The sequence below is a fragment of the Podarcis melisellensis genome (genome assembly GCF_964234715.1).
Source record: "Podarcis melisellensis genome assembly, chromosome: 9".
NCBI classification, from domain to species: domain Eukaryota; kingdom Metazoa; phylum Chordata; class Lepidosauria; order Squamata; family Lacertidae; genus Podarcis; species Podarcis melisellensis.
The window spans coordinates 22,142,072-22,286,250 of NC_138541.1; the positions used below are offsets into that span (position 1 = coordinate 22,142,072).

Below are 144,179 nucleotides of genomic sequence, written 5' to 3' on the forward strand. Positions count from 1 at the left end.
TTGTAAACAGCTGCACCAGCAACAAAGCAGGCACCTTCTTTTGGATAAATAATGTTGATGAAGATGGGGGGTGGGGTGGGGAATACACACTGCTTGGTTCCTATGAGCTGTAAGGTATGTGCTGTCTCATGAAATGCAACTGGGAAAGGCAAGACAGAATTTATAGGAAAGAGTTTATAGGAACCAGGAACCCTGATGTAGAAACCTTTGTTGCAATTAATTGTGCATTGGATCTTTTTCCAGTGTTTGTGTTCTCTTGAACTGTGGCCCTGAGCTCTACAACCAAGTGTGTTCTTACCATTGCCAAATAGTATGGCAGTGCTATTTCCCAGGGGTTGGCAATGAAGTGCAGCAATCCAAATCCACGGTCCAGTCATGCATAATGACAAACTCTGTCTCTGTTGCATTCAGAACAGGATACGGCGATTTTTATGGAAATATCAAGAAATGGATATTCTTAAACCAGAAAGACAACTCTGAAAATAAACATCCTGAACCTAAGTAAAGGTAAAGGGACTGCTGACCATTAGGTCCAGTCGTGACCGACTCTGGGGTTGAGGCGCTCATCTCGCTTTATTGGCCGAGGGAGCTGGCGTACAGCTTCCGGGTCATGGGGCCAGCATGACTAAGCCACTTCTGGTGAACCAGAGCAGCACATGGAACCGCCGTTTACCTTCCCACAGGAGCAATACCTATTTATCTACTTGCACTTTGAGGTGCTTTCAAACTGCTAGGTTGGCAGGAGTAGGGACCAAGCAACGGGAGCTCACCCCGTTGCAGGGATTTGAATGGCTGACCTTCTGATCGGCAAGTCCTAGGCTCTGTGGTTTAACCCACAGCGCCACCCACGTCCCATAAAGACATCCTGAACCTAAAGACATCCCATCCTGAACCTAAAGGCATGTAAATGTGATGATGCACTAATATAGAGTGGCATCTTTCTTGAGGTGGGAGAGACGGAAGCCCGTTGTGCTCTGCTGGGCACGAACTACAACATTTTAAATAAGAAGTCTCTTAAAATTAGGCACATGTGGTTCATTTGGTAATGGAGGCAGGCAGTTACCACACATCCACATCCTGTCTCAAACTATAGGTGCTATCCTTTGGCCTAACTATAGGTGACTTCCTTTGGCCATTTGGATAGCTTAGCAAAGTCATTTATCATTCCAGTGGTGATAAATGTATGGACTGGGCATTGTGTGGACCTTGATTTCCTGGGATTTGAAAGCAAATAGTTGCTTGTTTGTTTGGTATATTTACCACACCTTCCCTTCCAATGTAGGCTGGTCCATTAGGGTGGTTGGGAAGCTGCGCCATCATCCACAGTTGACCCCCACCTACCTGACTTCCTACATCCATTCCATGGAGGGGTCCTGGCCATCAGCTTCCTTCTCTTTAGCCTCAGTGTTGCCTTTGTAGAACTCAGCATGGAAAAGGATGGGGACAAAACCGAAATTAGTTGGCTCTGCCCATCATAGGCTCCACCTCTGCATGTGATTGGATCTGAGTCCACCTATCCTGAGGCTCCCTACCAGTCCCAATGGGAACCAGCCAGCATTGCCACCTTTGCACTTAAAAAAAGAAAACAACCCTTCAAGGCAGCTTACAAAAGAAAATTGCATAAAATAGAGATTGTATAAAAATAACAGGGATATTTTTAGCGGGGGTGAGGCCTTAACCCCAGGCTTTTTGTGTTGGGCCCCATATCTCCTGCCCCTTTCCTCCTTTCTTCTTCTTCTTCTTTTAAAAATATTTTATTTCATTTTTACTTTGCATGAAGAGTTTTTACTATGCAGCAAGTGGGACTCCAGTCAGCCACCATCTTAATTTGCTCAGAGGTCTAAATTTGTATCTGTACACACAAATAAGTATATGCAAATTTTGTCATAGGCCTGTGCCCTGAATCCATTAACTACCTAGCAATGCCTTCTGAACTCCCGCCTTCAAGCAGAAGGAGGGAAGGCGGACAGGACTGGCCCTACCATTAGGCAGATTGATGAGGCTGCCTGTGTCTGATACTGAGGAACAGAAAGAGGCATGTGTGTCATGTGACTTGCTCTGTCCTCAGTTATATTAAAGGATGCTATGCTCTCACCGATGCAGTTGCTGGTCAGTCCAGTCAGTTTTTGTACCTGCAACAAGAGTGAGGTACCATCCTGAACTTCCCTCTTGCACCTGGGGGTGTGGGAGCCAATTGGCAGTTGTTCCTAGGCATCTGAAGGAACCCCACCCTCCACCCCGGTGCAGCCTGAAGGAATGGATACAGATGGACGCTGTTCTTTGAGGGGAGGAACTAACTGGCATATGGTAATATGGCAGCAGGAGCAAGGACAAAATTTGGTGCCCTCCCTAAATTCACCCCTAAATGGCAACCCAATCGCCCATCTTACCTACTTTGAGTAGGTAAACATGTGAATAGATGTCTTGTTGTTGTTGTTGTTGTTGTTGTTCACCCTCTCAGCTCAGTGCCCTGTGTGAGGAAACCAGCCACATTGCCCTAAATCCAGAGCTGGTTTCAAATATTTTATTGATCCAGACCCAAGGTTCTGTCCCAAATTGATCTAGCATAAAGTTCCAGTTTGAGTGCACTGCAGCAAAAGGTAAAGTCTCCGCCGACTTCAGCCTAGAGACAACACATAGAAGTTGTCCACTGATTTCTTCATAATAAGGTGGGTCATTTTGTATGCATGGCCTGTATCCTACTTGATCATAAACAGGCATCTCGTAATCTGGCTCTGCCGGGTGAGGAAAAAGATATTGTAGTAAGTGGTGCACTAGATTTATCCAATATTGGAGTCACTCCTGCTATATTGCCAGGCACCATATAGAGATAGATAGAGATAGAGATAGAGATAGAGATAGAGATAGAGAGAGAGAGAGAGAGAGAGATAAAAAAAATTATCTCCTTGCTCCTCCTACCCAAAAATTCAGAAAGTTTCAAAATCTCTCTTCTCTCTCTCCCTTCCTCCTTGGACCAAATGTGAAATGAATTTTAAAATCAGGGTTCTATAAGCAGGCATTTCTGAGTTTACTACCAGAAGCAGCTGTAGGCACAATTACAAATATCTGGTCCCATCCAGTCAATGCTGGCTTCAGATTTATGTGCCTTATGCTTGTTTGTGCTCTTTTAGCTGCAGAAGGGAAGTGCTGGTTCTTTGCTTTTAATCCCGATCTAACCCATGTTTATTAACCTGTAAAACTCTGCATCTGCAAACTAATCACACTGCCATCTGTCATGGATGCTTTAGTTGAGATTCCTGCACTGCAGGGGGCTGGACTAGATGAACTTTGGGGGTCCTTCCAATTTTCTAATTCTTTGATTTTATAATTCTATATGTGAATAATGCTTATGGGACATGGCATCTCCCAAAGCATGCATTAAGTTAGCAGGAGGCTGGAGTTTGATGGCTCATAAGAAAGGAAGAAAGCAGTCATTGGTCCATGTGGCACTCATCAAGGAAAGGGCAAATCAGAGAAGAAGAAGAAGACCTTCAGACGATCTTATCAAAAGGGCCAGGCAGAGACTGGCTGAGTGTATGAAGGGAGCAACCAATGTCTCCTTAAAACAAGGTAGGGTTCCAGTGTGTCTAAAGGAGGCAGTTCTAAGACCTTAATTGAAAAAGCCCTCCCTGAATCCCATTGTATTGGATAATTACCAGCCAGTCTTCAATATCCCATTTGAGCAAGGTACCAGAGCATGTGGTAGCATCTCAGCTCCAGGGGTTTCTGGAGCAGAGTGATTATCTAGATTTCAATCTAGTTTCAGGTCTGGTTATGGGACAGAGATGTCTTTGGTCACATTGATGGATGACTTATGCCAGGAACTGGACAGGGGGAGTGTGTCCCTGTTGGTTCTGCTGGACCTCTTGGTGGCTTTCGATACCATCAACCATGGCATTCTTATGGACCTTGGGATGGAATCTGGAGGCACTGTTTTTTAGTTGCTCTGTTCCTTCTTAGAGGGGCAAACCCATTGGCCAGAGGGGTCCCTCTAGGGTTCGGTTCTGTCCCTCATGCTATTTCACATTTACATGAAACCACTAATAGAGGTTGTCCATAGTTTCAGGGTTTGGTGTCACCAGCATGCTGATGACACCTAGCGCTAATTCTCCTTTCCACCTAAATCTAAGGAAGCTGTCTCAGGAATGAACTGGATGAGGTGAACTAGATCCAGACAAGACAGAGGTGCTCTTGGTCAGCCAGAAGGCAGAACAGGGAATAGGGATTCAGCCTGTGCTGGATGGGGTAACACTCCTGAAGATATGGGTTCACAGTTTGGGCATACTCCTGGACTGAGCCTTGAGCCTAGATGCCCAGGTCTCTGTGGTGGCCAGGAGCACATTTGCACTGTTAAAGCAAGTGTGCCAGCTGCGCTCATTCACTGAGACGTCTGATTTAGCCACAGCGCCATATGCCTTAGTTACATCCCATTTGGATTACTGCAATGCACTCTTTGAGGGACTGCCTTTGAAAAGTGCTCAGAAACTTCAACTGGCTCAAAGAGCTACAGCCAGATTAGATTGCTGACTGGGGCTGGTTATAAGGAGCATATGGCTCCCTTGCTAGAACCGCTCCAGTGACTACTGGTCTGTTTCTGGACAGAATTGAAAGTGCTATCTGAAAGACCACATTCCCTCATATGAACCTGCTCAGGGTTTTAAGATCTTCAGGGGAGCCCCTTCTCTCAATCCCACCACCCTCACAGGCATGTTGGGTGGGGATGTGGGAAAGGGCCTTCTCAGTGGCTGCTCCTAGACTCTGGAACTCTCTCTCTGGGGAAGCTAGACTGGCTTCTTCTTTGTTGTCCTGGTGAAAACCTTCTTGTTCTAACAGGCTTTGGGGAATTGAATGCTTTTAATGAACGGACAGGTGCTGTGCTGTTTTTATTGTAATTATTGGTAAGTTTTAAACAGCTTTTATTCTATTTGTATATAGTTTTAATTCTATCAATGTTTAATTGTTTTTCAATTATTATTCCCCCCCTATGTTTTTAACCATTCTTGTTTTTATCTGTAAGCTAACTTGAATCCCTTCCGGGGGGGGGAGGGCGGAATATAAAATATATATATATAACAATATATAACAACAACTATCAACATGTTACTATTTCTTTCGCTGATACATATTCTAGGTGAATGTGAAGATTCAAAAATTTGCTCTTCCACTTGCCTTGGAATAGTAGTTCCAGTATCACAAGTGTGTTATAAAATAAAAATGCAGACATTTCAGAGGAAGGAGTTCAAGGACTTCAGTATTTATATGTGGAGGAAACCAGGTACTTGAGTTTCTTTCTAAAGGTATCTCTTGGTTACAGATGTTGAAGAGGCTGTTTTCATTTGGCATGTCAAATGCCAGCCATAGTTTATAGGCGTACAAGTAAAACTTGCAAATGAGCTGCATCTTGCTGGCCTGTGGTAGTTTTCTCATGTGTCCCCCAATTGTCAAGTTGTTGCCCTGTTGCTTAATTAATGATACCCAAAGTAATTCAGAAAAAGGGCTGGCCTGACCATCTTTTCACTTTAAAAATGCCATTCCGCGATCTCTATTCTATTCTGTGTGTGTGTGCCACACAGAGTCCCGGGTGTGCCTTTAGTCTTACGGATATTGTTGGCACATTTGCTTCATTGAAAAGAGGAAATAAATTAACACTCAAAATGGGGCAAAGGATGGTGCAAATTTGCAGCCACGTTGTATAAACTGCAAATCATGAAAATACCTGTCAGTTAGCCTTCCTGTTTACCTCCTCCAAGCATGGGCTAGGAGAGCAGCCAAAGTTGCAAGCCAGGTATATCCAGGAAAGTAGATGTGTAGCAGGGCATCTGTGTCCTTCTCTCTCATCAGTTAGTGATGATTGCTATGCCTAACCTAAAGTTTCATAGCACTTCATCCTGTGCCGTCATCACCACCCCTCCATGCAGAAGTGAAATAATGGCACGCTTTTTATTTTTAAAAATGTTTAGAAAGAAAGAAAAAAATGAGAGAAATTCCAAGGGAAGGTGATAAGGGAAGTTAGAACTTTGTAGAAGAAATTGGTCCAGGACGTTATGCATACAGGAGCAGCTCACTTGGTGGGACAGGACCTAAGCAACAACCTCTTGTGATGATGTCAGCGGGAGTGAGGGAGTAACAAAATCAGGACTGCAAGGGCACACCAGTGGAGCCAATCCAGCACCGCCACTGGTGCACCTGCACAGCTCCTACCTTGATCCTTCCCTGCCCCATAAGTAACAGGGATTGTCCTGCTGGGAAGCTATTGCTACAGCTCCACTCCACCAGGCAATGCTGCTGGCTGAAGGGTCTGCTGATGAAACAGCACCCAGCAGGATTGACCCTCCTGATCTTTGCAATGAGAAAAGGGAGCAAGGTGGGGGAAAGATGCCACTCCCCCTGGGCCTAATTAAACATTAGTCCTGTCTTCAAATAGATTTGTTGCTGGATCCAGGTTGGGTGTTTCCTGAGTTGGCCCGTGTTGGGTCTGGGAGCCTGTGCAGAGCCCTAGAATGCAGAATGTGTTGTGCATGCAGAAAGACCTCTCAAAAACTCTGGCATCTCTGAATAAAGGACCATGTTGTAAATGATAGGTAAGTCTCCTGCCTGAGATTCTGGAGAGCTGCTACCAGTCGGAGTAAGTAATAGTGGGCTAGATAGATTGGTGGTCTGATTAATACGCTCATAATCAGAGATTCCAGTTGTACATATATGTGAAGAAAGAGGCCCGTGTGCCATCATCACACATTTATCATTGCACATATATAAACCATGAGGGTTTTTGTGCTTTTCCCAACATGGAAATGTCCTCTATACAGAAAATTCTGGCCTAGTTTCTGGACTTCCTGTATCCCTTTTACACTCTTGCGTGGGACATCTGGTGGTGAGAAATAATGGAACTGGAGCATTAATAAGGATTACTGTCAGGTGGTTTGGATAAAGAACAGAGCCTTCTGACTTGAAATATTTTAGCCTTCGTTTGGAGAAACATCTCTGGAGCTAGCAGTTTGGTGTCGGTGTTTTCTTTTCTTCTTCCCCTTGTTCTCTCTTGGAGAGGAGCCATTTAGGATGAAGACCCGAAATTGACTTGGGGGGGCAGGGAGGCAAAGAATAAAGAGGTCAAAACTCTCTTCTCCTTTGGAATGTTTATACTTCGCAACTTAAGCCAGGCAGGCCCATACCAAATAATTAATCGTGGCTTTGTTTAACCTAACAACATCTGCACAATTTTACTGGGAAATTGTTTGGAATTCTGTTTGAGCTGAGATCCTTGACGTTAAGTGAGACCCAGCAGGTCTGTATAGTCCAGCTGTTATATTTCTGTCACCCCGGACAGGAAAAAAAAATAAAACTTTGGACTGGCTGCTGAGGAAGTTAATTGCCAGCATTTTGAGGAGAGGAGGGGAAGGTAGCTCCTAACCCAGCCATTCTTTGGAACAAAAAATAGCAAGCAAAAAGAAGCCCGCGGTTTTGCCTTAATTGTTGTTTGAAATGTTGGGAAGACTGATAGCCTTATTGTTTCACAATGAAACTTTGCTATTTTAGGAATGTTCACACAGTCCTGGAGGAATTCCAGGTTTGTGGCAGGTTTCATCATGCCTCCAGGGCTACACACCAAGAATAGTACTTTTTAGACATACTATTCAACACACTATGGCTACTCATTTAAAGCACCATGATCCCATGTCATAGCTTCTCTCAAAGAAACCTGGATGTTGTAGTTTGTTAAGGGTGCTGAGAGTCATTAATAGATTTCCCTATTCCCCTCAAAGACCTACAACCCCCAGAGTAGATTAACAGTTAATCCTTCTTCCTTGGGAACCCTGGGAACTGTAGCTCTATGAAGGGAAAAGGGCGTCTCCTAACAACTCTCAGCACTAACTACAGCTCCCAAAATTCTCTGGGGGAAGTTGTGACTTTTTAAAGTGGTATTGCAGTGTTTTAAATGTGTGGTGTTGATGTGGCCTATTTGGCGGTTCATTCCCAAGTGGACCATTTGTAGAATAGAACAGAGTCATTGTGATAGAATGGCAAATGTGTTCAAGTTTGGCTGGGTAAGCCTTAAGTAGGGTGGATAACTCTCTTTTTCTCCCCCAACCGAAGGGCTGCATTCCCTTTTAGGCAACCTTCTGGGAGCCACATGCAGTGATGGATGGGACTGGAGGCAAAAATGGGTGAAGCAATAAAAAATGAATTTCTGCACATGCACTCTGTCCATCATCCAAGCAAGCAAGATGTCGCACTTTGCAGACAGGGAAAATCACTTACAGGGCTTTAGAGCAGGGTCGTGGAGGTATGTGAAAGGGTGTCCCAAGGGAAAGTACCAAAGACCAGAGAAAGATGTTTGGAGGGCCATAATTGGCTCTTTGGACCTGAGGCTCCCCATCCCTGATCTAAAGACTCAGGTATCATCCCATGGAGTTGAGAAATGTCACAGGCAAGTCATTCTCACTCCCTCTAATGCACCTTGCAGTGTTACTGAGTGCATCATATTTTAGTTCTTTGTTTCCACCGTTTCTCAATGGAACTCAAGGTGGCATCCACTTTTCTCCCTGTCTCCGTACAACAACCCTGTGAGGTATGTTAGGCTGAGAGACAGTGGCTGGCCCAAGATCTCCCAGTGGGCTTCATGGCTGTGTGGGGATTCGAATCCTTCTCTCTCAGGTCCTAGTCTAAAACTCTAACCACTACACCAGACTGGCACTCTATGATATTCTGTAGATTGTATGATGCCCAGGAAAAAGAATGGGCTACATATATAGCACCTAGAAGGTCTATGAGAAATGCAATAATGAAGAGGAGACAGCTGAACATCATCAGGGCTGATGCAGACATAACATTGGATCAAAACAGCTGGTGCAGGATCAGGGCTACTGGCTACACTTATTGGGCACTGAGCACAGTCAGCCTGACTTCCGAGTAAACATGTGCATAGAATTACATAGTAAAAGTGAGAACTACAAAATCCTTTTTTTCAAATTGCACCTCCTCCACTACTGGGGAAGCCTCTGTTTTCTCAGCCTCAATCCTCCATCTGCAATGTGGCTTATTTTACAGAGTTGCGGGGATTAGTGAGATGATGTATGGGAGGCACTTTGAACTGCAGAAATGTGCTACATAAATGCCAAGCATTACAACACAGATGGACACGTAGGGTGACAGAGATGGTGGGGCTCCTGCACCTTGAGTAGCTGTGCAGAAGAGGGGATTTCAGCAGCTGTCACTTCTACAAATGACACCTGCTGAAATTCTCTCTGCTGTACAATTATTAAAGGTGCAAGAGCCCTGTCGCCTTCTCCACCTGGCCACTGAATACAACAGCTGGGGGAGAGAAGCACATGGGCCTACATATTGACTGGTTTGAAAAATGTGTAGGCCACCCTTTCTTCAAGGCACTCTGGTTGGCATGCCTGATTTTATCCCCACAGGTAAATTAAGGAGGGGGGGAGAGAGGAATAAGTAGGTATTATTATAAGGCAGCCTTTCTCAACCTGTGGGTCCCCAGATGCTGTTCAACTACAACTCCCATCACCCCTAGCTAGCAAGGCCAGAGCTCAGGGATGATGGGAGTTGTAGTCCAACAACATCTGGGGACCCACAAGTTGAGAACCGCTGTTATAGGTGATGGGATTCAACTAATAGGCCCCATCAGTGGAAGCCTGAGCAAGAGCTTCTGCTAGTCACAACAGGGCTTCCCCCAACTCTTTCTCCCAACCTGTTCGTCCCCAAATTGACTCCAGAGTGGTCAGGAGAACTTCCAGAATGGCACCGGAGAGCCAATCGTTGCATCAGGGAAGTAGAAATGTTTGTGCCAATTGAGTGATCTGCTTAGCGCTACATTGAATTTCTCCCAAAGTTATTGTAGTTACCACTTTACAGGGTCCACAATCCTCCTGTGGTTTGGGCTTATCTGCACATCCAAACTGCAAAGGAAATCCTTTAATCCTTTCTTCGGAAAATGAGCCCCATCTTGCCTTGTTGTTCCTTCAGCAATTGATGTAGTGATGTAGTTTAGAATGGTTCCACCAGTAGCTTGACTTCACCCCCTCCATTGTCTCCTGAGACAGACAAGATGCCAACAGCAACAACTCTAGAAGGTATCATCGAAAGAGTCAGAAGATCCATATTCCCATTTTGTCTCCACTGATGTCTTATATTGCATGCTGGCAAATCACTTCATCACTGTTTTCCCCTCCCAAACATTCCTTATCCTGTCTCTTTAGACGACAAAGTTTTTAGACCATGGATGACCTCCACGGGGCCAGATCTTAGTTGGGTTCATTTTGGTACTTCCTTCCTCCTTATCCAAATAATTATACTAATAATTGTCTTTTAAGGAAGAGTTATGCATATAATTAGAACCTGATTAGTTTGCAAGTGAGAATTTAATGATGATCACTATCTCTGGGCAAGCATGTGGAACCTTGCAGGATCGTGACATTAATAATTGCCAAGCAGTTCCTTGGAGAAATACATCAGAAGAGGAAGTGGCTAGTGGTTAAAACAACATTGCAGCTCAGTTCTTATAATAAGACTATCTGTGCAGCCATGCTGAGTCTGTGAATCCACTGAGTTTTTCCTTATGTGAGGCTCTGAAGAATAATATTTTCTTTGTGAAGAAAAAAAATGAGATTAAACTGAGAGCCCAGTATGATTCGATGAATAGCATGTTGGACTCAGGAAGCATCCGTTCAAATTGCAGCAGAGTCAACAAACTGGGTGGCCTTGGGCAATTCATTGGATGACAGTCCCATTTCCCGTTCTGTCAACTGGGAGTAATGGGAACCTGCCTCACAGTTATGGAGAAGGCATAACATAAAGCTTGCTAAGGACTCTCTGCAGATTGGAGCTGAAAACACATTAAATCTGGAACAGGGAGCATGTGGTTCTCAGAGTGTGGTTGGACCTCAGCTTCCATCAACCCCAGTTAACATGGTCAACGGTCAGGCATGACAACAACTGGAGAACCAGAGTTTTCCCAGCTGTGCTCTAAAACATGGGTGGAGACAAAGATCTGCACAACTGGTTCTGTGCACCTAAGAGGGTTTGTGGGCTTGTGGTTCTTGAACAAGAGCTTTCCATACTTTGTGATAACTTACTTTTGGAAATGAGTGTTTCATAGATGAGGAGTTACAATGTAAAGTGGATTCCAGTATTGCTGCCCTAGTCTCTCCTCCTCCTCTGACCCCTAAAAACCACTGGTACTAGGAGAGCACTCAAGAACTAAGTTTCAACCTGTGATGGCCACTTTAACATCTCCCCATGGTAGGATTTAAAATGTTGTTCCTGATTTCAATGTTATTGAAGCTCCTAGAACTGGTCCCATTAACTTCCTGGTCTGGGTTCTACTAATCCTGGCACATTTGTTCCTCTTCCCCTTGCGATCCAACTGTGTCACTTGGAGTATTTGTTAGGGAACATTGCTCCTGCAGTGTGACTTGATCCCTTTTCCTGGGGAACACATAGGTGTTCATTGCATGTCTCCTTCCCATTGGACTACATGGCCAACTCGCTATTGTGATTTGAAGGTCGTTACTTTGCAGTGGGCTCTTGTTGGTGGATCGTGGGGTTCTATTAAAAAAAGAGAAGGCAAACAAAGTAGATCCCACCAGCCAGACGTCTGCCCACCCCTGATAGCCATGAAGCAATTTTTAAAAGTAATCTTTGGATTTGGTGTTATTATTACTCCACCCCACCACCAAAAATGAGAAGAAGAAAACTTGAAGAAGACTCACCTCGACTGTTTACATTTTCTTAAACTGAAACCGTCATGTCAACCACAGCACATCACTGTAAAGACATGGATGAAAATCTGGGCCACTTTGAATAGCCTGACTTCAAACACTTTCATCTTTGTTGGGCATTTGAAAGCAAAAAAGCAAAGAAAAATGAACTGGATCCAGCATTCCAGAGAGTGGAATGCTTCACTCATCAGGACACTATTACCAAAGGAAGTGGGGATCCCTTTTTTGAGTGTTCCCTGTACTTCTTGAATATCTGCTCTGGGGATATAATGTGGGTGGTGGTGCAGCAGGGAAACAGAGGTCCAGTGTGGTGTAGTGGTTAGAGTCCAGGAGACCAGGATTCAAATTCCCGCTCAGCTATGAAGTTCACTGAGTGACCTTGGGCCTGTGACTGTCTCTTAGACTGAACTACCTCACAGGGTTGTTGAGCAGATAAAATGGGGAGGAGGAGAACTGTGTGTGACATTTTGAGCTCTTCGGAGGAAAGATAGGATATAAATGTAATAAAACTTGCCTTGCTGCTCCGGGGCAAGCCTCTGCCAGATCTCAGTCCACTCCTTGAATGGAAGGAGTGTTTCTATTCATGGAAAGCCAACTCTGGATCCAATTTGGCATGTTCACTTCAAAAGTTGTTGAAAACGGGGCGGGGAAGCAATCAAATTATCTTCTTCCTGAGCCAATTAGCATTTGATGCCGTAAGTCTAGTTACTATGGTTTCCTCGTATTTCCGTAGAATATGATTTCAAAGTTTATGTCAAAAACAATAAAAATGCAATCCGACACAAAATGAGGCATGCTCAAGATGACTGATATCATTGGGCTTAAGTGCACTTTACGCAGCGTTGGATTGAACCCAAAAACTTTAAGCTGCTTGAAGTCGTTCCAGGTGTTGGTAACCACAATATGGATTTACAAGGCAAAGGGACCTCTTTTTTCTTCCTCTTGGGAGTTTACAAGGCATCTATTGAACAGGACTTTGTACTATGAAGCAGTAAAATGGAGCTAAAATGCTTCTGCTGGTATTGAAACAGCTTCACTATCCAGAAATGTTTTAAGAGATTAATAAAATGGTGATTTCATCAGAATGACAATACTGTACAGCTTGACGTACTGTGGAATTCTCCCCCTACCTCGCCAATGCGGTTAACTCCATGAAGTCTCAGCTCTCCTTCAACCAAGAAATATGTATTTTGGAATTAATTGTATGAAGTTCTTTATATTCCCTAGATATATGCTTCTGGGTCAGTAACCGTTTTTTAATACAAAGATTTACATCAGATCTTTATTTAAAAAAAGGTCTACAGCTATTCCGCCAGCTATGCCCCCTTTTGGACCGAGATGATCAGCCATGGTATTCCATGCTCTGTTGACCTCTAGATTGGGTTATTGCAGTGTGCCCTTAGAGACAAATCTGAAACTTCAGTTGGTTCAAAATGCAGCTGGGGTTGCCTTTAGAACTTCTATAACCCCTCTACTTAAATGTCTGCTAGTTTGGTTTTGGGCCCAATTCAAGTGACCCATACTAGCATTTATAGCCCTACATGACTTTGACTGCAGATATCTGAGAGACTGCCTCCTTTCCCTACAGACCTTCTCAGGTGTTTAGATCAGCAGAGAAGGGCCATTTTGGGAGTTCCACCACCCACAGATGTCGAGGGGGTGACCTAGGAGAGCTCCTCAGTTGTGGCACAGTGTTGCATCTGGCATCTTCAATATACAACTTTCAGTGGATGCTGAAGATGCACCTCTTTACCTGGCCTTTGACACCTGAGATGTGTATTTTCAGGCCCCACCTTATTCTTGTGACTGTAATTGGTTTTAAATTATTGTAACCTGCCCTGGGGCCTGCTGGAGCAAGGTGGATAATAGTTCTATTCAGTGCTTTTTCTCTTTAAAAAATGTTTAGGGGTACTCTCATTTTCCTCTTACTCATATGGAAATACTGTCCCTCAATGAGGCCAAACTTAGATTCACAAAATGTTTAGGGGTAAGTGTACCCCTGCATCCCCCCAGAAAAAAGCACTGGTTCTATTAATATTGATGATAATAATTGATAATGGAAATGACGTGTGATAAGCAATTCAAGAGACTTTTGTTGAATGCTAATAAAGAAAAAAACACTGAACATATATCGTACCAAAACCTTATTGCATTTATTGGAGTAAGTATGAATTAAGAATCTGAACCTTTTCTCTCTTTTTTTGGTTATTTTTGCATGGTTGTTACCAAGGATAATCATTTTGTTATTTAAGATCCCTCAAATTTAACCTGTTCATGGAAAAAGAGAGATCTTTAGAGTACTAAATTCCTTTATTCAACGACACAGAAATATCACAAAAACAACTTTACTGGGCAGATTGAATGGGTTTATACAGTTTTGTACATGCCCCATAAGTGATTTGAAATAAATACACCATTTTCAAAAACTGCTTTTTTCATAATTGCACAAGCATACATACACTTTACACAAATATCTATTAGAAAATTTAATAGATAACTGCACAGTTCAGAAATAGGAGAACAGTGTGAAAGGAGTACATTTTTGTGGTCTCTTTTTCTGAGGGAAAAAAAAGTAATCCTAGCTCCCTGCAATTGTGAAAATGGAATACTTTCTCACATTTGAGCTGTCCTTTATTTGCCAGGAATCAGCAGATCTCAGTGTGAAACTGCCAAATTTAATAAAAACAAAATCTGAAACATTTAGCTGTTACATGAGAACCATCCGTTTGATATCACTATGCATCCAACTATGATCAAAGACCCACCACTGATTTTTGCTGGATGTATTCGACCCTGGATGGTATGTTCATTTAATTGCTTTCTCTCTATTTTTTCTCTTTCATTATTTGATTACAGACACAGCCTGTTTAAAGACTTCATATTCTTTAGTGTTAATTGTGTGACTTGCATACCAGGGGGTTCTGAACAAAAGGGAATATTTCCTTTCTCTTACAGAGTTGACTATTATTAAGTCCTATAACGCCTATGCATGCTTCACTTGCAACCTTACAGCTGAACAGGTTTATCTGAGGTATGGTAAAAAATAAAAATACTGCATTCAGTTTGGCAGACTTAGCGCTCAGTTCTAAAAGACATCAAAATTGCAATCTTTTGTCCCAATCCTTCCTGTATTTTGTGAGGCACACACAGAACCTTTTGCACAGTGCGCTTTGGATCCCCATTCACTCCAATGAAATAGGGACCTCTGCAATTGCATCCACTATTTCACACAGAGTTGTGCGTTTGCCCAAAATGGGAGAACTTCAGCACAAAACTACTGGACCAAATTTTGTGTGTGTGTGTGTGTGTAGGAGCAGTATTAGAAGTCCATATTATATATGTTAAGGATGCAATTGTATGATCCATTGGAGGGCATCAAAGTTGCTTTAGGTTGGATTGGCTCAAACCGTAGGGTGTTAGAGTGGAGCTCTGATCTTGGAAAGGGAGTTTTGACAGAGCTCCAGTGTTGGAGTTTCCAAGCCCTCCTGGTCCCCTGTCTTGCTCACAAGTCAGGTGGGAACTCAGACATGCTTCTGAGCATGTCTAAACTCCTCCCTCCTTTTCCCCTCCCATTGGAAACAATGGAGGTGAAATGGGGGGGGGGTGTATAAAAAAAATTAAGATATGTATGTGTAGAGTTTTCCAATGCCTTCACTACCACCCACCAAGCCAGGAGATCCTAGCAGAATGTTGGATGAGGTGTTCAAACCACCTGTGTTCTCCCCCACCCCCATCAACACACACCGGTTAGGATTGCAGCCTAAATCGTTTGAGGAGGTTTTGGGAAACACAAATGAGATTCAAACCCCTAACAATAATCAATGTTACAAATGATAACCATATACAGGAGAAAAGAGGCTAAGAGGTCAGAAAAGAGATTTCCTTCTTCAAAACACTTGCAACTAAAATACTCTAAATATATGCACTACACATCATACAAATTGTGTGTCAATGAAACAAAAATTCTTGATAAGGCTGGTAGACGTAGACTAAAAGAAATTCCAATAATAATAATAATAATTGCGGGGATCCAAGTGAATGTATCCATGTCCTTTTTAATAATAATAATTAATAATTGACAGTTTTGGAATTTTTAACCATTTGGATTTGACATGTAAAAAACATCACAATTACGATATACAAATTCATCAGTTCTTCCGAAATCAATAAACAAAACAAAACAAAACAAAACATAAAAACCCAGAAATGAAACCACATTGACACATGCAACATCAGGGTATTAAGACAGTTAGTACATTGCTATGAATCATTGTACACCTAACGTAGCCTGAACTGAATTTTTCTGTCCCTACTTTTAACCGCGATCACAAAAGATCTTCCAAACAAGGCAAGCTCAACAGCCAGTTGGGTCAGCAAGGCTTCAAGCATTTGCTGTATTGATAATCAATTATCCGTTGTTTCTTAATAATAATAAAAAGATTGGGGCTTTTTTTTCTCGGAATGAAAAAAGGCCAAATACAACTTCTTTACTCTAGAGCAGGATATGGGCTTCTTCTCCTCCCAGGCTCCCTTCAGGGAAAGCTTCTGAGGGCTACATCCCTGCGGTAGATGGGACGAGAGGCAAAAGCCAACAGAGCAATGAATGGAATTGTGATCTTTGTGCGATAAGCTTGTTTATATACACCTTTGCATGCCCCTCTTTATCCTCCATTCAGGTAAACAAGAGGCACCATCAGAGTTCAAGGATACACTTCAGTGAGGCAAAAACCCTCAGGGAAGATGTGAAACAGGGCTGCTGAGAGTTGTGGCATGGGGAAGGGTCTCAGGAGACAGGTCCTCTGGACCTGAGGTTTTCCCCAACTATGTAGATTTAAAGTAGAGAAACTTTCAAGGGCTCATCCAGGATGGCACTCAACCAGAGGTGCAGGAAGTGTCTCCGGGGAAGGGCAGAGATCTTTTCCAAAGGCATCTTGGGAAGCCAGCCCAAAATGGTCCTTGTAGATGCCTACAAGGTTCCCATGGGAAGTTACTTATAGTTCAAGAGGTGTACTTGTGTGGTGCTGCAGGAGATGCTGGGGCTTACCTCTTAGGATATGTATAGTAACCATTTTGGACAGCAAAAACCTAGACCAGCCCTGAGAGGCATCACTGTGTGTCAAAATACCACACACCTGGGTCCAAAGTCTAGGGATTAGAAGCTTCCTGTCTCCACAGTTGAAGCTGCCTGGAAGGGCCCTTGAACACATCATTTTACAGGGACCTGGTACAAACCTATTTATTTAATTAAAAGGTGTAGCCCAACTGAGAGGTAGGTGTCTCCTACTAGGACATGGGAACATTCACACAAGCACTTCTCATACACTACAACTCTTCATAGCAAGATTGTATGCTTTCATTTGAGCTTTCCAGTAGAAAGCCATAGAGAAAATGTTCCAAGGATGTATAAAGTTGAGCTGTGAAAAGAACCTGCAACTGCACACACAGTCCTCAAAAAGTTAACCCCATGGTTCTAAGAGAAAATAATGTGCCTCAAGAGCTCCTTTTAAACCCTAAAATTCCATTGATTTCAATTAGACTAATTCTGGAAATAATATGTAAGTGTGTTGTCAGACAGAACACTAAACCATAGTTTAACATTACCCAAGACAAGCCCAGTTTATCATGCTGTCAGAACATGTGGTTTAGCATGCTGTGCAATAAAGATTAACAATGGTTAGTGAAAACATCCTATCTTTATAAACCATGGTTTAAAGTTGGCTTGTTTCCACTAACTATAGTTCAGATTAACCTGAAATTGTCTGGAGTTCAAGGATAAAGCAAGTTGTACTGTACTAAAATGCAAGTGGGAGCTTTCAAACTCCTCATTGTTGCACCAGAGGAAGCTCATAGTCCTGGGGTAGAAACTAGGCTTGCTGTTGTAATGCTAAACTATGGTGCAGCACTATGCCTGAGCCAGAGCTATGTCCTTGCTGTGTAGTGAGAGAGAACCAATTCACTCTTCTAATGTTACTCCTCAAATGCTACTTTCAAGGGTTAAACAAAATTGATATGATAAAAGACATCTTTAAAAAAAAACTTCCTGGTTTTAAAGGCAGCTGAAAACAAGCTAGAGAGAGGAAGTGATTCATTGTGGTGGCCTTTTCTGCTCATCTTAAATCAAAACTCTTTGACGCTGTCCAAAACATCTAATATTCTTCAAGCCTGTGAGTTTCCCCCATGATAAAAAATGACTGCAATCCTATGCACAGTTACCTGTTCAATCTCATTGAACTCAGGGGGGCTTGCTTATGAATGGGCATGTATGGGATTTTGCTATGAACGATTTAACCAGGGCCTAATCAGCAAAGCCAATGGCTTGTCGGTACAGTTAAAATTCCATGCCGAGTAATTCCACTGACTCCCAGCAGGGCCAGCAGGGCAAAATTAGGCAGAGAAAAGTATAAATCACACACCCCACCCCAATTTTAATTGCATTAGAAGTGCTAATATTTGTGAACACCATAAAGATATTCAGGCTCTCGTGACCTGCAGAGATGATGCAATGCCATCTAACCTTACAAACTATTCTAAGAAAGAAATGTTGCACATAGGGCAAAAATAGTTTCAGATACATTATAAAGGGTATTTTTTTTAAAAAAAAATCCTATTGAAAGGTCTATAAAACAACTTCCAGAGGGAAGGTAAATATATTGAGTGACAAATTTCCATCTCCCCCACCCCATCCCGAAATAAGGTTTGGTACTCTTTTCATTTTGTGTCCTAAAACTTTGATATAACTCTCTGTTAAATCATTTCTGTATGTCCGCTTATGCTGTAAACTCTATTTTGTGGTGCAGTGCAAAGTGGGTCTGCTAAATGTACATGCTTTGGACGGATCCTGTTCTGTAAAGCTCTTTCCGAAGCAACGCAATTAAGCATTTGCTACTCTAATATCGTGCTCACAAACAATTAACTTTTACATTTTATGTCTTTCCTTTTCATACAACAGTATGGTCCAAAAGGTATTTGTTGGATGCATAATAATCTTGCACATGTCTTGCACAACTTTGCATCAGGTATAAATGGTAAAAAACAGTGGTGCTACTGGACAACGGGCAGAAATAAGACTTAAAAACTTGGATTTATTGCTCCGGATTTAACTTGCAGAACCACACTGTTGTGTACAAACAGTTACGCTCCATAGATGCTCAGACGTGATTGTCTCTTTGTGTCTAAACACACAAAATACAAGCTGCTATCTGTACAGTTTACAGTACTGAAACACATATATTGGAAAATGAAGTATAGATATGGTACTTTGTAAAGATACATTATTTTATAGCAGGGGTTTACCCAAACTTTTTTTTTTTTACAGCCACTTTAAAAATAGACAACAACTTCACTAGTATAGCTAAATTACATCAAAGAAAGAATTGGTGTACTGAATGTGAGTCAACTGGCCAATTCCCCCAGGGTCCCAGATGTGGTGGTCTCCTGATAAGAGAGTGGCCCTCACGAGCTGGTTAGAGTCCTCTGGTATGGCATGTTCCCTTATTTGGAGGGGTCTTTAGAGAGGAAAACAAATGGCGGTAGCTAAAACTGGAACCAGTTGCTAAAAATGCAACTGGGTCATTTGGGGAAAGGTGGGCAGCAGTGGAGGGGGACGGACAAGTGACCGCAAGGAGGGTTTTTCTGAACAGCATGAAAACACAAGACAGTGAACGTGAACATGATGAGTTAGGAGCTCAAACAGTACTATCTTATGTTCAGGCATTTCAGTGGGGAGAAACATCTGCATTATCGCCGATGGGTTATTCAAAGTGGCTTTCCCTTCCCCTCTTACCCGGAGACCACCCTACTTCATAATTTGTTTTTTTTTGTTTTTGAGGAAACCCCTATACATAAATGAAAATAGTTATCTGAATATATTCTTCAGTGGTGGACTAAGCAGTTTCTTAAAACAAGACCTTAGCTTGCCATTCACTTCAGGCTGCCTTGAAAATAAGATAATACTACTGCTTAAAAGAACCATCGGAATGCTTCGGCGCTGGGAACTGGTGTTCTCTATAAAAAAAAGCAAGAAAACAAGTTAAGCTTTCTTTCCATTGTGCATTGTAAGATTTGTTCTTTCTTTTCATTCACCTGCTTTGTTTCGCTCTTGCCTTGACGTGTCAATCATGCTCTCCAGTTATCTAGGTATTATACAACACCTCGTGATGTTTTAATTAGCCAAAGAAATACCTCAGCTTAGCAAAGGTGCCATTTTAGTAATCAGGTGTTTTATTTATTTATTTAAAAAACTCCCTTTTATTTCACAACCGCTGTTGGAGGAACCGCTGGCAACCAAAGCAGGTTCCACCAATTGGAAACCAAACATCACCCTTCTGATGAATGTATATGTGATTGAGATGTATTTATTTATTTATTTAGCCATGGAAGCACATATTTGGTAACAAAAAAATTAAAGGAAATAGTAATAGAGTCCCAGTATATGGTCTAAAAGCATATGAGGTTACAACCTTGCTGAAGCTAAGCAGGGCTGAGACCAACCAGTGCCTGGATGGGATTCCAAGGTGGAAGAAAGGTAGGATATAAACACATTTACAGCATAGCATTTAATTAAAAAATATATAGCCAAAAACATCCTACTACACATCAAAACAAAGGAGTTCAGTGGCAGCTTAAAGTCTAAAGGTTGGAGCTGGACTTACAGTACTATCCTGGCCATGTCTACTCAGAAGGAAGTCCTAGGAAGGAAGTCAATAGGGCTAACTCCCAGGTAAGTAGGGCTAGGACTGCAGCCACAGGCATGCATAGAATAAGTCAATTGAAATCCACGGGACTTCAGTTAGTCATGATGAATTTAAGTTCCCCTGATTCCAATGGGTCTTCTCTAAGTATGATTGAGATCCATCACTGAGAAACTTGTTGTAGCATGAGCTTTAGTGGACTTCAGGCTTCAAGCCTAAGGGATTGATTTTGTTACTAAAACTTCAAGGTTCACCAAGTGGAGTCAGGTACAAAACTGTAGCTTGGAGGTAAAGGCAGGTGCAACATGCTGGCTCACCAATTACCTGTTGTACCCTATGAGCTAGATACTGTGATGACCTGAACATAAATGCACAAATCTATGTTTGAGCTACCACAGGTAAAAGACTCTAATGGCCACTTGACTTACGCAAAGACATGATCAAGGCAACCAGTTAATACTCATATTTTGTAGGTAAGGAACTTGGAAGTTATGACACAGGTGATTAATCAATAGATGGTCAACCTTGGCAGAATTTTTTTAAACTTGCATTTTCACTTGCTCTTGTTGAACTATTGGAAGTTAAAGTATTGGCAGTCTACTGCATATCACCTCAAGAGCTGCCATTATGTTCCAGTCTTCTAGTCTGCTATAGTCTAACACAGCAACTTTCCTGCAAAGTGAATTCTCCCTCTCTCTATTCCTGCTTTCAAAAGTTAACCCAAAACTTTTACAAAATGATGCCAGTGACAGTATTGTCATGGTATATAGACCATGATTGTTCCCTCTCTCATTCTCTCTCTCACTCTTTCCATAGCTTGAGAGATTAGGCCAGTGTATTCACAACCAGTCACCTTTATATTTGTCACCCTCTCATACAGCCATGTGTACATTATAATGTGTACTTGGAAATGTCCATTCGCTTCTCTGGAACAGTTAAATGTTGCATCTGGAAAGGCTAGATGCTAGAGAGAGAACTGAGTTTCTGCATTATGGCAGCGGGAAACTTCTTATGTCATTGTGCTACAGGGAAAAGTAGTATCTGAAGAAAGAAAGAAAGAAAGAAAGAAAGAAAGAAAGAAAGAAAGAAAGAAAGAAAGAAAGAAAGAAAGAAAGAAACTTCTTTTGCACAACTTGATTAGCATAATCAGTAGCAATAGCACAACAACAACACACCATCCAAAATTACGAGATTGACTAAAAGGCTGTTGAACTCCCTCAGTCCCCAGAGCACTGGTCACCAAGTATGCTGGCAAACATTCTTTCAAGCCTTATCTGGTTTTAGCTCTGCTGGGGCTTGCCTACATCCAGTTCCCAATCACAGGGAGAGATCAAGTAAACATTAAGACTGCAGAACCTCAGTGAAATGAAAACAAACATCAGAGCTGGGTATAATTAACATATTGACATCCTTTCACTACAAATTGAAAGAGGGGGGCATAGTTTAGTCGTACAGCACATGGTTTACAGAAGCTCCCAGGTGCCATCTCTGGCATCTTCAGCTAGGGCTGGGGAAGACCCTCTATGGAACCCTGGCGAACTGCTGCTAGACCCATTGCCTTAGCTAGGTACAGCAATGGAACTGTTTCCCTATAGCATCTAGACCAATCGACCATAAGGCACCTTCCTATGTCCCTATGCTAGAATGTAGACATACCCAGAAGGTCCTGGGTAGATGACAAATAATCACACATTACTATTCTAGATATAAGCTCTTGACTTGGAATGCAATTCTGCTTATGGTTAGGCCACTTAAATCCCCTTGAGTTCAATGGGATTTAAGGAGCTTAATTGTGTGCAGGATTGCAGCCCAGGGGAATACTTCAAGTCTTAGTGACTTATGCAGGTCAAAGAGTTGGATTTGTACAGGGTGGTACATGAAGCTGGTGGGATACAGGCATGCCTGAAGCAAAGCAACTGCTCATTCAGCAAACACCACCACCACCCCCGCAAAAAAGAGGGTGGGTGTGGGAAAGAAAATGGACAGTGAATTTGTGTCCATTTCTGTTTGTTCCTGAACAAGATCACTTTGAAGCAGTGTGGCACCCGCTTGTCCAAAGAACATCACCGATAATTCAAACAAGTAACAGAGCCACAGGATTGTAAGCCTTTGCTTAGAGTTCTTGTATGGATGCCTCTGTCTGCACCCCACTCTCCCCTTTCTTTTAAAACACCAGCATTAAGGCCCCTTCTGCCCTATACAGTTGAAATATCACTTTAAATAGTAATGGTTTCCTCCCCAAAGAATCCTGGGATCTGTACTTTATTAAGGGTGCTGAACAGTGATGGATTTACGTATAAGCTAAACAAGCTATAGCTCAGGGCCGCACTCTCCTGGGGGCCTCCAAAAAAATTAAAGGAAAAAAACCTGGATGTACATTTCCAAAATATAAGATAAAAAACAAATAAAATAAAACCTACACACAGCAACAGTGTTTTGTGTTGTGTAGGCTCCAATTTGTTATGTGCAAATGGCTTTAGATACCTATTAGGTATCTAAATAAATTACCATATAGCATATATTCAACACAAAAAAACAGTGACAATTTGTTCTTGACAAAGGACAGCTGGACATATAAAGGTCCCCATTACCTTCAGTAGCTTAGGGCCTCATCAAACCTAAATCCAGCCCTGGTGCTGAAACATACACAGACCTACAATTCCCAAAGTGATTTAACAATCAATCCTACTTGCCAAGGCACTCTGGGAATTGTACCCCTATGAGGGGAATAGGGGATCTCCTAACACCTTTAAAACGTCTCTAATATGATCTTGTAACATTTGAGGTGGAGTTAAGTAGAAAGCCCCAGTAAATACTTTTCAGTGTTTCCCTGAATCAGGAAAATGTTGTGGGGTAAATGCTAGCTGTCCTAACTTACTTCTAATATGTAACTCCTTACATATGGCTCTCCTTACAAGAGCCAGTGTGGTGTAGTGGTTAAGAGCGGTAGTCTCATAATCTGGGGAACCGGGTTCGTGTCTCCGATCCTCCACATGCAGTTGCTGGGTGACCTTGGGCCAGTCACACTTCTTTGAAGTCTCTCAGCCCCACTCACCTCACAGAGTGTTTGTTGTGGGGGAGGAAGGGAAAGGAGAATGCTAGCCGCTTTGAGACTCCTTAAAGGGAGTGAAAGGCAGGATATCAAATCCAAATTACTATTCTTCTTCTTCTTCTTCTTCTTCTTCTTCTTCTTCTTCTTCTTCTTCTTCTTCTTCTTCTTCTTCATAACTGATGGGGGGGGGAATCTTCCTTAAAATGAGATATCCAGCAGTTGTTCAAACATAAGAAACCATGGTTTGGTGGTACATGAACAAACCTGGAAGAACCTTGTGCCTGTGTGCTCTTCCTGCCTCATGGGGAGCAATTCTCTGATGCTCAGTCCTGGTTTCAGGCAAATCAGAGTTTGCCAATGTCTGATCAGTGAAACTAAGGCTTGCACTAAGCAACAAACCAGGATCAGGCAGCAGGAAATTATTGCATGGGAGGAAACAGGAGGGGAGAAGAAGTGTGTGCCTTTAGGGCTCCTCAAGGTTCGTTTGCATAGCACCAAACCATTGTTTGACATTATGTCTGAAAGCAACCAGTAGGTTAAAAGGTACGTGGATCCTTAGTCCATTCTAAAATATATGTAGACTAATTAGGTATTTTTAATACATTATGGATTACATAATTTATAGCCTCCCTTCTACCTCCAAAATTAGGGCACTCAGGTTGTTATACATCATCAGTTGTCAACATAGTGCCCTCCACATGTTTTTGGTCTGCAGTTGTCATTATCCCTGACCATCTACCATTTACCCTAATCATCTACCTGGCCATGGCAAGTGAGGCTGATTAGAGTTGCAGTGCAACATCTGGAGAGCATCACAGTGGCTACCTCGGGATACATAAACAGAAAATTAATTAATGATCAATAATACACTATAATTAAGTCAATAAGAAAAACAATATTTAAAAGACAGCAGATTAAATGGAACCATCAATAATTAGAGAAACAGAGAGCATCAATGAAACAACAGATAAATTAAAAGCTTATTGGAAAAGCAAAGTCTTCATCCAGCAGTGGGACACTGGGAAAGAAGGAGACAACGAAACCTCCCAGGGAGTTCCGTAGTCTGGATGCCATGACAAAAAGGACCCGTTCTGCATCCCAAGCATACCTCAGAGTGTAACATAATGCACAGAAGGGCTGCCTCAGATAAACAGATATGGAGATTAAGACAGGGCCCAGAAGCCCATTAGGCATCATGGTATTAAGTTATTTAATGCTTTAAAGGTGACAGTAACCAGGACTTGGAATTGTGCACTGAAACAGACTGGTGGCCAATGGGGCTGATAAAACAACGGAGCGGCAAGCTACTACAAAAGCATGGCACCACACACAGCATTTTGTACTGCTGACGTTTCCAGCCTTCAAAGGCAGCCCCATGTATAACATGTTATGGTCATCCAGTCTCCACATAAACAAGGCACGACTGTGGACAGGTCCACTCTTCTCAGAAACAGGAACAGTTGCCGCACCAGTCTAAGCAGAGCAAAAGAACTTCTGGCCACAGCTGTAATGTGGGAATTAAGTGCAATGCCATTGTCAGATGCAATTCTGAGAGCCTCGTCTTTCAAGGGGAGTGCAATCATTTCCAGAAAAAGCTCACATCGCTGGTCCAGTCACCTTCCTAATGTAGAGCAGTTCTATCTTATCTGCGTGTTTGTCCACTCAGATAATGGTTTAGAAGCTCTCCCCAAACTGAGATGGAAGGGAGATACAGAACTGAGGGGCATTTGCATACTGATGACAGCCAACACCAAATCTCTGAGGGATCTCTCCTAAAGTTTCTGAAGGCCAAGGCATTGAACAGATATTCTTCAGCACCAGCCTACTGAAATCTTAACCTCCAGGAAAGAATGGAGTCACTAATACAGTATCCTCGAGCCTCATTCCAGCAAGACAAACTTGAAGGATACTGCAGTTAAGGAACGGAGAACTTGTGGCCTTTCAGATGTTGTTCAATTACAATTCCCATCAGCCCCAGCCAATGGTCAGGGATGGTGGCACTTGTAGTCCAACACCTGGACTAGGACTAGGCTCCCCATACCTTCTATTGCAGGAGGCATTAAAAGCTGCTGAGAAGTCCAGCACAACCAGTAGGAATGAATTCCTCCTGTTCAATTTTTAGACCAGATCACCCAAGAGGGCAACCAAAGGCATTTCAGTCACCAAACTGAGATGTAATACAGTGGGTCAGTATATTCTGTCTCATCAAAGAAATCCTGGAGTTGTGTCTCAAACTCTGTTCAAGTACCCTCACAGAAGAATGGAATATTGGATACTGAGTAGTAATTATCCAGTAAGGTGGGATCTCAAGAGGGATTCTTAAACAGAAGTCTAACCACTGCATTTTTAAACAGATTGTATCACTCTGTCTCTCAGGGAAGCATTAATCACTTATTACACCCACTGAGCCTGTCCTCTGTAAACTAGCCAGGATGAGCAGGGATCTAGGGCCTCATATCCTCTCCAGAGTCTCAGGTTGCACAAGCTGAAAAGAATGCATAACAAAATAAGCAGCTATCAGAGGTATATTGACAATGAAGAATCCAAGTCAGAACAGTTATGAACCACTTTATCCACCAAGTGCCTCACAAATTGGTCGCAGTGGACCAATGAGAATTTTTCCCATTCTGCTCAGGTGTAGCTTACATGGAAAGGCTCCACTTAGTTTAGTACATTAGCAGATGGATGGAAGAGATCCTTTTTTAGCCTCCGCTACTTATGGGCACATCCCGCGCAGATGTTCTGCTGCACAACACCTTTGCAGAGCATGTCCAGAGGACAAGATTGAAACTGTGCTTAGAGGTATGGTTGAAATAGCTGGGTATATGTAGCATGGAAAGGAGATTAAGGGATGGACTGAGAGTAGGACACAACATGCAGGTGACAGAAAAGGCTTGTTCTCATTGCTGTGGCTTACCAGGAGGAAGAGGTGAAGTAATACAGTGTCAGATTGGCACAGTGCTGAATTGGTTCTGCCAGTGCCCTTGCACCATACTGACCTCATGGCCATCTTGTCCCTCCCCATCCTGGTAAGGCAGATTGATGTCAGTGATGGGAGATCAGATAAGTGTAATTATCCCACCGACTGCTCCAGTATCCTTGACAGATGACCATCGAGCCTCTGCTTAGAAGATACCCATGAACAGTGTCAAAAGACAGTCTGTCCCATGCACTCTTGAATGCTTCTCCCCATCAGGAAGTTTTTGCTAATTACAAAATTCTGCCTCCATGCAATTCCCACCTATTAGTTTTAGACCTGCCCTCTGAAGCAACAGAGAACATCTCCGCTATGAATTGCATCCTGCACTGTAGGGCCTGCATTGAGTGGAGAGTTGCACTAGATGATCTCCGAAATAATTTCCAATGCTATGATTCCATGAACAGAATGTGCTCAAGAGCCCCATCATGCTCACATGTAGCTGCCATTCATTTAGATAGCAGAAGATTGTCCCAGTATTTATTCTTGAGTTCTCTCTAAAACTACGTTACTACAGTCTACTCTGTGATACTGAATTTCAATGGTGGCTGGTAGCCACTGAAACTGGCAGGGCACCCAAGAAGGTCACTGGAGATTAAGGGTGGGTGAAATGTAGATTTTTCTCAATTTCTCAGACAGTTCTCCACTAATATTTGCATTTTTAGTGCATTTTAGTACACTTTTTTGTATGCAATTTTATCTAATACAGTACATACATTTTTGCAAAGCACTTGTGTCTAATATAATGAACTTTTGTATGCTATTTTCAGTAATATATATATACAAATATTGTACATGCATGTCAATTTTGTACACATTACTTAGCTGGAAGACTACATTGCAAAATCCAGAGAAAAGCGAATTTTGGATGTCTCTGTTTTGGTTCCCATATTGTTTCAGAAGGTGCAGATTAGATAGGCTCACCTTTATATGCAAAATAAATTGAAATTCTCCCTCATTGCTCCCACAGGCAGGACCAAATTGTTTTGCTTTTCTCCCCATCTTCCTCCCTAACAAAGCCATTGTGAGCACTTAAGCAATGCAGTTGTAAAAACTGCCGGCTCCACCTTGCCCTCCAATGTTTCTATGTCTATATTAGTTAAATATGGGGGCAGGGGATCATATTTACTTTCTGAGGACTTGCAGATTTCTTTGTTTCACAAAGGTATTCTGCATTTCCTGATTTTCTTTGGTACTGGTGAATCCCAGGGTAGGAATTTATTTTCTCTATCTATCCCTCTTCTATACTGACACACACCGAGGTTGCAAGGTGTTACTAGTACTAAAGCAAAGTAAACATGCTTTTCAAAGCTACCAAGAGCACGGCACATATTGCTGCCAGACCTTTTCATGCAGCAGTGCGCAGGCTGTAAGATGGCTGCTGATAGTAAACAAGCACATGGATGTATAATTTATAAAGAAGTTGAGTATAAAAGGATATTGAGTTCAGAACGATGCCAAGCAACTCACGTTTTCCCAAATCAAATTCAAAGGAACATAAAAGGGGGTACATGTAAATAACACCTTTGTTTGAGCAAGGTATCGAAAAGAACTAAAAAAGCCACCTTTCCCCTGAAAATGACAGGATTTGGGTTGACTTTTTTTCTTCTTGCTACAGCAGGTTTCATCAGACATGGCATCTCAATCGAGAGCAAATAAAGGTCAATCAGACCTTAGCTCCAAATTTGCAAAATGCTATTTTGGAAGGACTAAGATTTTCTTTAATATTTCTGTTTCTATAACCCAGATGTGGGAAATATTGATGGGAACTGGAGGGCAAAGAGCTCAGCCACCTTTCTCCATTTGTTAACCCCAGAAGCTAGAATAGGAATGTCGGCATCCTGCCAAGTCCTTTGCATAAGCTCCCCTGCTTCCATTCTACCCCAATGAGAAAAGGCAGGATGAGTGGTGGGGATAATGATCAGAGCGCAGTGCCAATTTCTCTGGCAAGATCTTCATTCCCTGGCTCTCATTAATCTGCCCCAGGCCTGGATCGTACAAAACTGGGGCTTGGAGTTCACAAATGCCAGCTGAAAACCTCCCATGAATGTTGTCTGTCTGAGCTCTAGGAAGAGATGGGTGAGAAATTTGTTTCAGTTCTCATTTAAAGGTGAATCAATCTATCCCGAAGCACACTCATACTCCAAAATTTGCATTCCTCCAAATTCCGCAATGTAACATGTACAAGTAATGTGTACAAAAATGCACATGCTCAGTAAAGCGTGCATAAAAGTACAGATATTAGCGAAATGTGCATGGGAAATTGCATTGTTTTAGGGATAATTGATTGCAAAACTGTGTATATTAAGTAACATTGCATACAAAGATGTGTATACTAGGAGAAATTTTCACTAAAATGCTGATGAATTATTATAAGGACGTTTTTGTGGCTGGGGGAGGGCAAGTTCACAAATTTATGTTGAAATATGGAGAACTGAACTACAAATTGGAAAAAACCAAGAGAGAACCCAAAACTGACATATTGGCCTATCTCGAGCTCTAAAGCAGAGGTGGGCATATTCAAACTCGTTACATCTACACTGTATTTCTTTTTTCTTTTTTACTAGAATCTCAAGATCCACCAACTGGAACCAAGTGCAAAAGACATAGAATTAAATCACAAGGTGCTTCTGAGCCCATCAGGAGCCAAGTAATCAGTTTTTGACACCATAACAGAACTGTGCTCATAGTCCTGGTTAGCATTCTAAATTTAAGTAGCCTAATTTAGGTGGGAAAAGCCATTTCATTGTTGCTGCTAAACAACTGGGAGCCAGAAACCCTTGCTGATCTACTGCAGATTGAGCTACAGTTGATCTGCTGCCATTGCCTTTCTACTTTGCCCCATTGCAACTAACTCTGATATAAATAAAATACTGTAGAAAATGAAAGCTAGAATGAACTGGGGAGGTGTGGGTTCAAGTCACCTCTCAGCCGTGAAAGTTCACCAAATGCCCTCACCAACTTTTTATCTGGATAAAAAATAGGGGGCCATGAGTGTTGTTGTCCTGATCTCCTCGGAGGATAAAAATGTAATTTATAAATAAATATATATCCAGATACAGGGAAGCAACCTGCTGGCTGGGGTAGAGCCGCTATGCTAGCATCAGGAGGCAGAGACACTACGTTACCTCCCTGCCTGTTGGTTACTGGGAGGGGGCAGCAGCGGGGAGGTCAGCACTAGCAGGAGTGCCAGATTAGCTCTGCTGCTGCGTTTGCACCATGCTGACCTCTTTGCTGCCTCACCTCTCTCCTCACAAATAAACCAGATTGACCCACCTGCCAGGCAGCTAGCATAGCAGCTCTGCCCCACCCTGCAAGCAGCTTCTGTGGTGATTCCAGAAAGATTCAGCCATTAATTAATTGCCTGGGTGTCGATAATGAAGGATGAGTACAGACACTGCCAATATTACATGGAAACTACTTTAAATCGCTCTATGGGCAACTGAACAGTTGGCATTTTCTCCAAGACAGTCCACTTAATAATAATAATAATAATAATAATAATAATAATAATAATAATAATTTTATTTTACCACTGCATAAAATCAGCTTACCACATGATAACAGCTGCCACACAGTGCAATTTAAAATAGCTTCCACATGGAAGCTGTAATGCGTTGACCGAATGACCTAATTCATTCTTTCTCAGCCACACTTCTCCATGGCAATCCCAGAGATCTGCCTCACAGGGTTGCTGTTGGAAGGAACGAGTTAAGGAACATAAAGGCACACTTCTAGGGGGCATTTCCAAGGTGGGGATAAATGTCGTTGGATTGCAGAGTTGGAATGCTGGATGAATTTGAGTTCTGTGAATTCCAGTGTGAATTGACAGACAAAAGTATGGACCAAAATGTAATTATCCCTTGGACTGCATACTACTCTGAATTTTGTGGTACCCAAAAATTTTTTAGCATATGAGTTCATTAAGAAAATACGTATTTAAATACAAATGGTTGTGCAGTGCTATTTTTTTTTTTAAAAAAAAATCATATGAATACAGAAACATTATAGAGCAGACTTACGAATGAACACATGCAAAACTGATATGGGATGAAAGTAGGTTGATCAGCTCATATCTAATACAGGGACTTGCTTCCAAGTAAAGATTGTTAGGATCTGAATGTATACTTTGCAGAATGCACAATTAAATGCATATAAATCCCATTTATTTTCACAGGGCTTCACACATGCAATTTGAATTAGGCTTACAGCATCCAAATGCTACAGAAATTATTAACCATAATGATAATCTTTGATCCAGAGATTGGGCACTGCTATGCTTCCCCCCACCAAGAAAAAAACCCCAATCACATTTAAAAGTAAAAACAGCAACATCAAATGCATTTAGAGTTGAAAAAATAAACCAAGATCATTTTAAACTCAGTTTGTGGAATGAAATCCTTTGGTTTTGCTTCTCTAAACAAGCAGAGTTAAAAAGCCAGAAGGAAATCAACCCATTTTAGTGGCTGAACACACACAGATGTGGGAAGCTAAAGTGCCCCAACCTCCTGGTTGTATAAATTCAACAGTCCCTGCTGGGGAATCAAAGTCTTGATGAGATTACAGTGAGTTTCTGGATTCTCAGCTATGCTTGCAGGGGGATCATTATCCTGAGTGACAGGAAAGACAGATTCCTCTGGAAGTTAGGGGGAGGGGAAGTCAGGAATAAAATTGGAATTGATCAGCATTGTTTAAGGCAACCTTCACTGCTCGTGCAGGTGCAAATACTGACAAACAGCAGCCTTGTTCCCCGGAGGAAACTCAAAAATCCTGCTGTTCCAGCTTCTGCTAACAGGTAATGCTATAAAAGCACTGGCAGCCTAGAAAATTTACCAAAACATAAGCCTGATAACCTTCAAGCCTTCAATTCTTTGTTCTGTGTGTCTTTGTTGGCGAATTTTAATAGAAAAGGGCATCCCCTCCCACAAACTAAAATAAAAGAAGGAAGTCTTACATACAATTTTCTCCTCTTATTACTGTGGCTGTAATGCTTGCTGAGTGATTTGAGGCAGGCTACTCTCTCAGCCTAGCCCTGCACAGAAGAGGGGTTTGCACATTAGATCCCACAAAGTGCACAACCTGCGCACGCAATACTTGAACAGTCAAGCAAGTGTACACTCTTTCACACAAACAAGTGTAGGGGATCACAGTGAGTAGCGCCAGATACAGGTTATTGGTTCACAATATTTTGATAGATGAAGCTGAGCTAATGAGGATAAACTCTAATTACTGAATATTATTATATAATATTATGCAAGACTGAATTGTTGTGTAATGCTCTACTATCAATCGGAGTAAATAATATCGAAACACGCTCATTGTTATCGAGGCATACGTATTCTCATTTCGCATTTTGTTTGGCTAAATTATGTACCAGTCATATTATGATATGCATGATATCTGTTTAAAAAATGTTTAGGGGTACTCTCATTTTGACCCATGAAAACCACCATTTTATAGTTCTAATTGGGGGAAATAAATACAGTAAATGGGCAAAAGTACAAAGATTAGGGGCATGCATACCCCCCGAAAAAAAGCATTAATGACATATGTTATGATGACATGTTAATAAAAGGTGTGGGGGTTTTTTTAAGTAAGTCTCTAACTTACATAGATTAATTTCAAAACAAGGATACACCTGGGTGTGCCCAGGAATAATTGAGTGCCCATTATTTGTTTCTGGAGGGAGGGGCCTTAAAACAGCAAATTTCCTAATTGGTCAAGGACAGATGGTGATGTGTTCAACTCAGATACAGAACTATGTCATTCTCCAAGCACACTCCCAAAGCCATTCTCTCTTCTGAGACATGTATAGTAGTGCCTAAGGTAGGCAGAGGCATACTCAGCCCTCCAGTTGTTTTGGGACTACGACTCCCATCATCCCTGACCACTGGTCCTGTTAGCTAGGGATGGTGGGAGTTGTAGTCCCAAAACATCTGGAGAAGGAGAAGGAGGAGGAGGAGTTTGGATTTGATACCCCGCTTTATCACTACCCAAAGGAATCTCAAAGCGGCTAACATTCTCCTTTCCCTTCCTCCCCCACAACAAACACTCTGTGAGGTGAGTGGGGCTGAGAGACTTCAGAGAAGTGTGACTGGCCCAAGGTCACCCAGCAGCTGCATGTGGAGGAGCGGAGACGCGAACCCGGTTCCCCAGATTACAAGCCCACCACTCTTAACCACTACACCACACTGGCTCTCTGGAGGGCCGAGTTTGCCTATGCCTGGCCTACAGTTTGGATGTATCCCATAATCATTGCACAAACTCCATCCTCTCCTGTCTCCTATCTCAAACAAAATGATCTGCAGCCAACGATTGCTATTCTTCCTCACAGACTCAGTTTAAATAACACAGCTGCTTTGTTGCAAGAATGGATATTTTTTAAAAAACCAAAGTGTTTATTTTGTGCTGCTGAGATGGGAGCCGCTCAAAAGCAGAGTTGCTATCTAAGCCCCTGGCAACTGCTAATTGCCTTTTTAGAAATAATTAACCATGACACCAGGGTAAAAAGTTCCATATTTCAAAGAAAGTATAATAGCTTATGGGGCCCATGCACCCAAAAGTGGGTAGGAGGGCAAACAAAGCTACATTGTTATGAGATAAAGATCATTTGCCCTTAAAACTTATATTATGTTGCACTTTGCAGATTCATTTTTTTTGCAAACTTACATAAAAAGAAAATTGAACATCATTGTTTGCTGGCTGTATTACACATACACACGGATTGTTTTCATCCAAATACTGAGACGCTTGTATACAAAATTCTTCAGAAATCACATGAGCTAAAAGCTTATTTCCCTCTACTGCCCCAGCCAACATAGGAGAAGCATACAAAATGTATGCAGGTCATCACGTGTAACAATTTGCGCAAGCACACACCTATTGAAATAGACCTACATGCAGTGGAAAGGCACAGATGCAGCTTCTGAGCTCTTGCTCACAGACACATGATCTATTCGTGGCTTGCATGAATTTCTTCCCCCCCCCCCTCCAATGTAGAAGTGCTGCTCTCTGCGTAGGAAATTTGACACTTGAAACTGACTCAAACAACACACACACACAGCAGTACACTCAAACCAAAATTTCAATCCACAAACCTCTTTCTTTGAAATGTAACCACAGACATCAGTAAACCCAAGCAGAGTAAGCTTGTGGGGTCTATTTTGGACATGACCATCTGATCACTCCTGGAGCGACATAACATGCCATAACTTACTGGCATATTGCCCAGTGCCACCCTAAGATGATATGAAGCAATTGCTTCAGGCACCACCACATTCCCAAGGAATGCCTTTCCCCCACATTCAATTGTTAAATATATGAGCAAAGCAGAACTCTTGGCAAAATCTCAAAAGCAACAGCAAAGGGCAACCACTTCACAATAATGTGTGGCAAGGGCAAGCTGCGTAGAAGATTGTTGCCAGCAGATTCCTGAATCACGTTTTCCCATTGCTAGGGAGATTTGGAATGCAATGTGGTCTTTTGAGCCCAGGATAGAAGACACCCACCTTGCATTGCTTCCTATGTGAACATTTTGGACTCTGCTCACTAACATTAGTGAGACCATGGGAATCTGGTATTGTGCCTGGGGAAATACCAGGCAAAGAGATTGTAAGGGACTACTAGTAAATCGATTTATAACAGATTTTGACTTTCTTGTTATAGAATGGTAAAATAATGGCTCCCCTGCCCCCCCAAATGTTTAACATTCTGGGGTGATAATTCAGTTATTGTGAAGAGGCACACCTAATCTGATATAGGGGGATAGATTAATAAAGGATTAGGCAACCAGAAATCTGAGCGGGGAGTGGAGTCCATTGCCCCAGTATATCTTATCTCCTCCCCCAACCACTGAACAGATGGTCAGGGTGCTGATCACATGTGGTGAGGGGGAGAAAAGGGGGGTTGGAGATGGCGGAATAAGAGACAGCCTCTGAAATGATCAGCTCCATCAGAGCTATGAAAGTGCTAGTAATCTGTGCGGCCGTGCAAGCTTTATGCAGGCGCATGATACATTCAGCCCAGTGGGGGCTGGGCTATTAGGGAGAATGGGCCACCATCCTACCAATCACCATCTGCCCATAGCCAGCCCCCACCTGCCTGCCCTCTTACAACCTGCCACTGGCTCTGGTTTCCCCTGCTGTTGGTCCCTCTATCTGCTACCCTACCAGCCCCAATGGCCACCATCTCCAGACTTGCATGCAGGTCTTTAAGCATGCATGCAGGGCATTCCACACAACCAGACATAGCAACAAGTATTTGGGGGAGACACTGCAATGTTATCAGTTAATGATGAACAGGTCAGAGGAGCTGAACAATGCATAGTCTTATTGGCAAACTATGTACAACTGGTCTTCTCTCAGTTTGCTGCTTCCTGCTTTTGGCTTCCAGCTCTACCTCCTACTTGGGCCTCACCTCCTAAAACAGATATTCATTCATTCATTTAAATTTGTTGGTTGCTTTATCTGAGGTCCAGGGCCAAGGGCCTTCTGGTGGTTCCCTTGCTGTGAGAAGCCAAGTTACAGGGAACCAGGCAGAGGGCCTTCTCGGTAGTGGCACCCGCCCTGTGGAACGCCCTCCCACCAGATGTCAGAGATGAAAACAACTACTAGACTTTTAGAAGACATCTGAAGGCACCCCTGTTTAGGGAAGCTTTTAATGTTTAATAGATTATTGTATTTTAGTGTTTTGTTGGAAGCCACCCAGAGTGGCTGTGGAAACCCAGCCAGATGGGCGGGGTATAAATAAATTTATTATTATTATTATTATCTTGCCCAGGGCAACCCAAAGCAACTTACAACCAACCAAGCAACAGTCAGACAAAATCCCTGCATAGATACATTAAGACCAAGAGGAAAAAGAAGTACATTAAAAGTATCCTGCTCACTTCTAAAATCCCACAGATAGTTTAAGGCCAAAGGCCTGGTTATAGAGGAAAGTTTTTGCCTGGTGCCTAAACACATATATAATGATGGCACCAGGTGAGCCTCCCTGGGGACAGCATTCTGCACATCAAGAGCCACCACAGAAAAAGCCCGTTCTCGTGTTGCCATCCTCCAGACTTCTGGTGCCTCACACATATTACAGATCTGAGCAGACAAACGCCATATTAAGTTGCAATGGTTTATATGGGAACAGAACAGTAAATGCATATTAAGGGAAAATTAGTCTTTGATCTGAAATCCTGAGAATGCATCCTAAGTCATTGAGTCATTCTCTTCGCAAATGATGAACAGGCTGACCTATGCTAATAATTGTGGGCACAGAACTATGTGGAGCTATTTCTTTTTAATTAATGCACTGTGCTGTACAATCTTCTTTATGCCTCCAAGCCATACAAAGATGCATCAAATTACTGGTCCAAACCAGCATCCTTTGAATCTTAGTTTTTCTCCTTTCTTCTAATTTAAAAGGGCAAATCTGTTCTTAAACTCAGCACCATCTACACATTGTTGACATTGTCCCTGGCCACTGGCCATGCTGGCTGGAGCTGATGGAAGCTGGAGTGATCCTAGTAACATCTGGAGGATGACATATTCACTGTCCCTGATTTTCAGGGTTGCAACAACTCTTACAAAGTCCTTTGCGCTGTCTCTGTGGATGATAGGCAGGCACATGCAGGACAGATTCAAGGTTATCATGCAGACCTATCAGAACAGATGAGTGAACAGATGACTTAAATTGGCCGAGACCTGTGGCAAACATCCAACACAGCCTTCTAGAGATCAAGCAGGGCAGTACTTGCCATGCAAAATACAAATTTTCCTTCGTAGTACAAGGCACCTGCAACCTATGCATTACAGGAGGGCATTGTGCAGTCATCTGGGTGCGATACAGCATTAGGGGACAGAAGAGAAATGTCATCCTTGAGCGAGGAGTGGATGAGAGGCAAAGGTAGCACATGCAAGTCTATAAATGGTCCCCTTAGTTGACACTTTGGGAGCTGCTGTTCTAAGATGCTCAGGGATCCTCTGGGGAACTGGGGGTTTATGGAAGCAAGGGATACAGTACTTCATAAATCAAATGCAGCCTTTGAACATTCTCTTCTCCCTGAAAGCATCCAGGTTAGGAAGGAGCATAACATAATGGGGGAGGGTTGGAGCTTAGTGATAGAACATCTACTTTGCATGCAAAAGGTCCCTGGTTTAAGTCCCAGCATCTCCAGGTAAGACTGGGAGAAACCCTTGCCTGAAGTCTTGGAGAGCCACTGCCAGTCAGTGTAGACTATACTGAGCTAGATGAACCAATAGACTGACTCTGCATAAGGCAGCTTCCTCTGTTCCTATGTTAATGCATCAGAGCATAGTCTTCTCTCTCTAAAAGAGAGCAGGAATCTGACTTTTCCCTTTCTTTCTGCCCCTTGCAGTGTGGCCTACATTCAGTTCACTTTGAGAGCTGAGCTTAGCTCTGTGGGGAAAGGCCATGCGAAACTCACACCTCCACCTTCTCGTCTCTCCACTTCCTCTGCTTGAGGGAAGGTGGAAAGGTTGCCAGATCAACATTTTGAAAATAAAGCTGTAATGTGCGTTCCACACAATGCTCTGCAGGGCTGTGACATTTTGAAATATGGGGCAACCATTATGCTCCGTATTGTTCTTGTTATGTGAAATAAAGAGGGATTCTTTAAATCTAGATATTTTAGGTTTTGTTTTGGGATGCAGGATAGAATCCCCTCCAGATGTTTCCAACCATTATATGAATCAACAAATATTTATCCATGCATCCATAGGACACATGGACACACACACACACACACCATTTGCATCTATTCAGAAACTGTAATAAATTTAAGTCTCCACAGATTTTATTCTAGAAATCAGTAATAGGAGAGTACAACTGGATCTGATGAAGCAAATCAGTGTTTGGGAACTCCCTTATTTTTCTTTCTTTAAATTAACAGTAGCCATGGGTGGGAGGGAATGAGTGGTCACATTTGGGTCACAACAAAGAGGAAGACAATTAAAATAACCTCATTGAAGTTGCTATTTGAACTGCCAAGGAAAACCTACAGGGATCCTCCTGGAGGAATCATCGCATTCCCCCTTTCCCAGTTCCATGATCCTAACTTGATTCATGCTCTGCTACAGCCCAACTTTAATAATAATAAGCAGGAGTTCATGGTCCTCTCACATCATGTCTACTTTCTCCTCAACTAAGCAACTTTGCAGCTGAGGAACTGCGTGTTCAGTTTGCTCCTCTACCAAACACAAAACAACATATGAAACTGCAAGAACTGCTTTGCCAAACATCCATTTAGTCCAACAAGCCACTGTAACAGGGGTCAGTCAGCTGCCCTTGGAAGCTAACAACCAGGGCACAACAGAGATTTTCAATCCCCTGTTACAATCTACAGTGTCTGATAATAATCAGGAATACTGCCTTTGAATATGGAGGGTATCATGACCAACATTCCTCTACAAATTTATCTTTTTCAAAGCCATCTAAGCCGGAACTCACCACTGCATCTTTTGTCAATTAATTTATACATTGTGATGAAAGCACGCTGTGGAGAGCCACTAAATACCGTATGCAGGGATCCCAGTCCAAACAAACGCCATGCGTGCTTGAAACCAATGGGGCATATTGGTTGCATGACTAACATAAATATATGGTTGGCCACTGTGAGAAGAGAATGCTGGACTAGTTGGGCTTTTTGCCTGATCCAGCAATGCGCTTCTGATGTCCTTATTCTAAGTAGTCAAAATAGAACCAGCACAGAATAAAACCAGGAGAAATCACACACACGCAAATTGCAAAATTGTTTGCCTTGGCCAGCAACCGGCATAAAAGGACAGTTTACACAAACGTTTCATGGTGCTTTGCTGCAGTCGCTTCCGTGGATACTTGCTGACATGCTTCTGAGTCCCAGCCAATACTTAATTTACTTTTAGTACTGGGATCCACATCCCAGAATACAAAAAGAGCATGTGCTGCATCAGATGTGAAGTATGTACGTGTGAATTGTGTGAGCACGGTTATCTCTTTAAAATGCACATGAGCAAGAGTCTAAAAAGGAAATGCACACATGTGTCCTGCGCATCTGATGCAGCATGTGTTTATTTTATAACAGACTAGGCATGTCTATGTTAATAAAGCAAGACTTTGCACGCAAGCACCAATGCCATTGTATTGGAGGGTCTGCTACTTTCTCCAACTAAGATCAGAAACGAGTATGAAATCTCCACTACGATTTGCAGAACTCCTCACCAGGGCAGGAATGGGAAGTGTGTGCCTCTGCCTCCACAAAAGGTTCCTGGACTCCAGCCTCCATCATCCCTGTCTTTTGGCCATGCTGGCTGCTGGTGCTGAGACTTGGGGTCCAAAACATTTGGAGGGCCACAGGCTCCCTATATCTGTGCTGGAGGAAGCTGAATGTGCTTGGGAACCTCTGAATTTTTCTGACAAGTTGCAGATATCAGATCCCTCTTACAAGTGGAGAAATGTGAAAAAAAAATTCTAGAGAGCTGGCTAACTTTCCACATTCTTTGAGAAAAGGGGTCTTACCAGGACGCTACTACTTTCTCACTATCTTATTTGAGATTTACCTTTTTTATTTTTAAAAAAGTGAATTTTGTTTGCATCACAAGGACATGAATCTACTCTTTGGCAGCTATTTTTCCTCTTCTGTTACATATCTCCTATATTTCATTTGACAGAAACTAGAAGCTCATCTGAATCTCACACACAGAGAATAAATCATAACATTTAATTCTGCATAAAAATAGCAGTGGATTTTGCTTTCAGGGTTTGGGCCTGAATGGCATTTTGCCCATACAGTGGTCCCTGGGATTGCGGTGCAAAAACCTGAAAATAAGGTGTGGTCCTCCACTGTGATCCATACACTTTCTTCCAAAAAAAAAAATGTTCTTAGAGTTCAGGGTGGGATGAAAAGGAGTAGGAGAGTTGGAGGAGCTTTGTGAATAAATGCTGTCCTTAATTGGTAATATTTCAAGGGCTGCTTTGAAAGAAGATAAAATGCTTTAGTTATTTGGGAATCATTGCTCTCCTTCTGAATACTTTGGTTTGCTCTCATTGATGTCAGCACTAACCAAAACCAATTGTCTGTGTAACATCATGATGTCATCCCATTCATTAGCCAATCCTTAATTAGCCAGGGTCTAATGTGAGTCATCCAGGAAGCATTGCTCAATGTGTGAATGGGCCTCTATTTTCCTCGGTAACATTATGACAGCCAAATCTGACTGACTGCTTCGTATCATGATGCTATCACCTTTTCTATATGATCTCTGACTCAGAACAATCAATCTAGGAAGGAGAAAGAAGCCCTAAGCTTTAGGCTAAAAGGGCATCAGCACAGAAGCCGATAAGAGAAGCAAAAAGCAGAACTGAAGGGGGGAAAGATACTAAGGGTTTGAGGGAGAGAAAATGTTTTCGGAGGGGATTTTTAAACCCCAAAAGCAAAACAGGAGAACACTGGACACAACTCTTCTTAAGATTACCTGGGCGCGCGGGATGCGATCTGAATCTGATCTCATGTAATCAGATCACTACAAAATATTAAGAATTATTATGTCAAAATCCAGTGCTGCTACTCATGTATGAGAAAATGAACCTTATATTCTACGTTCACAATGTAAACAGCATAATCCTGTGCCTTCATTTTCTCTCCCTCTTTCACACACAAATGACTTTAAACATATACAATCCAAAATTTTATGCAAAATATTTTTGAAGCAAGAGAAGAGATGTTGCTATAACTAGGGCCACTTCTGGGGTCCTGATCAGATGGGAGTCATCTTCCAGGAATGTGACCTTTAGCATGTGCATGGCCCCCAACACATATGCTTTAAGGATACACTGAGATACCAGTGCCCTGTGCATTTGAGGTTCCACTGCCATAGTTTGTTCTTAGGTATTCAAAGCTGTGTACAAAAACTCATGTAACGACTAGCCTTGTGAGATGTGTGTTGTTGTTTTTTAAGTAACCCATATTCATCTAGAAGTGCTACTTAGCAGCAAAGCAATAGTTAATTCAGAGCAAACATATAAACCAGTATGTTGAGATGATCTCGACCATACAGCCTCCCCAAATGATGCGCCAGGGGAACAGAGAGGAATATTTCCGCCAGTTTCTCAAGGGGAAAGAGAAATTTGCCAACAGTTTCTCAGAGCTGAGGCTTACTGTTGACAGTAACAGCTGCACAGCTTCTTTCTTTTTTCCAGAGGGTTTTGTGGAGGGAGTGATGATGCTCCCTTTGCAAAAAGTAGCAAGGGAGACAGTATTGGAGGCCTGTCACCATTTTGCACCTTTCACAATGCTCCCAACCTAGCGTCATTCCTTGCCTCACTCCCTCTCTCCCTCTCTCTCTGCATGTGTTGCAGCTATCTGCAAAAACTAGTGGGGGGGAGGAATCACAGAATATTCTGCAAAGTGCCCTCATTTTCTAGTGGGTTGGGGAAAAGACAACTATCCAACATTTTTGCAGGAGAAAAAAAACATTTTCCCAGAGTTTTCAGCTCAGCTCTCCTTTATTTTGTGCTGCAGTAACAATGTATAATCTCTGTGACTTTATGTGGTCATGAACGAGTGGTGGCAATTCAGGAGAAAGGCTCCTTGTTTTCTCTGCAGCAGTTTCCTATTCCTTGCCCTTGAAAGGAACACTGTACTTTTTACTGAAGATCTGGCCACTTCTTTTACATCTGCTGCTTTTGAGCACACTTCCTCTTTCAAGTACGCCTTCAAAATGATTTTTCATTCTCAGATTCCCTTTTTCCAGCATTACTCATAGATATGCCCTCTTCTTCATCTGAGTGAAATGAGGCCTTCTTCAAGTTGGGATAGCCAAAATCAGAAAGATGGCTTTGTTTGTTGCCTTCACTTAGGGTAGCCTTTACCATCCTGCTGCTCTGCAGACGCTTTGGACTACAGCTCCCATCAGTCCCTGCTAGTGTAGTGTGCTGGCTGGGGCAGCTGGGAGTTGTAGTCTGAAACACACAGAGGGAGCCAGGTTTGGATTGGCTGTATTAAGGAACTGCATCTTTGAAGGTTACAATCTTCCAGCAGGCTTCTGGAAAAATCAGCTTCCAGGAGCCCAAGGAGATACAAAAGAGGAAGAAGTAGCAGAAGAAAGCATGCTATCTCATAGACCCACCTTCCCCAACCTGGTGCCCTCCAGAAGTTTTGAACCACAATTGCCATCATCCCTGATTGGTTGAGGATGAAGGGAGTTGAAGTCCTGAATATCTGAAGGGGCTCAAGATGGAAATGCTGATCTACTGCTTTTGCAGTGCTAGCTGGATGCACTAATTCACCAGTGCTTGGGTCCTGCTTCCCAAAGGCATCTGGTTAAGAACAGGAGGCTGGCCTGGATAGCTCAGGACTCAGCTATACAGCTGCAAATAAAATGTATTGAGTGTGTTTTAAGTGCAATATACAATGAGACACTTAGATGGCGATGGTGAGCCCTATGGAAAATTCTTTGTATTTTTAAAAACGCTTTTTTTAAAAAAAGCATTTTCAGAACATTTTTTATATGTGTGTAGATTCTATGTCAGTTGCTTAAAGTATGGTGCTGACATGCCAAGGTGGCAGGTTCAATCCTTGTAAGGAGCAGCTGCATATTCCTGCATTGCTGAGGGTTGGACTATTCTATTCTATTCTATTCTATTCTATTCTATTCTATTCTATTCTATTCTATTCTATTCTATTCTATTCTATTGAGACTAGATGGGCATCAGTGTGATTCAAAAGGCTCCTCTTATGCTCTTATTGTAACACAATTTGCTCAAGTTTCACCAGCGGAGGTACAGAGAACAAATATCCCTGCCCAAGGGATTGTTAGGACCATGAATACCTCCCCTCTCTTTGTCCTAAGCAAAGAGTGATTTCCTAACTTTTAAAGGTCTGTCCTAGGCCCAATACTTTAACTTATTCCATGGGTAGGCAAACTAAGGCCCGGGGGCCGGATCCAGCCCAATCGCGTTCTAAATTCAGCCCACGGATGGTCCGTGAATCAGCGTGGTTTTACATAAGTAGAATGTGTCCTTTTATTTAAAACTCATCTCTGGGTTATTTGTGGGGCCTGCCTGGTATTTTTACATGGGTAGAATGTGTGCTTTTATTTAAAATGCAGCTCTGGGTTATTTGTGGGTCATAGGAATTTGTTCATTTATAAAAAAAAATATAGACTGGCCCCCCACAAGTTCTGAGGGAGAGTGGACTGGCCCCCTGCTGAAAAAGTTTGCTGACCCCTGACTTATTCTATCTAGGCTTTTTTTATCTTATGGGTTGTTGTTTATTTTAAAAAAATGCCTTCTCCATGTAGCGAATAGCAGTTAGCAGTTAATAACGTACTGCCTGGTCTCTAAGCAAATTGCCTTTCTCCTCTGCTTGTTCTCAGTACCTCTCTTGGTGTCACCAATTATTCCCCTTTCCCAAGACCAAAGGCATTGCCCTGGCTCAACACGGGACTTCTGTGGCCTGTTTCTTCCCCCACCCACTGTATTGTTGGGCTGTTCCTATTCCCAGTGTTTCTCATGCTGGCCTCACAACTGCAGCTCTTGGCAAACACCATCCTTTCCTACTCCAGAAAGCTATCTATGGCAGAAGTCTATTTCCTGGATAAATCCCACAGGCTCATGTTTCTGATTCCACAGTTATCCTCGGCAGCTCAAGCCTCAATTTTGTTCCAAAGATCAAAGTCTTTGGCAATAAAAGTTGTGCTCCGAGCATTTCCCCCCCAGATTTCGATTATCTCTCTGTTTTCCGACGCATGAGCTCCAAAATTCTTGGAGCAGCAGCTTCTGCTGAAAACTTTAGCGGCACTATCACCGGGGCTCCCGTTCCCAATTCATACCTTTTATTATTTGCTTATTAATTTATTTTAGAAATATCTACCTTGTGTTCTTATCCACCATGACCATCACAATATTATACTTCCAAAATAAACCCACAAAAGCAGAGTGAAACCCTAATAGAAACCATTAAAAAGAGAACACAAAAGTACAATATAAAGAACGACATGCAACGTAGAAATAGGCGGCCACCTCTAAAAACCAATTATCAGCTCTCCACAGCCTACACTTAAAGGCCTGGCAGAGGAGAGTTATCTTCAAAGCCCTTCTAAAAGCACCAATTGAGATGATCAGGTGAATTGTCCCTTGGGAAGTAATTCCATCCACCCCTCCCAACCACCCCCATTTTTAGTACAGGCCAGTTTGCCTCTGATGGTGATAGCTGCACCATCCATTATCCTCTTTTATTATGTGGATCCCAGTAGTTAATTGGATGGCCATCAACATTTATAGGGGGGAATTAGAGGAACATGTGCCTAACATGGAAGGCTCAGGGTCAATCCATGGCATCTCTAGCTAGGCCTGGGAAAGACACCACCACCACCCCACATATGAAGCCCTAGAGAGCAGCTCCTGGCTAGTGTAGTCCAGAGATTAGAAATCTGTGGCTTTCTAGATTTTGCTAGACTTCATCTCTCATCAACCCCAGCCAGCAAGACCAATAGGGATGACAGCAGTTGTAGTCAAACATCTGGAAAACAATAGATTCCCATCTCTGCTCTACACTGACTCGTAGTAGCTCTTTAGGGTTTTGTATAGGTGTGGAATATTGAGTAAGATGCACTAATTGTCTGATTTGATATACAAAAACTTCCTGTGCTTTGGATGTTGCTATTGTTGTTTTTTCTGAGAACGAAGACTTTAATTTATTTTATTTTATTTATATGCTGCCCCATAAAGTTCTCTAGGTGGCATGCCTGAAGCTGTTTATTCAGTTTCACAATTGGTATATGGTAACGGATACAAAACCTTCATCTTTTCTTTTACTTCTTTTTTCTTTCAAAAAGCAAGTTCTCACGGTGGGAATTTTACACCAGGAGAGGAGTGTGCATGCCCATCCAGATGCTGTTGGATTACAACTTTCAGCATGCTTAGCCTCATGGCCATTCATCAGGAATGGTGGGAGTTGGTAGTTCGGCAACATCTGGAGGACCACAAGTTCTCCAATATACAGGTTCATTTGGCCAAAGTGATCTGAGGGTAATATTTTGGTAACTTGCATAGCTAAAAGTCCCTCCAGCATGACCTTCTCAAGCTCTTTTACCACAGATGCTCGGCTCATTCCCAACCTGCACCTCACAATGTTTGGCCTGGGTCATGTGTGCAACGCACCATCACAGGGCTTTCACATCCCCTCCAATCCAATTATTTCTTCCAATAGAATCAGTTCAAACATTTGCTTGCCAGTCATCAAGCATAGATTCACTGAGCACAGAGAATTAAAGCAACATATATACAGTGGTACCTCTGCATCCATTCCGGAGCCCCGTTCGCATCCAGAAGCGAATGCAACCTGCGGCTGTGCATGCGCGGGTTGCGATTCGCCGCTTCCATGCATGCGCGTGACATCATTTTGACCATCTGCTCATGTGCGAGTGGCAAAACCCGGACGTAACGCGCTCCTTTACTTCCGGGTCGCCGCAGCGCGCAACCCGAAAATACTTATCCCGAAGCTACTTCAACCCAAGCTATGACTGTACATATGTCAACTAGGCTCTTATTGCAGAAGGTTCTATTTCTGATAAAGATTCAGGCACTAACTTAACACCCTTTCTGGGTATTAGGAAGCTGAAACCCTGAAGGAGGCATAGGGCTGAGAGTGCTGTTCCCCTCCTCTTTCAACCTCGCAAGATCTAAGGGAGGCTTGTAAGAATCTTTGCCTGAATGGAATGTACGTATAAGCTTCCCTTGAGTTGGGAACCCTGATTTTGTAGGGTTCCTGATGACAGGGGTGATTGTGCTATTTACTTCTTACATTTGTATGCTGCCTTTCCTCCAAGCAGCTTAAGGTGGCACACATGGTTTTACCAACTGAGCTGTATCCCTCCCCTACCCATTTTATCCTCACAACAGCCCTAGGAGGTAGCTTAGGGTTGAGACGTGGCAACTGTCCCACGGTCACCCAGTGAGCTTCATGGCTGAATGGGGACTTGAACCTTAGTCTCCCAAGTCCTCGTCTGGGTGCAGGGAGCCTGTGTCCCTCCATATGTGGTGGGACTACAACAAGTCCCATCATACCTGACCATTGGTATTGCTGGCAATGGCTGGTAGGAGTTGGAATCCAGCTATGTCTGGAGGGTCACAGGTTCCCCATCCCTGTCCTGTTCTCTAATCACTGCACCACACTGTCTCAAAGCAGAAAGATCAGGATGGAGGGAGCAGTAACAGAACTGGCACCCAAGGTCCTGAACCTTGAGCATGCTTAGAACTTTTTAGTGCTTAATAAGAGGGTTAATAACACTGTCCAACAAGCAGCCTGGCAAACAATTAAACGATCTGCATAATTTGCTTTGTGAATAGATTTTGCTTTAGTTTTAAGAAGCCAAGCTTTCTCAGTAAGGATGTTTACATTTTTCATACAGCACGTCAACTGTCCTGTCCATTCTTTAGCTTGTCATTAGTTAGCTTCAGCAGGTGCTGAATGCCAGCCAGAACTGCTGACTATGAGAAATGTTATATCTATATTCCACCCAAGCCTGTCTTTCAGCTCATTTTCATCAACAGTACTGTTTCTATTACCTTTGAACCTCCTTTCTTCTTAAAATTTGCCAGGCTTGTTTTTTTGTGTTTTTTTGCAACCATTTAATCAGGAATGCTCTTTCATACCCTGCTCTGAATAATTTTATCCAGTTGAAACCTCTTTGTTTTCTTTAGCTGAACAATAAACTTCTTAGAAAAGTGGTCGTGCATGTCTGTAGACACACACACACACAAATATCTACACACATACTGGGGGCTGCATCCCTGCTCAAACCACTCACCAACCCCTCTGCCATTCCCCCCACATTAACCCTGCTACAGTTTCCCCTTCCTATGCCATGCAACTACAAATCCACCAATGGGGATTACGTGATGACAGCCTTACATATTTATGCATATAGGAAGATACAGATATATTCTAAGTTTTTAGTAAACTGTAGTTAAATGTTTGATGAGGGCTATTCAAAAAGAGAAATAAAGTATAGATTTCATAAGTTTGCCAATGTTTTCTTTTCCAATATGGTATGCGGTATGAAACTGACCAACTAATTCCTGAAAAAAAGGAAACATACATTGCAATGCTATGCATGTCTAATCAGAAGTAAAACCCACTGTGTGCATAGGATTGCACCCTTAACAAGTGGAGGGGGTGGCAGAGGGGAGGGAGCGTTCAATATACTTCCCACATACCTGACTATGGATTTTTATAGCCTTAAAATAAATTAATCGGAAGCCCATGGATTCCTAGGAGGAGAAAATATTTCCCATAATGTTCCAGAGCAGAAGTTAACAAGCCTGCTGGGATCTTTTTAGCCCCTGCAGAGCTAAGGCTTCAAGATTATTAAATGGCTGTCGCATCTGAAGTATGGTGAAACATAACTCAATAAACAAGAGAAAACATATGATGCCGAGTGGGGGAGGCTTTCGATTACCCTGCAGAATAATTCAATTTGAGGACAGGTGTTTGCATGAGAGAACAAGATACAGCAATGGGGGGGGGGGGAGCAGCTAAAAAGGAGGCTGTCACACAAACAAGGACACACAGAACTTGCCGCTCCAAAATAGCATAAATATCCAAAACTAAAACCTGCAGGAAACATGCATATTTTATATTTACACATAAGCTGGAATCTCAAAGCGACGCAGATCAACAGGGGCTTATGCTCCCTTCACACAAGCAACACATGAGGGAACAAGGCCACGGGCAAGGAACAGCCCACTGCACCGATAATGAGATGAGCAATGCGTTGCGCCTGGTGTATCAACAAAGCTGCTTTTTCCTCCTCTGCTTCAGTCCTCTGCCTAGCGCTTTTGGCTTCTTGGTTCTGATCTCACGGGGTCTGGCGTTACCCTTGCAAGTGAATCAGCTGCTTGGCCCTAGGCTTGCAAGGCCCTCTGTGACATCAAAGGACTTGATGAAAGTCCCCGTGTGCCACTGCCCTTCTGGCTGCCATTAGCGCAGCTGCTCTGATGCCACAGAGTTCGGTGTGGCACCTCAGGCAAAAAAGCCGACTGCTCAGAAGCAATGGGGACACCTCTTAAATTCCAAACGTCAAGGTCCTCTGTCAAGTTTAGGATAAATTAATTGTGGCTGGAGTTTATTTATGCCAAAGGATTTCATGGAACAACTTTGCTGCTGTTGTGGATTGGTTGTGTAGCCTTGGAGCCTTTCGCCAGGAAAAAAAGGGGGTACTTGGGGCTTTTTAAACCTACTCTTTCTAAAGCTATGGTGAACAAATGAATAAAAACCTGCATTTTAAAAGTTAAAGATCCCATCCCATGCTAAAACATCTTTCTTGTGGCAGATTCCTAAATGCTTTAATATTCTTTTCACTAAAGTACCTCTTTTTGAAATATTTACTTGACAAATGCAGTTGATTATATAAGAGGGGAAGGGATTAGAATTTTCAGAATAAAAAATCTGAAGTGCTGAGATAAAATATTCCCAATGATACTTTGTAGATTGTTTGTAGGTGGATTGACACCTGTTTTATATTTTTAGACTCTCTATGGAGCTTTTTAGTATACAGAGAACTTTTTAGTATACAGAGAACTTTATATATTCTCACAAGTGCAGAGAAATAATGAGTTCCTCAAGGCTGTGGCAGACCTACATTTTTGGGGCCCTGAAATTTGAACAGATATGGGAGGCCCTTTGCAACCAGCCACAAGGTCTGGGTAACCACTGTTATCTTCTTAATGGGGTTGTTCCATGACAGATCACCACATTAAGATATATATATATATATATACAGTGGTACCTCAGGTTACATACGCTTCAGGTTACAGACTCTGCTAACCCAGAAATAGTACCTCGGGTTAAGAACTTTGCTTCAGGATGAGAACAGAAAATGCGTGGCGGCAGTGGGAGGCCCCATTAGCTAAAGTGGTGCTTCAGGTTAAGAACAGTACTTAACCTGAGGTACCACTGTACAGCTATATCATCTCAGCTTTTGATTAAAATTGCTGCATTAGATTTTCGCACAAGCCAAAATCACTGGATGAATAAAAATTTCCTATGCCTTATAGTTTTTGAGTTATGGGAGGGGTGAACATAGGGAAATGTTATATATGCATGATGTGCTTTTTAAAGCAAAATTGTTAAGCAATGTGGACTTTGGGGGCCCCTCCAGGATTAGAGACCCTGAAGCTTAAGTTTCATTCATTTAACAGTAGATCTGCCCTACCCCAGTTAACAGTCCTGTGCCCCCCTAAACACAATCCCAATAAGCTATCCATTGCACACAAATGCGCTTCTTATTAATTCTTGCCCCAGATACTATAAATTCACACCTGAGGAGACCCAATCACATATTCTTGCAAACTGGCATTCATTCAGTAGCACACATGTTTCTGTACACACCGATTCATACTTATATTGGAATGAAGCAGAATTAATTCAACAAAATGCAATAACCACCTCATAGTGGAGCATAAATAAGCCCCACTGCTAAGCCCCATCTGAAACAAAAATCTGATTCAGCTCTTGCGGCACAAACAAAAGTGTGCTCATGGGATATCCGAACACATGCTCAAAGTTTCCTAGGAGGAAAATAACAAGCTGAAAGCTTCCAAGATGCCAGGCATAGCTTTGCTGGTGCATGAGCTCTATCGCTCCCCAAAAACCACAACAAGGCATGAATAATGGCTGTCAGTGTCCAGACAGTGAACAATAAGAACCTGTCCACATCTGTGCTACAATATCGATTGGTTTTCTCTCATTAGTTCCCTAGGAAACTTGGGAGCTGTAGTAAGTATGGTTAGAAGAATTCTGTTGGAACAGCTGACCCTTCGCAAAGGTGTAACTCCTTGGGTTCCATGGGGGAAACTGCAACACTCAAACCTGCTCAGATTCTTGGTGCAGATATGCTCAAAGACAAAGGGGTCCATTTTCACACACAATTCTCAATCCAAATGAACCTTTGAGCCACTCTCCTGCCGTCTGTGTGAATGAGAGCCAGCTTGATGTAGTAGATAGGGTATTGGACTTGGTTCAAATCCCTGCTCAGCCATGAATCAGACAGTCACCATCACTCAGGGTGTAACGAGATGTGACAGATCTAATAACAGATTTCCCATGGTTGCTTTTAAAAAATAATAATAGGTGAGGGACAGGAGAATCAGATCAGGAGTGCAGTGCTGGGGAAGGAGGGTTTATGCACCCCCTCTTCACAACACACACAGTGCTACTTCCCCAATTATTATTTTTTAAAAGCCACCCTGAAGCTATTCTTTGCTCTGCAGGTAAATATTTATCCAGTTTCTTACAGCTCAGTAGCAGCGCATCTGCTTTGTATGCAAAAGCTTCCAGGTTCAACCCTTGCCATCTGAAGGTAGGAAAGTCTTCCTGTCTGAAACACCAGTAGGAAGCTGGGAAGATGCCTTATACATAGTCAGACCATTGGTCCATCTAACTCAGTCCTGTCTGCACTGACTCACAGCATCTGTCTAGGATTATAGACAGAGTTCCCTCCTGGCCCTAGCTGGAGACTTCGTGGACTGAACCTGGGACATTTGGACCTGGAAAACTACTGTTAGTAAGTGCAGACTACACGGAACTTTGAGGGAGCAGTGTTCTGACTTCGGAGCATAAGAAGCCACTTTACACTATGATTCCTGAAAGTTTCCCTGTGGGTAAATGACAACTTTAGGGAGTGATTTTAACCAGTAAAATAGTGTGGGAGAAAAGGTATCTCCACCACTCTCAATGTAGTGATATTTTAGCATTGTGGGAGGTCCTAATTGCAGATCTCACTCATTGCATCTAGTTCACTTTGCCTAATCTTGTAATAATGCCCTACTTATAGTGTCAGCCCCTTGAAGGTAGGATGGATACAAATGTGAAAAATACATATAGAAACAGCATGCAGACTTTGCTGCTGCAGAATGGAAAGCATTAGAGAGATGTTTTTAGGCCGAACGGGCATTCTAGAAATGCCAGTCTCACATTCACCTACATAACAGACATGGAGAAACTTAAAAATAAAAAAGCACTTACAGTATCTTTTGTGAAAACAGTTACAGACCTTCTGTTTTACTACCTCAAAAAAGAGCACACTCCATTGTAACAATATAGGGGTATAAAGCACAGTTGCGCTTATCTATATAAGGCAATAGCCATGGCTATTGTTTATAATCAGTCAAATAAGTTTGCATCGCTTTACCAGCTATAAGGAAGGCACTGTGCTGAAAAAGAATCGCACCAAATGGAAAGTACTGTACTCTGACCTAAGCCTGCCCACATCTCCTTTTTAAAGATGAAGAGAGCACAGTGACCTCTTTCAAACATGATTGCTAACATCACTGCAAAAAGAGAAGGGTTGGAAGTCCTCATCATTCAAAGGAATATACCTGGTTTGCTTATTTCTGCCTAGAACACTGTTTTCTACATGCCAAAAGTGTTCTGGTGTCACCATAGTTCTGTCTAACTCACGCAAATGTGAGACTATGTCAAGTGTGCGGAACCTGTAGCCCTTCAGCTCACATCAGCCCCAGCCTGAACATGGCCAATGGTCCGGGGTGATGGGAATTGTAGTCCAACAACGTCCAAGGGCCACAGATTCCCCATCTCAGCTCTGGGCAAACCACTCATCACAAATCAAATTGTTTCTGGGCTGTACCACTTCAGATTGCAGGCAGGAAACTGCAAGCTTGACTGTTCCTCCAACAGGGTAGGGAATCAGGGACCTGGAAAATTAATTATGTCACATTGCCTAGGCTAAAACATTTTTCCCTGACATCTAGTAGTTGTTTTTAATATCTGTTTGTTTCTTTTCATATGGAAGGACAGCCTGAATGGAGCAGCTTCACTACAAGACGAGCTGTTGAGAATCCCTTGACAGCACCATACTAGGCATCTTTACTCTGAAGCATGTCCCACTACATACAATGGAACTTACTCTGCTAAATACGATGTGCATAGGATTGCAGCCTGAGTCAGTTGCTTGGTTGCTCCTGGAGTAGAAGCAGGATTGCACCCAAAGCAGTTGACCCGACCCTTTGAAACAAAAATAAATATTTAATGGCTTGCACTTCTTCTGGAGATGAAGGCTGAGTTAGATGATTGAATAAACATAGCCCAAATAACCACCCCTTGGGAGATTAGGGTCCCCAGCAACATGGGCGTGTAAGAAGAAGCTTCTCTTCCAAAACTACCTTGCTCCAGGACAAGAGAGGAAAGAAAATAGAAATAGATATTAGGACCTAAGCCCCTGCTGAGGGGGCTTAGGTATCCTGCTGAGCAGGGAGATTCCACAATCTTGGTGGAGATTACATGTTTACATTTGTCTCAGATGCTCCTTGAAAGAACTATGGGAGGGCTAGCAAATAAGAAAGCACATTGAGCTACGATTGCCAGATCTCCAGGCCTGAGCTGAAGTCTCCAGGTTTGCATGAACCACTCCAGGAGGCAGGAGGAGGGCTTGAATCTGCAGGTGGGCAAAAAAAATAAAATCTATTTTTTTATTAAGAAGACTATGTGTGTAGCTTGCAAGCTTCAGCCTGTCAGGAGCTGGCTGTAAATCATTGCAGACTATCTCCCCCACTCCACTCCCTCCTGCTCTCTCCCAATTAACCTCTGTCTCCAGGACTCAGTGGTGGGAGAAAGTGCAGAGGAAGAATCACCAGGGCCAGCCCCCATGACATCAGCAAGGACTACTCCTACGTCTCAGATTTGGTCCTTGAAAGTCTGGGATTTTTCTGACCTGGCAACCCTACATTGAGCTGATGAGTTGGTGGCAATGGGGCTGGCAGCAAGACAGTGGCTCTATCTGGTCAGAATTTGCCAACACCTTTCCCTTTTTGAATTATGAACACATACCAAGACTGCAAACCAATTTCAAGCAGGCTGGATACAGCCAATGAGCCATTGAAATTGAAGACCCTCTTTATATGTACCTGTACAAATATGGATGTTGTCACCTCTGTAGTGACTCCATGCTGGTCCAAATATGTATAAAAAGTTCTGGCCTGCTGGTTCATCCTGGTATGTATCACATAACACAAAGACAATGCACTTTCCAAGGGACTAGACATCCACAAATATAACAGGTAAAGGTAAAGGTACCCCTGCCCGTACGGGCCAGTCTTGACAGACTCTGGGGTTGTGCGCCCATCTCACTTAAGAGGCCAGGGGCCAGCGCTGTCCGGAGACACTTCCGGGTCACGTGGCCAGCGTGACATCGCTGCTCTGGCGAGCCAGAGCTGCACACGGAAACGCCGTTTACCTTCCCGCTGGTAAGCGGTCCCTATTTATCTACTTGCACCCGGAGGTGCTTTCGAACTGCTAGGTTGGCAGGCGCTGGGACCGAGCAGCGGGAGCGCACCCCGCCGCAGGGATTCGAACCGCCGACCTTTCGATCGGCAAGTCCTAGGCGCTGAGGCTTTAACCCACAAATATACAGACCAACAAAACGTGTGGAAGTTTTGTGCATATCTGGACAGGTGTAGAAGCAGGAGCTGAATACAAGTTAAGTGTAAAGAGGGACTTAATTCTATGTGAAGGATATAAATCTTTTTAAGAATAACTCCTAATGTCCCAATGTCCTCACCAGAAGCAGGTCATGGGGTGTGGCAGGGCTGCTACACTTCCTGACAGGTGGGTTGCTGTTGTTTACTGGAAAGACAAGGTGGTGGGGAGGTTAGCACTCCTGCCAGTGTGTTTGCACTGCACCAACTTTCCCAATGCCTTGCTTTTCCATCTCACGGTAAGCAACTGTGCCCCTATATGCCAGGATGTCAGTCTAGTGTAGGGCTGCCATACATCAGGAATTTCCGAAAGGTGGCACTTTGTCAATTGAAAAATCTTGTATTCTTTGCATTTTTTTGGGGGGAGGGAAGCTGAACAACTTTTTAAAATCTCAGCATTTGGGAGGGGTTCCTAGAAAAATCTCAACAATTTTGGGGTCTGACCCACCCCATGAACTGTTTCCTTACTACAGTTCCCATCTTTCCTTGGAGCAGTGAAATGTCTGATCCTTTACCCACCTTCAAACAATTGTAGAGGCCTTTGGACCATCTCTGTTCATTAGCCCTATTCAACTCTATTCTCTACAAGTGGTAATTTGGTTTGTTATTCCACCCGCAACATGTTGCGAATCAGTCATGGATAAGAATGGATAATACATTGTGGCTACTTATGTAGTGTTTCGAAGTAGCATATGTAACTGGGTGAAACAACTCCAGAAGGAACATAGCCAACAATACCTAATCATCATTGCTGTGTGTTATTGCTTATAAAGCCTTCACTGTCTTGCAGGAAGGCTTCATGTGCACACTGGAACTTTAAATTTATGCATTTGAAGTGGAATAAAGTGCTCTGTTGCCTTAACGCAACAAATGCACTTTTTCTAATAAATGAACTTCTTGCAGTTTGAAAAGTGACAGTGAAATGCACTGAAAAGGGTGGGATGAACAAATGATTAACAAGAAGACATGTAACCCCCCTGCAAGCAAAAAGGATGAATGCATGATTAATGCTCATTGCCATACATCTAGCCCAAAAAATGCTTAGTGAAGACCATGCACCATCTAAGCATGGCATAAGGTTAGTGCAAGCAAATCAGGATGAATGTTGAATAGGAGCCACTTGATCTATTTAGGGCCAAACCATATGGAGGTTAATTGCAGCTTGTCATGCAAATAGCAACTGCAGGGGGACCTGAGCAACCTGGAGCCTAAGCAGTGGAGCCAGGGGTTAAGTCTTTCTCTCCCTGCTAAGTCCCAGACAAAAATTGTCATTCATTGATAACTTGTATCTCTGGTTTCAACGATCTTGATAAGAAGTGGTCTCTTTTGAAGCAGCCTATTGCACAGCTACAATTTACAAAATAATAACCCCTTCACATCTCAAAGAATTCCAAGGCCAAGTTTAGCACATATTTTTTAAAATCCACACACTGCAATCCTATGCACACTTACCTGGAAATAAGTCTTATTGAAAACACTGGGACTTTAGTAAGTAGATCAGCTCAGAGTGCACAACTTTGAAGTGCACAACTTTATAAAAAGCCAAATATATTGTATAGTACATGGGAAGGCTTTCCAATTCACTACAGTACAGTCAAGACTTCTTTGCTTATTTAAGCAAACTATCCATTGACTTGGGGAGGAGAACTCAGTAAATTTTGCATACTGCTAAATAGATCAACCAAGTTCTGCTCTTCTATAAGTAATTAAAAGGATAGGAATGTTGAAATTTACTAGTGTTTGTGCTTCCTCATCTGCCAGTCTCTTCCCAGTCAGCTATGTGTGAATCCCACAAATATCAGTGGGAGTTGTACATAAAATAAATCTATGGCCTTTAAAACTGGGTATTGTTTTTGTTTGTTACTATGCTATATATTTTTTGTGTTATATACTGTAAACTGCCTATGATCTTTGGGTGAAAGGAGGTATAGAAATTTAATAAACAAAAAACAAATAAATAAAACTGTGAGCAGCCTGCAAACCTTAATGAAGAAAAATGGAAGAAAAGATAGCATTCTAAAATAACAGAAGACTCTTAAGAATTAATCCTGTAACTTTCATCCAGATTAACTCAAAGAAGTAAACTAACTTGTTTAACCACTCCTAAGAACGTAGGAAACCAGTTTGGGTCCAACAAACACACACACTGATCTATCTTGCCAAATATCACATAAGGCTGCTATTGGGTTGGATCCGAAACATGAATGGACAAAAGAAATATATTACTGATGTTCTATGAATGCTTGTGCAAGCTAATGGGGTACTCATAGTGCAGCATCAATACGAGAAACATGGCATATAAGGAATACACAGGTTGTAACATAGGGATGGGGAACCTGTGGTCCTCCAGATATTGCTGGATGACAACTCCCATCACTCCCTGATCACTGGTCATGCTGGTTGGGGTTGATGGGAGTTGGTGTCCAACAACTTTTGGAAGCCTCAAGTTCCCCGTGCCTGCTACAACATTTTTTAAAAATCTAGTGGCCCATTAAAAAGTCTTAAGCTGGCGGAAATGACTGGCAGAATCCGAGACCAGGGAGAAGAGTCGGTGGAAGAAGATTGGAAAAAATTTAAAGACTATTTACAGAAACACTGTAAAATTAATGTTAGAAGGATGCTGGAATGAAGTTATATGGCTTTGTTATAAAGAATTAAGTAAAAATAGATTGTTAATGGGCCAAAGCGGAAAAAGTAAGGTTAGATTGTGTTAAGATAAATTATAGAACAAAAACTGAGAAAGATGGAAAGGATTTGCTGAAATAGCTAACTGAACTAGAATACAAAAAAAGGGAGGTGTGAGGAGGTCGTTGGAACAAGTAAATGAAAGATAAGATATGGAAATATTGGATGTGTTTTTAATTGTTTCTGGTTTTGTTTCTGTTTTGTTAAGTAGTGTTTTTTTGTTTTTTATGTACTGTATTGTATTGTTTTGCTTTGTTTAACTTTTTTTCTTCTTTTTGTAATCTTTAAACTCTTAATAAATATTACTTTAAAAAAAAGTCTTAAGCATTTGTGCAAAGCAAATAACTTGTGCAAACTTAACAGTATGTCGGGATTTGGGGTCGTTTTTCTCATGCAACCCTCATCTGCTTAGCTGGCAACATCCACAGTCCTTCTATGAGCAGAAGAGATGAGTGGATCATGTTATGAGTTGCATTCAACTAACATTTACTCACAGTAGAAGAAGAAGAGGAGGAGGAGTTTGGATTTGATATCCCACTTTATCACTACCCGAAGGAGTCTCAAAGCGGCTCACAATCTCCTTTCCCTTCCTCCCCCACAACAAACACTCTGTGAGGTGAGTGGGGCTGAGAGACTTCAAAGAAGTGTGACTGGCCCAAGGTCACCCAGCAGCTGCATGTGGAGGAGTGGGGACGCGAACCCGGTTCACCAGATTACGAGTCCACCACTCTTAACCACTACACCACACTGACTCTCACAGTCGACCCATAAATATTAATGGGCTTCAGATAGTCATCACAGCTACACATTTCAATAGCTCTACACTGAGTATAAATTAGTTGAATATAACCCTGTGTTTATTTCCCACATTTTATGTAGGAAAGGATGTTTACCAATGCCACTCCACTTTTTGCATCAAATTTACAAAACCCTGACTTTGGTGGGGTTAGCACTCACTTGAACTGAAAGTGACGCAGTGTTAATTATAATGTCTTATTTGTCTGCTATGTCTAATTATTGGGACACATGCAGCTTCTGAAGTCCATGCACTGTCTGAAATGAATGAAACTATTTTTAAAATATAGGTGATATGAATATTCCAAACAAACTGAAAATCTCAGTTTCTGCATCTCTGGAAAGGAAACAGTCCTAAGAATGTTAATCTGCAGAAAGAACAATTCTCTCCATTCATACTTCTGTCTGGGGTACCTGGTGACCCTCTGGGCATTTGGATAAAGGAAATTGTACCTAATTTACAGCAAACTCCAAATATAAGTGTCACAAGCACAAAGTGAGGCAAATTCCAATCAGTAAAGGAGACAGATACAATATCACATATGCTTCACACACAGCATAGTTGTGGAATTTACTGCCACAAGATAGTAATGGCCTGCAACTTGGATGGATTTTAAAGGGGCTTAGACAAATTCATACCAGCTATGGAGACTTTATTATAGGAGGCAGAGCAATTCTGAATACCAGTTGCCAGTGATCACAACTGAGGAGAGGGCTTTTGTGCTAATTTCCTGCTTATTGGCTTCTTAGAGGCTTCTGGTTGGCCTCTGTGAAAACAAATTACTGGGCTATGTGAGTGTCTGGTCTCATCCTGCTGGGCTCCTTCATGTGCTTATGTTCCTAGATTGAACACACTGAATAAAACTTGGTTTGTCTAAACTAAGGCTGCAGTCCTATGCATACTTACTTGGGAGTTTGCCCCATTGAAGTCAGTGAAACTTACTTTGAACAAAGTAAACTTACATAAGACCAGACTGGCAAAATATAAGCAATAGAAGCACAGTGCGATTCACAGAAAGCTACATATGCTTATGTTCAATTTAGGTCCGTATTTTTTCTGTAGAATGTGGCCATAGTCACTGGTCTCATTCAGACAGCACTAAAACATAGTTTAGCCTTATAAGAAAAAGGCTCCTTTCCCTCTTTTGGTACAGTTGAAAGGATCTATTCAGAAGCTTTCACTTATTCTTAAAACTAAAAGCAACTTCTTGTGTCATGCAAAACTCAACAAACCATGGTTTATCTTTGCAATGGTTTGTTGAAGCAATTCAAGGTTAGATCCTTAGTTATGTCACTAGCTTGCTTCAACTAACCATAGTTAAAAGTTACCACAATTTAGGGTTCAGGAAACATGCTAAACTGCAGTTAATTTAAAATGGAAGTAGAAGCTTCCGATCTCCTGCTCATGGCCATAAATGGCAGAAGAAAGGGGATGCAGTGAGTGCATAGGTCCAGGATAAAATTATGTTTGCGCTTGTAATAGCTATGGTCCAGAATTATGTCTAAAGGCATTTCAGCTCTGGTGAAAAAGCTATCATCCAGGACTACAAAATGGAACCAAATGTTAAATTTATATTAAAGTTTAAGAACACAGCAACATATTTGACAAAGTTTGAATATATGCAAAGTTTGAAAATGCTTTTAAAAAACACAAAAAATCAAACTTAATTAAAGCTAGTCTGATATCAGTAGCTTCTTAATCTAAACTGTTTAAAATTATAATTTAAAATGTGGTGCGGGACAGAGACTCAAAACACGTAAAAGCGCACCACACAGAAACTGCAAGAACAGATTGTGTTTAACAGATTTTATATTATAATATTTACTGTCTGAGTCACTAAGCAATCCTCCTCAACCATCGTATTTTATAATAGTGAAGGGGCACTCTGTATGCCATGCTGGATCCATTGTTGAACCCTAACCCAGTCGGCTGACTCCTTAAAATAGTGTTGTGCCAGAATTTGTCCTCTGATTGCTTGAAAAGGTTTTCTTCCCCTGCAAAAGTAGCTTCCACTTTTCTGCTTCATTCTTGGGGGGCATTAAAATTCCTTTAGAATTTCAGAAGGTAAAGGATTTTGAGCATACCTGCTTGTTGCAAGGTGTATATTTTCTTCCATTAAACTTTCACCCACCCAGTGCTCTGAAGTCTTCCCAGCTGCCCACATTTTCTGACCTTAAGAGTGGTTTTCTAATGGTGTCTTCTCCTGAGCTTTGGCCGAAGTGTGGGCACCCAGGAAGACAGCATAGTAGTGCAGATCATTAGAGAACTTGCAGAAAGGACACTCACAAAAACCCCTCAGCCACCTCACACTTAAGACAAGAATTTCACCGATGTTTCCTCTCTTCCTTTGACAATTTCAAAATGCAATTACTTTTCTCACTAACTGATGGAGAATGGTGGGGAACTGCCCAAACATTTTGAAACAACACTAATTTATAGAGTCTTTCCTTTTTTCTAAGAATCTAAATTCACATGTAAACTTAAACCTTGGGTAGTACATAATACATTTTCAAATTAGACATGAGCTTATAGAACAACTGAGCAGTCTCTGAAGTTTTACTGAAATGGGATGAAGGATGCTTGCAGTTTATAAAAGTAGTCTACTGAAAATCCATTTAATTTCAGCATGTATTTCAAATATTTCATGAATTGGGAGGGAGTTGTCTTCCTTCTTTCAGGGCATTTATGTACTACAGGTGATTAACAGATGTGCCAGCAGATAAGCTACTAAAAATTGTTGTGGGCTAGCAACTTTTCTGGACTTATCTACATTCATATATACTGGTATATAAATTGGATTGCCTTCTGAATGCAGAAGAAAAGAGTTTGGCATTTTTCTGTGCACAAACTCAAAGGAACTCCATCCACATTAACTGAGACTGAACAGAACAAAACAAAACTACACTCTTATAGAAATTCCTTTTCACTTCAAAGAGGTAAGTTTCCATGTTGCACACCTACTTATAATCACTAATGCATACACAGTACATGCACCCACAACTATACATGCTGCAGTGTACTTTTGTGGTTTGCTTTTATTTGTTGAAAAATATCATGCATAGGAATTGGTGAGAAAAGAGAAAACTGAATGGAGGGGATTAAATTTCAGCTGTCTTTAAGAGGATATCAAGTCCTCTAAGGGTTTTAAAGATCAAGGGGCCATTAGAACAGCTGATCAGCAAAAAGACTCTAGATCTGATCCTGCTGCTTAATCCATTGGTCTGACATTGCCAGGTGCACAGTGACTCCCATGACAATATTTAAAACCTCTTGAATCCCCCCCCACCAAACTCAAAAGAAATCTCAAGTTCACAAATGAAAATCCAGTGGTTCCATGAAAAGATACAATAAACCTGATGAAGCTGGGTAGCAGTCAAAGTTTAGGGTGAATTCAGTTCCCATTAAAGTCAGGAGGGAGACAAACATCACATTAATTGCCACAGGCATTGCTTCATTATTTCATAAAATATGCCTTGAAAGTAGGGAGATGCACAGCTCTACTGTGAGCTCAAATGGCTGCAGTCTGCTTATTAATTCAGGATCCACACACTATTTTAACGGACGTATTGTACACAATGCTGAGGCAGAGTACAAAAATGAAATTTGGGTCGTTTATAAAACAAAACCCTGCCTCTGCTCACAATGAAATTTGTGACTACAGTACAAGTACCCAGTTTAAGGGGGGGGAGCCCAACCGTACACCAATCCATGTTTGGTTTAGAACTTGACAGACAAAACACTTAACTCTACAACAGCTAAGGTACATGCTTTTTAGCTCAAGGATGTAGAACCTAAATGTTGCTGAATTCTAACACCCCATCAGCCCCAGCCAGCATGGCTGATGGTCAGGGCTGATGGGAGTTGGAGTCCCACATTATCTAGAGGGCCACAGATTCACCACATGCGTTTTGAGTTATATTTTTCTATCCCATGATGAACACCAAGGGCATTTCCAGGCTGTCACTATTTCCAGGTGGTATCCAATCACAAACCAGCAAAAATCATAGAGTTGGAAGGTACATTGAGGGTCATCTAGTCCACCCCCATGCAGTGATGGCATCTTTTGCCCCATGTGGGACTTGAACCCACAACCCTGAGATTAAGAGTCTACCAGTCTACCAACTGAGCTATGGGCATGCTAGACAGACTCTACCATTATAGATAACTGGGAGTTCTTACGCAACCAACCTGTTTCCCAAAAATAACTTTTTGCGAGAAGAAAAATGATGGAGAAATGCTTAGACAGAACATCGTCTAGCCTCCCTGCAAACAAATCAGAGTGAATGCTCATTAAACTGGCAGTGTCATCTAAATGCCCTGCGAACAAATGAAGGTGATTCTTCAATAAACTGGTCATTTGGAAGTGCCTCCCAATTGGGTAGAATCCGGCCAATACAGCAGCACATTCTGCCATAATGAAACTTTCACTAACAGGAATGATCTAAAAATGTTGGAATATGAGGCTGAGCAGGAGGCCCTATGTTCAGTGACTTGCCTTTTTACATGGTTTCAAGTAGCGCAAATCAAGACAGAACACCAAACAAATACAGGTGTGTTGGCTGAATATTTTTCTCCCTGTGGCACAGCCTAGCAGCCAGAAAGCAGACCAGCTTTTCTGCTGATTTCCAGTTAGCTACCCTAATCATGTTAGCAGCCTGTTCCATTTTCGTCTCCCATAATCTCCCTGCACAGCTGATTGCCATCACAGAATGCAATCTACAGCTACGGAAAGGCAAAAGGGGAAAATATCCCCTCTGAGACTCTTCCTAATTGATCCCTATCCACAGAGCTCAGTGGAGTTGCATTAACAACCTTCCCACTCCCCAGAAAAACAAGGAGCAGACATTGTAACACCAGCTACAGGACCTTTCCCCTCCCTAGTGGCTACAGCAGATGATGCTACATTTTTAAGGGTCAGAGACTGCTGCTACTTTCATTTCAGTCAGTAGGTCAGATTCTGGTTCTCAGTCTACTCTTTTTCAAATACCTTGCTGGTATAAATAAAGCAGTTATGTTCCTCAATGTTAATAACAATAAAAAAACTATGGTCATGCACTCTGAAGCGAGGTCATATCCTGGCTTGGAAGTTCAGTCCCATTGATTCCTATATTTGGAAGTTATCATGGAGCTTACTTTTTTAGTGTGTTTAGAACTGAAACCTTAAAAAAGATTTAATACTTGGGATAAATTGCCATAGTGAAAAAATTTAATAACCAAAATTAGATATTTAACAACATGGAGGTTTAATATGACCATAGTCATTTTGTTTAAGAATCTGTTTTGAAACATTATGGCTCAATATGTGATTGCCTGTCTTAGCCCTATACTACAGGAACTGGTTTGGAAAGCAAAATGGGGCAAATGTGGGTGTCTTATTGGTAACATCAATAACATTGGGCAAAATGTAAAATAATGGCAATCAAAATGAAGTGGAAGCAGACCCTTTGATTTTTCAAAGTGTGAGAGAGGCAATGTTGGCCATGCCCCTTAGTCTATAATTTACAGTAGAAATTATATTAATGTACACTAATGGGAGGCAAATAAGTAGTCTCTCTGGATAAATAATGATTATGCCTTTTTAAACATACCGTAAATCTAAATGAACGCTGTGGATGGGTGTGAATACACAGGGCTCTACATGACATCAATCTTATTTTATGCATTTGCTACTATTAATTGCATGCACTGAAATTTTCATATTATTATGTTACATTTTTAAAAATCACTCAGTCACTAAGTGCTCTTTGTGTGAGATTTATGTAAGAAAAATGAAATCAGATTTGTGTGTGTGTACACACAAACACACACACACAGAGGCAACTCTTTCTTCAAAAGCTTATGGGTCATGCATAAAATACAAAGATCTGAAGATGGAAACTTTTTGATCTTCTTGTGGCTATAAGAAATGCCTCCAAGTGACCAACAGTATCTTTTTCTGTGAACAAGAGAGTTGATTTCTTCCACTAACAAACACAAGTGACTTGCCCTGGTATGTGTAAACAATGGGCAAATCAATTGCCCAGGTATGTGGCTAGCAACACAAATTAAAGTGGTTACAAACTTTTGCGGACTTCTCTGCATAAGAGAGGGGTAAGAGGATTTAGGAGAAGCCCCAAGACTTGCTTCTCCTGCATACCTTTAGAAGGTGTACCATAGCACAGTGTCACAAAACATGCTATATTGTCAATGTTCCCATGCCCCAGGAAAACATGCTGATGCAAACATGAAGCAGGGTTCAACTTCATTGCTCCAATTCTAAACTCAGCAAGCTTAAAGCAGGAATGGGGAATCTGTAACCCTCCAGATGTTGTGGGAATTCAACTCCCCATCAGCTCCAGCTGGCAGGGCCAATGGCCAAGGATGATGAAATTTGGAGTCCAACAACACCTGGAGGACCAGAGGTTCCCTATCCCTGCTTTAGAGCTGGGGACCATTTCATAGATGCAAAAGACTTATGTGAGCAAAATATCCAGAGTTTATTGAAGTGAATAGGAAATCCTTCCTCTCATATAGTTCTCTTTGTACACCAAAGTCTCTGTTTGCACACCAGAGCATTTGGCTTGCAGCTGTAACTGTATTAAAATCAAGTTCTATTAATATATAGGAGAAAAAGCAGGGGAGGAAGAAGCTTGACTGGAGGATGGAATACATTGTTTGTAGCTTCCATTTCACGCATGTCCAGGTTTTCCAGGCAAGGTAGGGTGCATTTTATGCTAACTGGGAAACACCATTCAGAGCTTTTTCAAAACACACAACAGAACTGAAGAGCCCTACTTTTTCAGCCTCCTTTCAGACAGCAACCCATCGAGACTGCAGCAATTCACCGCTGGCCCAAGCGTTGATTGGCAGACACCATGAGCCAATCTCAGCCTGAGAAGCCAGTTCAGCGGGGAGACTATTCTCACCCACCTGCAACCGCTGTGGAGGCGTCAGTTCAGTCCTGTAGGCCCTGTCAGTCTCTGACATGCTTCCAGCTGGTTGCCTTACAACCAGACCCGTGTTGCTGCACATGAGCTTTAAGCAGTCATGCTGTCACTCTTTATTATCCAATTAAAACAAAAAGGGGGGAAGGAAGGGGAAAGGAAAAATAAAGGGGGGGAATAGTGGACCTAACTCGAACAGAAAATGAGTCGATTTAAACTTCTTTCTAACTGACAAGAAATGTGCCTATATGGATATTAGTCACATGCAATGATATCCTTTGCGACTGAATGGCTACAATCCACAGAAGTGAATGACTATTGGTAACTGGTTAAAAGGGGGTGGTTCCTTTCTTCTAGTTCAGGTGTAACAGCACAGTGTGTGTGTCAATAGGAAACAAGCAACAACAACAAAAGTTAAGGAAGTACTATTAAACCCATGCATTTTTACTAGCCATAGCTATTAAGCAGTTTTAATATGCAATGATCTCATATGACATGCTTGGGCAATTTTTGAAGGTACAGGGCTTTCTTTGTCCAGAAAACAGAGAGTCCATCAAATGTACCTAGAGACACCTGCCAAATCTTCATTCATAAATCAGTTTCCACCCACTGCCTCATTGATTGGACAGATCAATAATCCTGCAGGATTTACATCCCCAAAGCTACATTACAACCGTACTTTATGGTATAGTTTTGAGCATCGTTGCTAGGAAGCAAAGCCAACTAAATTCATTGGGGCTTATTTCTGAGTACTTGGGGTGGGGCTATAAAGTTTAGGAAAAGTTCACAAAACAAGCTGCTTTTCAAAAGATTGCAGACTTGTTGAAAGCAGACCTGGCCTCATCCCAGCAAAAATGTTCAGCTGCGACTAAGGCATGAACGAATTCTGAAGCCCCTACCCTGTGTCTCAAACCTCGCAACACTTTTGTAGGAATGTAATGAAAACTAGAAGATAGGAAGAAGTGCTTATGTCTTCACATTTTGCTGCCAAATCCCCTTCCATTGCATCCTAAGCAGTGGTCTCTTAACCAGGGTGAGGGTATTTGCAGGCAAAAATTTGCTGGTGCAGGAAGGGTTAAGCACCTCTTTCCCTACCTCCAACATTCCCATTATTTTAGCAAATATGGGTTTGGAAACATGCATTTGCCAAGACAACCATGTAGTTCATTGCTGAGGCCACAATGCCTACACACACTTACTTAGGAATAAGCCCCACTGAACATAGTGGGATATACTTCGAAGTTAACATGCATAGGATTAGATTCCCTATCAGTTTAATGCAATGGGACTTCAATCATTACCAAAGTTTTCCCACTAATCTGAATGAGACATTCAGCCCTCTCTTCCCTAGGTTTACTCTAAAGTAAGTCCCATGGTTTTCAATGTTGCATACTCCTGAGTAAATGTGCTTAGGACTGCACCCTTTCCAAAGACATAACTAAACTAACTGAATGGGGGGGCACATTGTCTATGGAGAAGTATCACAGAATTGCAAAGATTACATTTACTGCCACCAGGAAGAGAAAAATAAATTATTTTTGGTTATGGTTTAGTGTTCAAATCCAGCATTTACCGTTTATTGTAAAAATCACAATATACATTCTTTGAAATGTTCTATGAAATAAACAGGAGTGCATTCGCAACCAAAAATAACAGGCAAATCTATATACAACCGATTTCTACCATCTGAAGCGTAATCCACAGAGTGTGTTGCATTGATGTGACATCCATTTATCATATATGCACAATAAGCAGCAATGGGAAATGAAGAAGGAATGACAAATGCAATCTATGCATGTTTATGCAGAGGTCAGGTCCACTGCGTTCAATGGGGCTTACTCTCAGGAAAGTGTGCACGGGATTGCAGCCTGAGTTATTAAACTTTCCAAAAGGATAGTTCAATCTTGCAAAGGGCAAAGTAAAAAAAAAAAAAAAAAGATCATCATGTGTTAGTTGGTTGTTTTTTTAAATGAGAACTTTTAACTTAGTGGTAACATTTAATGCCAGTGAAATGTATCCATTTATAGAACTCCTGTTGGTCACAGTTGCGAGTCTCACCAAGTTCCTAATTTGGGTGACTTCACATCAAGACTGGGGAACCTGTGGCCTTGCAAGGTGTTGTTGAGCAACAGGTCTCCCATCTTACCTGGCCATTGACCCTGCCCAGGCCACAGGTTCCTTATCCCTGCTTTACATCTCTCAGCCTATAAAGAACTTTTGGTACCATTTCAGCTCTCCCCAGCCACACACAGTCTCTTCCGATATGTTCATCTAACCAGCAACACTATAATTTTAATAATGACAGGGGTTTAAATATGATTACAAGTCTTTCCTCTTGTTTTCCTCCATCTAAAAATAATACCATTAGTCATTTTACACATATTTTTTTCCTTCCCACACCCCTTTCTGCTAGACTAAATACATGAACTGCAATTTCCACAACATCCCCTCTTGGCTGTTGTTTTTGTGTTGTCTACCAAACTGGGAAACTTGTCTTTTACAGCTTTGTGATACATTGTCAATTCTGAGGACAAGATTCTTTTAAAAAATAAATGTATATACATTTCAATCACACATAATAACTTCAGTCATAGATGTACTTTATCAAATTGTAAAACATACCGCAAAAGGGTTAATTTTTTTGGTAAGGATGCATTGCAAAAAAAAGTATGTTATTCTTAGCCCAATTCACCAGCTGCTTTACCTTTACCACCAAACGTTTCCTTGCATCTGATTAACACCAAGTCACCCCTAAAAAGTCATCCTAAAAAATCAGCTAGCTATTAATTTGTTCCAAACTGATGACAATGGTAAAATTGGGGGTCAACTTAAAAAAAAAAAGTTTTTCGCCCTAACCTCCAAATGAAACAAAACCCACACAGCACACACACACACACAATGAGGGTGGGGTCCCTCCAAATGGCCACGATTTAAAACTTAAAAATAAATGCTTCATGTGCATTAAAAAATATTTCAGGTTTTCAAAAGATTCACCCTTCACCATTGGTTTCACATAAGTAAAAAATAGTTTACATGTCACCAGACAGAACTCTTTATAGCAACAGAAAAAATATACAGGATTTGTTCAGATCAATTTATAGTGTAATAAGCTCAACTTGTGTAGAAGTGTTTCTCTCTTTTTTTTAATCTTCATATAATGATTTTTTAATATATAAAAAAATCCTTTTCTCTGATGTTAAATGATTCTGTCAGACTTTTCTCTCTTTTCATTTCCACATAACAAAAGTTAGGGGGCTTCCTGATTCCACCCGCCACCACCCTTATTTTATTTTATTTTCCCTTTTCCATAGGACCAAAAGAAAAGAAAAAAACGAAAAGCGGGATAAAATCCCTCAAAGTCCCCTGCCATAGATTTATTCCAGGGGACCTGCCACCCTATTTTTGACAAGCTGGGTTCCTGGGCGATGCAAAAACCAGTGGCTGGAGGGGGCTGGGGGGCTGGCTTGCGCCTGTGTTGTGTGTGTGGAGAGGCCCAAGCAGGGCCGAGGGAGAGAAGGCAGGGGGGTCTCTCTCTTTCTCTCTCTCTCTCTCCCCATCTCCTCACAACCTGAAGGAGGCTTCAGAGAAGGGATGTTGCATCTTGAAACTAGACAAGAAGCACTGGAGCGGCGGGGGAAGGGGGTTCACGAGGGACGGCGGCAGGCTGGGAAGAAAGAAATCATCGCCTCTGACCTCTAGCGAAGTGCCAGGTTTTTTCTTTAGCTCTTCACATTTCCTAAATTTGCAGATCTGGTGTCCCGTTTTGCGGTTCCTGCAACTGCTGCACACGCCACAGTTGATGAGCCTCTTGCAGGGCACGCACACCCCGCACCTTTTCCTCTTCTTCTTGGCAGGGTTGCCTGTCCCTCCTCCGCCTCCGCCTCCCCCGCCTCCTCCTCCTCCCCCGCCCCCGCCTCCCCCTCCGCCTCCTCCTCCTCCGGCGGCTCCCAGGGAGGAGGAGGACGACGAGGAGGAGGAATGGCTCTGCGGGCAGTCTGCCAGATTGGCAATTTGAAACGCGCTGTCTGTGACGGCTGCGGAGGCTGCGGCGGGGGAGTGCAGGGCTGTCATGACGATGACCCCGGGAGGTAATGAGATGCCCCCTAAAGCCGGGATAGCGGAAAAAGTCCCCACGCGCTCGGGGAGATTCATTATCTCCGCTTCGGCGGCGCCGCATTTGAGCTTGTTCATGCATTCGCCCGCCAAAGGTCTGCAGTGCTCGGGCGCCAAGGTGGAGAGGAAGTTGTTATTGGCCATTTGCAACGAGGCCTGCTCGGCCGGCGCGCAGCCCGGCTTGCCTAGGCGCTGCTGGGAGTCGCCGCGGTGGTGCAGGCCGCTGGCCCCGGCCCCGCCGCCCCCGCCGCCGCCGCTCCGGCCGGCGGCGTGCAGCGACGACGACGACGACGACACCGACGACGAGACCACGGCGGCTGCAGCGGCGGCGGCGGCTGCCGCGGAGGAGGCGGCTGCGGCGGCGGCGGCTTTGCGGGCCGCCACTCCGCCGGCCACGGCCGCCGCCGGGTTGGCGGGGCCTCCGACGCCCGCGCCGCCGCCGCCCGCGCCGCTGCCCCACAGCATGGCGGTGGCGGCGGCGGCCGTGTCGCAGTTCCAGGGCGACATGCCGATGCGCGCGGCGGCGGCGGCGGCGGCGCTGGGGAAGATGGGGGTGGTGATGCGCGCGATCTTGGCCGCCTGCGGGAAGGCGCCGCCGTTGGTCTTGTAGAAGGTGGCGAAGGAGCGGTACCTCTCCATCTCCGAGTTGTAATCCACAAGGCTGTTGAGGGCGCCGTCGGGCAGGTGGTTCTCCTTGGGCAGGCCCGGCGCCTCGGCGGTGGGCCCCGTCTCCACGCACACGTTGGTGTTCATGGTGCCCAGGGGGTGGTGGGGGTGGGGGTGAGGGTGGGGGTGCGGGTGGGCCTGGGGCAACAGGGTGGGCGGGAAGGAGGAGGACGTCGAGGAGGAGGAGGAGGGGGGAGGGGGCGAGGAGAGGAAGGGGGGGCCGGGGAGGGCCAGGGGAGGGAAGGGCAGGGCGGGGAGGAGGGCCACGGGAGCCGTCGGGGGGGCCGGGCCGGGTGCTGGGTAGCCCGGGGGGTCAGGGGGAGGGAAGGGGGGGAAGCGCTGCCCTCTAATCCTCTTGGGGGGGCATCTCGGCACACGGCGAAGTCTTCTCAGGCAGCCTCTTCCTTTGCATCGTCGTCGTCGTCGTCGTCCTCCCCGGGAACCGTCGCAACTGAAAGAAAGAAAGTCATTTCGGGGGGAAAGTCTACGCAGAAGGAGGGAAAGGGGATCCGCGCGCGAGAGAGAGGACTGTCTGTCTGTGCGTGCGAGGCTTTTTTGTTTTGTTGTGTTCAAAAGACACCACACAACACACGCTGCGGGGAGAGACGGGGCCCGTCAGTCACCCCAGCTCGTTTGCATAACAATCAATAAAGACATGATCCCAGCCCAGCAGCCAGCCGACGGTGCCTCCTCCGCTCTCCGGCCACCTTCCCTTCACCTCCTCCTCCTCCTCCACCCCCCTCCGCCGCCGCCGCCCCCTCCAATCCCACCCCGCGGTAAATGCTTTAATAGCTGGGGAGAGGGAGGGAGGGGAGGGCGGGCTGACAAATGCCAGGGGAGAAGGGGCAACCGGAGTGCTAAACACATGCAAATGAGGGGTGGGAAAGGGCTCCCAATCCTCTCACCAGAGGGCATCGGAGCTTTAGGAAATGTGTGAACGAGCCGGGTTGCCAGGGCAAGACGGGGCTGGAGAGCAGCGGGCTCGGGAGGAGAAAACCAGGCGGGGGGGGGGGAATGAGCAAAGGGAGCGCGAGGAGGAGAAGAAGAAAGTCTGTTCAGGCGTTAAAAAGTAGGAGGAAGCACAATGCCGCCAAGAGTCGACCTTCCTCCGTCGGAATATCGAGATTTTGTTTTGTTTTAGAGGATTAGCAGGAACTGTTTTCTGAATCTGGGGGAGGGGGGTGTCATCAGTTTGAATCACAGCTGGCTGTGTTGCAGGGTCCCTAGATCAGGTCTCTTTGGCAGAGGGGGAGCCAAGGTCCTTGCCCAGCCCCCCAAATTAAGTAAATAATAAAGGGACTGAGTTGAGGTGGGGGGTATATATTTATACACACACATGCAGGGCAATTTCACAGGTTTGGGTATGAGATCCTGCAGCTGCAAGGGGACTGAATATCCACGCAGTCACTTAACATGCTACACAACCTTCAAGCCAGGGACGCTATGTAAAAAAAATCTAGATACCAAGGAGGCACGCACCACCTTCGAAATACACTTTATCAGTCTTATTAAAAAAAAAAGATTTGCAAGGTATACCCCTTGCTGTGGGTTGCCTATTCGCATATGGGTTGTGGGGTTTTGTTTTTATTTCACATAGGCCATCCAATATCAGAGAGGGCGTATTAGTTTGTAACACTGGGAGAAGTACACTCTTCCAACCTTTAGGAAGTGAAACAAACCAAAAACCAAACTGGACACAATATATATATCTTTGTCATCCAGAATGTGGTTCCACCTCCCACCAAACAATGTTTTTACTTGCAACATTCCCCTGTTTTTTTCACTTGTAAACAGAATATTAGGTCCCCCAGAGACACTAAGAAAGGACCCCAGTACAGTTTTATGCCTGATTCCTACAGTTGAAAAATAGTTATCAATTATACTAATTACAGTCATAATTAGACTAATGAACCATTTCTAGCCCATCCTACTAGCTTGGGGGGACTTCATCATTTAACTGCTGGGATAGACTGAAAAGCAGGGTTTTAGGTAAACTAATCCAGATTATGAGAGCAAATCTAGAAAGAAAGAAAAGTCACATCAGCCTCGTCTGGCAGATAGGGACCAACATGCATCTTTTAATCAGGGAAAGACCCTAATCACACTAGAGCCACCTCTGCATTTTTACATCAGGGGGAAAGACTGAAACCACTGCTCCTTGTAAGGATTTGGTCGCAACAAGGAGGTCTTTTCCCTATTCTGAAAACACGCACAAAAACAACCTAATCACAGAAAAATTAAGTGTATGAAATAAGGCTACTTTTTAAAAAGGAAAAGAAAGTATAACTTCATTTCCATTAACAGTAACTACTTAATACAAGTAGTTTTTCTGGTTCTGCATAGGCAGTGCACTCACATTGGAAAAGATAGTGATAATGTTTGAGTAAAAATAATAATAATATCACATAGGCTCTCAACAGAACACACTTCTATGCCCCATTTTCGTTGCATTTTAAATGTTTTTCCCACCTCCAGGAAACCCCTGCTACAATTTCAGCCTCTTCTCTCTTACCGCCACCACCAAATCCCCTTTCAAGGTTTACTGCTACCAGAAACGAGAAAATTATGGTGCCCACCAACCAGGTCATTATTGTTTAATCGATGCATCTCTGGAGCGCGAAAGAGGTGTCTAAGACGCAGCTATTGATTTTTCTTTTTTAAATTAAAACTATCGTGCGATTTTTTAATTTTATTTTTTAATAAAAAAAACCCCGGATAATTAAAAGCAGCTAAAGAGACTGCGATCTACTTGCTGCTTAAGCCAATGTGACTGTACATGTTCAATATTGCATATCTGCTCCTGCTAGAGACAGAGAGATCAAAGGTCATATTTAACATTCAGGAGGAGGGGCTGGTGCAGATTAATTAATAAATTAATACAGCAGCGCCTTTTATTGCCCAAGCCTAGCATTCATCTACTTTAACAACCCCAGCGGACCACAAGAAGGGGGGGTGGGAAGAGGAGAGGAGAGATAACAGGAAGGGGGAAGGGAGAAAAAAGAAAGAAAAGAGAAAGAAAAGGGGGGGAGGAAGGAGAGAGATCCAAAAACAATCACTTACCAGTCTCTGTATTTTTGGGGGGGACACTTGGATTTTGCAGACGCTTAACCCGCCTGTCTGTCTTTAATTAGTTGCACATCACTCCCTAACACAAAGAAGAAGGGGGTGGAAAAAAAGAAGAAAAAAAGAAAAAAAAGGAAGAATATCCCGATGTGTCTTTGGCAGCTCCTCAATTACAACTTTGATACTTGTAAACAAACTGTAAAAGGGCGGTGATGAGGGAGGGGGGTCGGTGGGAAAGGAATAAAGACGCCGATCCACTAAGCAAATACCTGTAAGTGGCTTTCTTTTTTTTTTCCTCCTCTCTCTCTCTCTCTCCTTGTTGCAGAGAAAGGAGGAGGGGGGAAGGGAGGGGGATAGAGAGGAAAGAGCAGGCACTGAATGTGTGTGTGCGCGCGCGCGCTTGTGTGTGCGCGCTGTGTGTGTGTGTGTATGTGCGTGCGCGCGTGAATGTGTGAGAGCGCTTGGCTGTGCTGCTCGGTGGTCTCCTCTTCCTGCGCGTTGCGCTCCGTCCGTCTCTCCAGTCGCTGTGTGCGAGGGAGGGAGGGACGCAGCCGGGGGAGTCTCTCTCTCTCTCTCGCTCTCCCCCTCGCTCTCCCCCTCTCTGTTTGTGTGTGTGCCTGCGTGTGTGTGGTTGCTGGGGGAGGGGAGGGAAGAGAAGAGAAGAGAGACGTGGGGGGGGGGGAGGGAGAGGGAGAGGCTGAGGCGCGCCAGGGAGGTGAGGAGGATGCAGGGATGTGGACACCTACTGATGATTGGCTGCAAATTACACCGGGAACAAGAGGCGCGCACGGGCCACTGCTCCGCTTTCCCTCTCCAATCCCCTCCCCCACGCCTCCTCCTCCTCCTGCGCGCTCAACGCAGCGAGAGGCCACGTTTGGCCGCCCCTCCTTCCTCGACGGAGGGGCGGGCGGCGGCTGCGGAGGAGCAAGGGGGGTGGGTAGGTGGGTGGAAAAAGCTGCCTGGAGGCTCATTTGTAAGGAGCAGGCACTTGCCGCGGACTCCAGCCTCTTTATTCCCCATTAACTTGCCTCTGTGCGTGCGTGCGTGCCGAGAGCGCAAGGGAGGCCGGGGGAGAGAGAGGGAGGAGCGGGTGGGGGGGGGGGAGATGGAGAGAGGGAGGGAGAAGGGAGAGCGCGCGGGGGGTGGCTGGTGTGTGGGGGAGAGAGAGGGGTGGCGTTGGAGGGTGTGCTCCAGTCGACGGCAGGGAAGGCGAAGGCGAGAGAGTTCCTCCCCCAGCCGCAGCCTGAAGTGGAAAGGTCCTTGCTCGTTGGAGAAGGGTGCTCTCCACACCAGCACCCCTCGCCTCGCTCCCCCAGGTCCAGCCCCTCGCCCAGGCGCCCTCTTAACCATTTGCAGGCGGCCGCCGGCGAAGAGAAGCCGTTGGCTCTGGAGAGGCTTTTCGAGAGGAGGCGAGAGAGGGGAGGCGCTGCACTGGGAGGTCTCCCACTCGCGCGGAAAGAGCTCTTAACAACCCTGAATCCTAGAAGTTAAAGACCCAGGCGGCTTTATTCCTCCCAGCGCCTTCCGCCAAACGCAAAAAAGAGCCTCCCTCATACTCCAGACTTAATCTCACGGAAATAATCCTGTACACCCGGCGCTGCCTCGGTGCCAGGAGCAGCAATAATCATCGCCGTCGATGATGACGATGATTAATAATAATAATAATAGTCTCCTTCGAAGGGTTTCTAGCAGCTGCTGAGCTTCCCCTTCGGAGGTGAAATCGTCCCGCGTAATCAGAGGGTTGCTCTCATATTAAAGCATTCAAAAGTGTGTGCAGCTACAAAGTTTCTCTTTGGCTTTTTCTTTTGGAGACAAGGATAGAGGTGACACTTTGCACCAATGAATAGGCTAACATGTAGCCACGTTCGTGGTGTCGAATGAGCGTGTTGTTTCCGTGTAAAGGTCTTAAATGCTTCATTGTAGCACTTTACTGGAGCTTATGTGGTACCTAAAGGTTTTTTGTTGAAGAGGAGCGAGGGAGGGAGGACAGGATGGCTGTAATACGTAAAGATGAATATCTTGCACTAGTTTTACCTTATGGAAAAATAAGGACATGAATGCACTGTTAAATAAATTTAAGCTCATGCATGCCCAATGCTACCCAAATATTTCATTTCCATGATATTTGATAAGGGAGGAGGTAATTAAAAATATAGGCAACTTTGGAATTATATGGACTGATGAATCAAATTCATTATATTCCATTTAAAAGCTTAATGGATACCCACTGATACCTAATAAGATTACTAGAAGCCTGTAGAAACCTATGAACCCAAGGTGCCCCCCCCATATAAATCAAGAAATTGTGGAATAATTCCTCCACTTTGCCCCTTGCCACTTCTCTCACCCACTGCAACCCTATTATTTCCTCCTTCAGATCAAGGTCCCAGCTCACAAACCCATTTTCCCCTGCTCCCTCCTACTGTTAATTCTTCAAATATCATCACCCACACCCTACTTCTTTCTCCTTTTCCTGACATCTCATTTTTCACAAGATCCTAACCCCAACCTCATTCTTGCTCTCACTCCTCCCTAGGATTCCATTATCCCCTTCTAATTCTCAATCCCATTTTTCCTCCTTCCTTCCTAAAACTGATATTCCTTCCTTTTATCCCAGATCTCACATTCTCCTGGAATTCCAGTAGGATTCTCCCTATTTTTCCCCTGCCTCCTACACTACACCCTTCCTCCTCTAATTTCCAGAACCTGGCAGCACTCTTTCTCCTTCTTCCTAAAACCATCCTCACAATATCACATAAAATGTACTGTGCTATATCCACTGCTTCTCTTTCTCTCTTAGAGTCCACCTTTATCTCACTGTCTCTTCCCAGAAAATACCATGCTCTTAGCAAGGCTTCACTGCTGCAATTGCAATGTAATTTGTATAGCTATTTGTATAGAGCCTATTCTCATAACTTCCAGTGTTTAATCCAGAAATCCTGACATGATCAAGTGGCAACCAACTGGCTGTTCCACCTGGCCACCAAAACTATTCTATTTGGCTTCTGGTAGCCCAGCTGAGCATTGACCATTCTAAAGTATGGCTGCCTGAGAGTAAGGAAGAGATTTATTCCCAGTCCCCTCAACCTGTGCCTTCCTTCTTCATGGACTTGACCCAGCAATGCAGCTACAGCTATTGATGACCATTTCAGTTCTCTTAAGTTTCTCTAAGTTTCTCATTTTTCAATCTTAAAGTCAGTTCTCTAATTTCTTCAGCAATTTGCATCTTTATTTTATTCCTAATGGAAATTTGTCAACATTTAAGCAGAGCCAAAGTTTGCGCATGCAATTCACTATCTATCCAGGTAAATTTGTGATACAGAAGCCCACTTCTGTACACAAATGGCTCCTAGCTAGTTTGGGGAAAATGTTTTTTAGGCTCAAATTAATCTAGGGCATTAACCTGATTCGCACGTATGCTAACCATGATTAGTGTTAACCATAGTTAACATGAAGCATAGTCAATAAACCATAGTTAAAGCTGAAGCATCTGACAGACAATCACTTATTAACTTCTTACCCCACACAGCAGCTGAACTTTGAGAGTGATTTGAATTTTTTGCTGCCCTTCCTTCACTTGTGGCTCTCTAGCCTTTTGGTGGTGATAACTCCTTAACCATGGTTAAAGAGGAGGTCTGGATTTTCTCATAACAGTAAGCTGAGGTTAAATGTTAACTATGCTTTTATAAACCAGCTGCAAACGTTGGTTAAGAAGTTGCCTTTAACAACAGTTAATAAAACGTAGTTAAGCTACTGGGCTGGGTTCAAACACTAAGACATGGTTTAATAAACCATGGTGTAATGTCATGTGTGAACCAGGACACTTTTTCTCTGAAAACAAAAGTAGCTTGTGTACAAGTGTCTGTTTCTCTCATGGTTCTTTGAACAGCCTAATGAGGTCAGACTAGAAGCACCAACAGTTCACCAGCTATATAGGACAGTCAGAGCAGTGGCTAAGAGCTAAGGAGACCTGAGTGATATTTGCCTATTCATTATATTTCAGCCTAACCCACCTCACATGGTTGTTGTGAAGATAAAGGAGAGGGGAAAACCAGCCCTAGCTGCTTGGAGGAAAAGTGGGGCAATAGAACACCCACGTGGAAGGTTTTCTTAGCCTGACATCTGAACCTTTGCTAAAAATAAATCACTGGATGATGTTTGCAGGACACAGTTCTTTCATCTTTATCATAAACACATTTCGTGAGAATAAATCCTATTCATTTCCTGTGGAACTTATTTTGGCATGTGTGCTTAGAGGCAGCCTCAGAGGGAGTTCTCCTTGACAGCTGGTGCCAGGGCTCCAGGCTATGGATTCTGTGTAAGGAAACAGATAGCAGAACAGTGTGGAAATGAAATCTTCACTACATGGATTGGTTTAAATGTGCATTGACTTGAAATCATATTGTTTATGTAGGTGTCTCCGTGTTTCTTTTGTGGTCAATAGCACTGATGGCTAGCCGAAAGGACTTTTTAAGGAAACACACTATCTGCATTTCTTGAGGTTTAAAATGCAAGTGCCCCACCCAGAAGTTCATGGACTTCTCTTGGAAACACCAGCAGGTAAAAAAGATAAAGGTAAAGGACCTCTGGACAGTTAAGTCCAGTCAAAGGCAACTGTTGGGTTGCAGCGCTCATCTCACTTTCAGGCCGAGGGAGCCGGCGTTTTCCCACACTTTCAGGGTCATATGGTCAGCATGACTAAATCTTTTCTGGTGCAACGGGATACCTTGATGGAAACCAGAGCACACAGAAATGCTGTTTACCTTCTCAGCACAGTGGTACCTATTTATCTACTTGCACTGGCATGCTTTTGAACTAGGTTGGCAGGAGCTGGGGCAGAGCAACGGGAGCTCACCACATCATGGAAATTTGAACTTCCAACCTTCTGATCGGCAACCCCAAGAGGCTCAGTGGTTTAGACCACAGCACCACCCATGTCCCAGCAGGTAGATTTGTGTGTGTGTGTGTGTGTGTGTGTGTGGATTCTGTTCTCAGATTTTTCAGAGGAAAACACCTTGAAACAGACTTTCAAGAGGTAAAAACAAAACAAAGCACATACTCGTTTAATAAAACATTAATCTCCAACCCATGAACTTGGATCCTAACTTTCCTTAGATAAATAGAACAAGAGTTTATGGTCACAGAACAATGCTTTCCCTCTGCTTTCCCCCCTCTGCATACCTCCCTGGACGTGGATGGACCATGGCAGAAGATCCTGTTGGAAATCAACCCCCACCCCTTTCAACATGGATGGAGGAGTAACTTTGGATGCAAGCCATAATGTGTTAACATCCAGAATTTCAAAGAATATTAGAAGAGTTCTACTCTGTTTGTTTTTTTAAAATATCAGTCAAATGTAACTTACGTAAAATCTGGAAATGTACACAACTCTGAACTCCAGTAACAAGAAGCCGAAAGCACCAGCCTGAAGATGACGAGTGAGACCTCGTCGAAACGTCGCCTAGACACCCCAACTTTTACACGGGAAGACACCCGAGGACACCAAAACCTGCAACTCTGAAGTTTTGTCCATTTTCAGATTATACTTTCAGATCAGTGGCCACTGGCAACAATCCAGCAAAAAATCCAAGCATCCTTAAAAACTTATTGAACTCGGTGGACTTCAGAGTGTCTGACTCTGATGATGCCTCCTAACCTATTTAGTTTGTGAATGCATTTATTTCAGTTTGGATTTTTAGCCTGCCCATTCTTCCTAGACCAGGATACAGAAAAGCAAATGAACAGATAATTAATTCAATGAATACTGTATAACTAACAATCAAAATCAATCAAAATAAAGCCTAACAAATGTAAATTCCTCACAACTGTTTAACCCTCGCTAGCTCAAATAATAATAATAAATACTTGCATCACTTCTGGAGGGGGGGAGGAATCAGATTTTGGAGATTCTTCAGAGGAAGGGAATTTCACAGTTATGAGCCATCAAAGAGAGCTATTATAGACACTTGGTCACTGCCTGAACAGTGCATAGGTTATTAACCAAGGTGTGCACTCGTGGGTATGGATGGATGAACCTATTAAAGTCCAATCCATCCCAGTTCTCAGAGGAGACTAAAATGCTTACAAATCTGCCTGCAAATACACACTTTTTAAAAAAAGAAGTACTTATGATGTGTTCTAAGGGTTATCATTTAAAAGTCATTTAAAAGTTTTAGAATTGGGTATCCAGCCTTGTATAAGATTTCCTTTTGCAGAAATAATAATAATATCAAACTCTTGGGAGCATTGCATATTGCCAAAGAACAGCATGAGAGAGAACTGGCTGTATATACATACTTTACGAACTTTGAATGCTGCTGTTTTTATTGCCACTTTCGTTTACTGCAGCTTCTTTGTTAAAATTAACATTCAAAAGGGGCCAGGCTGAGATAAACTGCTGTTGCTCTTTTGACTTCTCTGGAAATGCACATAGGAGGCGACCAGAGATTCAGGGATTTATAATTAGGGTTGCAGCATTTCACAGATTAATAAGCAAGATAATTGATTAAAAACCATTTGAACTGGCAGAAAATGTCCCCCAACTCATCATGCAAAATATTCTCTGAGCTTTTATTTTTACTTATTTACTTATATTTACTTTTACTTATTTTATTACATTTGTATATCCCAAAGTTTCTCCACTGAGCTGAGTGTATATTGTTCCCCACACACCTCATTTTTCAAATCCTTACAAGAATCCTGTGAGGTAGGTTAGGCTGAGAGATAGTGACCAACCCAAGGGCACTCAGTAAACTTGAACCTGGGTCTCTTGAATTCTACTCCAACACTGTAATCACACCACCACGCTGGTTCTGAAAGTACTTACAGAAGCTGGAGACCGCAAGCACCAACCTAGAAGAAACATCTCCTCCTTCCCTCGCACACAGGATGGAATCCTTCATCAAAGAGGATGTCTAGTGTAAGAAATGGGCATCATCAAAAACCTTTTTGTCCCCTTCAGAAATCTTGTACTATTTAATCGATCTCTGGCTTATATAGTTAATCAAATAAGGTTTCACTAATCAGTTTCGAATTAATTAGTGCCTTTATATCCCAACTTCCCTCCATTGAGCTCAAGGTGGGGTGTGTGGTTCTAACCCCCTCCCTCACTTAACACCCCCCCCCAAAAAGAAACCACAATGAGGAAGGCTAGGCTGAGAGGCAGTGACTGGCTCAAGGTCACTCAGTAAGCTTCATGACCAAGTGGGGATTTGAACCTTGGTTTTCCAGGTTACAGTCTGACACACTAACCACTACACCACACCGGATTTCCACCATCACTCCTTTTTTCTGTACTATTTCAAATTCCTTCAGCTTTGCCCCATATTCTCTGCATGGCCAACAGTCAGAGGTTATGAGAGAGGGTTGGTGGTTGGCATCCATCTGTCTCGGGAGGCAATAAAAGCCTCTGGAGGTGAAGTCAAACTGTTGGAGAGCTGGAGTCCAGTAAGAACTGCAAGACCAAGAGGTTGTCCTCCCTGCTTTAAAGAATTATACATAGCTGGGTGCAGATTTCCTCAACTTAGGGGTTGTCAATGTGGTGCCCTCCAGGCATCTTGGTCAGCTCTCTGCATTGGCTATTGCTGAATTGGGCTGATGAGAACTGTGGTCCAAAACATCTGGATGGCACCATGTTGGCTACCCCTGCCTTAAGCAATGCCTTTACCACTGCAGTCCTCAAGTTTTGAGATCCAAAGATGATGCTCCCCTGCCCGTTCCATACTTTTAGGGCAGGGATAGCCAACCCAGTGTCCTCCAGATGTTGTAGGACTCCAGCTTCCATCAGAATGGCATGGCTAACAGTGGATAGTGAGACTTGTAGTCCAACAAGAGCTGGAAGGCCACAGCTTTCCCATCTCTGATCTAGACCATTCAGAGTTTTCATATGGAAAGTGAAACTAAGTGCAGAAGTCCAATTAAAAGCTACCCAGCACTGGGTGCAATGGAACCTCCCATGTCCTCAGGTGCATCATTTAATGCCGTCCATATGGCAAGCCCCTTTGCATTAACAGCCCATGAGCTGTTACTTAGCAGCAAATTAATAATAACTGCATTGCACTGTTCTCAGTAGTCCTTGTACGTTTCTTCTGCTCAGATTCTCAACAGTGCAATAATGAGCTTCCACCAGAGACTGCTCTAGATAAGAGGACGCCAACTTTGCTTCCCAAGGTATAGTCTTTTCTCAGGAGATCACAACATTTTAATATTATTTTTTTTAAAAGACATAGTTTGCTTTCTGGTTCAGCAAATGCCTCTTTTTTAATCTCTCTCGTGCACTCAGAGCCAGGGGAGGCAAGTGAGGCACTGCAGCCCCACCAGCTCACTCTGCCTTCAGTCATCTCCCAGCTGCCTACCTCCTTCCTTGCAGCCAGTCTCCTCCACTTTAGTTTCAGTGCTGCATTTTTAGAGCTCGACAGGGAGGGATATGGGGGCATAAGTGGAGCTAGTTGGCTCTGCCTCTCATTGCCTCCAGCTCTGCTAGTTATTTGCTCTGGCAGTCTGGTGCCACCTGCTGTTTGCCTCCCTGCCTCCCACCCTACTGGTCCTAAAAAGGTAAAGGGACCCCTGACAGTTAAGTCCAGTCATGGACGATTCTGGGGTTGCAGCGCTCATCTCGTTTTACTGGCCAAGGGAGCCAGCGTTTTTGTCTGCAGACAGCATCTGGGTCATGTGGCCAGCAGGACTAAGCCGCTTCTGGCGAAACCAGAGCAGCACACAGAAACACCATTTACCTTCCCGCCGGAACAGTACCTATTTATCTACTTGCACTTTGATGTGTTTTCAAACTGCTAGGTTGGCAGGAGCTGGGACCGAACAATGGGTGCTCACCCCATTGTGGGGATTTGAACCGCCGACCTTCTGATCGGCAAGCCCTAGGCTCTGTGGTTTAGACCACAGTGCCACCCATGTCCTAATGAGCATTAAGTTCCACTGCTCATAGCCATATTCAAGGAATATGAGAATGGGGAGGGGGCGGGAGAGTATCCATTTAAAGAGTATCCATTTAATGGCATGCTATGAATATCATGCTTATGAAGGGCATAGGTTAAAGTTGCAAATGCAAGCGCACTAACTTAGAACTCAGCTCCATTTAAATAAATGGAGCTAAAATGCCATTAGAACGGGGAAGTTTTATTTAGCCATTTATTTAGTCTAAAAATCATGTGCCACCAGCTAGACCAAAAGTAGCTCTCAGACTGACTGAACAGCAAAATATTTAAATATTTGGAATATTAAAACCATTTAAAATGAATTTTTAAAAACAAACAAACAAAAAACCTCACAGTGTTAAGATCAGGCAGACACATAAGGAACATTTTTTTACTCCTTCAAAGCATCTAGTAAGGTGGCTAGATGATCCTTTTTCATCAGGGAGTCCATAGGGAGGGTTCCATCATAAAGATGAGCTCATACTCTGAACTCAAGGAGAACCAGATTTGGACCTAGGACATTCCATGCTCTTTCTGGCATCAATTCCAAATACAACAAGGCACCAGATTTGAGGAGGTGAGTAAACCTTACGGACCCAATGCACCCTCACTGAAGGATGGAGCTGAAAATCTGGGCAGAGGAGATATAGGCAAACTACATTAACTGAAATTTGCTTAATGGAGATAACAGAACCAGACCAGCCCATAGGCATGATATGGAAATAAATCTCACATTTTTGTTGCTGTTTCCAAATCAAATATCCCTTTCTTCCTTCACATATCCAAATTACTAACTGTCACACGCAGACGCAAGCCAGTGGCTTCCAAATGAAAATGAACAACTTGGCACCCGACAACTAACAATAAGTGTTTTAGCCTGCTGTGACACTGCCCTCCCGTTCCCTGCAAATGCTTATTAATGACAATACTGTTTTTACGGCATCCATTACTGCACCGCTGAGAGGCGCCCTAAGGCAGCAGTTTTCAAACCAACTTTTTGGTGGTCTCAGTTTGCAGACATCAACACTTATTAACTACGCTGTTTGTTCTAACAACCATCCAGGAACATAGGGCAGGTGCCTTGCAAGGTTTCTCCAGCAACAGTCAAACCCCGGGTAATCTGGTGCTTGGATCCCTGTTTTGTACGCATGTGCATATATATATAATTGTTCCCTCTCCATTAGTTGAACCTTGTAAACCAGCTGCCTAATCGATTAAGGTGAAGGTTGACTTAGGGGAGAGTTGAGTGTCAACCAGCCCAGAGAATCTGAGGGCCTCTGGCATACCTGTGAAGATAGATGCTTTTATCCCAGAGAGCATCCTTGTTGTGCTCGTCTTTCAGAGATTTGTGTGCCACACATTCCTTGCCACTTGGGTCAACCCTGTCTTGAACATCAACCTTTCACTTAGTGTCAGCTTTCCTTGCCTGCTCCTTGTCTGAAATGTTACTCAGGACCAAGCTACGGGCCAAATCCCACTTGCGTAGCACTGCAGGTAACTCGCTGCTTGCTGCATCGAACACATCAAGTCTGAAGGGGACACCAACACATGTATCCAAACACACAGGAAACATGGGCACCCTGTCCCATTTTGCAGGATCAGTTCCAGCGAATGATGCCTGAATATGTGGACAAAAGATTTCCACCAAGCCCTCTTTCCCTCCCTGCCCTCCCAACAATTTGCTGCCCTTTCTCGTGACATCCAACTTCCTCTACCTAATGGTAGGGCAGGCTCTAACAATGGAGAATGATGTGCCTCAAGACCACAACCGTGTTTAGCGGCACTAAACTGGCATGAAGGAAATAAACAAGCAAGCCCCCGTTTCTGTCAGCTTCACAACCTGTCTAAGTTCATGGGTGGGGAACTTGTAGCCCCTCAGATATTGTTGTACTATCACTCCCATAATCCCTGAGTATTGGCCAAGTTGGCCAAGGCTATTGAGAGTCCAACATCTTGAAGGCCACATGTTCGTCATCCCAAGCTTAGATGATAAGGAGCATGCTTGTCAATGCTCATGGTTGCTTACTAGAAGAGCTTCTGTCCTGTTTTCAGCTGTACTTCAGTACCACCACTGAAAATGATTAAAGGACAATATTGTAACTCAGCAGAAGTCAAGTGATTCAGTAGGTCAATAGTTTTGCACTTGGTATTATAAAGCTTCTGACTCTAGGCTGACTTCTCTCAGTCAGCTGTTCCGGACCACTTCTACCTTTGTCTGACTGCACACACATTTATTTACTAATTTACACTCTTATTTATAGATCTTAAAATTAAAAAATTCAAAACGGCATACACTAAAATAAATGTTATAACATCAACATACTGCAACATTAGGTTTGCATTTGACGTCTCTGTTCTTCACCATCTACATAGATCTAGAGCAGAGGTGGGGAACCTGGGTTCCACCAGCTGTTGTTGCACTGCAATTCCCATCATCCCTTGCCATTGCTTTGCTGGTTGGGGCTTCTGGGATTTGGAGTACAACTTCTGGAAGGTCCCAGGTTCCCCACCTCTGAACTGGGGATTAACATGATCGGTCCCAGAACTACGTCCTTTGTTCATGAAATAACAGTCCTCATTTAAGGTTCTGGAAGTGAGCAAAATATCAGCTACTTATTTGTTTAGTTCAGTTGGTAGAAAAATGTTCAGAAACTGTTTGCCAGTGGGTGGATACTGCTAATAATTTGCTGTGCAATTGAGTAGAAAGAGTAGAAATCTTTCCCCTGCCTGGAGGAAAAGGGTTTGGGTTTTTTTGCTAGCATCTGTCTCATCTCAATCAAAATGCAAAAATCACAATAAAGAAGAGATTTTGAAAGAACTGAGGACCATGTTGTTCCGAGAATGTAGATGTTTTTAATGACTGAATGCCACGTATCATAGCCATTACATAGTTATTTATGAGGAAAGCATTGCTGTTATTATCTCAACTAATTGAAGATAGAGTCTGTCACCTAAATTTTTATTGTTTGTGTAAAATAAATGATACATCCTGACATTTTCCTGCCATTTAGCCTGAGTAAACATTTCTTTATTCAGAGAAAGAAAACTCACTATTTATCACTTTAGTGATTGTTCCATTGTGCATCCAATGGAAACTTAGTTTACGTTGGTGTTAGAAATTAAGGCATTTGTTTTTTAAATGCTATTTTGGTGCAAATTACGCACATGAGTCTTTGTTACTGTTTAGCACCTGTTTTCCAGCAAATATAGAAAAATTAGGCGCACAAATGTTTTAAAAAGGAATTAACAATAAAGGATATTTGTGGATGAGAAGAGGAAACTTTTAAAATTAATGTCATTGGAAGAAGAAGAAGTTAAGAATGGAAGCAAAATGCTTATTTCATACTCAGAGCCATTTTCCAATTTTCCAATTTAAATATATTATGTAAATCAGGAGATTTTTGTTGTTGTTGTTGTTAACGTCCCTTTGGTTATACCTCCTTCATTTATTTGCCAGCTTGAAGATAGAGAGAAGCCCTCCTGCACAGTCTCATTTATTGCTCTTGCTGCTCTTGCACTACGAAATGCCAGCAATATGAAGGCTGTGCCCACGCTAGGACATTATAATGTCTGTTTGTGTGCTATCTTCCTCACAAGTGATTTAAATGGGCAGTGCTTAATGTGATGTATTCACACTTTGTGTTCTTGTCCCCTTTCCACACTCCACAAGTTCCAGACATTTGAAGTCTGCCCTAGACATGCACACAGGTATTTGTGTATCTCTGTGTGCGCACACACCTTAAAAGAATAATAATGTGGAAACATGCAGCAACAAACTGCCACCAAAGCCAATGTTTTAAGCAAAGGCAAAACAGCATTTTTCTCTTTAAACATCATCATCATCATCATCATCATCATTATTATTATTGGAATACAAGTTTTCAACCTGCCAGGGTTGAGCAAAAGAGCAGATTAAATGTGTGTGAGTGTCTTAATACAGTGGTACCTCAGGTTACATACGCTTCAGGTTACAGACTCCGCTAACCCAGAAATATTACCTTGGGTTAAGAACTTTGCTTCAGGATGAGAACAGAAATCGTGCTCCGGCTGCGCGGTGGCAGCAGGAGGCCCCATTAGCTAAAGTGGTGCTTCAGGTTAAGAACAGTTTCAGGTTAAGAACAGACCTCCAGAACGAATTAAGTTCTTAACCCGAGGTACCACTGTATTGGTGCCTTTTATTGACCCTGCTGTGAAGATCAGGTGCAAGCATGCAATCATAGTACATCCAGAAAACTTTTACCAGTCTGAGCCCCCATTTAGGAAAGGTAGAAGGCTGTACCCACCCTGGGTTTCAGACCACACCTCAGGAGTCCCAATGCCTCTATTTATTATTATGAAACATAAAACGTCATCACAGCAAATACCCTAAAAATATTCCACATTATGCAATTTAATCTTGAATATATCTAGAAATATTGAAACTGGCTACAAATCTCTCTGTGTGTCTGTCTGTCTCTCTCTCCTCTCTCATATACACACTTTCACTCCAAAGCTAGCATTTTGCCAACTATAAGATATCAGGAGAATCGTGAGCTATGCAGCCTGTAGCATAATCTTTCTGCCACTGGCTTGATCTCTTTCTGCTGCATGCTGTTAGAAGGCTCACCCAAACTTTTTAAATGTTTTCATGATTTACGCAGAGAACTAAAAATCTGCAGAAAAATTAGAAGCTGCTTATATGCTCAGGATTCCACAACATATAACACTATCCTTATTGGAGGCTATATGCCACGTCCTGAAGCATCATCAGGGTTATGCAGATTTCTGGAGGAGCATTTATCGGGTATTTCCAGCACTGGTTATCCGAGCCCTCCCCACACTTTATGACAAAAGGACAGTCTGCCTCTGTTTGGGTTAATAGCTGCAGCTGTTCTGCTTCTAAGCAATCACCTAGTTGAAATGAATGAAGACTGTGGTGGATGGGAGACTTTCACTGGCTGCAGTCAGAAGGAAACAACCCAGAGGTCTTACGAAGGGAAAATACAAAGGATGCATAAATAATTGGTCAACTGTTTTCTTTGAAAAGGAAGATTTCTCCCTTAAGAGGGTGATCTGAAGGCACCTTATCTGTCACAAACTCTGCAAGACAGTGGATGATCTGCTTACCACCATGCACTGGGAACTATAGAAAACACCAAGACATGTTGCATAAGCAAGTACTGGTGTATAAGAAAATTTTGTGTGTGTGTGTGTGAATCATATAATACATTTGCAGTTGTATCTTTAAAAATCCACCTTTGTTCATATGCTGACATAAATCTGCTATCAGGAATCACAAGACAGAGAAACCAGTAGGAGAACACTTCAATCTCCCAGGACATTCTATACAAGATCTCAAAGTAGCTGTCTTATTACAAAAGAATTTCAGAAATAGACTGGAAAGAGAAGTTGCTGAATTGCAACTTATTACCAAACTTAAAACCATGGAGAGACCTGGTCTGAATAGAGACATTGGATTCTTCTCTCATTATACAGTACATGATAAAGCTATTTTTAGCTATCTCACCCCTTGCTTTTTCCTGTAAGACCAACTGCAGTCGTTAACAGTTGTCAACAGGTTTACCACACCTATCAGCCAATCAGCCAATCACCCATTCCCACGCCCCTTCTGAGTAATACCCCTCCCCACCCTCTCACTATATATAAGGGTCTGGTGACTTCTGTTTCAGTGTAGCTGAAAAGTGTGCATGCACACAAAAGCTCATACCAAGAACAAACTTAGTTGGTCTCTAAGGTGCTACTGGAAGGAATTTTTATTATTTATTTAGTTTGAATGTGCATTCATCACAGGCTACAATTATAGCGTGTGGTACCATGTTGCTTTGCTTTTGCACAATGAAAACAAATAAATAAAAATCAACAAATCTGCATATCCAGCAAATTTTTCTTTTCATTATTTCAGCATCCATCCACTGAAATTTGTCCCCATGACATAGTAAGATCTCATTCCCCACAAAACATTTCTTTCTCTCCAAATAAAGCATTTCAATATTTATATAAAGAGAAAGGCCTGATAGGCTTGCTCAGTCATTGGGCTCTTAGAATGGCTGGGGCTTTTTCTCACGAGATAAAAAGCTGAAATCTTCTACACACATAAACCAATTTGGCTTCATGGCTAGGAGCATGAAGACTAACTCCCACCCCCACAGATTGCGGTGTGTCCACATTGACTAGATAAAACACGTTGATGACATTTGGTACACATATAACCCAAGACATTCTGATTATTAGAAAAGCTCAGGAATGTCAGGCATTGAACCTTAGACCTTCTGCATGCAAAGCAGTTGCTCTGCCACTGGGCCACAGCCCAGCTCTTGCTAGAGCACAGCAGATTGACGCAGTTATAGACATTGCCAGAAAGAGCATTTCAAAGTCATGGGTCTGCATTAGAGAGCCCCCAAAGACATTTCTGTTCCAGTCTGCATTTGGTTAATGGTCTGTGTCAAGAATTGTTAGCTGCTGCTGATTTTAATTTAATGATTTTCAGTTTAATGGTATGTTTGGTAATTATTTTATTTATCTGAGCTTTAAAACTGCAAATTGCCTCTGCGAGGGCAGTGTGCCATGAAAGGTGAGTTAGCAATCCCTCAGATAGATAATCTTACTGGTTCTGGATTGGCAGCCCTAATGATGGAAATGTCCTCATTACCTCCCCATTTTGTCAGTTTCTCCATCGGAGAAGGATAGAGCTCTGCGCTGTGTGTGTACATCCTTAGTGTGTACAACTAAGCAGGGATATTTCTACAATTTGAACGGAGAATTCAGCCCGTTAGTTACCTTTCCAGAATGCTCCTTCCCCTCTGTCTTAGACCTTCCTTACACAGCCATTCAGCACCTTCAGACTAGCAACCAATGAAAGCATGGCAGCTATGACGACAACAATGACAATTCTGATGGTAGTAACTGTGTTGCCGGTGGCGTGCGCGCCAATCTCTTTCCCTGTGCTGGTTTGCAGAGGTGTTCAAACAGAGCTCAGAGAGTGACGGCTGAGATAGTCGTCTTTGTACCACGCACAATCCGTTTAGCCATTTGGCAACTTATCTCTTGCCGCACCTATAACAGTGTTTCCTTTCTATTTCAGTCAGGTAAGGTAGAAATAACCATAACAACCATGATGGTGTCATTCACTGAGCCATTATTATTTTTTACAGGCAACATTTCATGGTTCCAGGGAGTCTTGTAAACAATGGAATGAAGGCCAAAGTACACTTAGCTCCTGTTTAAACCATGCTTAAACCATGCTTTAAACCATGGTCTGCTTTTATTTTAAATGGGAAACAACCCTAGGGCCCCAATCTAGGATGTGCTTCCAATCTGGTATAGGAGCTCCATGCCAGTTTCCTGCCAAAAATTGCCCCCTCCTGGGTTCTCTTTGCACCCAAAAGTGCTGTTTCCTGTGAGTAACACCAAGGGGGCACGGGGGGGGGGGGGCATAGCCACTGTGGAACAATTAGCACATTGTTCCTTCCAAGTCAGGGCTACACAGCTGCTCTTTTTTCAGATAAAAGTGACCGATTTAAGCATGCTGTTTCAAAAAGTGTAAATAATGTTAGGGTGTGGTTTGGCTCTGAGTGTTTCATGATCATTCACTTCTGTCATGTCATCTGTGCACATTTAACAGCAGGAGGTGCCTGCCCTGATGAGCTTACCATCTTAGTTTCAGTAACACAGAAGAACTAATAACAATCATTTCAAAAATGCAGAAGAGCAAGGGGAGAAGCCTAGACAACAGGGAGTGAATATACACAATTAATATTTGGGTCCCTCCAGACTTACTTTTTATTGGGCATTGATGATCATGATGTTTTTAGAGTGGTTATAAGCTTTCAATATAGTTTGTGCCTGCAAAAGTTTTTAGGGGGGATATACTGCTTGGTTTCCCATTGGTGCATATCCCATAAAGGTAAAGGGTAAAGGGACCCCTGACCATTAGGTCCAGTTGTGACTAAGCCGCTTCTGGCGAACCAGAGCAGCGCACGGAAATGCCATTTACCTTCCTGCCAGAGCGGTACCTATTTATCTACTTGTACTTTGATGTGCTTTTGAACTGCTAGGTTGGCAGGAGCAGGGACCAAGCAACGGGAGCTCACCCCATCGCGGGGATTCGAACCACAGACCTTCTGATCGGCAAGTCCTAGGCTCTGTGGTTTAGACCACAGCGCCACCCATGTCCCATAGCTTCCTGCTAAAATCCTGTAGATTTCTATATCAGAAATGTTCCGGGGATGTGCATGTGTCTTCCTTTGTTACACTCTACTGGAAAACTGCACCTACAGGTGGCAATCATGCAATAACATTGAGGAAGCATGAGCAGATGACTAATAAAGTGGAATGACATGTCGATGGCCGAATATAAATTCACCACCAGATCCATTACCATTGCATCAATGACATCTTTTGGAATATACCCCACTCCCAGTCACCTGGAGAACAGGAGTCTAGAGTGGCCCTTTGTTTTGCTTTGCACTAAGGAGGAAGGAGTTAAACCAAATATTTCATTTCCAACAACTACATTCTGATTAGCAGCCGGAGTCACTTCAGGCAAATAAGGTGATTATGAATGAACCATTTGCACATCAGAAAGTTGTGGCAGTGTGGAAGCAAGAACTCCTGAGGATCGCAGTCTACTGTAGCAACTCACAGTCAAACCATTTTTTAAGCCCATCGTTGCTGGAATCCAGTTGAGTTCAGCATTTTAGACCTCTAACTTTAAAAATAAAATAAAAAATCCATACAAATTCCCTTCCAGTTTATTCAGTAAATCTAGTTTGTCATCATTTCATCTGTGATCTTCATTTGCTTATACCGCCAAATAATTCTGCAGATACTTTATTAGTTTGGGTCAGCTGATGTTAACTATAGGCTAATGCAAAAAGGAAAAAGGGGAAAATGACCAGAATAACATGTTTGTATTACAGCTCTTCCTCCATGATAGGGATGGGCAAATCTGCCCACTTCAGTTTCTCAATTTTTCATTTTTCTAGTATTAAGTTCTCCATTTTGCCACATCAGTCTTCAATTTTTAAAAAATATGCAAATCCATCAGCATTTTAGTGTGAACTTCTCTTAATATATATCTTGCATAACGATTTCTTCCATTGTAATGCATTTTGTTATTTTGAATAATGTATGCATTTTTGTGCATCTTTTACCACAGTAAAGGCATTTTTATGCACTTTGTTGGCTGGAGAGTGGTGCTGCAAAATGTGGAGATATGCAGAGATTCTGAGAAATTTGATTCCCCGCACCCTGCACATTTTAATGCAAAATCACCTAATTCACACTTCTTGAACCAATACGCAAACTGAAACATAGTTATCTTTTGAAAACTGCACTGGGATTCACAAATTTTGGGATGCAGTTTCCTCCAAGCAAACAATATGTACAAAAATGCAGTTGTTAGGTGAAAGTGCAAAAAAATATATGCAAATATAAATTAAATTAGCATACAAAAATGCATAGCATTGGGGAAATTACTTGCAAAAATGTGTATTTTCATCAAAAGGGCTTACAAATATATATTGATGATGAGAAACTCACACTAAAATGCTGACAAATGTTCACAAGGATTATTTTATTATATTTTATTTGCAAATTTCTGCAGAAACATGGAGAACTGAATTCAAGACTGGCGAAACACTGAGATACATTGGAATTCATCCATCCCTAGACTATAAGGCACAATAGGATTATTATGGTGGATTTCCACAGTCTAGATACAGTCTACAAAAATGCTTGGAAATTCTGCACTCTGTGGTATAATATAGCACAATGCCATTTTAAAATAGTATATGAACAAGATATCTTTCTTTGTCACTCAAATCAATTCTACTTTTTTTTCTAAAAGTGTTGAACCAAACCTCTGAACTGCTGCATAAATCATTAAGCGGCATTCACACTAACTTTTTAACAGGCATTTTAAAAGAAAGGGATGCCACATTAATTTTATATACGCTAGTAATATTTCATTGCATTCAAACTTTCCTGCCTAGGCTTTATCTCGTAGCCAATTCTAATTTATTGCTTAAGAGAAAAAAAATCTATCATGATAATGACGTATTTAGAAACAGCTGTTGGCAAAGGATTTTGTGTAGAAGAAAAAAAGAATTTCAGAGAAGAAACCACTACAAAATTGTTTTTGCCTGTTCTGGTTATGATGTTCTATGGAACATGGGAAATAGAGAATGGTAGCCATGTCTCTGGTACCTGAATGTAGACTTAGAGCAGACCTCCCCAAGGTGGCACCTTCCAAATGTTGTTGGACTTCATTTCCCATCAACCCCACCCAGCTTGGCCAATGGTCTGAGATGATGAGAGTTGTAGTCCAACATCATCTTGAAGGCATGGACTTGGGAAAGTCTGTGTTGGAGGAATGGAAAGGGAATTTGCAAAGCCTTCCTTTCTCCATCATTTGTGGCACACCAACAACTCCTTCAAAATCAAAATGACACATATGTACGCACATGTTGTGCGCGCACACACACTTTGTGCAGAAAGTCAGCTAATTTGACTTAAACATAGGGAAAACTGCCAGATCAGGTAGCATGACAGAAAAGGTGTTCAATAACAGTATTATTAGAATATTAAAATTGAAACACCAATCTTTGAAGGGATAGCACTTTATGATTCCAATTGTGGATAATTTAGATGGTTACCACTAAGAGGGAAAAATACTTCACATCTCTGTGCACTGGTGTTGTAGTGCTAAATTTTGAAATGCAGGATCTTATCATAACAGCCCCCAAGGCTATTGCCTAAGAAGAGTTAGTCCAAAAATGTGAGCAGTTGTGTTCATCCACACACCAAAGAGCAGCAGAACATAGCATAATGTCCAACTGATTTGAATCAGCAATCCTATGCATTAAACTTAGTGGTGCATTCTTCTGATTTCGTTGGTTCAACTTGCAAAAACATTGATCTTTTAATCTAAGTTCTTCAGCCAACTGAAATGCAAACTTGAGCTTCTACACTGACAAGCAAACAATCTTGCAGATAAGAGTTGACTTTTAAACTACTAGCTTGAAGTAGGAACCCCCGTCAAAGAAGAGGCAGGGAAGTATCTAGCCTCTACTTGATTATTTTCCAACTTCTTCTATGCTAATCTAGAAAGAAAAAAAGAAAAAAGTCTCATTCACTTGCCAGGATGGGGGTGGTCGTAAACCACCCTGTGATCTTTGGATGAAGGGCGATATAAAGGTAAAGGTAAAAGCTCCCCTGACTGTTAGGTCCAGTTGCGGACAACACTGGGGTTGCGGTGCTCATCTCGCTTTATTGGCCGAGGGAGCCGGCGTACAGCTTCCGGGTCATGTGGCCAGCATGACTAAGCCGCTTCTGGCGAACCAGAGCAGCGCACGGAAACGCCGTTTACCTTCCCACCGGAGTGGTACCTATTTATCTACTTGCACTTTGACGTGCTTTCAAACTGCTAGGTTGGCAGGAGCTGGGACTGAGCAATGGGAGAAATTTAATAAATAATGATGATGATGATGATGATCATCATCATAATACTATATTAAACCCTTAAAGGAAGTCATAATTACATGGAGCATCTATTGTTTAAGAGTGAAAAGTGGGTGAATGATGGAAACACATTTCCTCTCCCCCCCTCTGCTTCCTAGGAGAAGAGAGGGTTAAGCTGCCATGCATTAAAAGCAATGATTTTATGTTGAGGTCTCCAAGTCAGTGAATTTACATTTCATAAGAACACCCTGAGGGGCTTTCAGCTACTTTGCTTATAATGGTAGACAGATACATTTGCGGCAGAGAAGGCACAGCTTTGGGTCTGAGCATGGCCTCCCACCGCAGCCAGCCTCCTCATGGCACACATGTGCGAAGGGTGACTTACTTTTAAGTGGATAATGTGCACAGACACTTTTATGTGTTAGCTGGGAATAGCGCTCAGTAAAAAGAATCTGACTGTAATTACCAATAACGAGGATATAAATTTCGGGGCCCCGCTTTCTTAGCTGAATTGTGCTCACATTTTTAAAGCATTTACATTTTGCAGTTGCTGTATTTACAGCTTGACTGGAAGGAGCCTCGTTTTTCATCCACGCTGGATGATTTTAACTCTTTGGCCAAGGAGATGCTCCTCCTCTCTTCCCCTTCATTAGGGTTTCCAACAATTTCGATTCTATTTTTAGATGGTGAGCCCATGGGGCATAGAGATTGGGCTCCTAGAACATCACCTAGCACATAGTAGGCATTTGACAGACAAAAAGTAACAGGATTATGATGCAGTCATAGCAATGAGGCGTATGCAGACGTTGCCCTCCCCATGTGTTCACTGAACACACAGAAGACAGATAGGTTCACCCTAAATCTCAGCATCCGCACTGACCTCTTTCCTTGACCTCTGCACATTCAACGTTAGTATGAAAGGGGCTCCATGTGTGATCAGGAACTCGGGAGATCTTAGGGTTCCTGATTTCACAGAGGTTTCAAGAACTGCTAGACCTCCCTCCATGAACCTTTTAACTGAAGGTGACAGTTTCTCTGTGAAGTACCCTGTGACTCCGCACAGCCAGGGTGGCCATTGGATCCTCTGAAACAAGAAAGAGAAGTATTTTTGTTCCACTTGGCCCTTGCTTGAGTAACTTTGTTTTACATAGCCTTGGTTGTTCATTGGTCATGACTTCTGTCTTGCTCTTGGATTCTGCCTTCTGGTTTCTCCTCCCATTTTGTTCCTGATGGTTTGTGCCTTGACCCTGCTTCCTAATTTGCCCTGTGGCTCTGATGTATTCTCCATTCATGTCTATTGGCTGGTTCCAGAGCTTTTAGCTGCCCATGACCCAGCCCTAATAAGCAAGGGTCATGTCAACAGCTCAGGACCACAGCCCTTCAAGGATAGTGTCTCCTGATATGAATGGACCCAGACCCTGGGATCATCATCTGAAGCCTTTCTTTCAGTCCCTCAACCATGAGAGGTCTGGAGGGTAGCAACATGAAAACAGGCCTTTTCTGTGATGATTCCCTGTTTGTGGAATGCTTTCCCCAGGGAGGTTTGCCTGGCACTTTCATTACATTTTGCCAGGCTGATTACCATCCTATGGCCTTTTAAAGTGTGTGGGAGGACGGTTATTGGGTCATTTTTGTTTTGCTATATATTTTATGTTCTCCTTTTATACTCTTATGTTGTGAACAGCTCTGTGATCTTCGGATGAAAGGAAGTGTACAAATTTAATTAATAAAGAAAAAATGCAGCTCAGTGTTAGAGCATCAGCTTTGTGTGCAAGAAGCTCCTACATTAGGTTCAGTCCCCAGCATCTCCAGGTAGGACTGGGGGAGACAACAGCCAGAAGCTCTGGAGAGTCACTGTTAGTAAGTGTAGAGAGTACTGACCTTGATGGACCAATGGTTTGACTGAGTGTAAGGCAGTTTCCTATGTCTGGAGGGCCAGACAGAGAAGCTTTGAGGGCCATATTCAGCCTCTGGGACTGAGGTTCCCCACTCCTACCATAGTCCACTTTCCAACACAGCTTGAATGCTACACACCAATTTGTTCTCTCTTCTCCACTCCCCACACCATTATTGCAGCTACTAGAGTACATGTGACCATTCTTAGGCTTACTTCCAAGCATAGCAAAGTACTGGAAGAGTGGAATGAATGAATGAATGAATGGCAGAACAGGTACCACAGAACCACAGAAGCTACTGTCTGCAGAAATAATCAGTATCTGCTACAATGTTGCGGGGACACACACACACACACACACACAGATCCAGTTTTCACCTAAAGAAAAAATATACTCACTAATAGATTCATATCTATTAGTTCACAACTATTCAAGTGAGAGCTTGCCAGGGTAAAGGCGGAAATGTAAATCATCTCCCCCCCCCCAAAAAAATCTCAAGGCAGTGGCTTTTTCATCTTTTGTTCAATCAAGATCCTGTGAAGATACTTTTATAAAGAGCACAAGAAAGGCTGTATTTTGCAGGGCCCCAGAGCTGTTTCTCCATCTTACTGCTATGCACTTTTTGACAGACTACCGGTCCCTAAGTCATTTGCATTCCCCTTGTTTTAGGCTGAAGGATTTCTGATTTTTCATGCGGCAAGCCAACTGTATGTGTTCCTCAAGAAAACAGTACAAAATCGACACTCTAAAGTCCTTTGCACAGTCTTTATATTGAGGGCAACTGGGAAGGTGGTCTACAGGTGACTATTGTAATGACATTTCCTTCCATTCCCAATGATCAACAAGTCCTGATCTTTGAGTAATTTAGTTTGGGCAGCAAAACAATGCAGCGTTTTCTTTCCTGCTTGTGTTGTCGGGACCTAAACATTGACCCAATGTGCAGCAGCTGTGAAAAAGGCACTCTCCAGGCTAGGAATCATTAGGGAAGCAATAAAAATAAAAAATCAGTACAATAACACCTTTAAGAAAATGGATGCCATACTTGGCATTCTGCATATAGTTCTGGTCATTGCATCTTAACAAAGGTGGTTGTTGAGCTGCTAAAGGTGCAAAAAAGGGAAGATGATTGTTGCTGAATATTCAGCAACTTGCTGAATGAAGCTGAGCATTGAAAGATGGAATGCAGATAAAAGAAAGTACTTTTTCATGCAGGACATTCTGAAACTCGCTCCCATAGGATATACTGTGACAGCCACCAATTTAAAACAAAAAGAATTCCTTCCAGTAGCACCTTAAAGACCAACTAAGTTAGTTCTTGGTATGAGCTTTCGTGTGCATGCACACTTCTTCCGATACCATGTTTTGACTCTGGCAGACCAACACAGCTACCTATCTGTAAACAGCCACCAATTTAGATAGCTTTAAAAAATGACCTCACCTTGCCAACAAAGGTCCGTATAGTTAAAGCTATGGTTTTCCCAGTAGTGATGTATGGAAGTGAGAGTTGGACCATAAAGAAGGCTGATCGCCGAAGAATTGATGCTTTTGAATTATGGTGCTGGAGGAGACTCTTAAGAGTCCCATGGACTGCAAGAAGATCAAACCTATTCATTCTGAAGGAAATCAGCCCTGAGTGCTCACTGGAAAGACAGATCCTGAAGCTGAGGCTCCAGTACTTTGGCCACCTCATGAGAAGAGAAGACTCCCTGGATAAGACCCTGATGTTGGGAAAGATGGAGGGCACAAGGAGAAGGGGATGACAGAGGATGAGATGGTTGGATAGTGTTCTTGAAGCTACCAGCATGAGTTTGACCAAACTGTGGGAGGCAGTGGAAGACAGGAGTGCCTGGCGTGCTCTGGTCCATGGGGTCACGAAGAGTCAGACACGACTAAACGACTAAACAACAACAACAACGAGTGCTCTGATGGGTTTCACAGTCTATGATTACCACTACGGGACTGGGAAATGAAGCTACTTGTGCTGGGCAGAACTGTTAAGACAATTGTCGTGCCCCGTACAATGTTGATTCTACTTCTGTGAAAGCAAATCCCTCAAAGTTAATGATTTAATTTCCCCCAATGCTAATAATACCATTTTCAGTAGTTTCATCCTGGCACAGAACAAGAATTTCCAGGATATGGGTTCTCGGCTCTTTTTAGTGCATTATTCTATTTAGCAGGTCTAATGATGACATTCCATTCAAAATTAAACACTTAGGAAGATTGGCAGGAAACGCTAAAGTAGGAAATGCCTTTTTGTGCTTTCCCCCCCTCCACCCAAAAAAGGAACGGAAATGAAGAAAACCAAATGAAAGTTTTCTTCAGCGTATTAAAAGCGCACAGCTAGATGAGGAATTGGCAGGGCCATTAAGGGTAGGAAGGAATGGGTCGTCAGTGACAAATGAAGACAGTATTACTGAGAGACTGGATGAGTATTTGTGCCCGAGTCTTTATGAAAGAAGCTTAAGGTCATGTCCCGGATATTGGGATCCATTTTTTGGAAATGTTTATGATCACGCCAGGGCAGATTGTCAAGCAATTAGAACTATTACCGTAATTAGAACTGTTAAGCGCTGACAGGGCACGAGGCCCCAGATTAACTGTATTTCAGAATTGTAAAAGGAAATATCAATGAAAGCAAGAAAGTCTTTAGTAGGGGTGCTTAATAACTCATTAAAGAGAAAGCTGTTCTGCTGCATGCATATAAAGCAGCCTGGCTAGGTTAAGAGCACAAGTTCTCATATATGAAGCAACCTTAAAGAGAGTCAGATAGTTGATCTATCCAGCCTGGTACTGGCTACTCTGACCAGCAGCCGATCTCTCACATCACAGGCAAAGGTCTTCTCCAGTCTTGTTAACTAGTATTGGTGCCATAGATTGAACCTGGGACTTTCTGCATTAAAAAAAAATGGCCGGCCCATTCCCATGTGGCAACCCTCTGATGTGTACTCACATAAGCCTCCATCATGCAATACATACATGGAGGAAAGTACTGCTCCACCAACTTCAGTCTGTCCTTCAGCCAGCCACCACCTGCCTGCTTTCTTACTTACCGCCAGTCCAGGGAGTGGCACTGCCTAACAGATTCCTCTCTTTAGTCTCAGTGTTATCCCTATAGAACTCAGCAGGGGTGAGGATGGGGACAAACCTAACTGGCTGTGCCTCTGGCGCCACCTGCTGTTGGCCTCCCTCCCTCCTGTCCCACTGGCCACCAGCCACCACTGCCTCCAGTAAAGGGGAAATGCTGAGCAGATCCCTTTCTGATGATATTCATCAGTGATCAGACTCACGCAGAAGCTGGCAATCTTTCAGGCACCCTGCAGCCAAGGGTTTAAATTATCCTAACCAGCACTTTGAATTGATCTCAGATTCCCAAACTGGAATCAGTGCACAGTGGTAGCTCAGGTTACAGACATTTCAGGTTACAGACTCCACTAACCCAGGAATAGTACCTCGGGTTAAGAACTTTACCTCAGGATGAGAACAGAAATCGTGCGGCGGTGTCGCGGCAGTAGCGGGAGGCCCCATTAGCTAAAGTGGTACCTCAGGTTAAGAACAGTTTCAGGTTAAGAATGGACCTACAGAACGAATTCAGTTCTTAACCCAAGGTACCACTGTACTTGGGAAAACTTCAGAGTCACCCCTGCACCACCCTCATGCAGTTTCTATTCTCCAAAGGCAGTCCCATGTAGAACACTTTGCAGTACAGTAATCTAGCCTACATAGAATATACTGTAGTAGTCTCTGAAACAAAAAAGTTTTTGTTTTGTTTTTTGCAGTACCAGAGTAATCTGCAGGCTGCTAAAGGGTAAAGGGACCCCTGACCATTAGGTCCAGTTGTGACTGACTCTGGGGTTGCAGCGCTCATCTCGCTTTTTTCACCAAGGGAACTGGCGTACAGCTTCCGGGTCATGTGGCCAGCATGACTAAGCCGCTTCTGGCGAACCAGAGCAGCACACAGAAATGCCGTTTACCTTCCCGCCGGAGTGGTACCTATTTTTCTACTTGCACTTTGACGTGCTTTCGAACTGCTAGGTTGGCAGGAGTAGGGACCGAACAACGGGAGCTCACCCCATCGCGGGGATTTGAAATGCCAACCTTCTGATCGGCAAGTCCTAGGCTCTGTGGTTTAACCCACAGCGCCACCCACGGTTCCCACAGGCTGCTAAGTTATAAACTAATTCATGTTTTTGAACAGTATTCAGAAACCCTCCCCAAAATACATGGCAATTTTCCAGTCAGGTTGTTACATGCACTACAGTGGTCTTATGCCACAACATAGAGAAACAATCCTTTGTTTATTCCTACTTATATGGAAAAACTCCCCCCCCCCCCATTTATTGAATATCTTCTCTTGGCCTAAAAAAAGTCACTTCTGGGTCACAGGTAGCTAAGTTATTATTGTAAAACAAATTTAGAAGAGATTGGGCTTTTTATTTAGAAATACAATTTCAAAATAAGTTTCTGAATTTATTAGAGACTAACATGAAAACATACCCTGACCATCCAAAAAACACAATTTCTACCGTCTCCCTCAAAACATGCAAAGCCATTTAAAGCGGCTTCCTCTAAAAAATGATCAAAATTGCCTCTCGCCATGAGAAATCCACTCTGCTTCCACAATATCATTGCAGCCCAGGGCCCTCCAAATTTACCATGTCCAATTAAAATCATGAAATTAAAATCTGGATTAAGCATCCAAGCAAAACCTTTCCAGATGGGTATATATATTATCTCTCTGTCATTATTGCTTAAGTATAAATCCCAAGCACTTATCTGAGCAATGCACTTACAGACAAAATTGTACAGCGTCCATGGGCGTGAGGCAAAAGCGAAAAGCAAAATGGGTGGGGTTGCTAGCCCCTGCCTCAGCAGCTGAAGGATAAAACATATGGTATCTCTAGGAGTGGTGAGAAACCTCAGTCCCAGGAGGGAAATGCAAGTCTCCAGCCCTCTCCACCAAGCCCTCTACCCAGGCAATGTCCCCAATGAGGCGTCTGCTGCTCTTCTGGCTTACCAACAGAGCAGGTCACTGGTGCCTAGAAAGTCACCTTGAGTCCCTGTCATGGAAAAAGGTGGGGTATAAATAAATAATACAATCATCCTGAGATGGTAGAAGGGGGACAAGGCAGAGGGTGCTCAGCATTGTGTGGGCAGTGGAGCCAGTCTGATGCTCCCAGGGCTGCATCTATGCTGTTACCACACCGCTCCAAGCTCTCACTGCCTTGCCCCTAGTTTCTCAGGCCACATGCACAACATGCATTCAAAGGACTGTGATATCACTTTAAATAGCCATGGCTTCCCCAATTTTAGGAACTAGTTTGCTTAGGGTGTGGAGAGTTGTTAGGAGACCCTCCTATTTCCTGCCCAGAGCTACACTTCCTAGAGTTCTCTGGGAGGAAAAGTTGATAATAAACTACTCTAGGAATTGTAGTTCCGCCAGAAGAATAGGAGTGTCCGAATGATTCCCAACAGGACAAATATATGGCTGCTTCTGATGTGTGAGCTCCATTCTGAAAAACTGAAACATACATGATCTTTTCTAACATATGCATTAAAAATAATAATTAAAAATCCAATTTGGTGGAATGGATGCATTTTTGCAAGCAATTTTATCTCTTATAATGTAGTTGTGTACATTATTTTCATTAATAGAGGCATACTTGCGCATGTTGGGGTTGAATGGAATCCTAACAAAATTCAGCTGAGTACAAATGTCAAAGGATTGCTGTCATTGTTTCAGGAAGTGCAAATTAAATGGGTTTGTGCAAAAATTCAAACTGGATGGATTGCTTCCCCATGACCCTCAGTGACATCAGTAGCTGCCCTTTACTCCAGAAATAACCTGACAGCCCATCATGATGCAAAGAGACATTGGGAAAGAATCGCTTGGCAGGAAGAGAATAGTGTTTATACCTTTATCTTGCCAGCTTGGTGTTCCGGATTCTTGATGTCCCAGATTTTGTTCAGATACATTTATATTTCACAGATGACCATTGCAGTCCCTTGGTTTCAAGCCTTGGTTGATAGCCAAAATGGGAAGGAGAGCGCTCTCTCTATCGGCTTCTTCCTCTTCCCAGCTATCTTTTTATTGCTTCCTTCCCTCATTATTCTTCTTAAAGACAGACTTAGAAAGAAATTTAGTATCTTTGTGACTTTAATCATTATTCATTTCATCCCCCTCCTTATTTATTAATAATCCCATACTTCTCCTGGTGATATATTTATACATTCCGTTCACATTCCTTGAGGAACCTTTTGCTTGAAAAAGAAGAAGAAAGAAAGCTTTTCATAATGCATAAAAATGCTAACTGCTTTTAAAAGATTGCTAAAGAATGTTTCCTTTGCTTAAAAAAATAGCATTCAGTGAACTTGCACGCACACACACACTGTTTTGCACAGAGACACTAAAGAATATTGTAGCACCTTAGAAGGCTATAAATAAGGGAGGGATGGAGAACCTCTGGCCCTCCAGATGTTGTGGGACTGTAGCTCTCATCATCCCCAGCCAGCATGGACAATGATCAGGGATAATGGGAGCTGTAGTCCAGCAACATCCGGGGGACTAGAGGTTTGTCTTAACATATATACAGTAAGTATATATGTGTGTGTGTGTGTGTGTGTGTGTGTGTGTGTGTGTGTGTGTAAACATAGATAATGGGGCAGTCATCTGTTTAAATAACTCTTCACTGATTGTTCATATGAGGTTTACAATCCAATTATGGATGCTTACTCAGAAGTAAGCCTCACTGTGTTCAATGGGTCTCATTCTCTAGCTTTTACAGTTCCATCATAGTCAATTAACCAGTCAGTTAAGTTAAGTTTACATAAGTAGTTGTTGAAAGAATTTTTTAAAAAATACTTTAAATGTGCCAATTAATTCAGCAGAGGCCCCATTGTTAGTAGTTATGCACAAACTAACTCCATTGCATTTCAGCTGCACAAACTCAGATGAATCTCTTCTGCAGTTCAAGATCTCACATTCCAAATTTTGAATCAAAGCTGAATATTATCGTATGTGCATTACTGAAATGCATCTTAGACAGTATACTGTGCTCACTGTTCTGGGAATTAAGCATAGTGAACTCAGTGAGACTGCTTTCTCAGCTGACGTGTACAGGATTGCCCTACTGGAAAGGTGGCGCATTAGTGACAACATTCCTCACCCACACCTGTGTGGCATAATGTCACATGTCATGACACAGTGTTCTCAAATTAGCTATTGTCACATGTGCTTTGTTTGCAAAGCGATTGACATGGAGCCACAGGTGGACAGGAGCAACAGCAATGTCACCTGCAATAAATTTCAGTTCTAATAATGAACATATTTCAATTTCAACACATCTGAGTCAAGGCATGTTATATTCACAGGTTAGATTTGTAGCATGAACTTGACTGATTATGGAATTTTGAATCAATTGAATTTAAATGTTGTTAATCAATTAATCTGGCCAGCTAATCTACCTAATGCTGCAGCCTTGAATTCTAGGTAATTAATCTTGTAAACTGCCCTGGAATCAATTTTGACAAAGGATGGTATATACAGTTTTATCTATTTATTAATTAATTACAGAAATATGGGGAGAGGGAGAAGGAAGGAGAGAATCATAGAATTGTAGTGTTGGATGGAACCCAGAAGATCATCTAGTTCAACTCCCTGCAATACAGGAACATGCAGCTGTCCCATACAGGGATCGATCCTGCAACCTTGGCATTAACAGCACCACACTGTCACCAACTGAGCATGGCAAGCTTTTGTGGACTGTATACGAAGGTGGGTTTCAATTCAGTGTACATGTAAAGGTGAATCTACCTAATCTGCACTTTACAAGACAACTCAAGAACCGAAACACAGCCATCCTTTGAAATGCACACTTCCCTGAATTTTGCAATATAGTTCTCTAGCCAAGTATTGTATAAAAACATGCATATACTAAAGTGTGCATAGAAATGCATATATTAGTGTAAATAATAATTTAAAATGAATCATATTAGGCAAAAATGCATATGAACACATGTATATTAGGATAAACAAGGATGTGGGTGGCGCTGTGGGACGTGGGTGGTGCTTCTTAGGAGGAGGGCTGTAGATCAGTGGGTAGAGCATCTGCTTTGCATGCAGAAGGTCTCAGGTTCAATCCCAGACATCTCCAGATAGGACAGGGAATGTCCCTTGCCTGAAACCACGAAGAGCTTCTGCCAGTCAGTGTAGAGAATACTGAGCTGGATGAACCAAAAGTCTGCCTCAGTATAAGGCAATTTCCTATGTGATAGTCCTTCAGATATTGAGATAATATTATCATGTCCTTCCCTAGCCTTTTCTTCTCCATGTGAAACAGACTCAGATCTTTGAATGTTTCCTCATCAAACCTTGATATCGTTCCCCTTTGAAATCCACTCCAAACTGTAATGTTGTGTGTTACGGAATTCTCATACATAGACTCTTCATAGAACTAGAGTTTGCAGGGTTCCTTCAATTGATGCAATGAGATTTAGCAGGTGTCAATGAGTTGTGCTGCATTGACCTACATACAGCTGGTTACAGCAAATAACACTAAGCTCAATCGTGGCTTAGTGGGAATGTGCAACCCGCAGAGGAGGTTGTGGCTGCTGCTTGCGTCCTTCTGCTGCTGCACTGCTGTGAGCGCAGCCATGGTTTACCTTCGCATGTTGTATGAACTTGAGCTTGTGGCTTGTCCCCACCAGAAACACATGAGCTGCAAAGTCCAGAACAAACCTTGGTTACAGCTCACGGTTTGTCTGGAAGGAGACAAACCATGACCTCCGATTCAGGTGATGCAATAAGCCAAATATGGGGCATAGAAGCAGGAGTGCAACAACCCTGATCTCCGCTCCAGGTACTCTCACACTGACACTTTTCATGCTAAACCATGGTATGTCTCAGCAGTAGGTGTGAACCAGATCATTGTAAAAGACATCATAATTAATTCACAAGAGGAGGGGGAGGACAACTGCTCAGAAGCTGCTTTAGGCAGCAATCTTTGAAAGCAGATCCCCTTGAACTCAGTGGGACGTAGTTCCAAGTAAACATTCATAGGTTGTGGCCACGCCTAGTATCTCCAGCTCTGTTTGTGATGCGCGACCTGTGCCTTGAACAATCCCATCACAACAGGCAAAAGTGTTTCTCCATGCTGTGGGGGGAAAACTGCAGTCACTGACATTCTGCTTGTCATGTTTTCGTTAAAGACCCAGAGCCTCCACGAGAGGGGGGGGGAGTGACAACCCCACTGTTTAATTATTAGAGCCTGTGGATAGGAACCTGGGAGCAACGTGACAATGTGTGCAGTAACGACACCACAATGAGAGCAAACTAATGTGCCATGAATATTCATCAGGCACAAGCGATTTGTGAGAACTGAATCTAAACAAAAGCAAAACAAGGGCAGAGGAAGCGGGATTTCGCAAACCAAAGCCAAGGCGGTAAAAGTGTAAAAGCAGCACAGCCACCTTTGGCATTGTGATTCACGTGCCACTTCTTTGGCACACCCCCCCCCCCGCAAAACCCCACCACCACCCTTAGTTTTCTGTGCATATGTAACCATTTTAGAACTTCAGGCTGTGTCCGGTTCTGGGCACCACAGTTTAAGAATGCCATTGACCAGTTGTGATGTGTGTGGAGGGACGCTGGTGGCGCTGTGGGTTAAACCACAGAGCCTAGGACTTGCCGATCAGAAGGTCGGGGGTTTGAATCCCCGCGATGGGGTGAGCTCCCGTGGCTCGGTCCCTGCTCCTGCCAAACTAGCAGTTCCAAAGCACTTCAAAGTGCAAGTAGAAAAATAGGTACCCGCTCTGGCGGAAAGGTAAACCGCGTTTCTGTGTGCTGCTCCGGTTCGCCAGAAGCGGCTTAGTCATGCTGGCCACATGACCTGGAAGCTGTATGTCTGCTCCCTCGGCCAATAGAGCAAGATGAGCGCTGCAACCCCAGAGTTGGTCACGACTGGACCTAATGGTCAGGGGTCCTTTTACCTTTAATGTGTGCAGAGGAGAGCAACCAAGTTGGTCAAAGGTCTGGATAACTAAGCCTTCAGAGGAATAAGTTGGGTATGCTTAGCCTGGAGAAGAAAAGACTGTTAGGTGATAAGATAGCCACCCTCAAATATCTGAAGGGCTGTCACATGGAAGAGGGAGCAAGCTTGTTTTTCCCTGCTCCAGGGGGCAGGACTTGAACCAATGCATTCAAATTACAAGAAAGGAGACTGCAACACAATATTAGAAAGAACTTTAGGGTGGCAGTCTTGTCCCAACTCCGAACACCAGCCCTGGTTCTGGGTAACCCTGAGGATCCTTGGAAGCTTGTCAGAGGCCCATCAATGAGAACACTAAACTTGGGTAAAGGTAAAGGTACCCCTGACCATCAGGTCCAGTCACAGACGACTCTGGGGTTGTGGCGTTCATCTCGCCCTATAGGCCGAGGGAGCCGGCATTTGTCCACAGACAGCTTCCGGGTCATGTGGCCAGCATGACTAAGCCGCTTCTGGTGAACCAGAGCAGCACACGGAAATGTCGTTTACCTTCCCATTGGAGTGGTACCTATTTATCTACTTGCACTTGACATACTTTCGAACTGCTAGGTGGGCAGGAGCAAGGACCAAGCAACCCTGTTGCGGGGATTCGAACCACCGACCTTCTGATCTGGGCTCTGTGGTTTAGACCACAGCGTCACCTGCGTCCCACTAAACTTGGGAGCAAAACTTTATTCACATGCTGTTGGGTTTGCACTTCGTAAAGTATGCTGAGAAGTGTGATATAACTTTAAATAAATAAATAAGGGTCAGAACTGGTGAGGAACAACAGGCTTGGCTGACAACTTGCAGGACGAGTGAGCATATTAGCACCCCCCCTACACACACACACACACACACAATATTGCCAGAAATGTGTTGTTGTCTCATCACAGATGGTTTGCAATTCCAGGGCAGACAGGCTGATCTCTCTGGTAGCCAGCCGTCCCGCCCCCTGAAGTTGGTCACATATGGGGAAAGAAACCGGAAAGCGCAATTCGACATCTGATTTGTTTATGAGCTCTCTAGACACACTGTCATATGCGATGAGTGTTGTTTTATAATAATCAGTGGGTTAAGGAAATAAATACCGCTGTGTTAATTCTAAGCTGTTTTCCCCTGAATTGTTTTCTAAGCAACAATCTGACTCAATTCCTGCGACGTGCCTTTCAGCTGAGGAACAGCCTCTAAAAATATTGCACTTGTCATTTTTGTCTGAGATTTTGATCCCTGACCTTTGCCTTCCATGCTGCTGAGTTGTTGTCAAGGTCAGGTTTAAAAAATTCATGCATCAGCATGGCAGATGATGTAAACTCTTGTGCACCTGACATCTCACGCATGCATAGCTTAGCCGTGGCACGGATGAGTCAGTGCCAAATATAGAAACAAATAGGAGCTGTCCATACGCAGGCATGGAGAGTGCTGCCTGCGTTTTTAGCAATCGGAAATCTCAAGGTGTTTTTATCTCAAGTTTCCTCATTACAGAGCATTATGCTGTGAGCTATTGCAGTGGATGAACTTCTCTGGAAGCAAAGGGAACCTCAAGTTCTCTTCCAATCTACAATGTGCCATAATCTATTCCTGATGCACTTTAATTTCTTTCTCTCTCTCTTTCTCTCTCTCTCTCTCTCTCTCCGCGCTAGTCAAAATGCTGATTGTTCTTCATGCACTAGGCACATATAATCCTTTTCATCTTACGTCACATACAAAGGCATAATCACTGGGATGAGCCATGTTTTCTCTGCGGACTTGAAGCCTCTTAAATCAATATCATATAGAGGATTGTAGGAGACAGGAGGGAAAGGACTGAAAGATAATGCATTGGAAAGCGGGAGGGTGTGAAAAGTAGGGGTTTAAGAGGAAAATGTATCTTGACTTGAACCGAAACTGTGTTTTGTTGTTTTTCTCAATTTTAATGAAAGCACAAATTCATCTTCAGTATGAACAGAGGGAAGAAATATGGCACAATGTAACAAAAGTATTTGAGTGCTGCTTTTAAATTATGATTTGCAGAAAGATTTATTGGAATGATCATTTAATGCTCTATGGTTAACTGCATAATTAAAAGGCAAACAATAAGGCTGCAGTTCTGTGCCCACCTACTTGCAACTAAGCCCCACTGAACCTGGTGGGATTTAGGACCCCCTCTGCACCAGACATTACAAGCACTATGATACCCCAAAGAATCCTGGGAGCTGTAGTTTGTAAAGGATGCTGAGTAATGTTAGGAGACCCCTCTTCCTCTCCCAGAGCTACAATTCCCAGAGTTCCCCAGGAAGGGTAATTGACTGTTAACCCATTTTGGAAATTATTGCTTTGCAAGGGGAATAAAAAAACAAGCCCCCGTTCCCTATGCATCCATCCATTTGTCACTGGTCTTTTCCATTGAAACTTTGGGGATAAAACATGCATCTGAAAAGCATTTTTCAACCCTCCACCAACTAAGCTGCATGCATAGGAAGAAGGTGTTTGTGCTTGTGGTCTTAAAATATAATGTAAGGAGGAAAAAGAAGCCGCCAAATTACAGTTTAATGAAAATATTAATTAATGAAGTGCAGTTACGGAATAATTGCATAATTTCACACATCGTTGAGTGTCTTGTAAACATATTTTAAAAATTAAATTCACATGTACAAAGCATTTTTAATAAGTTCCTTTTTTTCCATGAGACCCAACCAGTTCCGTCTTTTAGAGGATGATTAAGGAGTAGCAGAGGAATGTCAATGATGGATGCAGCCACTGAAGAACAACCCCTGGTTTCAGAATACAAAGGCCAGCTCATCTACAGATTAAAATAAAATAAAATAAAAAGGTAAAGGACCCCTGGATGGTTAAGTCAAGTCAAAGGCAACCACAGGGTGCGAAGCTCATTTCACTTTCAGGCCAAGGGAGTCAGTGTTTGTCTGCAGACAGCTTTCCAGGTCATGTGGCCAGCATGACTAAACCATTTCTGGTGTAATGGAACACCATGACACAGAAATGCTGTTTACCTTCCTGCCACAGTGGTACCTATTTATCTACTTGCACTGGCATGCTTTCAAACTGCTAGGTTGGCAGGAGTTGGGGCAGAGCAACGGGAGCTCACTCCATTATGGGGATACGAACCACCGACCTTCTGATCAGCAAGCCCAAGAGGCTCAGTGGTTTAGACCACAGTGCCACCCGTGTCCCTTTACCTTTACAATAAATTAAATAGATTGGGTTCAGCAAGGGACAACGTTGCTACCTTCCATCCCTGTCCCACACACCTGCTTTGGATGCCAGAGAGAAAAACACCCACTTTGGCATTTAGATTGTTCACATGTCAACAATCACATGAAGAGAAGGCATGCTTCTGTCAAGCCCCGTTTTGCACAGCAGCACCCTCTTAAAAGCCCAAATCGGTGCATCTTAGCTCAGTGTTGTCTAAATTGACTGGCAGCTGCTCTCCAGGGCTTCATACAGGAGGTTTTCCCAGCCCTACCTGGAAATGCTGGGGCTTGAACCTGGGATGTTCTACATGCAAGGAAGACGCTCTAGCCACTGAGCTATGGCTCTTCCCAACAATAGTGCTGCACGGGGGAAATACCCCACTTCCAAAACTTAGGTATGCATGCCAGCATGGACTGCCACTACACCAGTCTCAGTTCTGGTTCATGCTCTCAGTTCTGGGGGAACTGATTCCGAGTCCTTTCCCCACTCCCCCAACTTCCTCTAGATGATGAGCATCGCCAGCAGATTTTCCAATTTCAACCATCCATTCGGAGCGGAGTTTCTTTGTGCGCGAGGTTCTCCAGATCGGGGCTGCAGTGTGTGACTCAAGTGAGATGATGAAGAAGCTTTGGTCTATAGCTGTTAAAAAGTTTCAGGTTTCATTGCTGAGTGCCATCCAATCCCCCATAAGTGGTTTCTTACAGGTCATCAGAAGCCGAGAAGAATGACTGCCTCTCCCATTCCCTTCTCTTCTTTCGTTTTGAGCTTAAGTGCCATCGAGATGGAGGCAATAATGATTTTATACATCAGTATTGAGGGTGTGTGGGTTCCTCCCCCCTCCCCCCACTCTAATCTGCATGCAATCAGGTGCTCTCCTGATTTTAAAACTTTACCATGTAATGATAGAGAAAATTATCTAGGGGCACCGGATGAAGTTTTCCAGTAGAGCTTTCTATCCACTTCAGTACTGCTGACCTGCTATTATGTTAATTTCAATGGTGTGTCTACCAAGGCAATTAAAATTCCAAGCGTTAAACTCATTATCAGCTTAATGTTCATATTTGCGTTTTAAGCTTGACTTCAGAACTCATAATCCCAGGCAAAAGCATATACAAAATTCAAGCTGGTAAAATCCAGAATAGAATAAAAATAGGAAACAGCTCAGATAAGGCTAATGAACAAAACAAGAAAAGAAGTAGGTGGCATCTGTAGGAGGCAGTCTGGGCATCTGGTCTAGAAATAAGCTGGTACAAGGTTCATCAATGCGGTGGGAAAGGAATTTCACTGCAGTGAATTCACTTGATCTGTGCACTCTAGGTTAATATGTGGCTGGGACATAGTTGTTCTCCTACTAAGCTCCATGGTGGACTAAGGACTCCTTCCTTCCTTCCTTCCTTCCTTCCTTCCTTCCTTCCTTCCTTCCTTCCTTCCTTCCTTCCTTCCTTCCTTCCTTGACAAATTGCAGCTGCTTGGATCAGCTCTTGTCTCACATCTTGGCAATATGTCTGCAATTCTCCCTTGAGAATGTTGCGATCTCATAAAGTACTATCACTGTCAGGGTGGTTATGTAGTAGGTGTGGTTGACCTACAGTGCTGCAGGTGTTACTGGAACTCCAACTCTCATCATCCCTGACCGCTGGGCATGCTGGCTGGGGCTGGTGGGAGTTGGAGTCCAACAATATCTAGAGGGTCACAAATTAGCCACCCCTGCCTTTCCTATGGTTTCATGGTGAGAGCTATGCCCTTGCAATCAATAATAAAAAAGAAGGCACTCAATGGCCATTAGTCTGCCTTGTAAGTATTTTGTAAGTTTTAAAACATTTTAATTACTAAATCCAATTACTAAAGTTTTTCCCCTAGATGAGGAAGCATTGCCTTCACTCCAGCTCAGACTTGTTTGCCCTTAACGATGTCAGCACATAGCTTAATCTGATTGGCTGTGTGGCATTGTGACATCATCCTATACATTATGCGATCCTTAACTGTCTGTGATCATTCTGAGAAGGAGAGGGGAGTTTGAACCAAGAAAGTGTGCTGCTGAGGCTGTTGCAGATGGTGGAATAAATGGCAGCAGACAGGATCAAGGAAAACGAACGCTCACACGTTTAAGGGATTTGGAGAGGAAATGCCACTCTTGGGAAAGAACTACTTTCCCCAGCAAATTAAATTGGGTTCTACTCAGTACAACCTGAGCTTTAAGGTATCTAAAGGTACACACACAATGTTACTAGTTGGCAGAGGTTATTGTGACCAGCATTTGAGGTAAATGTCATCTGATTATTGGAGGTGGCCATATTTTGAAATCACTCAAACTGGAAAAAGCAAGATGCCTGAGGCCGATTTGCAGGGCCCCATGCCCAGACCTCACTCCCATGCTGTCTTCTATCAGTATGTGCCAAGGATTTATGAAAGCCAGCCCCATTAGCCCTGCCTTCTGTATATTCCTTGCAGACCTCTAACCTGAGGGCTGTGCCAATTTTGCCTTCTAACGCAAAACACCATTGAACACCAGTTACAGTTTGTTGTTGTCATAAGGAATTAATGCAGAGGAGTTTTGGATTGAAAAGGATTGGGAGTAGTGCCTGTAATCAGAAAACTGGCCTCTGAGGAAGGAAATATACGAGATTCCATAGCATCCATGCCATATCCCCCCCTCCCGTAAGGTTGGGGTGCAATTGTGTAAAGTCAGTCTGCCATATGTCATCAGCATATTTAACTTAAATAAATCCACAGCTGAGAAAGTGATCAGTGGGTCTAAGCCAGTTCCTAAGCAGAGAGAGATTTTAATGGCTTTAAGGTTAGCGCTATTTGAAATACAAATATTTTCATGTTATCTTAACACTGTGCAACCGCCTCCAAAATGATTTCAGCGTGATTCTGCTGCGGCTGACAAGTGCGAGTTTTAATTTCTCTACTAATTAGCCCAAAGCAGGGGCAGTGTGAAATGCGAGTGATGCTTTAATTTGGTGCTGTGTTAGTTTATGTTTGCGCTCGTCGGAGTTCTCTTTTCTCACAGTTAACGAATTCCTGGCATCTCCTGGAACCAGGGAGGACTGTGAAGGCCAAATGACGTGCCGTGTAGACCTCCATGTAACTTCTGCCTCTGCCAGGGGCAACCCAATATGTTTTGCTGCCTGAGGCAAAGCAAGTATAAGGACATAAGAACTTGCCCTGCTGGATTAAGCCACCACTCTCTTCTCACAGTGGCCAACCAGATACCTATGATTATTAGCAACTGGTACTCAGAAGCACACTGCCTCTGGGAGCAGAGCTGGAACAAAGCCAGCATGGCTAGTAGCCATTAATAGACGTATTCTCCACTAATTTCTCTGACTCTCTTTTTTAAAAAACAAACCTAAGGTAAAAGGTAAAGGGACCCCTGACCATTAGGTCCAGTTGTGACTGACTCTGGGGTTGCAGCGCTCATCTCGTTTTATTGGCTGAGGAAGCCGGTGTGCAGCTTCCGGGTCATGTGGCCAGCATGACTAAGCTGCTTCTGGCCAACCAGAGCAGCACACGGAAACACTGTTTACCTTCCCGCCAGAGCGGTACCTATTTATCTACTTGCACTTTGACATGCTTTCGAACTGCTAGGTTGGCAGGAGCAGGGACCGAGCAACAGGAGCTCACCCCGTTGTGGGGATTCAAACCGCCGACCTTCTGATCGGCAAGTCCTAGGCTCTGTGGTTTAACCCACAGCACCACCCGCGTCCCCAAACAAACCTAAGCATACACTTTATTAACAACTCTTAACACATCGAGTTCTTAGAACATTCAGTGTAACCAATGTAATCACAATGTAAATAAATAGTTTAAATATATAGGTAAAAGTGAATAAATCTGCATATAAACAATTAATATAAAAACGAAAGGGAGCGCTTTCTTCCCAATGAGCTTATTGCTCTTACTATATAGTGCTTCTCCCCCGGGGCACTATTATTTGACAATACAAAAGTCACTATGCTCTAAACAAGCAATCTTCTTCTCATTGCAGAATTCAGCTCTGTCAATGCGCGACTTGGGGTTTTCTGTCGTCTGAAGCCATTCTTGAAGTTGTCGTGCCTTGACAGTAGGACATTGGATTTGGCCTTGCACAGTGCCATAGTCAGTATTCTGCACCCAGCCAACGACACCCAACTTCTTTCCTTCAGTCTGTGTGTTTTTGCAGAAAAACACCCCTTGGACTTTTCTCTAAGCCTCTTTTAAAGGCATCCAAATTGATGGCCATTGCTGCCTTTTGTGGGAGCGAGTTCCATGGTTCAGTTATGTGCTTCTTTGAAAAAAGTACCCATTTTTGTAAGTCTTCCAATATTCACCTTCATTGAATGTCCCTGAGAGGTGAAGATGATTTCCAGCAACTGGCATTCAGAGGCATACTGCCAATGAAAGAATATAGCCATGTTGGTGCCTCACCTCCTTCCCATGTGCAACAGCTGACTGACATTTGAAAGGTGGGTCTACCTTGCACATTACAAACCAAAACACAGCCATCCTTTGAATTTTGCACTTCCCCAAATTTTGTAATTTCAGTTCTCCGGCCAAGTCACATGTCTGAAAAAATGCATATGGTAGAGTAAAAGGTGTCTAGAGACGCAGCTATGAATGAAATCTGCATTATGTCAGGGAACAATGTCTTGCAAAAATGTGCGTAATATTGCAAAATTACATGCAAACATGTGTCTATTAGGAGAAGTTCACAGTGAAATGCTGATGAATTCTTGTGATTTTTTTTTTAATTTTGAAAAAATTGCAAGCTTATGTGGAGAGCGGAAACCTTGGGCAATGAGAAACTGAAAGAAAACAAAATTAAGAGATTCACCCTTGCGACTGAGATAAAAGCTAATGTCCACAACTGACACCGGAGCTTCCTCGGCTGATTCCAGCCCCTGCTCCAACCATGTTTAGAAAACAGAGGATTATACAGCGCATTGCAAGCAACTTGCTTTTCAGTTGCTCCTTCTCGGTTGCCCTGGCAACTTCAAGGGTAAAAAGAACATTCTGACTTGGAGAAGACTCTCTGTGTGTCTGTGTGTCTGTGTGACTGCGTGTGTGTGGGGGGGTGCGAGTGCACAAGCTCTCAATACAAATAAACGCAGCGCCAGTGTGTGCACCTCAATGGAGAACTTTTACTACTTTGTGAAGGGAACTTTCCAAGGTTTGGTGGTTTTGTTCCCTTTCTTGGAGTGTGGGGCGGGGACTTCATGTAACGCCGTGTGTGGGAGCGAGAGCTGGGCACATAAAGGCTACTGTGCTTTCAGGGATTCCAGAAGGGGGTTCGGAGGAGCTGGGATGTGAAAGGAGGGAGCCTCCAAAGCCAAATTCTCTGCTCTGGGTTTAGAACAGGAGCTCTTTCCCACACTGTTTTTAAATGAGGCAACCGAGCAGGTGTCCCTATAGATTGCATGACATTGAGAGAAACCCGACGCGCAGTCAATATTCCCGAATGAATGGGAGAAGAGAATCTTACCAGATGCAGTTGATTAGGTTGTCTTCCCACCCACTCGCCCCACCCCAGTACTCAGGGAAATGTACATAAAAGAGGAGCCTGCTGAAAATGAAGTTTCGCACAAAATCCTTCTGCCTTCATTATATTCGAATAGCCACCAGGGCTGGATCTAGACACATCAAAGAAGCGTTTCAGTTAAACGTGTTGTAAACTTTGTATGAGAAATCGCGTTGGCAAACATGGAACTCCACAGCGGCATCTGGCGTCACAGTGTTGTAATACATATACAACACATATAAAGCGCTTTTTCTTTGCAAATGTAGCTGAGTCCTGGATTGGGGCTAATGAAGTATAACATTGAAGCAAGTGCAGGGGATTTTAAAAAATGGCTAGAAAACCCTATGTATCTGTAGTTCTCAGCAGGTCCAGCCAGCAATATTTCATAGACTCAGTTGCTCAGTGAAGAAGGGCAGGGATGAATGTGGCAGCAATTGAGGGCCAAATGAGATGCAATGGAACACATATGACTGCCATTGGAAACAACAGCTATACAACTAGGATTCTCTCCAGACATTAAAGCTCTGCAAAGGAGCCACAATTCAGTTTAGTGCCTGATTCAGCTCCAATCCTGATCAGGCCCTGATCTGAGGCAAACTGCTCCTACCCAGCCCCAAACCAAATTGGGGGCATTGTTCAGCGCTAGGTTTGGGTGGGGAGAAAGAGATGAAGATAGACAATCTTGCCCACATCATATTCTTCTCTCCCTTCACCAACTGACTTCATCTTTAATTAGTGTTCAAAACCCTGATTAAACATGCAGTCTGACAAAAGTAGGACTCCAGGCCCATCCTTTGGGTTTTCTTCATTCTTGCAGCACTGAAGATCTTTGCCATTCACAGTTTTGCCATTAAAGTGGCATAACGGGTTGACCTGGTAGCAAACCAACTAAAATGTGCCTATTCCTTAGTTTTCTCACTGTCTATAGTGATATATTATGTGATGGAAGGGTTGTAGCTCAGTTGTGAAGCATCTGCTTTGCCTGAAGAAAACCTGGTTTGATACATGACATCTCCAGGTTGGACTGAAATTCTGGAGAGCTGCTGTCCCTCAGTGTCAATGACACTGAGCTAGCTAGATCCATGACCTGACTTCGTGTACGGCAGCTTCCTCTCTTGGAAAGCTATATTCCTGTGAAACCTTTAGTTTTACTTCTGTAATGATGATAAGACCAAAAAACAACCCTTCTTCCAGATGAGGGGTCCACTGCAATGAAGGATTCCCCAAAGATGTTCTCTGCTCCCCACCACCACATAAAAAAAAATAAAAATAGTAGTAAATACTGGCATGACTTCGATTCAACTGCAAGTGTTCCTTTTGGGTTCACAGACATTTACAACTGATAAATTATCTTGTACGAATCTTCATTTTCCCAGACACTAAGACGTTCCCAAGGAAACTGCTTTGACATCTGTTTTGTTGCGAGGGGAGATCACTGTGAACTTGTGCTGTTTTAGTGATATGTTTATTTGCAGAAATTGTAAATTAAGCTTATTTTCTACAAATGTAGAGACCCATTCCTGACCTTCAACTAGAAATCGCCGCCAGACTGATTCGTCAGGTCTCTGAAGTGGTGGCAGAATTCCCACAGCCCAAGATTCCATTCCATGTAGAAGATTTTGCTGAAGTAATATTGCCATCTACTCTGAGATAAACTTTGCCCACAGCTTTGACTGTTAGGTGTAAAAACGGCATATTTAAAACAACAACAGTTTATTTTTTCCAATAATTAAGATGTCTTTGTCAAGAACAAAGCTTTACTGCAGATTGAAGTTAAAGAGGAGAGAGCTAAACTTTGAACCTGGGTTCAGACTACAGATGGAGAAGAAATTTGATTCAGTTTTCAATTAATGCCAAACCTACATAACTCACACTTTTCAAAATGATCAACTGAAACACAGCCATCCTCCAAAATTCACTTCTCTGAAAATTACTATGGAATTCTTCTGCCAAGTAATGGCAAAAATGACAAAAATTCACTGGGGTAAACTGTGCATAAAAAAGACACATATTAGTTAAAATAACATCTAAAAATGTCATCATATTATGGGGGGGTTGCTTCGCAAAGCTATGCAAGTTAGGCAGAATTGTATGCAAACATGTATGTATCAGGATAAATTTTCATTAAAATGCTGGTGTGTGGTTGCTGTTTTTTTAAAAAAATGCAAGCTGATGTGTAGAACTGAACCTAAGGTAATGGGAAAGTAAGAGTAAGAAAAATCAACAGATTCAGGTAGGTAGCCATGTTGGTCTGACGCAGTAAAAAAATAAAATAAAAAATTGTCCAGTAGCACCTTAGAGACCAACTAAGTTTGTTCTGGGCATAAGCTTTCATGTGCATGCAGTGCCTAGGACTTGCCGATCGTATGGTCGGCAGTTTGAATCCCCGCAGCGGGGTGAGCTCCCGTCTTTTGGTCCCAGCTCCTGCCCACCTAGCAGTTCGAAAGAACCCCTAAGTGCAAATAGATAAATAGGTACTGCTCTATAGCGGGAAGGTAAATGGTGTTTCCATGTGCTGCGCTGGTGCTGGCTCGCCAGAGCAGCTTCATCACGCTGGCCACGTGACCTGGAAGTGTCTTCCGACAGCGCTGGCTCCCAGCCTCTTAAGTGAGATGAACGCACAACCCTAGAGTTGGACACGACTGGCCCGTACGGGCAGGGGTACTTTTACCTTTACCTTTTAAGGTGCTACTATGGGACACGGGTGGTCCTGTGGTCTAAACCACAGAGCCTAGGACTTGCTGATCGGAAGGTCGGCAGTTCGAATCCCCGCGATGGGGTGAGCTCCCGTTGCTCGGTCCCAGCATGCACACTTCTTCAGATACCCAGAACAAACGTAGTTGGTCTCTAAGATGCTACTATGGGACATGGGTGGTGCTGTGGTCTAAACCACAGAGCCTAGGACTTGCCGATCGGAAGGTCGGCAGTTCGAATCCCCGTGATGGGGTGAGCTCCCATTGCTCGGTCCCAGCTCCTGTCAACCTAGCAGTTCGAAAGCACATCAAGTGCAGAAAATAAAACCCCAAGGTGGTTGCCCCCAATGGAAGCGAAAGCTCAGAAAAAGCTCAATATGGAGGCCAAATGGCCGAAGTATTGGGAAATTTTGGAACAAGAAGAAAATAGGTTGAAACTGCAGAGTTTTGAGAAATTAAAAAATAAAGTGAGAGATTGGCTTCATTACTATCAGATAATGGAGGCATATAATTTGGACAAGAAAATTGGCTTCCAGGTGGAAAAATCAAAATTAGAAACAGAGCTGTTAGAACCTAAAACTAAGATTTTGTCAAAGATGTATAACTTGCTGTTGAAATGGAATACTCAGGATGAAACGGTGAAATCTGCTATGATTAAATGGGCACAAGATGTTGGACATAATATTATGTTTGCTGACTGGGAACAGTTATGGACCACAGGTATGAAATTTACGGCATGTAATGCCCTAAGAGAGAATATTATGAAAATGATTTACAGGTGGTACATGACCCCAGTCAAGCTTGCAAAAATATATCATTTGCCCGATAATAAATGTTGGAAATGCAAAGAAAATGAAGGTACATTCTTTCACCTTTGGTGGACGTGCCCAAGGATTAAGGCTTTCTGGGAAATGATTTATAATGAAATGAAAAAGGTATTTAAATATACCTTCCTGAAGAAACCAGAGGCCTTTCTCCTGGGCATGGTCGGCCAATTGGTCTCAAAGAAGGATAGAACTTTCTTTATGTATGCTACAACAGCAGCAAGAATACTCATTGCAAAGTACTGGAAGACACAGGATCTACCCACTCTGGAAGAATGGCAGATGAAGATGATGGACTATATGGGATTGGCAGAAATGACTGGCAGAATCCAAGGCCAGGGAGAAGAGTCAGCGGAAGAAGATTGGAAGAAATTTAAAGACTATTTACAGAAATATTGCAAAATTAATGAATGTTAGAATGGTGTCGGATAGAAATTAAGTGGTTTCCAGCTGTAATGCTTTAAGAGAATATGGGGGGAAAAAGGTTTAGAAATAGGTTAAAATATTGATAAGGATTTGCTGAACTAACAATATGAATTGGAATACAAAAAAGGGAGGTATGAGGAGGTCTGGGAAATAAGTTAATGAAAAATAAGTAATGGAAACCTTATGTGTTTTTAAATATTTTTATTTTTGTATTTTTGTTATTTTTTTTCTTTTTTCTTTTTATTGTATTACTATTGAAAACTTTAATAAATATTATTTTTTTAAAAAGAAAGCACATCAAGTGCAAGTAGATAAATAGGTACTGCTCCGGCAGTAAACAGTGTTTCTGTGTGCTGCTCTGGTTCACCAGAAGCAACTTAGTCATGCTGTCTGCAGACAAACGCTGGCTCCCTCGGCTTATAGAGCGAGGTGAGCGCCGCAACCCCAAAGTCGTTCGCAACTGAACCTAACGGTAAAGGGTACCTTTACCTTTAAGGTGCTACTGGGCAATTTTTTAAAAATCAACAGATCTACTCACCTCCAATTCGGATGACATGCTACACCAAAGGACTGGGAAGGAGCAAAATGGCTGGGACCTCCTACCAATGAGCAGGAAAATTTACACATTTGTGCTAAGCTTAGCAGTATGTGCGACTGCAGCCAGTGTCTTAGAATATGAGTGTACTCCATTTCAGCTGTCTGGGTGGGATGAAAGGCCATCTATCTGAGAGCATCCCTTGAGTCAGGCAGAGATTACACAACAGGATAGACAGGCACTGCCCATGTGACTGTGTGTGCCTACAGGCAGACATGTTATGCTCTATGTGTGTCAGGGAATCATGCATCATTCCTGTAACTCATCATGCATACAACTTGGATGCTGGGCTGTGGTCATATGTTAACTGACCCTGAGTAATTTTTTGATCGAGTTACATGTATGCATTCATGTGTGAATGAATTCACAGATTCAGTCTCGACTAGGAATGATAATGCTTTGTGTGCAGAGTCCCAGGTTTACAATCCCTCACATTTCCAGGTAGAGCTGGAAGACCTAAAAGCCCACTGCTGCCAGCCAGTGTCAACAATGCTGGGGTGTGTGTGTGGTCTATCGGTAGAAGGCAGCTTCCTATGTTCCTAATTTGCACACTTTCCTCCTTTTCTACACATTTATCACAGATTTCTCCTTGTCTTTTCTTAAAGCCCAGAATACATCGTACCTCCAGGTCCCCCCTCTCTTTGACATGCGCTCTCTCTCTTTCTGTGTCTCTCTTTCACCCCACCCCCACCCCATCCCACCCTCTCAAAGGAGCGATCCATGCCTGAACAGTCAGGTGCAGGGCAGGATGAGATGCAGAAGCCATACAACTGCCTTGTCCGGGCAATTTTCTTGGAAAGAACTGAAGAGAATTTTCATCTGCTTTGCTGGTTGAAATAGGATTTTGTGGAGACCTATAAATTTTCTGGTCCATCCTATTCCAGTAAATATATAGCCTAGAGTTTGCAGGCAGCATTTCAAACTTCAAATGTGCATTGCACACGATATGCTTGGAATAGGGTGGCATTGTGTCCAATTTAGCCATGCATCCATATATTTATTTACCTACTTACTTAGTTTCAACTTCCATTATAACATAAGGAAAGCCTGCCATTTTTTTTCATAATGGGAGGGAAGGGGGAATGGAATACCTGGAAATGGATTTGAAATACTCCATCCTGTTCAGGCTATCAGACCCCCTATGGCTTTGTTGCTATCAGCTGAAAGTCAGAAAACTCTGAACCTGTTAAAGAATCAAGAAGATTCAAAACAATAACAGCAACAAAGACGATGCAAACTGCATTATGCGTAATAAAGGAATGAATATCTGTAGGGAATACCAAGGTTGAAACTGGGGAAAGAGGTGGGTGGAGGCAACCCTCTGCATTTTCCTCGACTGTCATAGATTTAATGATACATTTCATGGATTCCAGGAAATCCAACCATTTCTAGAAATCCGATGAAATTTATTTTTTCACCTGAATCCACGTGAAATCATTTCCCCCCTCTGGGAGTCCCCATAAAATCGCCACATTTCCTTATCAGACCATGAAATTATAGAGGATATTGCAAGCTTGCCTGGTGCATTGGGAAATGATAGGCTGGGCTCCTGAATTTGTGCTGGTGTCACAAGCTGAAGTTCCCTCTCACAGCAACATTGTACTTCTCAAGGATGCGAGCTCAAAGGTGAGGCAAATCAAACAGAACTTTACGAGAAAGTGTCCCTGTTCAACAGTCCAACATTTCTTTTATATTCTAGATATTTAAAGATCAGACTTGCACAACAACAGGGCACACAGCTTCAGGCTGCCATCAAAATGGAGGTCCAGAGTCAAGTTTTCATCTTGCTCCATGTTGTGTTTTTCCCTGCCTCCGCCACTGGGAGCCAATGATATTGACTAGGATTCCATCTTCTTTTAAAGGGCCACTCTCCTGCAGTCAGTCTAGGGGATTGCTTGCATAATCCTCCTATACTCCCCACCCCAAGGGAATCCCTATCCAGTTGTTGTTGTTGTTGTTGTTTAGTCGTTTAGTCGTGTCCGACTCTTTGTGACCCCATGGACCAGAGCACGCCAGGCACTTCTGTCTTCCACTGCCTCCTGCAGTTTGGTCAAACTCATGCTGGTAGCTTCGAGAACACTGTCCAACCATCTCGTCCTCTGTCGTCCCCTTCTCCTTGTGCCCTCCATCTTTCCCAACATCAGGGTCTTTTCCAGGGAGTCTTCTCTTCTCATGAGGTGGCCAAAATATTGGAGCATCAGCTTCAGGATCTGTCCTTCCAGTGAGCACTCAGGGCTGATTTCCTTAAGAATGGATCGGTTTGATCTTCTTGCAGTCCATGGGACTCTCAAGAGTCTCCTCCAGCACCATAATTCAAAAGCATCAATTCTTTGGCAATCATCCTTCTTTATGGTCCAGCTTTCACTTCCATACACCACTACTGGGAAAACCATAGCTTTTACTATACGGACCTTTGTTGGCAAGGTGATGTCTCTGCTTTTTAAGATGCTGTCTAGGTTTGTCATTGCTTTTCTCCCAAGAAGCAGGCATCTTTTAATTTCGTGGCTGTTGTCCCTATCCAGACTCCTATGTAAATATGGCCTCTGGCTTAGATTATAGGAACGCCTGGTTTTAAAAGCCTTCAGGAAAGGAACCCATCCGTAGCAAGGACATAGGTTGTTTTTTTTAATGCAATTGCTATTTTTGATTGTGTTAACCTGCATGTAATTATGCAATTATCCACAAATATTTTATGGGCGTTTTGCATATCTAAATAATTAATTTTAACAATTGATAGGCCTCTTTGATTAGTATTTTCACAGTGCAGCATGGCACACATTTGTCATCTTTCCCGTGATTAGTTATAATTTGGTATTTGTTTTATGCAAAGTGTTTTTATTGCGTGCTTGGCAAGGGGTGTGCGGAGGTGGGGGAAAGAAATATGTTTATCCACTCTGCAGACAAGCCTTCTCTCTATTGTTGTAAATAGACTTTTGCTGTATTGTGACATGTATTGTAATTTATGTCATTCCTCCTCTGATACTGGGTGTTTGAACACGCATCAAGGACACCCTTCCTCGTATGAAAGTACCCTTTGTTGCAGCTCATCTTTGATTTTCAGATCAAAAGCTAACTAAACAAATAAAATGCTAGGGCCCATTCAATAAGGCATTTAATTTTATTACTCCCAAAACAAAATGAGGTGCAGTTCAATCAGCACAGAAAGGTCAGAACATCATATAAATGCCACACACTGTTGTGTCCACTCAGCCTTCCCATTCTGAAACTATCAATATCCTAACGTAAGATGCATTCTATTAAATAGCACTATAATTAATGATGCCATATTTGACCTACCAGCGACATGCAGTTGTCTCTTGGATGCTTGCAGGAAAGTCTCCATAAGAAAGGAGGGTCTGCCATTTTAGGTGGCAGCTCTGCTGGATGATGCTTCACACTTTCTAAGCTAGATTTTCCCAAACTTGGGTCTCCATCTGTTTTTGGACTACAATTCCCATCATTCCCAACAACTGGTCTGGCTAGCTAGAGATGGTGGAAGTTGTAATCCAAAAACAGACAAAGACCCATGTATGGGGAACCCTGCTCTAAGCCATTGAAAGTCTCAAGAGATAGTTCCAGGGCCAGCCCAGATTGCTGCCAGAATAACAAGCTGAATCCCTCTCTTGTGAACTCACCCATCAACATGCAGAGTGCCCAAGTCACATTGTTATTGCGCCTCAAGCAGCTAATCTCACAAGGGGAAGGGCAGTGTTATGCATGCAAAAGGTCTCAAGTTCAATTGCTGACATCTCCACGTAGTGCTGACAAAGGGTCCTCTACCTAAAACCCCAGAGATCAGCTGCCAGTCAGTGTAAACAATATGGATTTAGATGGGTTCAATGGTATGACTTGTCATCAGGCACCTTCCTATGTCCCTAAGTGTCCATTCCTCTCCCTACCACAATAAGAGCTGTTGAAGTTAGCGATTTGCCACCCTTTCATAACACCCCATCTCAGCTGAAAGAGGCAGCTCCCTCACTCTGCCTAACGATAGGGTCAGCCTGGGTCAGTTGCCATTGTGAGGATCAGAGCACTGAAGGACTCAAAGCCCCTTTTGCAATAAAGCTGCATATAAATGCACAGGATGGCTATTAGGGAAGGCGGCACACAGTTTTCCAGTGAAGGGGAGCAGGATGGGGAAACTCATGGGGCGGGGGTAGATAAAGGAGGAAGAGACATAGGAGTGGATCCACACTAGGATAGTTGGACTTCGTTCCCATTGAAGCCAATGGGAGTTACGTTATTGCTAACATGCCTGATTAATTTCAGGGGAGCATAAGCTCAGCTAACTGAAAACCATAGAGTTGGACTAGATGAGCTTCAGGATACCTTCCAACCCCATTCAATGCAGGAATCCTCCTCACAGCCGTTTGTGGGTGAGCTCAAACCACAAACCTTCTAATTAACAGCCAAACACACTGAACCATTGTAGGGCTACTGTTTTGGAGGCAGTCACACATCTCTTGTAGGGCGGGCCCCACGTTAAAAAACACACACCCTTATTTGATTTAATGGTATGAGTTTTGTGTAACAAATTGATTATATCTGCTAAAGCAATTGTTCAGAAGCACAACACATATTTGCTTCGTTTGTAGAGCTGATAGTAGACTCATTTTCAGACTGTGGATCCTTATGTAGCCTAGAGGGAGGGAGTGGACCAGGGAATGGAATGGAGTATCCTGGAATGGGTCATAACATGCTGGCTGGAATCTTGAAAAGGAACATTCCATACTGCAATGATTTTGTTGCATATCCCATTTGTCACCTTAGAAGAGGCAACCCATTCTGTATGAGAGAATGCCTCTATTACGATGTTTGTCATTTCTCGTTTTTTAAGTTTTAACCATAACAACTTTTTTTCCAAATCTGTCAACCAACTTCAGAAGAATCTTTATTTGCATCAGCCACTAACCATAGTAATAAAATAAAATGTACTGAAGAAAGAGGTAAAAACTTAACTATACAAAATACATTTAAGAGGTTTACATCAATAATCAAACAATAGATCTTATTCTAATTGCCCCCACTAAAAGCCTTGCAGTTTTTGCCACCTAACTTATTGAGGGCACCTTTTCAAATGATTAAAGGCATTTTTTTAAAAAAATCTATTAACTTATTAATTGAATAGCAATTGTGGCTTGCAAAATTGCAAATTAAATATTGCAGACCTTACCTTCTGTAATGTTCAGCTCTGCCTTTAATAAAGACAAATTGGGCCCTTTCATCATAAGACATTTCTACACCACTGTATGTGAAGTATTCTTTCCCTAACAGGTATTTTAACCACTAGGAGCTATAGATCTCAGCATTCAGCACTCAATCAACACAGAAAGCTCAGTTTCAAGCCTCACTCCTGACTACGGGCATAAAATGCAGTGATTCTCCAAAGGATTAAGTTGCTGCTCAGAATTCATGGTAAAAAAAACCACAAACGCTTTGTAGAGTTTGGGGAGAGGGGACTTAGCCTTTGTAGTAATTTTGGCTGCCTAACAGGGTACATGAAAAGCTGCAACAACCACCATGCAAAAAACCCTCAGTTGCCTGAGTTTCTCCTGCTATTCACGATCCATTCCAAGAGAAGCATTTTTATCACAAAACCCAGTGGCAACTTGTGTCTCTGGAGCATATAATCGATGCTTCCTCTTTCAACGTTTTATTCTTCTAAAATTTTAATTGGTCCTGCTGCTTACAAGCACAGTGGGATCTGATGTGCATATGTTCCTTCATGCTCTGGTGGGATAGCCCAGGATTTCCTAAGGTATTCCTCAGAGCAGGTGCTGAAACCTTCTACTGTTCCTGAGCAAGCTCCAGTGTATGCACATGTCAGTACTGGACAACACCTCTCCGCAGCTCTGGGACACGTTCTCTGTTACCATTGGTAACATTTGACCTTGCTTCTATCATGGGTTTCAACAGGGGTGGGGAACCTCTGGCCCACAGGCCAAATCAGCCTGCCAGACCTCATTTGGTCCACCAAGTCATTTCAGCCAAGCCACGATGTGAGATGAGAGGCAGGTAACGACAAGACTTCCTGCTGAAAACTGATTGGCAGCACCTGCAAACATCTGTGCCTTTGCCCACATGGCTTGATTTCAACAGGTCACTTGACATCATTGTGACATCAGGTGATTGACAGGTGGGTGGCCCAGTTGTCAAGTTGGCCTACAATGGAGGATGGCTTGATTTTCTTGCTTGTTTGTTTGTTTCTGCAGTTTGTGTTAAAGTTAACACTAATCAGGACACTGTAACTGTTAAGTTGTGGGTGAACATATCAGACGACACAGTGATTCTTCAAACAGCTCTTGTTTATTCACAGGCCAGGACAGAACTGAACTGAAGGGTTCAGTCAGCCTGCTTATATAGAGCTCCAGTACAATGTAACTATCCAATCACTGAACGTCACTTTCGATCCCTTATTTGCATAACTATCTACAGTATCCCCCTGCTGGCCCAGGGTGAGAACTTCAGTACATAACAATAATTGTACCCTTCTCAGTTCCCACATTGTTGATTTTTGGAATTCTCCTTGAGGCTTCTCCATATTACTACTTTTCAAGATACCCAAACAAATGGATTGCTCTGGGAGATATAAGCCTCCCTTATCTTTGCCTCTCATTCCTTGCTTCTTAACCGTGTTTTTATCCTTCTCTACCTGGGGCTTAATATTTTTTTCAGGATTCATCAGGGCAGAGGGAGAGAAGAGTCATTATGGTACCATCCTAGCAGGTGGGCTGCTGGTGCTTACCAGGAAGGAGAGGGGAAGGAACAAAGCCATGAGGAGGTTGAAATGGTGCAAATGCACTGGCAGGAGCACTGGATTGGCACCACTGATGTGTTTCCACTGCCCCAGCTTCCCCGTTTCCTCATCCCTCTCCCTCCCCCTCCCAATAGGTAAGAGCATCCCACTTGCTTGGGAAGCTAGCATAGCATCTCTGCTTCTTCTGCTCCTGTGGGAAGCAAACACCAGTGTTATCATACAAAAAAAGTGCTCTCCCTCTGCCTATATTTGAACAATAAGCCAGCATAGTAGTGGGCATCCCAATCTCACATACATCAGTGGAGTGGGATGGGAGTGCCAGTCACCCACATCACTGCTGCATAGTAGGACATAGAGGGGGAGGCAACATGATCAGTGTGGTGCAAGGCACTGGTGAGAGTGCCTGAGTGGCACTGCCAACGTGGCTGCACTGCGCTGACCTCATCCCAGTCTGCAGCAGCAACACCGGCAACAAAGAGTCAAGAAATACAATAACTTGGAACTGTGTCTGAAAAAATTGTAGAAATAATAATACAATGAGTCTAATCAGAAGCCAAATGTGTTTGTTTTGTTTTGTTTTTCCTTTTTCCCTCCCCCCCTTCCCCTCATTCCTTCCGCCTTCTTCTTTCTCTTCTTTTTTCTTTTTGTGTGTCTCCTTTCTTGGTCTTTCTCTTTTTGTTAAGTTAAGAAAGAGATAAAGAGATAAAAGTGTAATATGAAAACTTCAGTGTTAAAAGCGATGTTACGTAATTTTTATTATTATTTATATATGGTTAAAATTGGTTAATTGTAATGAATTGATGTAGCAACTACTGTGGGTTTTTTCCCCACTTTGTTATTGTTGAATTCTAAATAAAGTATTACTGAAAGCCAAAAGAGAGAGAGAGAGAGTCAAGTTTGGTTAAGAAATGCCATAAATAAATAATATAAATCATTGGCTACAGAGCACCATGCAATAAACTGATGTTTGATTGGTATCAATCTATACTATGTATCTGTCTACATACACACACACTTGATTTTCTACCATGGATTGTGAATATGTGGGGCAGCATGTTTGAAGTCCGTGGGTGCTCCCTACCACCACCTGTCAGCTTTTTCTCCTAGGCTCAGGCGAGAGAGAAAGGAAGGCTTGAATCAGGTTCTGTCACTCAATAAGCTCTCTGGCTTGGACATGATCCTTCTACGGCTGATTAAGCCAGCTTTAGGGCAGCTTTATCATGGCAGAGTCTTAAAACAGGGAGGATTTAGCTCAGAAAGTCAATTTCCTCCATTTAACTGATGAGAGTCTCATTTTACACACACACACACACACAGGCCAGAATGTTAGCCATGTTATATAGTTCATTAAAGCAAGATTAAAATAATAATAATAATAATCCCCTAACCACTCCCTATATTTGTAAACTCAAAATTCACAATAAATCAATCAAGGTGGTGCACCAGACTTGTGCTGTATGCATCATTTCTTCATATACTGCACAACTCATTGATGGGTTTCCCTGACACAAAGCATGGAGACAGCCATTGGGTTCAATGGCTTCAAAGAAGAAGAAGAAGACCAAAAGTAGCTCAGTGTCTTCCAATGGTTCTGCCATTGGATCCTCCATTGGATCCTCCATATACAAAGGACATAAGAAGGATCAGCTGGATCAAGCCAAAGGCCCATCTAGTCCAACTTCCTGTTCTTGCAGCAGCCAACCAGATGCCTATGAGAAGCCTGCAAGAAGAACCTGAACACAACGGTAATTTCCCTGCTTGCAATTTTTGGTAACTGGGATTCAGAGGCATCCTGCCTCCAAAAATGGATGTGGAACATAGCCATCACAGGGAGTAGCAACTGATAGCTTTACTCTCCCTGAATTTGTCTAATCCTCTTTTAAGGCCATCCAAGGTAGCGCCCATCAATACATCATCTTCCAGTATACCTCTGAATACCTGATAACAGGAACAGTCTTCACCTTCATATGAATTGCCAGAGACAGAATGCCTTCATGGACCTCATTCTGATCCAGTACAGATAATTGTATATTCTCATGCAAGAACCAGTCCCAATGGCCAGTCCTCTGCCCTATATGGACTGAAAATGCATTCCTTAAGTTCATTTCCCATTGAGATTTTCCCCAGATTCTTTCCACACTCACCTCCAGAATCCATTTTCCTCCCAAATCCCTCCAAATAATTCAATCTTTCCTAATCTTAATTTCAGTTCTTCACATTTCTACATCTATATGTGAATTATTATTTTTTAACCTTCATGAAAATTCATTAAACCCAGCATTTTACTGCAAAGATTTTCCCAACCAACACTTATTTGTATATAGTCTTGACTGTTATACACATTATTTCTAGCAGGTTTCCCCAGTATATGAATTTTTACGCCCACTTTACCTAGTGTATGCATTTTTGTACACATTCCTTGTTTGGAGTACTGCATTACAAAATTCAGAGAAGCGTGAATGTTTGTAGATGTCTGAGTTTCGGTTTGCGTATTGTTTCGTGAAGGGCAAATGAGATAAATTCACATTTATATGTGAAGTGAACCAAATTTCTCTCCCACTCCTAGCCCCATGCTGCTGTTCTAGTCCTACCAAAACAATTCCAGATTGTGGTTAAGCATTTGCGTGCAGCAGAAACCAACATGCCAAGGAAGTTGAAATCCCTGTCAATTACGTAATTTATTTGGAGTGTTCTGGGCTGTGCAAAATGTCAGAAATTTAATTTGAATTACCCGGTCTTTAAAGCAGGTTATGAATTTTTACTGGAAGATGGGTTTTTTTCAAAACAAACATCCACCATTTTTAATAAGAAAATCCACATTCTCCCCCCCCCCCCAGGAATTTTGACAGTTCCTGATAGAATACTCTCCTGATTTACAATTGGTGTTCAAGTACATTTGTATTCCAGAGTGATTGACACCTTTGATTAAACATATTTGTTTAACCTAGGTAATTATATATCCATTTTACAAAAATTACATCTCATCTGTCCATATTCTAATTTCTCTGTAAAAGGGAACAGCATTAAAGGTCTTAATAAAATTGAGATATATTATGTCTGCTTCACTTCCCTTATCCACTAAGCTTTTTATCCTTTCAAAGAACAGAAATTAAGTTGGTCTGGATGATCAGCTTTTCACAAACAAGAGGTGCCTGCTGTTTATCACCTTATTCTCCTTGCAAAGTGGCAGCTTTATTAATCGTTACAGCTATTTACTGCTTGCTGTACTAATCTTAAAATTGCTCCTCTGTAACAGTGTGACTTTCCTATTTCTTGCTTCTTAAACTAAACCCCCTCTTCTTTGCCCCAACAAATGCCCAATCAATCACAAACTTGGAATTGCATTCAATAATTAAATGTAACAATCCCCCCCCAAGTATAAATGACATACTTTTCAATTCTGTACCACAGACCTGAAAGCAAATTCTTCGCCATCACCAGAAGGCCTGGGCTCTGATATCCATGGCTCCAGTGGGTGGACCTGACGTCTTCAAAACCATACCTGAAACATGCAGACCTAAACACATTTAGGCGGTGATCCAAACCACCTGTGTTCTAGGCTGGGATCTCCAACTTGCCCACTGAGCAGATGGGCAAGCTGAAGTACTGGAGAAAGTTGCAAAGCACAGCAATGCAATCACTTGGGGGCATTAGAAATGACTCAGGCCCAAATGTTGTGCTAGCTCCAGATTGGCACAGGGATTTCCTTGCCCCCAGCTTTCTACCCCAGCTGGCATGACTGCAAGAACTGACTCCATCATGCCCCACCACTGCCCAGTCAGGGTTGGGACAGTCCTATGAGGTAACCCTACTTATGTTTACCAATAGAGCTTGCAACTACATTGGAATTAACAGGGTTAATGGCCCAGCTGGACAGTAATATCTTCCCCAGTTCTTGGTTTAAAACTTAAGCAATTGCAAATATCCTTTCCCCCATGCTGCCCTTGCAGTGATGCCTCTGCAAGGCAGGGTGTTGGTTCTAGTTTTGCAGTTGGTACAATTGTCTAAATATGCCATGGGAGTGGCTGGTGAAACTTTGGGGTTTAAACCTGTAAACTCAATGGGCGAGCCTCAGACCTAGTCTTGTCAACTACCAGAACTGAGTGAGTGTGTACCACTGTGGTGGGAAGGTAAATGGCATTTCTGTGAGCTTGGCTTCCATCACAACATCCCATTGCACCAGAAGCGGTTTAGTCACGCTGGCCACACAACCTGGAAAGCTGTCTGTGAACAAACGCCAGCTCCCTCGGCCTGAAAAGTGAGATGAGTGCCACACTCCATAGTTGCCTTTGACCGGGCTTAACTGTCCAGGGATCCTTTACCTTTTACCTAATGGACCAGCCTCCTTTCTGCACATGCTCTCAAGACTTAGAGCTCTCTTCTGACAACCAATAGTAGCTGTTTCCAGGAGCACCATTGGCGGAGTCTGCTTAGAACCTTAAACAACACAGCATTTATGAGACACATGGACCAGGAAGGGATTACAGTAAAACAGGGCACTGTCATTCTTGAGTCATTATAACTGTAAACATTGCTAAAAGTGGAACATTTAATGTGCTCCTCAGTGGATTTTAAAATGCTAAGAAACAATGTGCTGGGAGGTGTTTATGCGTCTTCAGTTAACAGGAAGCTGACAGCTGCGTTTACAAGGAATTCTCAGGGTGCAGCCATCATGTACGGAACAGGGAGAGAGAAAGAGGCAGCTGGTGGAGGGAAAGTTTTGGGGTCATCTGATGTGCTAATAGGAAATTCCTTGGGTAGTTCTGGATCCCTTGAAAACCAAAATAGCACCTTCCTTACAACACACTAGAGAGAGGTGTCAACAGACGAGCAAGCTGAAGCTTTGTAGATGCACACACACACACACACAATTTGGAGCAGTGGAATGAAATGGAGGAAAAGGTCCCAAAACCGCAACCACAGCTAGTCCAATCCCTTGTGATGCAGAAATATTTTGCCCAATGTGGGGCTTGAACCCATGAGGCTGAGTCTCATGACCCACCAACTGAGGTATCAATTCCATCCCATTTCTGCATTAAAGGTAAAGGTAAAGGGACCCCTGACCATTAGGTCCAGCAATGGACAACTCTGGGGTTGCGGTGCTCATCTCGCTTTACTGGCCGAGGGAGCCAGCATACAGCTTCTGGGTCATGTGGCCAGCATGACTAAGCCGCTTCTGGTGAACCAGAGCAGCACATGGAAATGCAGTTTACCTTCCTGCCTGGAGCGGTACCTATTTGTCTACTTGCACTTTAATGTGCTTTCAAACTGCTAGGTTGGCAGGATCTGGGACCGAACAATGGGAGCTCACCCCGTTGCGGGGATTCGAACCGCCAACCTTCCGATCGGCAAGTCCTAGGCTCTGTGGTTTAACCCACAGTGCCACCCGCGTCCCTTTATTTCTGCATTAGTCTGCCATTAGTCTGCATTAGTCTACATGAAATGTCATGTTTAAATACTTATTTAAATACATATTTTTAAACATACTTTCACACTAAGTGCATATTTCTAAATGCATCTTCTCTCAAACAGAGCCACTGTGCTATAGTGTTGAACCTGGTAGACCAGGGTTCAAATCCCCTCTGCCATGATGCTCACTGGATGACCTGGGACAGGTCACTGCCTCTCCTACCTCACATAGTTATTGTGAGGACAAAACAGGGAGATAAGAAACCATGTATGCCACCTTCAGCTCCTTTTGTGAAAGGTGGGATATAAATCAAATGAGCATTTTATAGTAAAATACATGTCTGTGATAGGCCCATCCAAGTCATGTTGCCAATCAAACAGGGGCTAGGAGCCTCTGAGGAACACCTGCCTGAAAGCAGAATCCACATATGAAGTCAAGCAGTCCAGAGGTCAGGGAATCCAGATGATCACAGAGCCAAGGGTTAAGACAGAGAACAGGAAGCAGCAAGGTTATTTATAATATGATAAAAATAGAGAAAGATGGAAAGGATTTGCTGAAACAATTAACAGAAGTAGAATACAAAAAGGGAGGTGAGAGGAGGTCGAGGAAACAAGGGAATGAAAGATAGAGTATGGAAAAGATGTGATGTATGTTTTTAAATTGTGTTTGTTTTTTTCATTTAAGGTTAGGGTTAGGGATTGGGTTTTGTTTAGTTTAGTTTAATGTGTTTAGTTTAATGGCTTTAGGTTGTGTTTTGTATTGTCTATATATTGTATTGTCTTTTTTTCTCTTTTGTCTTCTTTTCTTTCCTTTTCCTTTTCTGTAATCCTTAAAAGCAATAAATATTTTTTTTTAAAAAAAAGGGACCAGGAACCACAGGCATTGTTTCCAGTATCTGCTGCTGATAGCTCTGTTTAAGAAATCAGGCCACACCAACAATTGGGAAACACTTGCTTGGAGAACAGCCTTTACCAAAGGTGTCATGGGATTCGAAGACACTCAAACTCAGGACGAAAGGGAGAAAGAGGAAGAAGGTATGCTTGGCAAATCCACACCGTGAACAACTCCCACCCAGAAACCAATGTCCCCACGGTGGAAGGACGTGTGGATCTGGAATTGGCCTCCACAGTCACTTACGGACTCACTGTTAAGACCGTGTTTATGGAAGACAATCTTACTTGGCTATGAGTGATCACCAAAGAAGAAGAGTTGGTTCTCATTGGTGTGTTCTGCTTTGTGACCTTGAAGGCTGATCGGGTATAGGTGGAATTGCTTGCCCTTCTCCCCCTTCAGGCTGCTGCTCAGCAGGCAAAGCTGAATTCTGGCCCATGGCAACATTTATACTAAAAGACACAGTTTTAAGTATATCTTAGTGCATTTTTGAGCTGGAAACTGTACTGCAAAAATCACGGACATGTGAAATCAAAAGGATAACTGCACTCCAAACTGCACCTTGGTCCCATCAGAACTCACATCGTTGAGCATCCCTTTTTGCATATTGGGACTATAAGCAGAACCAAGGGATTCCATCTCCCTCTCCTAGGAGTCCCAACACCAGCACAACTTTCTCTTGTGGCCTTGAAGGAAGACTCCTGACCAGCTCTGAGGATGTGCTGCCAAACTGATATGAATGCCCGTTGAAAAATACAAAGAAACTAATGAGCCTCCCTTGTTAAAGATGCGGGTCTTAATGAAGTCTGTGATCTCCTGCCTTTTGTATACATGCATCCTTTCCCTTTCAGTAACCTGCAAGGCGGCCTTCAGCCTGTTGCATGGAAGTCACCACAATTTGCTATTATTAGTGTGCATATTCATTAGGCTCGTTAATGAATGAAATGCCGCCAGAGGCAGCCTATACGTGTTCACAGGCATCTATTTCAGTCCCTGTTTGGCACATTGTTCTGCTCAGCAGGACTTGAGACCAAGCAGAGGCAGAGGGCTAGTTAGATGCTGAATACAACTCAGCTGCAAATGCAAGGAACAAGCAGCATTTTCTCAACAATATCAGCCTTAGATAGAAGGGACTAGCTATTATAATTCCATTAGAGTCCACAAGACAGTGTTTTTTGTTAGCAACAAACGCCTGCTTTCTCCTCTTTTAGCTGGGCAGGAGATTACTAGTTTATACACCTGCTTTATTAAGAAAACTACTTTTTATCTTATCAACCCACAGCTTCTGATAAAAAAAAAAACCCCAACAACCCAACTCTGATAAACTAAAACATTTCCAGTTTCCTGAGTGGCAAAATAAGAGTTATTGAACCTGCTCTTTCAGTTTCCTGGTATGATACTTGACCTCCAGTCAAATTAAGGTGTGGAATGAAAAAAAGCTTAGTTAAAGCTGCAGTCCATATACACACTTAGATGGGAGTGAGTCCCATTTAACACAATGGGTCTTACTTCGGAGCAGATTTGTTGAAGGTTCCATTATGAGGAAACAAAACTGGGTTTTTCAAGTTTTGATCTACATTTGATATTTGGGTGTCTTTCATTCAGTATAGTTCCAATTAAAGACAATTGTCGCCTGATATATGTAGGCTGCATTATTTGTCTTTTTCAACAAAGGCAGTGTTTTTTAGGGTAGTATAATATGGAAAGAAAGAAAAGACTCCTCCGCATATAATGTATAACGAGCATGGAATTCACTATGCAGTATTAGGTGAGGTATTGCCCCACATTTGATGTGGTGTTGTAATAAAATAGATAATGGGGGATAGCTCAATCAATGGGTCTTAGCCATGATACATTCATATTATGACCTTCACATTGACCACAGTTGTTCATGCACTGATAATCTCATGGTTAGATTACCACAATGTACTCTATATGGGGCTACCCTTAGGGTTGGTCTGGAGGCTACAGCTGGTGCAGAATACAGCAGCTAGGCTGCTTGGGGGAGCAAACTACCACGAGGATATAACACCTTACTTTCAGGATTTGCACTGGCTGCCAATTTGCTAGTACACTAAGTTTGGGGTTTTGGTAGTAACCCATAAGTACCTGTACAACTTAGGTCACTTGAGAGACCACCATATGCCTTATACACTCTGTCGATTGCTGCAGTCTGTGGAAGAGTTTCCCCTGCAAGTTCCAAAGAACTCAGAAGCCCACTCCTCAGTAGCTTAGAGCAGGGATTTCAGTATGTCTGTCCCTGTTCTGTGGAAGAGCATTCCTGTTGAGATATGACAGGCAGCCACTATCTGTACTTTCCAGAAACAGTTGAAGACGTTTCTGTTCTGACAGGCTTCCACAGTTGGATAAATGGGTCTTTACCTTGAGCGTCTGCTTTGTGTGTTTTTTGTTTTGTTTTAAAAGTATTTGTTGTTTCTGTGTTTTTAATTTTATTATATGTGTATCACCTTTAGACAGTGGTTTAGAAGGCAATCAACAAATTAACTGTAATAGTATTCAGACTCAATGGGTGGATACACAAACCAACTTACCAGTTGGTAACGTAAGACTCTCTGCCCATTTTTAAAAGAATGATGACTGCCTCTGCAATATTCTGTGGTTGTGATGCTATGAACCTGTCCCTCTGTGCATGGCTATTGTTTATTGTCACCACCACCTGGTTCTTTTTTTAAAGGAAGGAGAGAGTAAATCAGTTCTTACAGAAAGTTTATTCATAGAAATAATGCTATTGTTTCAGATTTGTTATTGAAACCCATTTCCTTTCCATTTCCGAATTCCGTTTTCCTTTCTCTTTGGAGTTCTCATTTTTCTCCAAGAAAAACATTCTGAATTATTTTCTTTTTAAAATATTGCACTGCTTTTTAAACCTGTTGTATGTTATTTCACGCCGTAAAATCTAAATTAATTATCTATGCTCACACTCTATGCAGTTCCTTCATCACATAGCGTAGAGAGAACTTTACAATTCAGCAAAATAACTACAGTTCTCTGTTTTAAAAATCCTCATCGATATGGATGGAGTTAGTGTAGGATCTCATATTGTTATGGGGTGGGACAAAACATTGCCCTCAGAAGTTCCCATTCCTGTTCCCCTTAGTTTCGCCTAGTGTATTCCAGCAACGACAAGCCAATTTCCTTATGTCCCTCCCTTGACAGGCTGAAGAACACCTTCAATTCCCAGGCATGTGGGAAAGCCTCAGAAGAGGATGGAATTCCAGCAGAAGTGCTGAAAGCTGGCTTCAATTCCTCCCTCATGTTGCACTTCCCCTGCCTTCTCTTACAGTGTTGGGGGAAAGGATCTGTGCAATAAGACATGCATGACCCCAGCATTGTGGCCCTCTATAAGAACAAAGGGGAGCAACATGATTGTACCAACTACTATGGAATCTCCCTGCTAGGTACATTGAGGGAAGCATTTGCCCATGTACTTCTCAACAGATTACAGTTACTTGCTGACAAGGTCTGTCCCAAGTCACAATGAGGCTTTAGAGCCCAGAGGTTAATAGTCAACATGATTTTCTCACTGTGCCTGCTGCAGGAGGCATCCTGAGAGCACAGACGCCCCTTGTACATTGCCTTCAGAGAGCTGATGAAGGCCTTGCTGGTGACTTGTGGAAGACAGTTGGCAGTTCACCACACCTCAACCTGTGTGATGTATCAGCAGGCTGAGCGGAGGCCCACAAGATTCTTCTAAGATTTCCTGCTCCCCACAGAACAACTTCTACCCGAGTCCTCAGTCGAGGGGACAACTCCTCTTCCACAAAGTAACAGTGTTTTTTGCCTCCAGATACAAGACTTCGCCCTACCTTACTGGTAGGCCTGCCTGTCACCACTCTGGGAATTGTAGGAGGGAAATAGGGGTTTCCTGTGCATTTCCCCAATTTTTTTCTCATCAAAGAAAGCTCAGTTTGGGGGCAGAAGTAGGCTTGTTTTGTAAGAGCTGCAAATCAGCTTTAATTGTACAAGCTGAAATTACCAGGATGTGATCAAATGCCACCTGAAAACAGTGACAACCAAGGAGAACCCAATACTGCAGTTACCTTTTCTAGAAGCTGTATGCTGTGGCAGCCCTATCCTGAAATCAATTAGTATTTCTGCTAAGTATATCTGATAAAGATATGAGTATGTTTGCTCTGCGAGTGTGTATGGGTAAGTTAAGCAGTTGTGGGACTCTAAGATGATTAAGCAATGATTGTTTTGGAGCCAATCTTGAGTATTGTCTCAGTGGCAGTCCCAAGACATAAGATGAACCTTAAGTAACAAAGCATGACACTTTGATACTGACAGATGATGATGGTTAGCTATGTCAGACATTTCATACCTATGGTTGCTGGGGAAAGCATTTGCTCACATGAGAACACGAGCAAAACACTTCCCTCTTTTATCAACTTGCAATAATTGCACCCCAGGACCTCACAAGTAGCTATGAGAGATCATTAATTACTGTTTCCCAAAGTTCATCAAAGTGCTCCTCCCACATTGAACATACTACAGAAAAATCCTTCACCATTCTGAAGTGTGCTATTTGGCTACAACAACTCACATCTTCATTTAAAGAAATAACTGGAGTGTTACATTATTTGTGTGTGTACCAAGTAAGCTTCTTTCTCCTTTGGTGATCACTCCTAGCCAAGTAAGATTGTTTTCCATGAACACCGTTTTAACAGTGAGTCTGTAAGTGACTGTGGAGACCAATTCTGGATCCACACGTCCTTCCACAGTGGGGACATAGGTTTGAGGGGAGGGAGTTGATCGTGGTGAGGGTTTGCCAAGCGCGCCTTCTTCCTCTTAGCACGTTTCTCCCTTCCGTCCTGCGTTCGAGTGTCTTCAAAGCCCACGACACCTTTGTTAAAGGCTGTTCTCCAACTGGAGTGCTCACAGACCAGTGTTTCCTAATTGTCAGTGTTTATACTACATTTTTAAAGATTTGCCTCGAGAAAGTCTTTAAATCTCTTTTGATGACCACCAACATTACGCTTTCCATGCACATTGATAGGTGCATATTGCCATTTCACCTGTAGCAGCATGGACTGGCATGCACACACATGCCTTAAAAGAATATAAAGCATTCGTTGTAGCAAACATCATGATAAAGAAGGATTTTCATAAGGCACAGAAACAATCTACAAGGGACATTCACCAATACATCCAGCCACAAGATCTCTGCACCTGGATGTAGACTATTCCACCACCATCCCACAAAGAAAATATATTTTTCTGAAATCCTGCCTACTCTAGAGGCAACTTCTTCTAAGCCTGTCCATGTGTGTGTGGAAATTCCAATAATTTAGCATAACTTGGAGATCAGCACCTTGAGGGGTATGGATTTCTTTTAATACTTGCTCTGTACCCCATACCTCAGACTGCAGTGCGAATGTCAATTCTTTATCAGCGTGAGCTGTTGACATGGAAACAGATATGCTGAATGGGAGGCAGGCGGGACACACACACACACACACACACACACACACACGGATCCTCTTGAGTTATACTTGGAGGGGCTCAATATGCATGTGCTACAACTGATTTAAATAATAAATAAACTACGCAGAAGAAGGCAGCAACTATTTGGAGGGTAACAGATGCATTAGTAGTTTGCATTGTGTGTATCACCTTTACAAAGCTGCTGGTGTTACTATGGTAACTGTTTTTAGCTCACCCGAGGAGCGGATGGACATAGTATGTGCTCATTTAAGTGAAGTGAGAGATCCGAAATGGGAAGAAATTGTGAGGTGTGTGTGGGAGAGAGAGACAGAGAGAACACTTTAGCTTAGCAGATCTCTCTACCTGTCCTGTGAGAACTTGGGTGTTGATTGAGTAGGAACATGAAGCAAGGTAAGAAGGAGAATTATGGCCATATTTAATCCAAGGACACGTCTCCGATCAAACCATATTTTGCATCTTGCAATGTTGACCTGCTGCTATTTTACATCCAACGTATATTGAGATGGGCAGGAAGTAGAAACTAGATCTTCCACCACACAGGGAAATGTGGCTGTTTTTAGCTTCAGATCAATAGCACTCTTTACCGTAACCTTAACATCTTTCATAAAATTCATCTTCACTCTAGTTCTCTCTGATGATGTCAATTCTTCTGCATTCTGGAGACGAAAGGAGACTGAAACATTAATAATAATAATAATAATAATAATAATAATAATAATAATAATAATAATAAACGAACAACTTCTAGGATCAAGTAAACTCTGGATTTCATTAACCCTCTAGTCCAGGGCCGGGGGCCAGCATTTGCTTCAGGACAACCTTCTGGTGGGGGCACATGCTAGTGGGGAGTGGAATCCCAGGTAAAAGTGGGCAGAACAGTGAATGTAAATTTTGCACAGTGGGCTAGTTTCTTCACACACTCATGCATCTTCCTTCATCCAGGCAAGTGAGCAGTATTATCAGAATTCAAGGACACTTTCCAGCCAAGTAAAAATACTTAAGCAGGGTGTGAAGCAGGACCTTGGGGGGCTGTGGACGCAGAGAGAATGTGTGGTTAGGGGAAAGTCCAGAGAGCAGACAGAGAGCCTTGGGGGGTCACATCTGGCCCTTAGACCTTGAGGTTTCCCATCCATAGTCTGATCCAACAGAAAGACAGAGCCCCCCAAAATCTACATAACCCCATTTTGTAGGGTGCAGGGCAATGAAAAGAACAAACTCACTTTAACTCCCTCCCTTTATTTTTGCTTGTCTCCCCTTTGGTCCTTTTTAGTTTCTTTTCATGCCCAAAGGTGTTCTTCGTTGATGTTCCATGGGGCCTGTGTCAGGAAAGAACTCCTGTCTATCTGCCTGGAATTGACTAAGCTGCTCTGTTATCTTGCCTATGGTGGCCCAGGAGTGGTGTTGATGTTGGAGAGAGGTAGCACTGGGGACTTCAGAAACTGGGAATGGCCTACTTTGGCTCCAAAAGCTGCATAGTTTGGGGATGGAATGTAAAGGTCTGTGTGACCTGTTGGTGAAATGTGGACCTCTGTTGTGATGATTTGTATAATCTGGGCTTGGTCATCATATACATTTATTCTAGGGGTGGATAACCTTTGTCCATCTGGTCTCATGCCAGTGATGGACAAGATCAAAACCATCAGTCGGCAGAGCCAGACTCTCTTGCTGCCACCCCCTTTCTCTATTTAGCATGCTATTCTTCTCTGAGTCTTGGTCTTGGTCTCTCTCCCCCCCCCCACTTTCGCTCCTGCTTTCTTTTCACCCAACGGGCTTCCAGGAAAGGGACGGATCATTCTTACCTATGATTTGATTACTTCCAGAGGGCCACCAGCTTCACACACCCTCAATTTATTAGAATGAAACATTGCTCGTGACAAGAAATGCAGCTCCCTCTCAGTCCATGCTTTGGCCACTTTGTGACCTTTTTCATATTAAGTTAATTTTGATTTGTACTTCTTTAGAGGCTAAGTGCTTCCCCACCGTTGCAGTCAAGCATGGGAGTGATTCTGAAGTGTTGAATGCCAGGCGCTTGCCCAGAAGAGAATGTGGCCCTTGGGGTTCAAAATGGTTCCCTACTCTTGCTCCTGCTCCTGCTATTGAGCTCAAGAGCTAGTAGCGGTGCTGTGATGGCCTGGGATTCAGACTCAGAGGTTGAACCTGAAGAATCCCAGCCCACACAGGAGTCCCCGCCTGCAGAACCAGCTGAGTCGGGGCTGGGGCCTGAGCCTGAAGGGTCCTCACCTGTGCTGGATCCTCAGGTGCAGGCACCAGCTGAGTCTGCTCTGGCCCCTGAGGTGATGGAGGACCCATTGCCTGCAGGTGCTCCACTCTCAGCCCCGTCAGGGGAAGAGGAGGTTGCCTCTGGGTCCGGTAACCCTCCAGCCTCTCCTGAGCTGCAGAGGCTCAGGGCAGAGAGGCGGAGGGAATTAAGTTCCCGCAGGAGGAGTGCTCGTCTCCAGGCCAGGAGACGCGAGTCACCTGTGGACTGGGGCCGCCCTATGCCTCGGGGCAGATAAAAGCCAGTCAGCCCCAGTCCCAGGTTGTGGGAGCAACATTGTTGTTAGCCTGCTCCTGCCTGCACCCGGTCCTGCTCTTCTGCCACAGTTCATGACCCCACCCGACTCCCTGCCTTGGACCCAGCTACAGCTTTGACGGACAGCCTCCATACCGCACCAACGACCTCGGACTGGACTCGGATCTCACCTCTCGGTTAGCTCCCAGGACCAGCACAGGTGCATTGTGGGAGAGGAAGGCAGAGTGCAAAATCCATTCCATGCTGAACTAAGTTCTGAACACTTCCCAGCTGTAAATTCAGGAGTGCAGTCAGTTTGTGCTGTCTAGGATGGGCATCTTCAAGATTCTTTCATTGAAGATAAAGGTGTGATGTTCTGCATGCACCAGGAATGAAAGAACTGGAGAGCATTTCGAGATGAAACCAATCTGGAAGACTGCCATCCGTGCGGCTATTATGATATTAGAAATCAAGGCAAAATTCGCACTGTCTCACCAGCAAAAAGCTGGTGAGATAATGATTTCGATGTTTTCCCTAATCCTTGTGTAATACTGCAGAGGAGAGAAGTAGCTGTAAGAAAAGTGAGATACCCCAAACTATAGTGTTAAAGGCATTTAAGTTGAGCGTGTTTTCTCACATGAGGCTTAAACTGACTTTATCTTCCTCCCACATTCACAGTACAAATGTAAAATCAAACATACAGTCAATTCCTCACTCTAGCCACATTCTTGAGAAACCCAGAAAGTACAGAAAGTGTGCTTTGGTCTCCCTGGCTCATTTTGCACTCTGACTGGTAGAAATTCTCCAGGGTTTTTATAAAGGGAGCCTCTCCCAGCCCTGCCTGAAAATGCTGGGGGTTGAACCCAAGACCTTTTGTATGCAGAGCATGTTCAAAGCAACTGGCTGGATCTCAGCATATCAAGTATTTCTTTCATTCTTAAAATTATAGCTTTTCACTGTGCTGTTGAAAAATCAATCAGCCAATGGTCAAGTGTCTAGGATATCCATTCACTGATTATTGTTCGGAACAGGAAGGTCGTTTTCATTCTTAAAATAATGAGCTTATGAGAGGTGTCTCTCTCTCTCTCTCTCTCTCTCTCTCTCTCTCTCTCTCTCTCTCTCTCTCCCTCTCTCCTCTCAAGCTTATCTATTCCTCTCTGTACTTTTCAAGCCATTGTGTTTAAGGTACTTTCATTTAGGAATAAGAATGATACTGTTAAAGTTGGCGGTGCTACCACCTCCTTAACTCTGAAAATCATGGAGGAAAGCCAGTATGGCCCAGTGGACTGCGTGTTGGACTGAAACATTCAAAGCCTTGTTCTTAAAGATTTTACAGGTGGTTTTAGGGCACAGGTAGGCAATCCACACCTTTTGTGCAGCCACCGAAACCTCCAGAAACAGACCAGTTTTCTCATCACATCAGAGCTACTTGTTTTATCCTCTTTGTTTCCTTCTTATTTTTCCGGGCTTTTCCAAAAGTGTCTTTCCTCTTTCTGTGTCATGTCGGAACAACTGGAGAGGGCAATAAGGTAAAGGGACCCCTGACCATTAGGTCCAGTCGCAGACGACTCTGGGGTTGTGGCGCTCATCTTGCTTTATTGGCCGAGGGCACTGGCATACAGCTCGGTCATGTGGCCAGCATGACTAAGCCGCTTCTGGCGAACCAGAGCAGCACATGGAAATGCCCTTTACCTTCCCACCAGAGCAGTACCTATTTATCTACTTGCACTTTGACGTGCTTTCGAACTGCTAGGTTGGCAGGAGCAGGGACCGAGCAACAGGAGCTCACCCCATTGCGGGGATTCGAACCGCCGACCTTCCGATGGACAAGCCCTAGGCTCTGTGGTTTAACCCACAGCACCACCCACGTCCCTAAGGGAGAGGGCAAGGCAGACTTTTATTTGAAAATCTATTAAAAAGCACATGAGAAGCTCAGTGACAGAGCCCCTGCATTGCGGGCAGAAGATCCCTGGAGCCGTTCCAGGTAAGGATTGAAACATTCCCTGCTGTAAATCCTGGAGAGGCACTGCCAGTCAGGGCAGACAACTCTGACCTGGATAAATCAAATGGTCTGACTCAGTGTAAGACCGCTCCCTGTGTTCCTATATATGATTATTCCTCCCACCCCATGCCACCCCATGCCCAGTTCTATGGACTGCAGGAAAGATATTTCCCACCCAGTTGTCTCAGAAGAAATTGGTTTGGTTTTGCTGTTTGTAGCACATCAAAGTCAGAAAGGAATTGCTTTCAATTGCTTTCCTGAACAGTAGCTGTATCAGACTATTGTGCTCTTTTAAGCTATGCCTTTTTACTTGAGAATAATTCAATAGGGTTTACTTCTGATTAGATCTGCATTTGTTGTTGTTGTTGTTGTTGTTTAGTCGTTTAGTCATGTCCAACTCTTCGTGACCCCATGGACCAGAGCACGCCAGGCACTTCTGTCTTCCACTGCCTCCCGCAGTTTAGTCAAACTCATGCTGGTAGCTTCAAGAACACTATCCAACCATCTCATCCTCTGTCGTCCCCTTCTCCTTGTGCCCTCCATCTTTCCCAACATCAGGGTCTTTTCTGCATAGGACTGAGATTTTGAGTGGGTTTGTAGTTCATTGTGAACACCTTTGTATTTGACTCCACCCATCATCAGCTCAGGCTCCACCCACTGCCAGAATATGAGCTCTAACATGTTACCTGTGGTTCTTACAGGTAAAAAGTTTCCCATCTGTGCTTTAGGCAAATCAACGCGTTGAAGCTGCAAGATTTGTGAACTCAAGGGCAGCCCAGACATTTGCATACACTTGGTCACCCAAGGTCAGCCTGTTACTTACTTTATGTGCTTACATGGCCCAATAAGTCAAACCAGGGTTCACCAGGATGACATAAATGTGTGGGCTCCTCTTCCAGCTACTTTGCTTTCCCCCAGTATTTTTTACTCCCATGCTGCACTGATCTAAGACAAGGTTGGCTTAGTGTGCCATTCAAACCCAAACCTCTCTTGACTAACCTCAAGCTTCAGCCAAGAACAAACATTGCTACACAACCCAGGTTCAGACCAAGACAAACCAAGGTTTGCGTGAGACAAATATTGGTTTATCTAAGCATGGCACAGGAGTAAAAAAAACTGCGGAAATGCGAAACACAAGCTTCTCTTCAGGAGCCTATGCATGTGCATGGTTCCAGCAAACCATAATAAGGTTTTCCATGGTCTGCAATCCTGATATTACAGCTACCACACTGAAAACAGATCTGGTCTAATAAGCAGCCATCCTACTACATATCTCAGCAAACGGCAACTCCAAATCAAGACAGAGGCACTCTGGTGAGACCTGAATTGTTTCTCCCAGTTCCAGACATATTAATGAAAAGTCAAGGGACTTTGTTCTGACTGGCTGTCAAAGCTCCCACTTTTTATTAGCTTTAGATGACTTATTTCAAATGCTCAAGACAGCTCTGAATGTTGAAGCAAATTAGATGATAATTGTTGGAGAAGCTGAACAACTGGGAAGATTTTTAAGCCCCCCGAAGCTTCTGCATTCTGCGCCAATGGTGGATATACTGTGCTTGTTGCAGGGATGACCTCTACGCAGATCGAGAGCCGTGTGTGTAAATTGCAAAGGTGAAAATCTGCATGTGCACATATTGAAGCACAGAAGCTGCCAGTGAGTATTATGGGAATGAAGGAGGGCTTTTTAGAGTTCTGTGGAATTCTTTAATTTATTTTTATTCCAGAGGTGTAGTTTACCATGTGATTTAATAAAGGACACCTGACAAAACTTACCGCATGTATCACCTGCCACTGGTGTACCCGGGTTATATGGTTCTGCTTACATACCCCCCACATAAGAGACTATGGAGTGTTTCATATATGAAAATGTATTATGACTAAAATTTAAATGATGGGTTTCAGCATTAGGGAAGAATATCATAGCACATCCTTTAAGAAAGGCTTTGAACACTTAAATGTTTCAGGTGGCCTAGATGTGATGCATATTTTTTGTTGTAGTGCTGATGAGTTGGAAAACTAGATTTTCTGTTCTGGGCAGGATGAGTGTTTTATTATTGCAGGCTTATTTAGCTTTTAAAGCTGGGGTACTCATAGATTTTGTGCTTTGTTTTTATAGTGATTCTTGCCTTTTGGACATTTTTATCACGTAAGTTGCCTTGGGAGAGCTTTGCTTGGAAAGGCAGCCTATAAATATTTTAAATAAATAAGTTGAAGGCACTTAGAAGCCAGCAGGTGACATGAAAGTCCTCTGCCTGGGATGCTGGAGCTGGGTTTGATGGATGAATAGTCTGATCTGGGAGAAAGCAGATTCCTTGTTCCTGTTACATCTTCCAACAAGGGCAAGAACTCTCCTTCCACGGTCAAGAGCTAGGGCAGACCCATCTGGTGCTCTCCAGATTTTTCAGATAATAGTTCCCCCTCCTGTATCTGTTATAGATGAAATGCAACCTAAATCAAGTTTGGTAGGTCATGGTCCTCTAGATCAGCGGTTCTCAACCTGTGGGTCCCCAGATGTTGTTGGACCACAACTTCCATCATCCCTGAGCTCTGGCCTTGCTAGCTAGGGGTGATGGGAGTTGTAGTTCAACAACATCTGGGTACCCACAGGTTGAGAAAGGCTGCTCTAGATGCTGCAGGACCACAAATCCCATCATCCTTGGCTATTATCTCTGCCTGTGGGCATTATAGCTCTAAACATATGGAGGTCACCAGGTTGGGGAAGGCTGAGCAGCAGCACTGGGAAATGTTCCTCCAGGCATTTTGAATCAAAACACGTTGCATCAGAGTGGAATGCTATAACTCTTGACACTGGAATATGACAGTGCAAAGGATGTAGGTCCCTGAAGAAGTCAAATGTCGAAATGCGTAAGGCACAGTTCATGTTGCAATAGACGTTCATCTCTTGAGCACCAGTCAGAGCCTCCAGGTCTGTTTTTCATTCTTAAGTGCTGCCCTCCTTTCCCCCCTGCTGCTATGCCGAGGTATTCCCCTCACCTTTGCAAAATCTGACTGTCGGCATGTCTGCCACTTGAGCAGAGTTGCCGCCTTTTGTTTTACTTTTTTACTCCTGTCCCTGTTGCAACAACCTGATATACAGGAAGCGAGCAAGTGAAGCTCAGCAGGAGTGGCCATCTCATTAGTATCCTGAAACCAATACTTTTCGCAATAGGGTGAGACAACCTCATATTGTATGTAAGGTGTCAGGGACTGGCTGGGTGAGGAGGAGTGGTGGGAGACTGGAGAACCCTGCTAGAGAAGTTCTAGAAAAGGAAGGTTCAGAGCCAGGGAGTGGTGATGGGACACTGAAGGCAGGTCAGAGGATGAAAGGGGGGTAGAATGGTTCGATGCTGAACAAGCAACAGGCTTGAGTGAGAGAGAGGAAAAAGAGGTAGAAAGCACTGCAGACATAGGACAGGCAACTGAGGAGGAGGTGGGGGTCTGAGGCTGTTTTACCGGGGCCAGTCTTGCCCATAGGTTTCTCTGTTTGTATTCTGTTTCTTTAAATAAATAATCAATTTTACCGCTCGTCTATAAGTCTCTGTGCTGACTTGCAATGGAACCTACCCCGACCTAAGAGTAGAGGCTGCCGTTTCCTAAACTGGCACTGATACCTCCAGAAACAGATTAATGGATTTCAATGGAACCTAACTGCAACTAAATTGCAGAGGGTCCAATCCTCTATTAATGAATGAACTGACTTGTTATAAAAATCTGTGAAGAGGGAGAATACAGTCAAGCGATTTAAAAAAACAACAACAACCTGGGCTATGGTTAAAGAAAAGGTTGAAAATGAAGAATCATCTCTTGTTTGAGTCTTATTGGTATGGAAAACTGACATCACCATCACATGGAAGGAAGGAAAGAGAGAGAGAGAGAGAGAGAGAGAGAGAGAGAGAGAGAGAGAGAGAGAAAGCTGAACTGAAATTGTGCTGTGTGCATTTGCATACTGTTATATTTCATTTTTTTCTGATTTTTTGCTGTTACTCTTTTCAACTCTGAATGTGGTATTTACTTATTACAATCTGCACATATAGTTAAAAAGGGTAGGGGTCACTCTAATGGTTGGGTGACTGCTGGTCATCCTGTGACCCTCTCTCTGTCTTCCTCTCTGTTGAGTGTAGGAGATGGCTGATCAAAAATCAGCAGGCTAGCATGCAGAAACTAAACAGGTGCAGCTTTCTTCATCACTTTCTTTCTGCATCACAGCCTCCTGTTAAAAAATACAGCAGCAAGTCAGTCACAGGAGCAGGGCCAGCAAAAAAGTTGGGAACCAAAAACTTTGGTGATGTCCACAAGACAAAAAATTAAGAAAAAGAGCTTCCTATACTAGTATACTGCATTGGTGTGTGGTGTGATTCAATGGACGTTTTAAAAATAATATATAAGCAGGTAGACAGATAGACAGATGTGGGTGTTTTCTTCT

The 144,179-nt window shown here is 43.1% G+C and overlaps 1 protein-coding gene and 2 long non-coding RNA genes across 3 annotated transcripts; all 3 read right to left on the bottom strand.

Annotated features, from left to right (window-relative positions):
• Window positions 1–13,863: 13,863 nt before the first annotated feature.
• CXXC4 (CXXC finger protein 4) lies at window positions 13,864–68,224 on the bottom strand. The gene is made up of 2 exons (XM_081925168.1): window positions 67,030–68,224; window positions 13,864–19,736 (listed from the first exon to the last, which is right to left on the bottom strand). The coding sequence occupies exons 1-2, from the start codon at window positions 68,200–68,202 to the stop codon at window positions 19,692–19,694; spliced, it is 1,218 nt and encodes a 405-aa protein (XP_081781294.1). The 5' UTR covers window positions 68,203–68,224; the 3' UTR covers window positions 13,864–19,691.
• LOC309377886 lies at window positions 20,297–24,225 on the bottom strand. The gene is made up of 2 exons (XR_014171764.1): window positions 23,652–24,225; window positions 20,297–23,327 (listed from the first exon to the last, which is right to left on the bottom strand). It is a non-coding gene; the product is annotated as an uncharacterized lncRNA (long non-coding RNA).
• Window positions 68,225–68,353: 129 nt separating the features above from the next.
• LOC309377798 lies at window positions 68,354–87,011 on the bottom strand. Its single transcript, XR_014171649.1, has 4 exons — window positions 86,886–87,011; window positions 78,005–78,092; window positions 71,176–71,260; window positions 68,354–68,566 (listed from the first exon to the last, which is right to left on the bottom strand). It is a non-coding gene; the product is annotated as an uncharacterized lncRNA (long non-coding RNA).
• Window positions 87,012–144,179: the final 57,168 nt, after the last annotated feature.

Bases quoted from the DNA above. Each gene is read 5' to 3' on its own strand.
- CXXC4 (XM_081925168.1), bottom strand. From the start codon at position 68,202: ATGAACACCAACGTGTGCGTGGAGACGGGGCCCACCGCCGAGGCGCCG. The intron at 19,737-67,029 runs GTCAGAGGCGAT...TTTTTTTTATAG, and splicing joins AACCTGGCACTTCGCTAGAG to AGAACACCAGTTCCCAGCGC.